General features: G+C 47.5%; 7 protein-coding genes across 7 annotated transcripts; 4 read left to right on the top strand and 3 right to left on the bottom strand.

Moving 5' to 3' along the window:
* Nucleotides 1-29,291: 29,291 nt before the first annotated feature.
* On the bottom strand, nucleotides 29,292-30,227 carry LOC140263410 (olfactory receptor 14J1-like). Its single transcript, XM_072358287.1, has one exon. It carries the CDS (start codon nucleotides 30,225-30,227, stop codon nucleotides 29,292-29,294), a length of 936 nt encoding a protein of 311 aa, XP_072214388.1.
* Nucleotides 30,228-58,588: 28,361 nt separating this feature from the next.
* On the bottom strand, nucleotides 58,589-59,524 carry LOC140263428 (olfactory receptor 14C36-like). Its single transcript, XM_072358313.1, has one exon. It carries the CDS (start codon nucleotides 59,522-59,524, stop codon nucleotides 58,589-58,591), a length of 936 nt encoding a protein of 311 aa, XP_072214414.1.
* Nucleotides 59,525-67,108: 7,584 nt separating this feature from the next.
* LOC140263409 (olfactory receptor 14J1-like) lies at nucleotides 67,109-68,059 on the top strand. Its single transcript, XM_072358286.1, has one exon. It carries the CDS (start codon nucleotides 67,109-67,111, stop codon nucleotides 68,057-68,059), a length of 951 nt encoding a protein of 316 aa, XP_072214387.1.
* An 18,912-nt stretch (nucleotides 68,060-86,971) lies between these two features.
* On the bottom strand, nucleotides 86,972-87,904 carry LOC140263429 (olfactory receptor 14C36-like). The gene has a single exon (XM_072358314.1). It carries the CDS (start codon nucleotides 87,902-87,904, stop codon nucleotides 86,972-86,974), a length of 933 nt encoding a protein of 310 aa, XP_072214415.1.
* A 9,293-nt stretch (nucleotides 87,905-97,197) lies between these two features.
* LOC140263408 (olfactory receptor 14J1-like) lies at nucleotides 97,198-113,138 on the top strand. The gene is made up of 2 exons (XM_072358285.1): nucleotides 97,198-97,336; nucleotides 112,180-113,138. Exons 1-2 carry the CDS (start codon nucleotides 97,198-97,200, stop codon nucleotides 113,136-113,138), a joined length of 1,098 nt encoding a protein of 365 aa, XP_072214386.1.
* Nucleotides 113,139-122,476: 9,338 nt separating this feature from the next.
* LOC140263407 (olfactory receptor 14J1-like) lies at nucleotides 122,477-123,427 on the top strand. The gene has a single exon (XM_072358284.1). It carries the CDS (start codon nucleotides 122,477-122,479, stop codon nucleotides 123,425-123,427), a length of 951 nt encoding a protein of 316 aa, XP_072214385.1.
* Nucleotides 123,428-131,391: 7,964 nt separating this feature from the next.
* On the top strand, nucleotides 131,392-132,360 carry LOC140263406 (olfactory receptor 14J1-like). The gene has a single exon (XM_072358282.1). It carries the CDS (start codon nucleotides 131,392-131,394, stop codon nucleotides 132,358-132,360), a length of 969 nt encoding a protein of 322 aa, XP_072214383.1.
* Nucleotides 132,361-143,340: the final 10,980 nt, after the last annotated feature.

The raw sequence follows: 143,340 nt of genomic DNA, 5'->3' as shown, positions 1-143,340 counted from the left end.
GTGCAACTGGTATCAATCCAGGATGTCCCCAATGCGTTCTATTCTGTGTCAACAAATGTTCTTCTCAACCACCCCACCCCATTTCTACTCACATTGGCCCCATGGGACTTGCATCACTTTTCCTCACATCACTCTTCTCCTCTGCAGCCACCCGCTCAGTGTTTAGTCTCCCTTTCAGCAACTCGAACAGGCTTTCCTCAGAGAATCAGCTGCAAACGGGCAAGGAAAGAATTCTTTTTTTTTTTTTTTTTTTTTTTTTTTTTTTTTTTTTGCCAACAAACAGTAGGAAAGGTGATGCAATTGAATGAACGGTAAAACACAGTGATCTACTGCATGTCATGTCCAAGCTGCTTCTATTGAGGTTTGACATTCACAGGGAATAACTGTACAAGAAGTGAGTTAGACAGAGATAGGAAGGGATTGATGGAATCACAGTGAAGGACTGGACAACTTGTGATCTCGAGCGATGTGGGCCTGGCAAAGAGCAGGATCAGGACACTGAACTTTAGAAGAGCAGACTTCAAGCTACTCAATGGACTGCTAGCCAAGATCCCCTGGCGTGCTGCCCTCAAAGACAAGGATGTTGAGGAGAGCTGGCTGCTCTTCAAGGATGCCCTCCTGGAAGCACAAGAGGTCTCCATTCCACTGAATAAGAAAGTGGGCTCCGCTGAATAAGAAAGGTAGGAAACCGGCATGGCTCAGCAAGGACCTGCTGAGAGAACTGAGGGCGAAGAAAGGGGTGTACAAGCTCTGGAAACAAGGCTGTGTCACCTCAGAAGAATACAGGGATGCCGTCCGGACTTGCAGACGTTGGATCAGGGAAGCCAAGGCGCAGGCAGAACTGAACTTGGCAAGGGATGTGAAAAACAATAAGAAAGCCTTCTACAGGTACATTGGCCAGAAGAGACAGGCCAAAACAAACGTACCATCTTTGGTAAATTTAAAAGGAGAACTGGCTTCAACAGATGAAGAGAAAGCTGAGGTGCTGAATGAGTTCTTCACCTCGGTCTTCACTGGTGGCCAGGATTCTAGTCTTTTTCATGTCCCTAAGCCCTGCATCCCCAGACCTATATGTGGGGACCAAGGAGGTAAATCCCTCCCCACTGTAAGGGCAGAGCAAGTCCGAGAGTGCTTCCTTAGACTGAATGTGTACAAGACTATGGGGCCAGATGGCGTGCATCCCAGGGTCCTGAAGGAGCTGGCTGAGGTGGTTGCTGAGCCGCTCTCCATCATATTTGAGAAGTCGTGGCTGTCAGGTGAGGTCTCGGATGACTGGAGGAAGGGTCACGTCAGTCCCATATACAAGAAGGGAAGCAGGGAGGACTCGGGGAACTACAGGCCGGTGAGTCTCACCTCCGTGCCTGGGAAGATCATGGAACAGATCCTCCTGGACAACATGCTCAATCACATAAAGAATGAGAATGTGATCCGAGACAGCCAGCACAGCTTCACCAGGGGAAGGTCATGCTTGACCAATCCTGTGACCTTCTGTGATGGAGTGACAGCTATGGTGGACGAAGGGAAGGCGACCGATGTCATTTACCTGTACATGAGCAAGGCCTTTGACATGGTCCCCCACCACATCCTCATCTCCAAATTGGAGGGAAGTGGATTTGATGGGTGGACAACTCGATGGATAAGCAATTGGTTGAAAGGCTGCAGACAGAGGGTGGTGGTCAATGGCTCTATGTCCAGGTGGAAGCTGGTAGTGAGTGGTGTCCCCCAAGGGTCTGTCTTGGGACCGGTGCTCTTTAACATCTTTATTAATGACATCGATGAGGGAATTGACTGCACCCTCAGCAAGTTTGCTGACGACACCAAGCTGAGTGGCATAGTTGATACGATGGAAGGAAGGGATGCCATCCAGAGAGACCTCAACAGACTGGAAAGCTGGGCTCAGGTGAACCTAATGAGGTTCAACACGGCAAAGTGCAAGGTTTTCAACTTGGGCCGGAAGAACCCCAGGCACCAGTACAGGCTGGGAGGAGTGATCCTTGAGAGCAGCTCGGCAGAGAAGGACCTGGGGGTCCTGATGGACGAGAGACTTAACATGAGCCAGCAGTGCGCTCTGGCAGCTCAGAAGGCAAATGGGATCCTGGGCTCCATCAGGAGAATGGTGGTCAGCAGGGATAGGGAGGTAATCGTCCCTCTCTACTATGCTCTTGTGAGGCCCCATCTGGAGTACTGTGTCCAGGTGTGGGTCCCTCAGTACAAGAAAGGCATGGGGCTGTTGGAAAGGGTCCAGAGGAGGGTCATGAAGATGATCAGGGGGCTGGAGCACTTCCCCTATGAGGACAGGCTGAAGGAGTTAGGCTTGTTCAGCCTGGAGAAGAGAAGGCTGTGGGGTGACCTCATTGCAGTTTTCAGTACCTGAAGGGAACCTACACGCAGGAGGGGAGTAAACTCTTTGAAAGGTGGCGCAAATTTGTCCAGCAAGCATTGTCACTACCAGGACATGGCTTTCCTGAAGGTCCTCAGCTGCATTTGCCAGCTGGCTGGGGGTGTGCTGGAGACCCCAGGGAACTGCCATTCCAATGAGAGCCCTGAATAAACAAACATGTCAACTGTGAGAAAATGTAGGTGTGTCACAGCGGTGGAATGCCTGAAGCTCTGGAATTTGCAATAGATGGGAAACAGAGAAAGATCTGTCTCTTCTTCTCATGAGCTCATCCATTTGGTCAGCTGAATAACGCTGCACTCTCAGGTGCCCATTACTCGAACATCTGATGTTATTCAGGATGGCCAAGAATACTCCCATGCCTTGTCTGGCCACCAGCTGATGCTCAGGAAGGAGGTGGCTCTCTCAGATGTCTACCACAGCCTGCAGGCACTGCTGCATACATCTATGAGCACCACAGGCATCTTGCGCTCATCGAATGTCTGTTTTTGAGCAAGTAACTTCCATCTTAAGAAAGGCCAAGGATTCAGACCAGGGGCTCATGCATACTGTCAACTCCTTGTGCACATCTGCTTCGAGTCAAGAGGAGTACCATCTCCCATGGGTCTGTGGGGAAGTGAATCTCCTTTCAACCCCAGGGTTTTACATCTGGAGATGAGACACCTACATTGTCTGCCCAGCTGAATGACAGACCTACCAAGGGGAAGTCAGAGAGTCCCTGTCCTTGTCTGTGTGTCTCTTTTATTAAGGGCCAGGAGCAGATCTATCCAGGTCAGGCATTTGCACTTCTGCTAGGCAAACATGATCTGTTAAAACAGCCTGATATAGTAAAAGAGTTAAACTCAAAGTTAGAAGTTAGGTATGTGGGCCCACAATGAAGTAGGATGTACAGTTACGATAAAGAAAAAGCATCCTGCATACTAAATGAAAGAAGGCGGCCAGAAGCAGACTACTTCTATCAAACATGATGGGGTAAAAAGGACAGAGTGGAAGACATTGAGCCTTTGCACGGAAGATGTCTGATTTCATCCCCATGACCACTACAGGGAGAACCCAGCTACAAACAGCTCAAATGCTGGACAGAGGGGCAGAATGTAAATGAGTACCTGGAAAATAAGGAATATGTAGATGAGTTCCAGGAAATATGTTGAATACGTATTGGCTTGACTATTAAATATGTAACACTTCTGCTTGCTGGCGTGCAAGATAGGAGTGATCCCTTTTCACCCTGCACCGAATACATGCATTCCTGCTTGATAACTTAACTCCAGGTTATAGATTTTGATTCTGCAACTCCAATCCATGCTTCTGGAATCAGTCTGTGCCAACTGTTCAAAAAAATTAACTGACATCCAAATGCCTTTTCCAGAGATGACCCTGCTGTCTATCAGGATCAGGGAGCCTTGGAGCCCCAGAGGAAGCAGTGAGGAAGAGAAACTCAAATCCTCTGGTGTGCTGAGCTGGGCTGGGCTCCTGGGATACAGGGAGATCATAAAAGAGGGCAAAGCTGCAGAGAGACAGCTGTGCCCAGGATCATCTCTTGTGCACAGCACAGCCTGCAGGTGACAGAAGGAGAGGAGAGAAAGGCGAGAGAGCTTCCAGGATGCATAAGGTGTGAGCAGGCTGAGAGCACGCTGCAGGAGAATTGCTCACAGGCAATGGCACGGTGAGTCTCACTTCAGGCCATATAGCTGCTATCCATAGAGGGTTAACTAAATCTGGGACATCCCATAGCAGATCTGGCTGCAGGCACTGCATGTTTCTTTGCTGTAGGAAAAGACTTCTGCTCCAGCTGAGGGCTTGCGTGCTGAAGCATCAGAGCACAGCCCTGAGGGCTGCGTGTCCCAGCACGGCTGCAGGCTGTGCATGTGGGGCTGCAGGTGGGTGCCCAGGGCTGTCCTGCAGAGCAGGGTCCCTGCTGTGCCCCAGGGGCTGTGTGCCGGCTATGGGACTCTGCCGCCTGCCAGGCTCAGCACTCAGCCTGCCCGGGGAGCTGCCCAGGGTGCTGCGGGGAGATGTGTTGGGGGAAAGAAGCCCCCCGGCAGGGCTTGTGCTGCCACAGCTGCTGCCTGGGGCAGGGGGATCACAGCTCCACTGCACAACAGGATGTTTCTAAGGGCTCTTTGCAACAGAAGCACCAAGGCAGGGATTTTCCATTTCCTGTTCTTAGTCTGAGAAAAGATGATTGCAGGTAGCAATCTAAAAGAAGCTGTCAAATCTGAACACAGCTCTGAGACTCCCCAATATCTCTGCAATCCATCTGTTGTTTTGTGAACATTCACACAGGTAGTACTTTCAGCCTCTCCTTCCTAAAAGGTTCAGTTACAGTTGTTTTCTGAAGACAATAATAGTTCACTTGTCCTGTTAACAGGCAGATTTCTCTGAGACAATTTGAAGTGCACGGAGGCAGGGGCTGGGGTCTCTTAGAGCAGCTGCAGTAAAGAGGAAAATACACAGGAGGCTGTGATACTATTATGAAATGAGAAGAAAGCAAGAGCTCCCTAATCTTCTTAAGGGATGGTGAAGCTCATGAAAATTAATTCAGCTTCTGGAGTTAAATGATCATTTTCCAAAGGGAAAGGAGAACTTTTATAGTATAGCAGGACTGTCTCTGAGATTGATTTGGACTTGTTATTATCTTCTGCACTCTGAGCAGGACTCCAAGCCCAGGAACAGCAGATGCCCAACAGCAGCTCCATCAGCGAGTTCCTCCTGCTGCCGTTGGCAGACACGCGGCAGCTGCAGCTCCTGCACTTCTGGCTCTTGCTGGGCATCTACCTGGCTGCCCTCCTGGGCAACGGCCTCATCAGCACAGCCGTAGCCTGCGACCAGCGCCTGCACACCCCCATGTACTTCTTCCTGCTCAGCCTGGCCCTCCTCGACCTGGGCAGCATCTCCACCACTCTCCCCAAAGCCATGGCCAACACCCTCTGGGACACCAGGGCCATCTCCTACAAAGGATGTGCTGCACAGATCTTTTTCCTTCTCTTCTTCCTCTCAGCAGAGCTTTCCCTTCTCACCATCATGTCCTATGACCGCTACGTTGCCATCTGCAAGCCCCTGCACTACGGGACCTTGATGGACAGCAGAGCTTGTGCCACCATGGCAGCAGCTGCCTGGGGCGCTGGGCTTCTCAATTCCCTGCTGCACACTGCCAGTACGTTTTCACTGCCTCTCTGCCAAGGCAATGTTGTCAACCAGTTTTTCTGTGAAATCCCCCAGATCCTCAAGCTCTCCTGCTCAGACTCAAATCTTAGGGAAGTTGTGCTTATCATTTTTAGTTTCAGTTTAGCATTTGGGTGCTTTGTTTTCATAGTTGTGTCCTATGTGCAGATCTTCCTTGCTGTGCTGAGGATGCCCTCTGAGCAGGGACGTCACAAAGCCTTCTCCACGTGCCTACCTCACCTGGCCGTGGTCTCCCTGTTTGTCAGCACAGGCATTTTTGCCAACCTGAAGCCCCCCTCTCTCTCTTCCCCATTTATGGACCTGATGGTGGCACTTCTGTATTCGGTGGTGCCTCCAACACTGAACCCAATTATCTACAGCATGAGGAACAGGGAGATCAAGCACTCTCTCAGGAAGGTGTTGCAATACGCACTATTTCAGCTTACATAAAGTGTACATCTTCCTCACATGATTCCCAGTGATGGTTCTTTATGTTTTTTGCATATTTGATAGTTTGATTTTGTGTGATACTGTAATCTGCGGAAATATGTTTCACATTTTCTCACTTCTACCTTCTTTATATTTTCTCACTCCATGAGCTCGTGTAAACATGGAACCTGATTCCCTAAATATATTAAGCGATAAATAAAAATTGCAATGTAGACTTTTCCTTAGCTCTTCTCTCTTCTTGCCTCGTCTGGATCTGGTGGAGGTACAGCCACGGACAGCAGCAAAACATGATCTTTCATTTCTGCTCTATTTAGACTGCCACAGTTCTCTTGAGTACTTCCATTTGTGCAGGCCTGAAAGTCTTTTGTGTCTGACAACAGTTCTGATGTCTCTACAGCAGCACTCCTGTGCTGCAGTCAGTAGCCGGAAAAATGAATGGCTGTGCCAGAGCTGGTCTCCTTGCTGGCACTGCCATAACAAGAAGGACTCCTCAGAGCAGGACCTGAGAACTGGAGACCTCTTCCAAAGCTGGTGCATGGAATATACCTCAGGAGCTGCTCCCTGAGATCTTTTGGTGCTCTTCCATGTGTGACTGGGTCAGATTCAAGAGTCCCAAGTAGATCTTTAAGCGACTCGGGGCCGTGCTGTGGTTTAAAGTTTATGGGTTGAGATAAAGAGAAAAAAAAAAAGGATAATAATTATGATAAATATATTTATACATAAATAATATATTTAGTACATTTTCACACATATACATCATATGCAGTTGCAGGCATATCTGCAAAGATACTAATCCCTATGCCTATCTGTTTGCAAGTCCAGGACTTGTTGCAGGGTGTTTAACAGCCTCAGGGTTCACTGTAGGAGCTGAAGTGGCTGTCAGGCAGTTACAAGAGCTGGAGCAACTGCAGAGCTCATTGCCAGGGCTGGAATCACCACAGGACCTGTGACTAAGTTGGAGCAGCTACTGGGATCATTGGAGGTGTTGGAGCGACCGCAGGGCTGTACCTCTTGGCACAGTGCACCTCCCTTGGGAGGGTTTTGTTTCATTTTCTTATCGTCATACTTGAAACAGCTACAAGACATGTGGCAGGAGTGACTGCAGAGCTCATTATGAGGGATGGAGTGACAGGAAGATCTGTCCAGAGCTTGGAGCAACTGCAGGATGTGTAGCAAAACCTTGGAGCTGCTACAGGGTCTGTGCCAGGAGTTGCAGAGAGTGCAGCACTGCCAGCTCTCTTCTCCTTGAGGATGCTGAAGAATACTGAACACAGTTCACTATGAGGGGGCCAGGCCCTGGCACAATTCAGTCATTTGAACCTGTTTAGTATTACCAGGGACACAGCAGTCTTTCCCCCAATATTCTACCCATTTCTCAGGATCCTTCAGTTTCTCAGAGAAGAAGTTCCTAAGCCCTGGTGGTGCCCACCGCTCCAGGCAGCTGCCCAGACCATCCATCACCCCTTGTCATGCAGAGCTGTCTCACCTTGGGGCTGATCATACAGTGACATTCTCAAATAATTTTTTAGTCTGAGACACAACCCAACCTGATACACATTAATGACATGTAGCAATGGGAGCATGATGGTTGGAGCATCCCATGGATAGTCAAAATCCTCAGGAGCTGTTGTAACTACATTTGGAGTTCCAGGGAAAGATAAGTGAGAGGAAGGCTGAGGGACAGCTGGAAAGTGTCCTCCCATCTCTCCTCCATAGCCAGGCACCCTAAGGAGACAATGTTTGACAGCTGCCAGTTTTATCGCAACATAAACCAAAGCCAAACAGCATAGCAAAATAAATACCCCAAACATGGCCCCAGAGTTGACAAACAGTGCAGAAGGGAAAACAAGCAGCAAGCAAGGAGCTGTGCAATGCAGCATCATGAGAAGTCTCAGTGAGCTCTACAAATAGGGAAACAATCAGCATCATGGCCAGCAATTCTCCAGCTCCTACAAAGCCCTGTGCTAACTTGCTCTGGACAGATGCGCTGTTATCTCAATCCTTGGAGCCCCACATCAGGCACCAAAAAGACGGTGGTGGCAGAACCCAGCAGGTGACTCAGCAGCACACAGTGCTTTGTGCACTGCCCTCTTCCCAGTGGGATGGGGAAGAGCACTGGGAAACAAAGTACAATTTGTGGGTTGAAATGGAGCTATTTACTAAGAGAGATACAAGGAGAGGTGTAATAGTCATCAGTATGAATCCATTTATATGGAACAGTACGTAACAACTGATGCACAAGCAGTTGCTCAGCACCACCAGACTGATGCCCAGCTGGGCCTTGGGCAGCAGAAGAGAGTGAGATGAACTCCCACCCCTTTCAATACTCCTTTTACTCGCTCTAATTTGGTACGAAACATCCCTTTGGCCACTTTCAGTCAGCTGTCCTCACTCTGTTCCCTCCCAGTTCCATGTGCCCTCCACTGACCATGGCCTTGGCTCTGTACAACACTGCTTAGCAGCAGCTGTAAACACTACAATGTTATCAATACTTTTCTCCTAGAATCAAAACGCTGCACCAGAGCAGACAGTCTGAAGGAAACAATGCCATCCCAGCTGTAACTCAGATACCTGCCTGTCCCCCTCCTCTTGTTCTTCCTGATCAGGAAGCAAGGAACAGAATCTGCTGCTCTCCTCTCTGAGCCCTTTCCATCAGCTCTCAGCTGGCTCCTCTGCCATCCCCAGGCAGAGCTCAGTGCACTCTCACAGAGGGCAGCAGCCTTTCCTCATCTTCCTTGCCCATCCATCATGAAGAGTCTGAATCTGCTTTGCTACAGTTCAGAGGTGAGAATCAACCCACCATGTCTCTGTGAGCCAAACAAGACCCTAGGCCTGCAAATGCACAGCGATTTCAGTCTCGCTGAGTGAATGATTGTGGTCCTCTCCTTAGTGTAAAGACTAAGAAAGCATCCCCTTCCAGAAGCATGTTTTGATTTAGCCTGGCTGGGCCTTGCATCTACACCGTGGTACTGATGATCAGAAGGTGGCACACAGGTACAAGACGCATTATGGAACTCACAGTTGTTCATCAAGCACTGACACTATCAGGGCATGGATTTCCTGAAGGTCCTCAGCTGCATTTTCCAGCTGGCTGGGGGTGTGCTGGAGACCCCATGGAACTGTCATTCTGTTGTAATACAAGAAGAATTTTACAGAGCAGCACACATGGATCAAGATAAGGACTTCACAGAGCAGCAGCTACGGAGCAGGATAAACTGCATGAGAACCAAGGACACCTGTAGGAAAAGAATGAATGGCTCTCGGCTTTGAAGCTGGGGGGGAGGAGGGGGAGTAGGTTTGTTATTGCAGTAGCTTTCCTTCAGTTATTGTGTGTGATTTTTGGACGCCCTCTTCTGTCTGCTATAAAAGTACAGCTTTTCGGGCAATAAATGGATGCAGCTATATTTAACCTTATTGGTGTGTGGCTGTTTGTCCCAGCGCTCTGACTTTTTGCCCTCACACTCACCATCAATTGGCGCTCAATGTGGGGCACTTTAAGGTTGGACCTCAAAACTTCACTGAAGGAACGGGAGAGTGAAGTTGGAGAAACCGGGACCTGAGCTGATGTGACAGGCTCCCGAAGCACTGTCTGGAACAAAGATAGTGGGTAAACTGCGAGAGGACAGCGGTAGCAGCAGATGGTTGGCATTGGCTAGCGAAAAGCTGTAAGTGTTGTGGTAGCTGGAAGCGGGGTCGCATCCTGCCCTCTGAAAGCCACGATGGAGTGGGAAGCTGCGGAGAAACTGCTCATAAGTATTCTCTCTAAGAGAGGGGAGCAGGTATCTCCTATAGGCAAATCTGAGCTGGTAAAATGGGTTCGGAAGAGTGGACATCTTCAGGAGTTGGCACTGATGTTCAGCGTAACCATATGGTGAGAAATAGGGGACCGTATGTGGGACTCTGTTATCTTGGAAAATAAGGAACCTAAGCATTTGCAAGGCTTGGGTCCTACATGGAAGCTGATTATAAATACATCAAAGAATATGCAAGCCAAGCGTCAGATTGCTGCTACAGTACAAGCCCTATCTGGACCTAGTGCACAGTCAAGGTCAGAATTTAACTCCGTTACCAGAAGTCTCGTACTCAGTTTGCTCATCAGCCTCACAAGTTAGGGCTTCTGCAGAAGCTCCGAATACTCCCCTGACCTCGACCTCTTTGATGTCCCAGCAGGGCCAGTGGCAGCAAGTGAGGAAGGTATGGGGAGGGACTAAGGGGGGGGAGGAGTGTGCAGAGCAGCAAGAAGATCCTGAGAGAGAAAGCAACTCAGATAATGGTGGGAATGGGAAAGCGTTAGAGGAATATATTAAAACATTAACTCAGAATCTGCAGGACTTGGAACTGCATATGAAGGAGGCAACAGTCTCTACGAGCACTGATGTCTTTACAGACCCTGCCTATGCCACTTTTACCCCAGGCATAGCAGCCCTCCATCTTCACATTGGTCTGGGCCTATTAGAGATGCAATATTGTAGGGACAGTGGCAAGCTGCGTCTCAGCTCGCTTGTCTGGTGATATACGATCAGCAGGGAGCTGCTTGGTGGGAAGTGCATGACTGGAAATTGTTACAACAGGCTCATAGGACTGTGACTGACTATGGGATAAAATCCAAAGCTTCTAAGCAAATTATTCAATGGATTTTCACTGCGGATGTGCAAATGCAGCTGGACACTCGTAATATTGCTTGGTTGTTACTAACGCCATCAGAATATGTGTTGTTTATTCTGGAATGGATGGAAGGGTTTAAACAAATTGGACAAGGAAAAAACTCTTCTGACTGTTCCCCACTGCCCTCCCTCCCACCCTCGCTGCTGCTCCTCAGAGCCGAAAACAGTCCCTGCCCAGATTTGATCCATGGCTCCAACCCCCCCCGATGGTGAGGAGAAGAGAAATCGCGACCCCCCTGCACGCCCGTGCCTTCTGCTGCCACTCTGGCCCTAACGCTGGCGGTGCCACAGCTGCCTTCCACCCCACCCACGTTGCTCACTGTGACGCTGCCTCTCTCTGCCGCGTCTACATCATTTGCTGCTTCATCTCTGCAGCCTACACATAACTTGGTTAAAAACAAGGATGGACCGACCAGTCAAACTTTCCTCCAAGAATGGGGGATTAAACACATTACATGCATTGCTCATTCTCCCATGGGACAAGCTATCACTGAGCGCACTCATCAACCATTGAAGTCCATTATTATTATACAAAAAAGGGGAACATGGGGGACACACCTCAAGAAAAATTATGTAAGGCTTTGCTTGTGCTGAATTTTTTGAATCGTGATCATACATATACAGCTTGTGGATCAAGATAAAGACTTCACAAAGCAGCAGCTGCGGAGCAGGATAAACAGCATGAGAACCAAGGGCACCTCTAGGAAAAGAATGAATGGCTCGTGGCTTTGAAGGGGTGTTTATGGTAGTTATTGCAGTAGCTTTCCTCCAATTAGTGTGTGTGATTTTTGGATGCCCTTATCTGTCTGCTATAAACGTATAGCTTTTTGGGCAATAAATGGACGCAGCTATATTTAACCTTATTGGTGTGTGGCTGTTTGTCTGTGCATGCTGACCTTCTGCATTCAGGTTCTCCAACAAGTATATGTGAATATATGTTTTCTCATGCATATATTTTATATGTTTGAAAATATACGAAATATATTATAAATGTATAAATACATTTATCATAATTATCCTTTTCTTCTTCTCTTTATCTCAGCCCATAAACTTTCAACCTCAGCACTGCCCCGAGTTGCTTGCAGATCTCCTTGGGACAGTTCAGACTCACCAGGTCACACAGTGAAGAGTAACAAAAGACCTCGAGGCCTCCTAATGGAGCAGCTCCTGAGGTATATTCCTTACAAAAGCTTTGGAAGAGGCCTCCAGTTCTCTGGTCCTGCTCTGAAGGGGCCCTATTGTTATGGCAGCGCCAGCAAGGAGACCAGCTCTGACACAGACATTCATATTGCCGGCAACTGACTGCAGCCCCAGAGTGCTGCTGTAGAGAGAAAAGGACTGTCGTGAGACACACAAAACCTTCAGGCCAGCAGAAATGAGAGGACTTGAGAGCACTGTGGCATTGTAAAGAGAGCAGGGAGGAAAAGAGCACATTGTGCTGCTGTCTGTGGCTGACCCAGACCCAGACAAGGCAGGAAGAGAGAAGAAAAAAGAAAAGTCTGCTTTAAAAGCTTTTTATTTATCTCTTTACCTATTCAGGGAATCTGGTTCCATGTTTACATGAGCTCTTGGAGGGAGAAATTGGAGATTAGGTAGGAAAGAAGTGAAATAATTTTTTATTTATAAGCTCAATAACATTTTTTTGCGGGTTAATATATCACACACAATCAAACAATAAACGATGCTTAAAACATAAGGAACCATCACTGGGAATCCTATAAGGAAGATGTGCACTTTATGGAAGCTGGAATAGTGCATACTGCAACACCTTGCTGAGAGAGTGCTTGATCTCCCTGTTCCTCATGCTGTAGATAATTGGATTCAGTGTTGGAGGAAGCACTGAGTACAGAAGTGCCACTGTCAGATCCAGGAGTGAGGAGGAGGCAGAGGTGGGCTTCAGGTAGGCAATAGAGGCAGTGCTGACAAGCAGTGAGAGCACAGCCAGGTGAGGGAGGCACGTGGAGAAGGCCTTGTGCCATCCCTGCTCTGAGGGCATCCTTAGCACAGTCTTGAAGATCTGCACATAGGACACAACTATGAAAACAAAGCACCCAAAGGCTAAACTGAAACTAAAAATGATAAACACAACTTCCCTGAGGTAGGAGCCTGAGCAGGAGAGCTTGAGGATCTGGGGGATTTCACAGAAAAACTGGTTGACAGCATTGCCTTGGCAGAGAGGCAGTGAAAACGTACTGGCAGTGTGCAGCAGGGAATTGAGAAGCCCAGCGCCCCAGGCAGCTGCTGCCATGGTGGCACAAGCTCTGCTGTCCATCAAGGTCCCGTAGTGCAGGGGCTTGCAGATGGCAACGTAGCGGTCATAGGACATGATGGTGAGAAGGGAATACTCTGCTGAGAGGAAGAAGAAAAAGCAAAACACCTGTGCAGCACATCCTGCATAGGAGATGGCCCTGGTGTCCCAGAGGGCGTTGGCCATGGCTTTGGGGAGAGTGGTGGAGATGCAGCCCAGGTCGAGGAGGGCCAGGTTGAGCAGGAAGAAGTACATGGGGGTGTGCAGGCGGCGGTCGCAGGCTACGGCTGTGCTGATGAGGCCGTTGCCCAGGAGGGCAGCCAGGTAGATGCCCAGCAAGAGCCAGAAGTGCAGGAGCTGCAGCTGCCGCGTGTCTGCCAACGGCAGCAGGAGGAACTCGCTGATGGAGCTGCTGTTGGGCATCTGCTGTTCTGGGCTTGGAGACCTGCTCAGAGTGCAGAAGACAATGACAAGTTCAGACCATTCTCAGAGATACTCCTCCTGCTTTTATATGAAATGTTTTCATTCTCCTACAACAGTGTACATTTAGCACCATTACTTGCTTTTAATTTCATGTAGTTCATCATTCCTTAAGCAGAAGCAGCATTTGGAGCTCTAACCTTCCACATATTTTCTTATCCTGTCTCCATGGATATTTTCATCTGTTTTATGCCTCATATCCTTACCCCAACTGCTCTTAGCGTCCCAAACCCAACCTCTGTGCCATTCAGTTTCAGTTTGAAAAAGCTGCTTGTTCGCAGGTTAAGTGAATTATTCATGTCTGCTGAAAATGATGATCATTTCAATTGGTTCCATCCTTTGAGAAAGATGAGACTGACAGCGCATCATGTGTGACTGTTCACAAAACAAGCAATTGACTGAAGAAAATTTCTCAGAGCTGTGACAGCCCCTTTTAGATTTCTGCCACCAGTCCTTTCTCCCTTCCCTCAGAACAAGAAATGAAAAATCCCTGCCTTGGCTCTCCTCTTGCAAAGCACCCTCACAAACATTCAGTTGTGCTGTGGAGCTGTGATCCACTGCCCCAGGCAGCAGCTGTGGCAGCACAAGCCCTTCCAGGGGGCTCCTTCCACCCGCACATCATCCCCCTGAATAGCAGGGACCCTGCTCTGCAGGACAGCCCTGGGCACCCGCCTGCAGCCCCAGCTGCACAGCCTGCAGCCGTGCTGGGACATGCAGACCTCAGGGCTGTGCTCTGATGCTGCAGCATGGAAGCCCTCAGCTGGAGCAGAAGGCTTTTTCCACAGTAAAGAATCATGCAGTGCCTGCAGCCAGATCTGCTATGGGATGTCCCAGTTTAGATAACCCTCTATGATAGAAGCTACATGGTCTGCAGTGAGACTTACCGTGTCATAGTCTTTGAGCAATGCTCCTGCAGTGAGATCACAGCCCACACACACCGTTCACATCCTGCATGCTCTCTCCTTTTTCTCTTCTCTCCTTCCTTTACCTGCAGGCTGTGCTGTGCACAAGAGCTGCTCCTGGGCACAGCAGTCTCTCTGCAGCTCTGCCCACTTTTATGATCTCCCTGAGTCCCAGAAGCCCAGCCCAGCAGAATAGGATGACATTTTCATCCTTCCCACTCATCTCCCCTGAGATATCCCTGGGTCCTGATGGCCAACAGCTCCTGAAAGTCAACAGCATCATGACTGTGTCTAACTCATTTCTTGTAGAAATTTTCCCAGTGAAAGACAAACCTCAACAGATGCGAAATGGACATGGCATGCAGTTGACCACTGTGTTTTAGTATTCATTCAATTGCAACACTTTTCCTGCTGTTTGTTGGCCAAAAACAAAAGGAATTCTTTCATGGACCATGTGTTTCTGGTTCTCTGTGGAAAGCTAGTTGGAGCTGGAGCATATGAATTTTAACACTGAGCGGGTGAATGCAGAGGAGAAGATTGATGTGAAAAAAAAGTGATGCAAGTCCCATGGGGCCAATGTGAGTAGAAATAGGGTGGGGAGGTTGAGGAGGACATTTGCCCACACAGTAACAGAATAGAACTCATTGGGAACATTCCGGATTGATAACAGTTGCACAGTGCTGCTTTAGTGACTTGTTTAAACTCAAATATAAATAAATAAACAGTAAACGACTGCTGGCTTCGGCCACTTTAAGCTCTCTCCATATTGCTCTCTATTTTGCTGTACAGGTTCTGAATACCTTAAGATGATGTCAGGAAGGCACAAGGCTCAGAGGCTCTTCAGGTGATAATGGGCCCCAGGCGATACTTGTTGATAAGTCCGTCGATCGCCAGTGCAGACAGAAGACTGCACAAAGTGCTCAACATGTCAAAGGCAGAAGTAGCAGTGAACTTTCTTGGAGTATTAATGGGCCCACTGAGGGACACTAACAAGCAAGCTTCCCCAGGGACTTGTTAGAGCAGATAATTGGAAGCCATGACTACAGGCAGGCAAAGGCACTGGCATGGTGGCTCTGATGCTGAGAAACCCCTGCTTTTTCTTATGAAGCAGAAAGGCCAAGCCCTGATTCCCATATCCTTGGTAGAGTGAACCTCATGCTGACTAAGGATCCTTCCTGGGGCAGTGGATGGAGGTCTGTATGATGTTAAAAGTAAGACATGGGGACAGAAGATCCCAGGCTCTGCATGGGGTGCAAGGATGCTGTGAAGTCCATGTCCCATGTGTGTCCTGTGTCTCATCACAGGATGTGGGATGTGAGAAGGGCCCAGTCTGAACAAGCAGTCAATCCCAATGAAACTCTAAACTTCACATCTCTCAGTTCTGGTGACATCCTATGCACACTCTCCCATAATTTGATGTCTTTTATGCTCTTCAGTGCCCAGAAGTGCACTCAGTGCTCCAGGTGAGGCTGCAGCAGTGCAGAGCAGACAGGGACAATCCTTTCCCTCACTGACCTGGTAATACCTTGCTTGATGCACTCCAATTGACCGCTGAGCTTCCTGGGTGCCTGGGCACACTGCAGACTCATGTTCAATTTGATGTTGACCAGGACCCCCAATCCTTTTCAGTCAGACCCCTCTCTAGTGTCCCATATCCAGTCAGTGTGTATGTCCAGGATTGCCCCTACCCAGGTGCACAATCAGGCACTTGTTCTAGTTATACTTTATGCACTTGGTGCTTAGGACCAACTGGTACCCACTTCTCTGACTTGTCCACATCTCTCCCCACTCATTGGAGGCAACAGCACCTCCTCATCTGGTCTCATCAGCAAACTTGCTCAGAACATCTTCTAGTCCTGCATGCAAGTCATCCGCAAAAACATGAAAGAGAAGTGGCCCTAAAATGGCGCCCTGGGGAACCCTGATAGTGACCATCTACCAGCCTGATGGAACCCAGCGACTATAGTGCTTTGGGCCTGACCTATTCACTAACTGTTCACCCACCATGTTATATTTCTGCCTAGCCAAATGAAGGACATTCTGCCCAGAAGGGGGTCAAAAGCACTACTGAAATCCTCAAGTATAACTTCAACTGGCTTCCCTTGATCAACCAATTTGCTAACCTTGTCATAAAAAGTCCGATAGTTAAACAGGACCTTCCCCTCTGGAAGTTGTGTTGGCTGTGACCAATGACAGAATTGTTCTTCGGGTTTTTTTCCATCACTCCCATCATCACTTTCTCCATCATTTTTCCAAGTACTGTTGTGAGACTGTCAGGTCCATAATTGCCCCCGTCATCTTTCTTGCTCTTCCTTACAATGAGACAACATTTGCCTGCTTCTTGTAAGCTGGCATGACCCCAGGCTTTTTTAGATGCCACTGAAATTAGAGCCCAGAGCAAAATAAGGTGTCATCAGTGCAAGAACATAGATGTGCCATAGCTTTGCAATGCCTAGAACTCTGGAGTATACCACAGTTGGAGCAGAGAGGAAGATCTGCCTCTTCTGCTGTGAGCTCATCCATTTGGTGAGTAGAATATCAGTACCTGATACATGGGGACAGTGTCTGCTCTGCTCAGCTAGCAGGCGGAATGGTGAGGAGGGTTGCTCTCATGTCAGTGCAGACAAACTCACTTTCTATTAAACCTTTAATCCTCTGTACACTATTCCACTATTTGTACCTTCATTTACACTTCCACATACCCTCAAGTACACTTCCATATGCCACTAACAATTACACGTTCTTGTATCATCAAAACAGTTTGTGAAACAATACAGTTCTTCAGTTCCCATAAACACCCTTAATACCATACAACTTTCTCTTAACCATAAACTTATAAACACTTTGCCACAGAAGCAGCAGTGATTGAACCACATCCCTCACACACTTCCTCACAAGCAGTACATAGTACTACATAAATGGGTTGACACTCATTTGACGGTTGGAACATACACCTCTCCTCAGGACCCTCTTCCTAAATTCTAGAGTACGAACTCACGTCTTCTTACATATAAGCAGAAAGTACATATGTGTAGACAGACAACCAGAGTCTTTCACTTCATCCGTCTTCGGCCATTTCCCTCTCAAGAGGGAGGAACTGTGGATCGGGGCTCCACACTCACCCCTGAGCCATGCTGTGTCTCACTCACACCACAGGTACTCTGACATTTAGATCCAAAACTATGGTTTATTCATAATACACAATGCTGACAACATCTTTTAGCTGTAATCTTAATAACGCTCATACCCTTCTAGACCAGTTGCAAACTTTAAGGTGTTTCCCAGTCAGCTTGACCTGTAATGATTAGATAGACAGTTATGAACACTTACAGCAGATAATAATAGTGGACATACAACCTATAAGCCCCATGATTACAGCAAGAAGAACCCAGGTTACCATTTCACAGGATATCAACTTTATCCCAGTCCTGTAGGAGAGACCAACCTAGGTCTGTCAACTTGCCAACCTGTTGGCGAACATGAAAATAAAAGGTCAGTGGGCACTGAAAAGCAGCCATACACCAATATGGTTAATTATTGCTGTGTCCATTTATTGCCCAAAAAGCCATACTTTTATACCAGACAGACAAGGGCTTCCAAAAATCACACAGACTAATTGAAGGAAAGCTACTGCAATAACAACCCTAAAACCCCCCTTCAAAGCTGCAAGCCATTCATTCTTATCCTAGAGGCGTCCTTGGTTCTCATGCTGTTTATCCTGCTCCACAGCTGCTGCTCTGTGAAGTGCTTATCTTGATCCATGGCTGCTGCTCTGTAAAATTATTCTTGTATTACAACAATTCCACCTTTTTTTTTTTTTTTTTTTTTTTTTAATTATTATTATTTTTATTAATTAGCAATCTACTGCCTATAGAATAACAACGCTACTTATATTAATAACATAACCATTTTAACTCAGTCAAGGCCTTGACTGACAGTACTCTAAAAGTGAAAAAAGCAACAAGTCAAACACGGCATAACAACATTACTGTTAAGCCCACTAAAAAGAACAAACATGTTTGCTCTGCAACCTAAGTTTCTTCAACCTGGAAATAAATCCATGAGGGCCCCATTGTGTTAATCTGTATCTAGTTAGGAAAATTCTTCAACATTCATCTACTCTGTTATATTGATTTTTAATGACCACTAAAATTTGTGCAACAAATGCTTTTAGGATGCTAATAACCATGTATTTGGGCTAATAATGATTATAATAATGATTAATGATCGTGCAGCTTTATGAAGTAGCATGTCAAATAGAACCAATAGCAGAGGACAAATGTGCTAGAGTGTCACTAGGGGCATTATTACTTATTGACCCTTGAGAAACAGCAAACCGGGTTGGTGGTGGATGCGACAGGCAGTGCCAGCAGGGCGCCCCCTGCTTCAAAGTGCACCTTTCCTCTCTCACCCATCACAGATTCTCTCCTGCTTTCAGGGCTTGTAGGATTTCTTCCAGTTGTACACCATATCCTCTTGGCCAGTGCGTGATACAGAGCCCAATGGAACACCTGCTTGGAAAACAAATTAAACTATCAAATTTAGCTGTCTTAGCGTGCACCTTGGCCTCAAATGATGCATGGTCATATCTTAAAACTTCTGATTAGTAGGGTAAAAGAGAGGTATTCATTCTGTGAGACAGGGTCATCTCTTTGCCTGGGATTCCTTTCCAGGTTTTGTTTTGCAAATCAGTAGAAGTTAATTAATAGACTAATAACATCATAACCGAGCATTACTAATATACTAAAAGAGCTATTCCCATAGATTCTAGCGCTGATCACATCAAATTCTGTTTAATATGCATTTGATCTTTTACTAAAATAGAAGAAGCACACAACAACCTGGATAATGCCTAAAATTCTAATTCTTGAGACTGCATTGGTAACACAGAATATCACACAATATGTCAAACCATTACGAAGATTATCTATAACACCTCAAGTTTCAAAGCAATACCACTAGGCAAGAGACACACAGTTCTAGTTACTAGAAAGGCTGGATGCTAAGTCCAGTCCTAATGACTCCCATTTACTTTCAAAAGCACCTTTTGGGTGGGCGATGGGACTGCCCTGGCCACACTTTGCCAATCAAAAGGGCTTTTGAGCTTCTCCTATATCATATCCAATAGAGCTTTTCATGTGGGACATTCCAAGCCTGAAGCAGCTATTTCGGCAGCACCTGAACAGGGGCAAAGCTATATTGAGCATGGGGAGGGGGAGATGTTGTAGGCGTTACCGAGGATTCGGGATGAGATGTTGTAGGACCCCCCCCACTGTTCCGTCCCCTACCTTGTGATGATACTGAAGTCCATCTTTGCTTCTGTCTTCAGTGAAAAAGCTCTCCCTCAGGAATCCCAGACCCTGGTGCTTAGTGAGAGTTTCTGGGGAATGGAAGACTTCCCTTTAGTCAGGAAAGAGGTAGACCGTGAGCAACTAGGCCACACTGATGTTCATAAATCTGTGGGACCTGATGGGGTGCATCCATGGGTGCTGAGGGAGCTGGCAGAAGTGATTGCTGAACCACTCGCTATCATCTTTGAGAGGTCTTGGGGAATGGGGGAGGTGCCTGAAGACTGGACGACAGACAATGTCACTCTGGTCTTCAAAAAGAGAAAGAAGAAAGATCTGGGTAATTGCAGGCCAGGCAGCCTCACCTCTGTCCCTGGAAAGGTGATGGAACAGCTGGTACTGGATGCCATCTCCAGACAACTGGGAGAAAAGGAGGTTATCAGGAGTAGTCAGCATGGGTTCACAAAGGGGAGGTCATGCTCAATCAACTTGGTAGCCATCTGTGACACTTTCACTGGCTGGGTGGATGGGGGGAGAGCGGTGGATGTTGTCTACCTTGATTTCAGCAAGACATTTGATACTGTCTCCCAGGACATCCTTTGAACATATCTGAAGAAGTGTGGGATAGATGAGTGAACTGTGAGGTGAGTTGAGAACTGGCTGACTGGCAGAGAGCAGAGGGTTGTCGTTGGTGGTGCGGTGTCTGGCTGGAGGCCTTTAACTAGCGGCGTCCCTTAGGGGTCTGTGCTGGGTCCGGTCTTGTTCAACATCTTCGTCAACGACCGTCACGAGGAAATAGTGACCACCCTCAGCAAGTTTGAGGATGACACGGATTTGGGACGATTGGCTGACACACATGAAGGCTGTGCTGCCACTCAGCAAGACCTGGACAGGCTGGAGAGCTGGGCAGTAAGAAACCAGATGAGGTTTAACAAAAGCAAGTGTAGAGTCTTTCACCTAGGAAGAAATAACTGCATGCACCAGTACAGGCTGCAGGAAGACCTGCTGGAGAGGAGCTCTGATGAGAGGGACCTGGGCATCCTGGTTAATGACAGGTTGGCCATGAGGCAGCCTGTGCACTTGTAGCCAAAAAGGCCAATGGCATCCTGGGATGCATGAAAGCGAGCATGTCCAGCAGGTCAAGGGAGGTGATCCTCCCCCTCTTCTCTGCTCTGGTGATGCCTCATCTGGAATACTGTGTCCAGTCCTGGGCTCTCCAGTACAAAAAAAGACAGGGATCTCTTGGAAAGAGTCCAGCGGAGGGCCACAAAGATGGTGAAGGGCCTGGAGCATCTCCCCTATGAGGAGAGACTTAGGGAACTGGGTCTGTTTAGCCTTGAGAAAAGAAGGCTGAGAGGGGACTTGATCCAGGTTTGTAAATACCTGAAGTGTGGGAGCCATAGTGGCGAGGCTGGTCTGTTTTCAGTAGTGCGTGGGGACCGGACTAGGGGAAATGGGCTGAAACTTCAGCATAGGAAGTTCCACATGAATGTGAGCAAGAACTTCTTTACGGTGAGGGTGACGGAGAACTGGAACAGGCTGCCCAGGGAGGCGGTGGAGTCTCCTTCTCTGGAGATATTCAAGACCCGCCTGGATGCCTACCTGTGTGACGTGGTGTAGGGAGCCTGCTTTGGCAGGGGGTTTGGACTTGATGATCTCTAGAGGTCCCTTCCAACCCCTACAATTATGTGATTCTGTGATCTTGATGGGGGGATTGTGTGCACCCTCAGTAAGTTCGCAGACAACACCAACTAGGGAGGGAGTGTTGATCTGCCTAAGGGGAGAAGGGCACTACAGAGGGAACATAGACTCAATCGATGGGCCAAGGTTAACGGCATGATTTCAACAGGGACAAGTGTCGGGTCCTGCATTTTGGTCACAACAACCCCAGGCAACCCTACAGGCTTGGGGAGGTGTGGCTGGAAAGCTGCCTGCTGGAAAGGGACCTTGGTGTGCTGATGGACAGTCGGCTGAATATGAGCCAGCAGTGTGCCCAGGTGGCCAAGAGGGCCAATGGCATTCTGGCTTGGGTCAGGAATGGTGTGGTGAGCAGGACTAAGGAAGTCATCCTGCCCCTGTACTCGGCATTGGTGAGGCCTCACCTCAAGTACTGTGTCCAGTTTTGGGCACCTCAGTACAAAAAAGACATAGAGATAATGAAGCAGGTCCAGAGAAGGGCAAAAAGGCTTGTGAAGGGCTTAGAAAATCAGCGCTATGTGGTGAGGCTGAGGAAGCTGGGGCTGTTTAGTCTGGGGAAGAGGAGGCTGAGGGGAGACCTTATCGCTCTCTTCCAGTATCTGAAAGGTGCTTACAGTGAGAGTGGGGCATGTCTCTTCTCACTAGTGACAAGTTACAGGATGAAGGGAAATTGCCACAAGTTGCACCAAGGTAAGTTTGGTTGGGCATTAAGAAACACTTCTATACAGAAAGGGTAGATAAACACGGGAATAATCTCCCTTGGGAGGTGGTTGAAGTCAGCGTCTCTGGATGTGTTTAAGAGCCGTTTGGATGTGGTACTCAGGGATATGATTTAGCAGACAGTTGTTAGAGTTGGGATACTATGATTAGGCTGTGGTTAGACTCGATGATCTTTGAGGTCTTTTCCAACCTGGGTCATTCTATGATTCTATGAAGCTTGGAAACTTCTGATATGATAACCCATATCCACAAACTTTTCCTGTGTAGGGTCTCACAAGGAATGAGGAAGAGGGGACCTGACAACCAGCGTGCTAACCAGCTGCTGCTGCTGGCCTCTCAGAGGAACTGACAGATGTGAGCCTGAAAGCACAGACCCCAGCCAGGAGCCCCGGGATGACCCGTCAGCTGTTGCAGGCTGAAGGCAAAGCACAGTTTGATGATCAGTTGTGTGCTTCCTGCTGGGCTGGGGGTTTCTGAGAACATCCGACCCCGACAGCTCCAGAAATGTCTCACAAGGAGAACAGACAGTGTGTCTGGGCTACACTACAAAGGTACAAGCTGACTAGGAATTGATTTGAGTAATGATGTTTTAGTGAAAAACATTACAGTACTAAAACAATAATAATAATAACAATGATAATAATAATAAAAGAATAAGTTTTAATACATTAAATTTATAAAAATTGATCAAAACAAAACAAAGCAATTGAATCAGTAAAAAGCTGCATTACATGACATGAATTCAAAAAGATGGGCAGTTCAGTGTTCTTGAAACAAATTTGGTCCTCACTTTCCTCACTGCATCCTTGACTTCCTGGCTCCTCATGCTGTAGATGAGGGGGTTCACTGCTGGAGGTACCACAGAGTACAGAAGTGCCACCATCAGGTCCATGGATGGAGAGGAGACAGAGGAGGGCTTCATGTAGGCAAAAGAGGCAGTGCTGAGAAAGAGGGAGACCACAGCCAGGTGAGGGAGGCACGTGGAGAAGGCTTTGTGCCGTCCCTGCTCTGAGGGCATCCTCAGCACGGCCATGAAGATCTGCACATAGGACACAACTATGAAAACAAAGAACCCAAAGCCTAAACTGACACTAAAAATGATAAGCACAACTTCCCGGAGGTAGGATGCTGAGCAGGAGAGCTTGAGGATCTGGGGGATTTCACAGAAAAACTGGTTGACAACATTGCCTTGGCAGAGAGGCAGTGAAAACGTACTGGCAGTGTGCAGCAGGGAATTGAGAAGCCCAGCGCCCCAGGCAGCTGCTGCCATGGTGGCACAAGCTCTGCTGTCCATCAAGGTCCCGTAGTGCAGGGGCTTGCAGATGGCAACGTAGCGGTCATAGGACATGATGGTGAGAAGGGAATACTCTGCTGAGAGGAAGAAGACAAAGAAAAAGAGCTGTGCAGCACATCCTGTGTAGGAAATGGCCCTGGTGTCCCAGAGGGCGTTGGCCATGGCTTTGGGGAGAGTGGTGGAGATGCAGCCCAGGTCGAGGAGGGCCAGGTTGAGCAGGAAGAAGTACATGGGGGTGTGCAGGCGGCGGTCGCAGGCTACTGCTGTGCTGATGAGGCCATTGCCCAGGAGGGCAGCCAGGTAGATGCCCAGCAAGAGCCAGAAGTGCAGGAGCTGCAGCTGCCGCGTGTCTGCCAACGGCAGCAGGAGGAACTCGCTGATGGAGCTGCTGTTGGGCATCTGCTGTTCCTGGGCTTGGAGTCCTGTTCAGAGTGCAGAAGATAATGACAAGTCCAGACCATTCTCAGAGACACTCCTCTCGCTACACTATGACTGACAGAAAAATGGAAAATATTCATTTAATTCCAGAACTTGAATTTATTTTCATGATCTTCACCATCACTTAAGGAGCGGAAGATTATGGAGCTCTTAATTCCTTCTCTTTTCCTAATCATATATCAGCCTCCTGGATATTTATGTGACAGTTCACGAAACAAGCATTTGACTGTAGAAGGATGTGGGAGCCTCGGAGCTGAGTTTATGTTTGAAAGCCCCTTTTAGATTTCTCCCTCCAATCCTCTTTCCTTCCCTCAGACCAGGAAATAGAAAATCCCTGCCTTGGCTCTCCTCTTGCAAAGCACCCTCACAAATATTCAGTTGTGCGGTGGAGCTGTGATCTCCCTGCCACAGACAGCAGCTGTGGCAGCAGAAGCCCTGCCTGGGGACTCCTTCCACTCACACATCTCCCCCTGAACAGCAGGGACCCTGCTCTGCTGGACAGCCCTTGGCACCCGCCTGCAGCCCCGTCTGCACAGCCTGCAGCCGTGCTGGGACATGCAGCCCTCAGGGCTGTGCTTTCATACTGCAGAATGGAAACCCTCAGCTAAAGCAGAAGTCTTTTTCCACAATAAAGAAACATGCAGTGCCTACAGCCAGTTCTGCTTCAGAACTATCCACATTTAGTCCCGCATTTAGTTAACCCTCTATGAAAAGCTGTTCATGGTCTGCAGTGAGACTTACCGTGTCGTGATCTGTGAGCAATGCTCCTGCACTGAGCTCACATCCCGCTCAGACCATTCACATCCTGCAAGCTCTCTCCCCTTTCTCTCCTCTCCTTCTGTCACCTGCAGGCTGTGCTGTGCACAAGAGCTGCTCCTGGGCACAGCTGTCTCTCTGCAGCACTGCCCACTTTTATGATCTCCCTGAGTCCCAGAAGCCCAGCCCAGCAGAATCGGATGACACTTTCATCCTTCCCACTCCTCTCCCCTGAGATATCCCTGGGTCCTGACGGCCAACAGCTCCTGAAAGTCAACAGCATCATGACTGTGTATAACTCATTTCTTGTACAAATTTTCCCAGTGAAAGACAAACCTCAACAGAAGCGGAATGGACATGGCATGCAGTTGACCCCTGTGTTTTACTGTTCATTCAATTGCAACACTTTTCCTGCTTTTGTTGGCCAAAAACAAAAGGAATTCTTTCATGGACCATGTGTTTCTGGTTCTCTGTGGAAAGCTAGTTGGAGCTGGTGCATATGAATTTTAACACTGAGCGGGTGAATGCAGAGGAGAAGATTGATGTGAAAAAAAGGGATGCAAGTCCCATGGGGCCAATGTGAGTAGAAATAGGGTGGGGAGGTTGAGGAGGACATTTGCCCACACAGTAACGGAATAGAACTCATTGGGAACATTCCGGATTGATACTAGTTGCACAGTGCTGCTTTAATGACTTGTTTAAACTCAAATATAAATAAATAAACAATAAACGACTGCTGGCTTCGGCCACTTTAAGCTCTCTCCATATTGCTCTCTATTTTGCTGTACAGGTTCTGAATACCTTAAGATGATGACAGGAAGGCACAAGGCTCAGGAGGCTCTTCAGGTGATAATGGGCCCCAGGCGATACTTGTTGACAAGTCCGTCAACCGCCAGTGCAGAGAGAAGTTTGCACAGAGTGCTCAACAAGACAAAGGCAGAAGTAACAGTGAACTTTCTTGGAGTATTAATGGGCCCACTGAGGGACACTAACAAGCAAGCTTCCCCAGGGATTTGTTAGAGCAGATAATTGGAAGCCATGACTACAGGCAGGCAAAGGCACTGGCATGGTGGCTCTGATGCTGAGAAACCCCTGCTTTTTCTTATGAAGCAGACAGGCCAAGCCCTGATTCCCAGACCCTTGGCAGGGAGAACCTCATGCTGACTAAGGATCCTTCCTGGGGCAGTGGATGGAGGTCTGTATGATGCTAAATAAAAGACATGAGAACAGAAGATCCCAGGCTCTGCATGGGCTGCAGGGACACTGTGAGATTCATGTCCCATGTGTGCCCTGTTTCTCATCACAGGATGTGGGATGTGAGAAGGGCCCAGTCTGAACAAGCAGTCAATCCCAATGTAACTCTGAACTTCACATCTCTCAGTTCTGGTGACATCCTATGCACACTCTCCCATAATTTGATGTCTTTTATGCTCTTCAGTGCCCAGAAGTGCACTCAGTGCTCCAGGTGAGGCTGCAGCAGTGCATAGTAGAAAGGGACAATCCTTTCCCTCACTGACCTGGTAATACCTTGCTTGATGCACTCCAATGGACTGCTGAGCTTCCTGGGTGCCTGGGCACACTGCTGACTCATGTTCAATTTGATGTTGACCAGGACCCCCAATCCTTTTCAGTCAGTCCACTCTCTAGTGTCCCATATCCAGTCAGTGTGTATGTCCAGGATTGCCCCTACCCAGGTGCACAATCTGGCACTTGTTCTAGTTATACTTTATGCACTTGGTGCTTAGGACCAACTGGTACCCACTTCTCTGACTTGTCCACATCTCTCTGCAAGTCCTCTCCACCCTCACTGGAGGCAACAGCACCTCCTCATCTGGTCTCATCAGCAAACTTGCTCATAATATCTTCTAGTCCTGCATGCAAGTCATCCACAAAAACATGAAAGAGAAGTGTCCCTTAAACTGAGCCCTGGGGAACCCTGATAGTGACCATCTACCAGCCTGATGGAACCCAGTGACTATAGTCCTTTGGGCCTGACCTATTGACTAACTGTTCACCCACCATGTTATATTTCTGCCTAGCGGAATGAAGGACATTCTGCTCAGAAGGGTGTTGTGAGAAATAGTATCAAAAGCTCTACTGAAATCCTCAAGGATAACACCAACTGGCTTCCCTTGATCAACCAATTTGCTAACCTTGTCATAACAAGTCCGATAGTTAAACAGGACCTTCCCCTCAGGAAGTTGTGTTGGCTGTGACCAATGACAGAATTGTCCTTCAGCTGTTTTTCCATAACATCCACCATCATTGTCTCCATAATTTTACCAGGGACTGGATTGATTTGTAATTGCCCCTTCACCTTTCTTGCTCTTCCTTACAATGAGACAACATTTGCCAGCTACCTGTCAACTGGCATGACCCTAGATTTATTTAGATGCAATTGAAATGAGAGCCCTGAGCATACTAAGGTGTCATCAGTGAAAGAACGTAGACGTGCCATAGCTTTGCAATGCCTTGAACTCCAGAGTATGCCACAGACGGAGCAGAGAGGAAGATCTGCCTCTTCTGTTGTGACCTCATCCATTTGGTGAGTAGAATAACACTGCATGCTACATGGGGAGTCTGTCTCTGCTTTGCTCACAGAGGAACGGTGCGGGGGGCTGCTCTCATGTCAGTGCAGATAAACTCACTTCCTCTTTATTCCTTTTCCCTCTGTAAACTATTCCACTTTTTGTACCCTCATTTACACTTCCACATACCCTCAAGTACACTTCCATGTGCCATCAACTATTACACTTTCTTATACCATCAAAACAGTTTGTGAAACTATACTGTTTTTTAGATCCCATATACACCCTTAATACCACATAACTTTCCCTCAACAATCCCCTAATCCACCTGAACCTTAATTTTCCCTTAACCACCTCCCTCACACACTTCCCCACAAGTAGTACATAGTATTACATAAATGGGTTGACACTCATTAACACTCATTTTTCGGGTTGAATGTACACCTCTCCTCAGGACCCTGTTCCTAATCTATAGAGTACAAACTCCCGTCTTCTTACATACAAGCAGAACATACATATGAGTGGACAGACAACACAGAGTCTTTCACTTTGTTCGTCTCTGCCCAGTTCCTTTGCAGGAGGAAGGAAACACGGATCGGGACTCGGCACTCACCCCACATCTCACCTCTCTAGGGGCAGCATGGATGGGTATACCCTGAGTAGGATGTCTCCTCAAGACTTATGGGCTCCCCTTACCATACACATGTACCTGGTCTGCCTATGGATGGTCCTTGTCTGTCCCTGCAGTGATCAGGAGAGGAAGGGAGTCCATCAGAGAAATCTCAGGGTGCGCCAAAAGTGTCCCCCCTCTCAGCTGGCCCTGCCGCCGAATAGAGCTGGTCCCATCTGGGCCACCATATTGACCTGAGGAATCAAACTCTATAACCCAGTGTTAAGTTATAAAGCGGGATTGCATTTATTGGGTGCCAGGTGCAAAGAGGGATCACTCCATCTGTCTTGCAAACTAGCAAGCAGAAGCGTTACATATTTCAAAGCCGAGCTCATACATATTCAGCAAATTTCCTGGAACACATCTACATATTCACATGCAGCAGCTCCAAGACTTTGCTACACATCCTGCGGTTGCTCCATGCTCTGGGAAGGATTCCACTGTCACTCCACCCATCATAATGAGCTCTGCAGTCACTCCTGCTGCAGGTCCTGTAGCTGTTCCAAGTATTGCGATAAGATAATAAAAGAAATTCCTCCCAAGGGAGGTGCACTGTGCCAGGAGGTACAGCCCTGTGGTCACTCCAACCCCTCCAATGAGCCCAGTGACTGATCCAACTTAGTCACGTGTCCTGTGGTGATTCCAGCTCTGGCAATGAGCTCTGCAGTTACTCCAGCTCCTTCAACAGCCCGACAGCCACTTCAGCTCCTACAGTGAACCCTGTGGCTGTTAAAACCCCTGCAGCAACTCCTGGACTTTCAAACAGGTACACATAGGGATAAGTATCCATGAATATATGTTTGCAACTGCATATGTTGTATATGTGTGAAAATATACTAAATATATTATATATGTATAAATAAATTTGTCATAATTATAATCCTTTTCTTTATCTCCTTATCTCAGCCCATAAATTTGAAACAACAGCACTGCCCTGAGTCGCTTATAGATCTCCTTGGGAATATTAAATTAGATCAAGTCACTCAGAGAAGAGCACCAAAAGATCTCAAGGTCATCTCATGGGGCAGCTCCTGAGGTATATTCCTTACACAAGCTCTGGAAGAGGCCTCCAGTTCTCTGGTCCTGCTCTGAAGGGGCCCTCTTGTTTTGGCAGTGCCAGCAAGAAGACCAGCTCTGACACAGCCATTCGTATTGCTGGCTACTGACTGCAGCCCTGGATTGCTGCTGTAGAGACAACAGGGATTCTGTGAGACACACAAAACCCTCAGGCCTGCACAAATGAGAGGACTTATTAAGAGCACTGTGGCAGTGAAAATAGAGCAGGAAAGAAAAGAGCACGTTGTGCTGCTGTCTGTGGCTGTACCTCACCAAACCCAGACAAAATACGAAGATAGAAGAGAAAAGGAAAAGTCTGCATTAAAAGCTTTTTATTTATCTCTTAACCTATTCAGGGATTCTGGTTCAGTGCTTGCACGAGCTATTAGAGTGAGAAAATGGAAAGCAGATAGGAAAGAAATGAAATAATTTGTAATCATATTTTGCAGATTGCTGTATCACATGCAATCAAATAATCAAATATGCATGAGACATTAAGAACCATTAATGGGAATCGTGAGAGGAAGATGTGCACATTATGGAATGTGGAATAGTGAGGACTGTAACACCTTCCTGAGAGAGTGCTTGATCTCCCTGTTCCTCATGCTGTAGATAATAGGGTTCAGTGTTGGAGGAACCACTGAGTACAGAACTGCCACCAGCAGGTCCAGGACTGGGGAGGAGATAGAGGGGGGCTTCAGGTGGGCAAAAACAGCAGTGCTGACAAGCAGGGAGACCACGGCCAGGTGAGGAAGGCACGTGGAGAAGGCTTTGTGTCGTCCTTGCTCAGAGGGCATTCTCAGAACAACCTTGAAGATCTGCACATAGGACACCACTATGAAAACAAAGCAGCCAAATGCTAAAGTGCCACTAAAAATAAGAAGCACAACTTCCCTGAGGTAGGAGCCTGAGCAGGAGAGCTTGAGGATCTGGGGTACTTCACAGAAAAACTGGTTGACAACATTGCCTTGGCAGAGAGGCAGTGAAAACGTACTGGCAGTGTGCAGCAGGGAATTGAGAAACCCAGCGCCCCAGGCAGCTGCTGTCATGGTGGCACAAGTTCTGCTGTCCATCAAGGTCCCATAGTGCAGGGGCTTGCAGATGGCAACGTAGCGGTCATAGGACATGATGGTGAGAAGGGAAAACTCTGCTGAGGCAAAGAAGAGAAAGAAAAAGATCTGTGCAGCACATTCTGTGTAGGAGATGGCCCTGGTGTCCCAGAGGGCATTGGCCATGGCTTTGGGGAGAGTGGTGGAGATGCAGCCCAGGTCGAGGAGGGCCAGGTTGAGCAGGAAGAAGTACATGGGGGTGTGCAGGCGCTGATCGCAACCTACGGCTGTGCTGATGAGGCCGTTGCCCAGGAGCGCAGCCAGGTAGATGCCCAGCAAGAGCCAGAAGTGCAGGAGCTGCAGCTGCCGCGTGTCTGCCAACGGCAGCAGGAGGAACTCGCTGATGGAGCTGCTGTTGGGCATCTGCTGTTCCTGGGCTTGGAGTCCTGCTCAGAGTGCAGAAGATAATGACAGGTGCAGACCATTCTCAGAGACACTCCTCCTGCTTTAGTATATTATTGGAATAAAAGAAAAGCTGTTCAGAGCAGTAGCTGTGGAGCAAGATAAATTGCAGTATATAAGTTCTTCTTTCCCTTTGGAAAATGATTATTTAACTCCAGAACTTTTATTTATTTTCACGAGTTTCACCATCTCTTGAGGAGTAGAAGATTAGGGAGCTCTGACTTCTCATTTCCTAATAATATCCCAGCCTCCTGGCTATTTTCCTCTTTACTGCAGCTGTTCTTTAAGACCCCAGCCCCAGCCTCAGTGCACTTTGAAATGTCTTAGGGAAGACATTCCTGCTTGCAGGACAAATCATCTATTAATGTCTGCAGAAAGCAGTGATAAATTAAAGTGATTGTTTCCTTTTAGAAAGGAGAGGCTGAAAGCACATTCTGTGTTTTCACCTTGTTCTCTGACTGTCCACAAAAACACCAACTGACTGCAGAAATATTTGGGTGTAACATAGCTATGTTAAATTAGACATCCCCTTTAGATTTTTGCCCCAGTCCTTTCTGACTTCCCTCAGAACAGGAAATGGAAAATCCATGCCTTTGCTCTCCTCTGGCAAAATACCCTCACAAACATTCAGTTGTGCAGTGGAGCTGTGATCCCCCTGCCCCAGGAAGCAGCTGTGGCAGCAGAAGCCCTGCCAGGAGACTCCTTCCACCCACACATCTCCCCCTGCACAGCAGGGACCCTGCTCTGCAGGACAGCCCTGGGCACCCACCTGCAGCTGTGCTGGGACACTCAGCCATCAAGGCTGTGCTTTCATACTGCAGCATGGAAACCCTCAGCTGGAGCACAAGTCTTTTTCCCCTGAAAAGAAACATGCAGTGCCTGAAGCCAGTTCTGCTATGGGATGTCCCGCATTTAGTTAACCCTCTTTGAATAGCATCTACATGGTCTACAGTGAGACTTACCGTGTCATGATCTGTGAGCAATGCTCCTGCACTGAGCTCACATCCCGCTCTGACCGTTCACATCCTGCAAGCTCTCTCCCCTTTCTCTCCTCTCTTTCTGTCACCTGCAGGCTGTGCTGTGCACAAGAGCTGCTCCTGGACACAGCTGTCTCTCTGCAGCACTGCCCATTTGTATGAGCTCCCTGAGTCCCAGGAGCCCAGCCCAGCACAACAGAATAGCATGACATTTTCATCCTTCCCACTCCTCTCCCCTGAGGTATCCCTGGGTCCTCATGGCCAACAGCTCCTGAAAGTCAACAGCATCATGACTGTGTCTAACTCATTTCTTGTACAATTATTCCCTGTGACAGACAAACCTCAATAGATGCAGCTTGGTCATGGCATGCAGTTGATCACTGTGTTTTCCTGTTCATTCAATTGCAACACCTTTCCTTCTGTTTGTTGGCCAAAAACAAAGGGAATTCTTTCTTGGCCCATGTGCCGCTGGTTCTCTGTGGAAAGCTAATTGGAGTTGGTGCAGAGGAGTTTTAACACTGAGCGGGTGGCAGCAGAGAAGAGTGATGTGAGGAAAATTGATGCAAGTCCCATGGGGCCTATGTAAGCAGAAATGGGGTGGGGAGGTTGAGGAGGAAATTTGTCCACACAGTAACACAACAGAACTCATTGGGAACATTCAGGATTGATACCAGTTGAACAGTGCTGATTTAATGTTTTGTTTAAACTCACATATAAATAAATAAACAGTAAACGCCTGCCGGCTTCAGCCACTTTAAGCTCTTTCTAGATATCTCCCCATTTTGCTGTACACGCTATGAAAATTTGAAGAGGATGACAGGAAGGCACAAGGCACAGGAGGCTCTTCAGGTGATAATGGGCCCCAGGCGGCACTTGATGCCGAGTCCGTCAACCTGCAGTGCAGAGAGAAGTTTGCACAGAGTGCTCAACAAGACAAAGGCAGAAGTAACAGTGAACTTTCTTGGAGTATTAATGGGCCCACTGAGGGACACTAACAAGCAAGCTTCCCCAGGGACTTGTTAGAGCAGATAATTGGAAGCCATGACTACAGGCAGGCAAAGGCACTGGCATGGTGGCTCTGATGCTGAGAAATCCCTGCTTTTTCTTATGAAGCAGAAAGGCCACTTGGCACTTGAGGGAGAACCTCATGCTGACTAAAGATCTATCCTGAAGCAATGGATGAAGGTCTGTATGATGTTAAATGAAAGACATGGGGACAAGAGATCCCAGGCTCTGCATGGAGTGCAAGGATGCTGTGAGGTTCATGTCCCATGTGTGCCCTGTGTGTCCTTGCAGGCTGTGGGATGTGAGAATGGCCAAGTCTGAACAAGCAGTCAATCCCAGTGAAACTCTGAACTTCAGATCTCTCAGTTCCAGTGCCCACCTTTGCACACCCTCCCATAGTTTGATGTCCTTTATGCTCTGCGCTGCCCAGAATTGCACCCAGTGCTCCATATGTGGCTGTAGCAATGCAGAGCAGAGAGGGGCGATACTTTCCCTCACCCAGCTGGCAATACCTTGCTTGATGCACTCCAGGGGACCACTGGCCTTCCTGGCTGCCTGGGCAAATCGCTGACTCACATTCAATTTGATGCTGACCATGACCTCCAATCTTTTCAGTCAGACTTCTCTAGTGTCCCATATCCAGTCAGTGTGTATGTCCAGGGTTGCTCCTACCCAGGTGCACAATCAGGCACTTGTTCTTGTTCTGCTTTATGCACTTGGTGCTTAGGACCAACTGGTACCCACTTCTCTGACTTGTCCACATCTCTCTGCAAGTCCTCTCCACCCTCACTGGACGCAACAGCACCTCCAATCAGCAAATTTGCTCAGAACAACTCCAAGTCCTGCATGCAGGTCATCTGCAAATACATGAAAGAGAAGTGGCCCTAAAATGGAGCCCTAAGGAACCCTGATAGTGACCATCTACCTGCCCGATGGATCCCATTGACTGTAATCCTTTGGGCCTGACCTGCTGGCCAACTGCTCACCCACTACGTTCTGTTTCTGTCTAGCTGCATGCAGGACATTCTGTCTAGAAGGATGCTGTGAGAAATAGTATCAAAAGCTCTACTGAATTCCTCAAGGATTTCATCCATTTTCAACTGGCTTACCTTGGTCAGCTAAATGGATAACCGTGTCATAAAAGGACCTGAAGTTAAACAGAACCTACCCCTCGTGAACTTGTGTTGGCTGCGACCAATGACAGAATTGTCCTTCAGCTGTTTTTCCATAACTCCCACCATCATTTTCTCCATAATTTTACCAGGCACTGGAGTGAGACTGACAGGTCCATAACTGCCCATGTCATCTTTCTTGCTCTTCCTTACAATGAGACAACATTTGCCAGCTTCCTGTCAATGGGCATGACCCCAGACTTATTTAGTTGCAAGTGAAATGGGAGCCCAGAGCAAATTAAGGTGTCATCAGTGATAGACCGTACATGTGCCATAGCTTTGCAATGCCTTGAACTCCAGAGTATGCCACAGATGGAGCAGAGAGGAAGGCCTGCCTCTTCTGTTGTGACCTCCTCCATTTGGTAAGCAGAATAACACTACATGATACATGGGCACTGTGACTCTGCTCTGATCTGCTCGCAGGGGAAAGGTGACGGGAGTTGCTCTCATGTCAGTGCAGATAAAATCACTTCCTCTTTATCCCTTTTTTCCTCTGTAAACTATTCCACTATTTGTACCCTCATTTACACTTCCACACACCCTCAAGTACACTTCTATATGCCATCAACAATTACACTTTCTTATACCATCAAAACAGTTTGTCAAACAATACTGTTCTTTAGATCCATATACACCCTTACTACCATATAACTTTTCCATTAACAGTCTGTATTATTCAGTTATAAACACCAGAAACAGCACAGATTGGCCCACCTCTCTCACACAGTTCCTTGCAAGCAGAACATAGTATTACATAAATTGGTTGACACTCATTAAAAAAGAAAAATAATAAAGATTTATTTATTTATTTATTTATTTATAAAGTATGTTATGAATAGAAGGAAGACTAGGGAGACTGTGGGTCCCCTACTAAGTGAGGGGGGTATTCTGGTAATGAGGGATGCTGAGACGCTGGAGATACTGAAGGCATTCTTTGCTTCTGTCTTCAGTGAAAAAGATCTCCCTCAGGAATCCCAGAGCCTGGAGCTTAGTGAGAGGGTCTGAGGAATGGAAGACTTGCCTTTAGTCAGGGATGAGGTGGTCCATGAGTGCCTAGGCAGCACTAAGGTCCATAAAGCCATGGGACCTGATGGGGTGCATCCGTGAGTGCTGAGGGAGATGGCAGCTGTTATTGCTGAACCACGCTCTGTAATCTTTGGGAAGTCTTGGAGAATGGGGGAGGTGCCAGAGGACTGGAGGATAGCCAGTGTCACTCTGGTCTTCAAAAAAGTCAAGAAGGAAGATCTGGGTTATTACAGTCTAGGCCGCCTCACCTCAGTCCCTGGAAAGGTGATGGAACAGCTTGTGCTGGATGCCATCTCCAGACAGCTAGAAGAAAAGGAGGATATCAGGAGTAGTCAGCATGTGTCCACCAAGAGGAGGTCATGCTCGAACAACCTGGTCGCCTTCTATGATCTTTTCACTTGCTTGGTCGACGGGGCGAGAGCGGTGGATGTAGCCTACCTTAATTTCAGCAAGGCATTTGATACTGTCTCATATGACATTCTTATAACAAAGCTGAGGAAGTGTGGGATAGATGAGTGGACAGTGAGGTGGGTTGAGAACTGGTTGACTGGCAGAGCACAGAGGATCGTCGCTGGCGGTGCAGAGTCGGGTTGGTGACCTGTAAGTAGTGGTGTTCCCCAGGGGTCAGGGCTGGGTCCAGTCTTGTTCAACATCTTTATCAGTGACCTTGACAAGGGGGTACTGGCCACCAATATCTAGTTTGCTGATGACACAAAGTTGGGAGGATTGGCTGACATGCCTGAAGGCTGTGCTGCCATTCAGCGAGACCTGAACAGGCTGGAGAGCTGGGCGGTATGAAACCAGATGAGGTTTAACAAAAGCAAGTGTAGAGTCTTGCACCTAGGAAGAAATAATTGCATGCACCAGGACAGGTTGGGGGATGAGCTGCTGGAGAGAAGCTCTGCAGAGAGGGACCTGGGTATCCTGATGGACAACAGGTTGGCCATGAGCCAGCAGTGTGCCCTCGTGGCCAAAAAGTCCAATGGCATTCTGGGGTGCATGAAAAAGAGCATGGCCAGCAGGTCGAGGGAGGTGATCCTTCGCCTCAAAACTGCCCTGGTAAGGCCTCATCTGGAATACTGTGTCCAGTTCTGGGCTCTCCAGTACAAAAAACATCAGGGATCTCTTGGAAAGAGTTCAACAGAGGTCCACAAATACGGTGAAGGGTCAGAAGCATCTCCCCTATAAAGAAAGGCTAAGTGAGCTGGGTCTGCTTAGCCTTGAGAAAAGAAGACTGAGAGGGGACGTGATCCAGGTCTATAAATATCTGAGGTGTGGGGTCAAGGTGGCAAGACCAGGCTCTTTTCAGCAGTGTGTGAAGTCAGGACAAGGGGTAATGGACAGAAACTGGAGCGTAGGAAGTTCCGCATAATGTGTGCAAGACGTTCTTAATGGTGAGGGTGACTGAGCACTGGAACAGGCTGCTCAAGGGGGTTGTGGAGTCTCCTTGTCTGGAGATATTCAAGATGGACACCTACCTGTGCACCTCCCTGGTGTTCCCCAAGGGTCTGGTGCTGGGGCCTGTCCTCTTCACTATCTTTATTGATGACAGGGATGAGGGCACTGGGGGCATCCTATGTAGGTTTGTGGATTACACCAAATTGACTGGGAGTGTGGATCTGTCTCGGGTTAGCAAGGCACTACGGAGGGATCTGGACAGGCTGGAGAGCTGGGCTGAAGCCAATGGGATGAGGTTCACTAGGCCAAATGCCATGTCCTGCACTTTGGGACCTGGAATGGACTGCTCAGGGTGTTGGTGGTGTCACCAACCCTGGAGGTCTTCAAGGATTGACTGGATGTTGTGTTGAGGGACATGGATTAGTGGGAGCTATTGGTAGTAGGTGAACAGTTGGACTGGATGCTCTTTAAGGTCTTTTGAAACCATGGTGATTCTATGATTCAATGATATTGTGTCCTTCTTTTGGTGCCCTTTTAGTTTCAGCAAACACTCTCTGGAAGGACTCTCCACATGTCTGGAACTAGTCACTGACCACTAGAAATCTGGTATTAAATTCAACAGATTTTAATGTACTGTCATGATGCTGTTGACTTTCAGGAGCTGTTTGCCATGAGGATCCAGGGACATCTCAGGGGAGACAAGTGGGAAGGATAAACATGACATATTCTTCTGCTGAGCTGGGCCGGGCTCCTGGGACACAGGGAGCTCTTAAAAATGGGTAGGGCTGCAGAGAGACAGCTGTGCCCAGGAGCAGCTCTAGTGCACAGCACAGCCTGCAGGTAAAGGAAGGAGAGGAGAGAAAGGGGAGAGAGCTTCCAGGATGTGTACGGTGTGAGCAGGCTGAGAGCTCACTGAAGGAGCATTGCCCACAGACCATGACAAGGTAAGTTTCACTGCAGATGGTGCAGCTGCATTTCATAGAGGGTTAACTTAATCTGGGACATCCCATAGCAGATGTGGCTGCAGGCACTGCATGTTTGTTTATTGCGGAAAAAGCCTTCTGCTCCAGCTGAGGGCTTGCTTGCTGCAGCATCAGAGCACAGCCCTGAGGGTTGCATGTCCCTGCACAGCTGCAGGCTGTGCATATGGGGCTGCAGGCGGGTGCCCAGGGCTGTCCTGCAGAGCAGGGTCCCTGCTGTGCCCCAGGGGCTGTGTGCCGGCTATGGGACTCTGCCGCCTGCCAGGCTCAGCACTCAGCCTGCCCGGGGAGCTGTCCAGGGTGCTGCGGGGAGACGTGTGGGGGAAGGAGCCCCCCGGCAGTTCTTGTGCTGCCACAGCTGCTGCCTGGGGCAGGGGATCTCAGCTCCACTGCACAGCAGGATGTCTGTGAGGGTTCTTTGCAAGAGGAGAGAGCCAAGGCAGGGATTTTCCATTTCCTGTTCTGCTGGAAGGCAAAAAGGATTGTTTGCAGAAATCTAGAAGGGGCTGTCAATTTTGAGCACAGCTCTGAGACTCCCAAATATTTCTTCAATCCTTTGGTTGTTTTGTGAACAGTCACACAGAATGCACAGAATGTGCATTTAGCCTCTCCTTCCTAAAAAGATAAAAGTTATCGCTGTTTTCTGCATACATTAATACTACACTTGTCCTGAAAAGAGGCTGATTTCTCTAAGAAAAACTAAATTGCACAGAGGCTGGGGCTGGGGTCATGAGGAGCTGCTGGAATAGAGAGGAAAATTTCCAGGAGGCTGGGATATGATAAGAATATGAGAAGACATTAAGAACTGCCTAGTCTTCTACTCCTAAAGAGATGGTGAAGCTCGCAAAAGCTGGAGTTAAATGAACATTTTCCAAAAGGAAAGGAGAACTTTTATAGTATAGCAGGATGTGTGTCTTTGAGAGTGTTCTGGACTTGTCATTGTCTTCTGCACTCTGAACAGGACTCCAAGCCCAGGAACAGCAGATGCCCAACAGCAGCTCCATCAGCGAGTTCCTCCTGCTGCCGTTGGCAGACACGCGGCAGCTGCAGCTCCTGCACTTCTGGCTCTTGCTGGGCATCTACCTGGCTGCCCTCCTGGGCAACGGCCTCATCAGCACAGCCGTAGCCTGCGACCGCCGCCTGCACACCCCCATGTACTTCTTCCTCCTCAACCTGGCCCTCCTCGACCTGGGCTGCATCTCCACCACTCTCCCCAAAGCCATGGCCAACGCCCTCTGGGACACCAGGGCCATCTCCTACGCAGGATGTGCTGCACAGCTCTTTTTCTTTTTCTTCTTCATCTCAGCAGAGCTTTCCCTTCTCACCATCATGTCCTATGACCGCTACGCTGCCATCTGCAATCCCCTGCACTACGGGACCTTGATGGACAGCAGAGCTTGTGCCACCATGGCAGCAGCTGCCTGGGGCGCTGGGTTTCTCAATTCCCTTCTGCACACTGCCAGTACGTTTTCACTGCCTCTCTGCCAAGGCAATGTTGTCAACCAGTTTTTCTGTGAAATCCCCCAGATCCTCAAGCTCTCCTGCTCAGGCTCCAACCTCAGGGAAGTTGTGCTTCTCATTTTTAGTGTCTGTTTAGGCTTTGGGTGTTTTGTTTTCATAGTGGTGTCCTATGTGCAGATCTTCATGGCCGTGCTGAGGATGCCCTCTGAGCAGGGAAGGCACAAAGCCTTCTCCACGTGCCTCCCTCACCTGGCTGTGGTCTCCCTGTTTGTCAGCACTGGCATTTTTGCCTACCTGAAGCCCCCCTCTCTCTCTTTCCCATTTATGGACCTGATGGTGGCACTTCTGTACTCTGTGGTACCTCCAGCAGTGAACCCCCTCATCTACAGCATGAGGAGTCAGGAAGTCAAGGATGCAGTGAGGAAAATGATGACAAAATACGTTTCACAAATATTGAACTTCCCTTCTTTTAGGATTCATTATTTTTACTGATGCAAACTCTTTGTTTCTTTTTGTTTTGATCAGTTTTTATAACTGTAATGTATTAAAACTTATTCTTTTATATATATATATGTATATATACTGTATGTATATATACTGTATTGCTATTCACTATCACAACATTATTCAAATCAGTTACTCTTTACTTTTGTAGTGTAGACCAGACGCACTGTACATAATGAACCAGGCTGTCTGTGAACCTTAACAGAATAAAGGATGTGCAGTGACTCTGTCTGTCCTCCTTCTTGTGAGACATTTCTGGAGCTGTTGGAATTGGATGTTCTCAGAAACCCACAATCCAGCAGGAAGCACACGGCTGTTCATCAAACTGTGTGGTGACTTCAGCCTGCAACATCTGACAGGGCTCCTTACTGGGGTCTGTGCTTTCAGGTTCACGTCTGTCATTGCCTCTGTGTGGTGGTGTTGTGATTTCTGTTGTCGGTATTCCACCACAGATCATCACGCAGAACAGTGGAAGTTAAAGAATTAATGTCCTCTTTCTGTGTTACCGTCGTTTGGGGCATTTTGGGCGGGGGGGAGGGGAATGCAACATCGGAGGACTTGGCATGAAGATTAAGAAGGGTGGGACTCCAGACCAGATCCCAGCTGCTCTCTGCCTCTGGCTGTCTCCACTCCCTGCGCAGAAAAGCACGTGCTGCCCTCGCACTATCGTGGTTTGACTTCTGTTTTGGGTACTCTTCTCTCTCTTGTTTTGTTTGATTTGGTTACATTTAATAAATAACCCTTCCTCCTCAGATTGTTGCCACTGTGTTTTCTCTTTGTTAAAACTATCTGCTCACTTTCTGCCCTTTCCCCTCTCCCGCAGTGTGAGGCCAGCACAGGCCAGGATGCAGCAACAACCTTTCATTTTATTTAATTATTATTGTTGTTATTATTTTCCCCTTTGTTTATTTCTCTCTCCTTTTTTAATTTCCTGGGGCCTGTGCCGCCCAGCCATGGACTTTCATTTAGGGGTAACCCCGTGACAATTATTCATGGAGAATGCAAGCAACTATGGGCATCTACTTCATTTTAAGAGCATTGTATAGAGGATTATGGGCCATTATGTTCCTTGGAACTTGCTGGTTTCTTTTTAAGCTCCTCATGTTCTCTGTCAGAGTTGCACATACCTATAATCAAGTAAGGGCATGGATGGAGATACCTGCCTGGTCCCTCTCCATCCTAGTTAATGTAACCGACAATACAGTGTTAGGACTGGTTTCCAGGTGTTCATCTCAGTTCCTTATGCATGCTTAGGGTGCCAGCTTAGGTACCATGCTGTCAGTCTCTCTGAGTGCATTCCTTGAAACTGTAATTTATATTCTGTGGTGGAAGCCTTCCCCAAAACTAGAGAATGCTGAGTGGTGCAGAATATGGAGAGATTTAGGAGAGAGCTTAGAAGTGTGCGGACACCCGGTGTCATGGGATTTTACTTTTGAACAGCCGTGGGACCCTGAGAAATGAAACAAGTATCTGAGTAAGGGATGGTGCAGCTCAGGAAGATCTGAGGAGGAATGTCGACTCTGGGCCTTAGCTTATGCTTACTGAACTCTATATAATACTACTGTGGAGAGAGTTTCCAAACTGAGACCCAAACCAAAACAGGAAACCTCCAAGTGGATCTTGGTCAATCACAGCAGGCATCAGTATCAGTGTCAGTTGCCCCTGTTGTCATGGTTTTGTAATGTTGCTGTCAATATTCCACATCATAACATCATGTGCAGTATGGGTCATTAAAAGGTTCATACTCCAGTTCCGTGGAATAACAACGTCCCGAATACTCAGCTCTCAGAAGAAATCTACGTATCCCAGAGGACTTTGCGGCCAGAGATAAGTCATGATAGAAGAACAAATATAATTTCGCGCCCAGGCTGGAGCTCTCTCTCTCAGACTCACAGAGAGTGAGAAGCGTTCCAGTCGTGTCACCTAGAGTTTACAGTAGGCCTCTTGGTTTTCGGGCACTCTTTCTGTTTTGTTCGATTTATTTACCTCAATCATATTGTATTATATTGTGTTATCTTGTATTCCGATATCATTTTTAGTAAAATAGGTTTTCCTCCTTAGATTGCCACCACTGTTCTCTTTTCCCATTCCCCTTATCCTTTCCATTTTTGGGTCTGGGGCCCTACGGGGCGGCTGCCCCCTATCATGGCCACAGGTAAATCTAGGTAACCTGTGACACTGCTTTATAACCAATCTCTGGATTATAGAGTTTGTTTCTGCAAGTCAGTCACAGCTGTGAAATGCCGTAAGCTCTGGAATTTGCAATAGATGAGGAATACAGCAAGAACTGTCTCTTCTGCTGAGCTCATCCCTGTGGTCAGGTAAATAACTCTACAGTCTCAGGTGCCCATTATTCACAGAAACACAGAATCACAGAATCACTGGGGTTGGAAGGGCCCACCAGAGATCATGGAGTTCAACCCCCTCCGCCACAGCAGGTTCCCTACACCAGGTAGGCTCACACAAGGCCTACAGGCAGGTCTTGAATATCTCCAGAGATGGAGACTCCACAACACCCTGGAGCAGCCTGTTCCAGTGCTCCATCAACCTTACCATAAAGAAGTTCTTGCACATATTCGTGTAGAACATCCTATGACCGAGTTTCCCCATGTCCTGTCTCCACAAACTGCTGAAAAGAGCCTGGTCTCTCCACTTTGACCCTACACCACAGATATTTCTAGACCTGGATCAGGTCCCCTCTCAGTCTTCTTTTCTCAAGGCTAAACAGACCCAGCTCACTTAGCCTTTCTTCATACGGGAGATGCTCCGGGCCCTTCACCATCTTTGTGGCACTCTGCTGAACTGTTTCCAAGAGATCCCTGACTTTTTGTACTGGAGAGCCCAGAACTGGACACAGTACTCCAGATGAGGCCTTACCAGGGCAGAGTAGAGGCGAAGGATCACCTCCCTCAACCTGCTGGCCATGCTCTTTTTCATGCACCCCAGAATGCCATTGGCCTTTTTGGCCACGAGGGCACACTGCTGGCTCATGGCCAACCTGTTGTCCATCAGGATACCCAGGTCCCTCTCTGCTGAGCTTCTCTCCTGCTACTCATCCCCCAGCCTGTCCTGGTGCATGCAATTATTCTTCCCTAGGCGCAAGACTTTACGCTGGCTTTAGTTAAACCTCATCTGGTTTCTTACTGCCCAGCTTTCCTGCCTGTCCAGTTCATGCTGAATGGCAGCACAGCCTACAGGCATGTCAGCCAATCCGTCCAATTTCATATCATCAGCAAACTTGCTGAGGGTGGCCATTATCCCCTTGTCAAGTACACTGATACAGATGTTGAACAAGACCAGACCCAGCACCAACCCCTGGGGAACACCACTACTTACAGGTCCCTAACCGGACACAATGACGACCCTCAGTGTTCAGCCAGTCAGCCAGTTCTCAACCCACCTCACTGTCCACTCATCTATCCCACACTTCTTAGGCTTTGTTATAAGGATGTCATGGTAGACAGTATCAAAAGCCTTGCTGAAATCAAGATAGATGATGTCCACCGCTCTCCCCCTATCCACCAAGCCAGCGAAAATGTCATAGAAGGCTACCAGCCTTCTATGTCGAGCATGACATCCCCTTGGTGGACCCATGCTGACTACTCCTGATATCCTCCTTTTCTTCCAGCTGTCTGGAGATGGCTTCCAGCACAAGCTGTTCCATCACATTTCCAGGGACCGAGGTGAGGCGGCCTAGCCTGTAATAACCCAGATCTTCCTTCTTGACTTTTTTGAAGACCGGAGTGACACTGGCTATCCTCCAGTTCTCTGGCACCTTCCCCATTCTCCAAGACCTCCCAAAGATTACAGAGCGTGGTTCAGCAATCACATCTGCCATCTCCCTCAGCACTCACGGATGCACCCCATCAGGTTCCATGGCTTTATGGACCTTAGTGCTGCCAAGACACTCATGGACCACCTCATCCCTGACTAAAGGCAAGTCTTCCATTCCTCAGATTCTCTCACTAGGCCCCAGGCTTTGCGATTCCTGAGGGAGATCTTTTTCTCTGAAGACAGAAGCAAAGAATGCCTTCAGTATCTCCAGCGTCTCAGCATCCCCTGTTACCAGAATACTCCCCTCACTTAGTAGGGGACCCACAGTCTCCCTAGTCTTCCTTCTATTCATAACATACTTTAAAAATAAATAAATAAATCTTTATTATTTTTCTTTTTTAATGAGTGTCAACCAATTTATGTAATACTGTGTTCTGCTTGCAAGGAACTGTGTGAGAGAGGTGGGCCAATCTGTGCTGTTTCTGGTGTTTATAACTGAATAATACAGACCCTTAATGGAAAAGTTATATGGTAGTAAGGCTGTATATGGATCTAAAGAACAGCATTGTTTGACTGTTTTGATGGCATAAGAAAGTGTAATTGTTGATGGCATATGGAAGTGTACTTGAGGGTGTGTGGAAGTGTAAATGAGGGTACAAATAGTGGAATAGTTTACAGAGGAAAAAAGGGATAAAGAGGAAGTGATTTTATCTGCACTGACATGAGAGCAACTCCCCTCACCTTTCCCCTGTGAGCAGATCACAGCAGAGTCACAGTCCCCATGTATCATGTAGTGTTATTCTGCTTACCAAATGGAGGAGGTCACAACAGAAGAGGCATGCCTTCCTCTCTGCTCCATCTGTGGCATACTCTAGAGTTCAAGGCATTGCAAAGCTATGGCACATGTATGGTCTTTCACTGAAGACACCTTAATTTGCTCTGGGCTCTCATTTCAATTGCAACTAAATAAGTCTGGGGTCATGCCCATTGACAGGAAGCTGGTAAATGTTGTCTCCTTGTAAGGAAGAGCAAGAATGATGACATGGGCAATTATGGACCTGTCAGTCTCACTCCAGTGCCTGGTAAAATGATGGAGGCAATGGTGGTGGGAGTTATGGAAAAACAGCTGAAAGACAATTCTGTCATTGGTCGCAGCCAACACAAGTTCCTGAGGGGACGGTCCTGTTTAACTTCAGGTCCTTTTATGACACGGTTATCCATTTAGCTGACCAAGGTAAGCCAGTTGAAAATGGATGAAATCCTTGAGGAATTCAGTAGAGCTTTTGATACTATTTCTCACAGCATCCTTCTAGACAGAATGTCCTGCATGCAGCTAGACAGAAACAGAACGTAGTGGGTGAGCAGTTGGCCAACAGGTCCGGCCCAAAGGATTACAGTCAATGGGATCCATCGGGCAGGTAGATGGTCACTATCAGGGTTACTTTGGGCTCCATTTTCGGGCCACTTCTCTTTCATGTTTTTGCAGATGACCTGCATGCAGGACTTGGAGTTGTTCTGAGCAAATTTGCTGATTGGAGGTGCTGTTGCCTCCAGTGAGGGTGGAGAGGAATTGCAGAGAGATGTGGACAAGACAGAGAAGTGGGTACCAGTTGGTCCTAAGCACCAAGTGCATAAAGCATAACAAGAACAAGTGCCTGATTGTGCACCTGGGTAGGAGCAACCCTGGACATACACACTGACTGGATATGGGACACTAGAGAGTGGTCTGACTGAAAAGGATTGGGGGTCCTGGTCAGCATCAAATTGAATGTGAGTCAGCAGTGTGCCCAGGCACCCAGGAAGCTCAGCGGTCCATTGCAGTGCATCAAGCAAGGTATTACCAGGTGAGTGAGGGAAAGGATTGTCCCTGTCTGCTCTGCACTGCTGCTGCCTCACCTGGAGCACTGGGTGCACTTCTGGGCAACACAGAACATAAAGAGCGTCAAACTATTGGAGGGTGTGTAAAGGAAGGCACTGGAACTGAGAGAGCTGAAGTTCAGAGTTTCATTGGGATTGACCGCTTGTTCAGACTGGGCCCTTCTCACATCCCACAGCCTGCGATGAGACACAGGGCACACAGGGGACATGAACTTCACAGTGTCCCTGCAACCCATGCAGAGCCTAAGATCTTCTGTCCCCATGTCTTTCATTTAGCATCATACAGACCTCCAACCCACTGCCCCAGGAAGGATCCTTAGTCAACATGAGGCTCTCTCTACCAAGGGTCTGGGGATCAGGGCTTGGCCTGTCTGCTTCATAAGACAAAGAAAGGGTTTCTAAGCATCTAGGCCACCATGCCAGTGCCTTTCATTGCCTGTAGTCATATCTTCCAACTATCTTCTCTAACAAGTCCCTTGGGAAGTTTGCTTGTTAATGTTCCTTAGTGGGCCCATTAATACTCCAAGAAACTTCATTGTTACTTCTGACTTTGTCTTGTTGAGCACTTTGTGCAAACTTCTCTCTGCACTGGAGGTTGATGGACTCAGCACCAAATGCACCCTGGGGCTCATTATAACCTGAAGAGCCTCCTGAGCCTTGTGCCTTCCTGTCGTCATCTTCTTCAGGTTTTTAGAACTTGTGCAGCAAAATGGAGGGGTACCTGGACATAGTTTAAAGAGGAAAAATCCAGCAGACATTTACTGTCTATTTTTTTATAGTTGGGTATAAACAAGTCTTTAAAGCAGCACTGTGCCACTGGTATCAATCCAGGATGTCCACAATGAGTTCTATTCTGTTACTGTGTGGACAAATGTCCTCCTCTACCTCCCTACCCCATTTCTACTCACATTGGCCCCATGGGACTTGCATCACTTTTCCTCACATCACTCTTCTCCTCTGAAGTCACCCACTCAGTGTTAAACCTCCTTTGCTTCAACTCCCACTGGCTTTCCACAGATAACCAGCAGCACATGGAAAAGATTTCTCTTTTATTTTGGCCAACAAACAGAAGGAAAGGTGATGCAATTGAATGAACAGTAAAATACATTGAACAACTGCATGCCTTGTCCAAGCTGCGTCTGTTGAGGTTTGTCTTTCACAGGGAATATTTGTACTAGAAATGAGTTAGAGACAGATAGGATGGGATAGATAGAATCACAGTGAAGGAGTTGACAACAGATTCCATCAGACTTTTGAGGAATGGAGAGAATTCCAGTAATCTCCCTGGGATGTATCAGCCAGGTAGTTGGGAGGTATCAACTTAAAACTGAACAGGAATCGTGAGTATTTCACCCATTCGGAAACGTTAACACATTCTTATTGATTTCTATCTTTGTCTTCAAATCTTTTTTTCACTTTTACTGACATTAATGAACATCTTTTAGAATTTGTGTTTTAAAAATGAAAAGGAAAAGGAAAAGGAAACGGAAAAGGAAACGGAAAAGGAAAAGGAAAAAGGAAAAGGAAAAGGAAAAGGAAAAGGAAAAGGAAAAGGAAAAGGAAAAGGAAAAGGAAAAGGAAAAGGAAAAGGAAAAGGAAAAGGAAAAGGAAAAGGAAAAGGAAAAGGAAAAGGAAAATAAAAAGGAAAAGATAATGAAAGAAGAAGGAATGGAAAAAGAAAAAGAAAGAAATAGAAAAAGGAAAAAAAGGAAAAAAAAAAGGAAAGGAAAGGGAAGGAAAGGGAATCATAGAATCATAGAATTACCCAGGTTGGAAAAGATCTTGAAGATCATCAAGTCCAACCACAGCCTAACCATAAAGGGAAAGAAAAGTGAAGGGAAGTGGAAGGGGAAGAGAAACAGAAAGGAAGAGGATAAGGGAAAGGGAAAGGGAAAGGGAAAGGGAAAGGGAAAGGGAAAGGGAAAGGAAAAGAAAAAAGGAAAAGGAAAGGGAACGGGAAAGGGAAAAGGAAATAAATAAATAAATAAACAAATAAAAGATCCATTTGTGTCTCTCACATGGCCTGGTGCCTGTTTTGCCATCACATTCCCCACCAGCCCTCCCTTGCTGGTGAGTATGAGATTCAGTAGAGAACCTCAGAGTGCACTGGCAATGGCACCGCTGTCTGTGTCCCTGAACCTGAAGGCATCTGTGTTCTGCAAACACAGTTCTGGAAAACATCGTAAATACAGGAAAAGGAAAAAAAAAAAAGACACAAAATTCCCTCAAAGACTCATGTATGCAGCTCAAAATGGAACAGGACTCATGAGATTTTCTCATCTTGAGTAGGGTTAACATATTTTCATTTTTATCTTTGTCTTCAATTCTTTGTCTCAGTTTTATTGACATTTATGATCATCTTCTAAGCTTACTGCCTCAAAATAAATAAATAAATAAATAAAAAAGATATCCAATTGCGTCTTCCACATGGCCCGATGCCCCTTTGACATTCACAGTTCCCACCAGCCCTTCCTTGCTGGTGAGTATGAGATCCAGCAGAGAACCTCTCCTCTTTGGTTCCTCCATGGCTTAGTCAACAAGCTGCCATCTGTGCTCTCCAGGGATCTCCTGGATGGCACATGCCCTGCTGTGCTGTCCCTACAGCAGATACTGGAGTGAAAAAGGCCCCCAAATGGGACAAGGGCGAGAAAACATCAGGCTCCAATCTGTTTGCAGAGGGCACCTTCCACTTGCTCTCCCTGATGAGGAAGACAGGAACAGGCACTGTTGGTCTTCTCTGTTTGCCATTTCCATTAGCTCTGACCTGGCTGCTCTACCATGCCCAGGCAGAGCTCAGTGCACTCTCACAGAGGGCAGAAGCCTTTCCTTGTCTCCTCGCTCATCCATCCTAAAGACTCTGTATCTCCCTTGTGCTACACTGCAGTTGTGGAAGCCATTCAACTGTGTCCCTGTGGTCCAAACAGCAGCTCAGGCCTGCAGCTCTACCAAGATTTCTAGCTTATTGTGTGTTGGTGTTTGCATTAGTACTGAAGTAAACATCCTAATTGGAAAGCATCATTGGACATAGCCTGACTGGATTTCTCATCTATGGTATTAGTGTGCAGAAGGTGACACACAGGCATTAGACCGATCGTGGGCCTTGGAGGTGACGTAGCAGCACAGACACTCCTCAGGCATGGCTTTCCTGAAGGCTGATCTGCATTTGCAGCTGCATGTGAGTGTGATGAAAAAGAACTGACATGACACCGGGCTGTTTCTGATGCCATTCAGCTGAGAGTCCATAGAAAACCAAGGTTTTGTCTGTTGATGAATAAAGACTTAGGTTTGTATTGCCTTCAGCTCCAGATTATGAAGCAGATGGAGAAAGGAGAAAGATCTGGCTCTTCTTTTGTGAGCTCATCCATTTAGTCAGCTGAGTAACTCTGCAAGCTCCGTGGAGATGGGTGACAAAAGCACTTTCAGGTGCCCTAACTGCTGTGGTCTGTTGTCATTTAGGATGGTCAAGAATACCTCTGATCCCTCTCTGCCCAGCAGCCGATGTTCAGGAAGGAGGTGTCTATCTCAGGGATATCCCACACAGATTACAAGCACTGGCACACATCCAGGAGCAGCCCAGGCACGGTGGGCATCACCCAGTGTCTGTGTGAGAGCAACTGCCTCCCTGCTGAAGGACCAAGGACTCAGAGCAGGAGCTCACATGCAGGCAACTCTTTGTGCACTTCTGAGCTGTACCAGAGGAATCCCAGCTGCTGTGGGTCTGTGGGGAGCTGAATCCCATTTCAGCCACAGGGTTTCCCTTTAGGGATGAGATGCCTGCAGTAACTCAGCTGGATCACTGCCCTGCAGAGGGGAAGTCCACCCATCTCTGTCCTTGCCTGTATGCCCATTTTGTTTCAGCAAAGAATCTCAGCTATCAGGTCTGGAATCAGTCACTGACCACTGGACACCTGGTATTTAATTCATCAGATTTCAAAGCACAGTAATGATACTGATGTTTTTCAGGAGGTGTTATCCAAGAAGATACAGGGACATCTCAGGGGAGACAAATGGGAAGGATAAACATGACATACTTTGCTGCTGAGCTGGGTCAGGCTCCTGGGACACCGGGTGCTCATAAAAGTGGGAAGAGCTGCAGACAGACAGCTGTGCTCGGGAGCAGCTCTTGTGCACAGCACAGCCTGCAGGTGACAGAAGGAGAGGAGAGAAAGGGGAGAGAGCTTCCAGGATGTGTGAGCTGTGAGCAGGCTGTGAGCTCACACCTGCAGGAGCGTTGCTCCCAGACCATGACACGGTAAGTCTCACTGCAGACCTTGCAGTTGCTTCTCATGGAGAGTTAACTTAATCAGGAACATCCCACAGCAGATCTGGCTGCAGGCACTGCATGTTTCTTTGCAGTGGAAAAAGCCTTAGATGAGGGCTTGCATGCTGCATTGTAAGAGCACAGCCCTGAGGGCTGCATGTCCCAGCACGGCTGCAGGCTGTGCATATGGGGCTGCAGGCGGGTGCCCAGGGCTGTTGTGCAGAGCAGGGTCCCTGCTGTGCCCCAGGGGCTGTGTGCCGGCTATGGGACTCTGCCGCCTGCCAGGCTCAACACTCAGCCTGCCCGGGGAGCTGTCCGGGGTGCTGCGGGGAGACGTGTGGGGGCAGGGCTTGTGCTGCCACAGCTGCTGCCTGGGGCAGGGGATCACAGCTCAACTGCACAACAGGATGTTACTGAGGGCACTTTGCAAGAGGAGAGCCAAGGCAGGGGGTTTCCATTTCCTATTCTGAGTGAAGGCAGCAAGAAAAGGGGACAGAAATCTAAAAAGGGATGTCTAATTTAAACACAGTTCTGAAACTCAGAAATATTTTGTCGATCTGTAAGTTCTTCTCTGAACAGGCAGAGAACAAGGTGAAACGTCACACAGGTTATGCTTCCAGCCTCTCCTTACTAAAAGGAAACAGTCAGTTTAACATATCATCATTTTCTGCAGTAATAGCTGATTTGTCCTGCAAGCAGGCTGTTTTCTCTAAGACAAACTGAAGTGCAGAGAGGCTGGGGCTGGGGTCTCAATGAACAGCTGCAGTAAAGAGGAAAATATCCAGGAGGCTGTGATGTGATTAGGAAATGAAAAGAAAGTAAGAACTCCCTAATCTACGCCTCCTTAAGGGATGGTGAAGCTCATGAAAAAATACTCAAGTTCTGGAGTTAACTGATCATTATGGTCATTATCTTCTGCACTCTGTACAGGACTCCAAGCCCAGGAACAGCAGATGCCCAACAGCAGCTCCATCAGCGAGTTCCTCCTGCTGCCGTTGGCAGACACGCGGCAGCTGCAGCTCCTGCACTTCTGGCTCTTGCTGGGCATCTACCTGGCTGCCCTCCTGGGCAACGGCCTCATCAGCACAGCCGTAGCCTGCGACCGCCGCCTGCACACCCCCATGTACTTCTTCCTGCTCAACCTGGCCCTCCTCGACCTGGGCTTCATCTCCACCACTCTCCCCAAAGCCATGGCCAACGCCCTCTGGGACACCAGGGCCATTTCCTACACAGGATGTGCTGCACAGCTCTTTTTCTTTGTCTTCTTCTTCTCAGCAGAGCTTTCCCTTCTCACCATCATGTCCTATGACCGCTATGTTGCCATCTGCAAGCCCCTGCACTACGGGACCTTGATGGACAGCAGAGCTTGTGCCACCATGGCAGCAGCTGCCTGGGGCGCTGGGGTTCCCAATTCCCTGCTGCACACTGCCTGTACATTTTCACTGCCTCTCTGCCAAGGCAATGTTGTCAACCAGTTTTTCTGTGAAATCCCCCAGATTCTCAAGCTCTCCTGCTCAGGCTCCTACCTCAGGGAAGTTGTGGTTATCATTCTTAGTGTCAGTTTAGGCTTTGGGTGCTTTGTTTTCATAGTTGTGTCCTATGTGCAGATCTTCATGGCCGTGCTGAGGATGCCCTCTGAGCAGGGACGGCACAAAGCCTTCTCCACGTGCCTCCCTCACCTGGCTGTGGTCTCCCTGTTTGTCAGCACTGGCATTTTTGCCTACCTGAAGCCCCCCTCACTCTCTTCCCCATCCATGGACCTGATGGTGGCACTTCTATACTCTGTGGTACCTCCAGCAGTGAACCCCCTCATCTACAGCATGAGGAGTCAGGAAGTCAAGGATGCAGTGAGGAAAATGATGACAAAATACGTTTCACAAATATTGAACTTCCCTTCTTTTAGGATTCATTATTTTTACTGATGCAAACTCTTTTTTTCTTTTTGTTTTGATCAATTTTTATAACTGTAATGTATTAAAACGTATTCTTTTATATATATATGTATAGGCATATATACTGTATATATATATATATTTACTGTATTGCTATTCACTATAACAACATTATTGAAATCAATTACTCATTAGCTTGTAACTTTGTAGTGTAGACCAGACGCACTGTACATAATGAACCAGGCTGTCTGTGAACCTTAACAGAATAAAGGATGTGCAGTGACTCTGTCTGTTCTCCTTCTTGTGAGACATTTCTGGAGCTGCTGGAGATGGATGTTCTCAGAAACCCACAGTCCAGCAGGAAGCACACGGCTGCTCATCAAACTGTGCGGTGACTTCAGCCTGCAACAGCTGTAAGCCATCCCTGGGCTCCTGGCTGGGGTCTGTGCTTTCAGGTTCACGTCTGTCAGTGCCTCTGTGTGGTGGTGTTGTGATTTCTATTGTTGATATTCCACCACAGAACATCACGCAGAACAGTGGAAGTTAAAGAGTTAATGTCCTCTTTCTGTGTTACCACTGTTTGGGGCATTTTGGGTTCCCGGTTGGGGGTTGTGGGGTCTGCATCCCCAGAGGACGTGGCGTGAAGAGGAAGCAGGGTGGGACTCCGGTGAAGGCTTTACGGCCACTGATGACTTTACGATCTTGACTCCCTAGAAGTTCGCAGCTAGGCCAGTTACCAAAGTGACACCAAGGAGATGAGCGGTAAAATGGCGATTTATTCAAGCAAACACACACTTATATAAACTATGCCTTTCGAATACGCCTACTACCTTGTACACGTCACTGATCCTTCTAGAAATGGGGGAGGGCCTGCCACGTAACAGCTCGATATTCCCCGTATTTTGCCTAATACACAACATCTCCCCCTCCCCATGCTAAGAAAGCCTAACTTGTTACAATACTCAACACTGTAAACCCACTAATACACCCAACTAATAAACCCCATTCATTCCTAATACCTAATCCCTAATTCTTACCCTAAAGCCTATCCTGCATCTTATGATATTCTATTTGTGTGAAAATAATCTTTTCAGCCATACGCTGTAAGCAACCTAGCAAGCAGTGAAATACACATGGCACACACAACACTAATGCAAAAAGCATAAGAAGCCCTACAACTAACATCTTAAGCAACTGCTTGAACCATGGTGCAATTTTATCAAACCAGCTCTCCAACCAATCCCCAAAAGGATCATCCTGTATTCCAGTTTTTCCCGTATGTTCTTTTAACCACTCCAATTTCTTATGTAAAGATTCACGGTGATCACTCAGATTAAAACAACACATCCCTTCAAAATGCTTGTACCCATGGTTCTGTGCTAGAAGCAAGAAATCAATCGCCGCTCTATTTTGAAGCACGGCATGTCTAATGCTATCAACGTCCACGAGTAGTTCACTTAGCAGTGCGGAAGTCGCATTGGCCTGTCTTATGGACCAACAGGCTAGTCTTTCTATCTCCTTCAGTGCCTGTGCTGCGGCAACTCCTGGGGTTAAAATGGATGCGAAGATTCGTGCAGTTGGTCCCCAAAGGTAAACTCCGTCACCGCAGTCTGGCTTCAGTGTATGGATGTTCTGCTTCTTCTGAGCTTTAGTCATGTCTCTGGCCAACTGTACCCACTCGAAGGCACATGGGGACAGGATGGTTAGCCTTCCCAGATAACAAGGTCCCTCCACAGCATTTGCTGGTACCCCTTGCCATGTCCGGTCATCACAAATCAAGAATATACCTGGCAGTAGTGCCTTTGCAGTGAAGTTGTTCCAGATATATCTCTCCGATCCCTGTCCCTTCGCCCTGTTTGTTTGGCCCAAGTAACCCACAAATTCCCAGGTTGTTGAATCAAATGAACACCCCCCACCGGTGACCAACACAGAGACAAAAGACACAACAGCATTAACATGGTAGTACTTGTAGGCAGCAGGGATTGTTTCTCTGGGATCTTAGGTTTCTTTTTCTTCAGTATCCACAAGGAAGTTCTTCTGCGCTCCGTCAGTTCAGGATTCCTTGGGCGTCCGATCAAGAGGTCCTAGAAGAGGATACTCAGCTCTTGTTAATTCCCTGACAATTTCTTTTTCACCACCAACCTCTGGCTTAATTTTTCTTGATGGCACCCAACGTATATCTCCCGTGCCCTTACATTCTATCGCTGCACTCCGGACCGTATCCCAGCTGCTCTCTGACTCTGGCTGTCTCAGCTCCCCGCAGAGAAAAGCACGTGATGCCCTCACACTATCGTGGTTTGACTCCTGTTTTGGGTACTCTTCTCTCTCTCGTTTTGTTTGATTTGGTTACATTTAGTAAATTACCCTTCCTCCACAGATTGTTGCCACTGTGTTTTCTCTTTGTTAAAACTATCTGCTCACCCTCTGCTTTTTGCCCTCTCCCAGAGCTCAGGGCTAGCACATGCCAGGTCACAGCAAACCCCTTTGGTTTTTGGTTTTTGTTTGTTTGTTTGTTTTTGTTTTTGTTTTGTTTTTTTCAACTTTACTCCTTAATCTCTCCTTTATTCTTTTCCTGGTCCCTCCATCTTAAGAGCATCGCATAGAGGACTAAGGACCATTACGTTCCTTGGAACTTGCTGGTTTCTTTTTAAGCTCCTCATCTGACAGTGGCACTTCTCTACTCTGTGGCTCCTCCAACAGTTAACCCTATTGTCTACAGCATGAGAAACAGGGAGATCAGTCACGCTCTCAGCAGAGTGTTGCAATAAGCACTATTCCAGCTTTCATAAATTGCACATCATTCCATTCCTGCTCTTGTTACACTGCCACAATGCACTGAGGACTTGAGTCCTCTCCTTTGTGCAGGCCTGTAGGTCTTGTGTGTCTGACAACAGTCCTGTTGCCTCTACAGCAGCACTCCGGGGCTGCAGTCAGTAGCTGTCAATATGAACAGCTGTGTCAGAGCTGGTCTCCTTGCAGGCACTGCCATAACAAGAGGGCCTCTTCAGAGCAGGACCAGAGAACTGGAGGCCTCTTCCAAAGCTGGTGTAAGGAATATACCTCAGGAGCTGCTCTCTAAGATGACATCGAGATTTTCTGGTGCTCTTCACTGCATGACCTGGACAGATTCAAGAGTCCCAAGGAGATCTGTAAGGTACTCAGGGCAGCGCAGTGGTTTAGAATTTTCTCAGTTAAAGCTATTTACTAAGACAGAGAAAAAGAAAAGGATAATAATTATGACCTATGCTTATATGATACATATAGTATATTTTCACATACACAAACGTATGCATAGATACCAATAGATATGCATATCTGTTTACACGTCCAGGACCTTTTGCAGGGATTTTAACAGCCAAGGGGTTAACTGCAGGAGCTGGAGCAGCTGTTGGGCTGTTGCAGGAATTGGAGCAATTGCAGAGCTCACCGCCAGAGCTGGAATCACCACAGGAATCACCTTGGGGCAGAACTCTCAGGGACATTCTTGAATAATTGTTTAATCTGAGACATAACCTGAAACATATTAAGGACACATAGCAGTGGGAGCATGCTGGTTTGAGCATCCCACAGATAGTCAAAATCCTCAGGAGCTAGAGCAACTAGCTCTGGAGCTCCAGGGAAAGAAGTGAGAGGGAGGCTTTGGGACTGCTGGAAAGTGGACTGGATGATCTTGTAGGTCCTTTCCAACCTTGTGATTCTGTGATTCTATGAAAGTGTCCTCCCTTCTATCCTCCATAGCCAGGCTCCCTGAGGGCACAAAGTAAAGGGTGTCATTACTAATCATATCAACTATCATAGAATCATAGAATTACCCAGTTTGGAAGAGACCTTGAAGATCATCAAGTCCAACCACAGCCTAACCATAGTACCCCAACTCTAACAACCCTCTGCTAAATCATATCTCTGAGCACCACATCCAAATGGCTCTTAAACACATCCAGAGACTACCACCTCCCTTGGGAGGCTATTCTAGTGTTTAGCTATCCTTTCTGTAAAGAAGTGTTTCTTAATGTCCAACCTAAACTTACCTTGGTGCAACTTGTGGCCATTTCCCCTCATCCTGTAACTTGTCACCAGTGAGAAGAGACCTGCCCCACTCTCACTGTAAGCACCTTTCAGATACTGGAAGAGAGCGATAAGGTCTCCCCTCAGTCTCCTCTTCCCCAGACAAAACAGCCCCAGCTTCCTCAGCCTCACCACATAGGGTTGATTTTCTAAGCCCTTCACAAGCCTCTTTGCCCTTCTCTGGACCTGCTTCATTACCTCTATGTCTTTTTTGTACTGAGGTGCCCAAAACTGGACACAGTATTCTAGGTCAGGCCTCACCAATGCCGAGTACAGGGGCAGGATGACTTCCTTAGTCCTGCTCACCACACCATTCCTGACCCAAGCCAGGATGCCATTGGCCCTCTTGGCCAGCTGGGCACACTGCTGGCTCATATTCAGCTGACTGTCCATCAGCACACCAAGGTCCCTTTCCAGCAGGCAGCTTTCCAGCCACACCTCCCCAAGCCTGTAGGGTTGCCTGGGGTTGTTGTGACCAAAATGCAGGACCCGACACTTGGCCCTATTGAAACTCATGCCATTAACCTTGGCCATCGATTGAGTCTATGGTCCCTCTGTAGTGCCCTTCTCCCCTTAGGCAGTTCAACACTCCCTCCCTAGTTGGTGTCGTCTGTAAACTTACTGAGGGTGCACACAATCCCCCCATCAAGATCACAGAATCACATAATTGTAGGGGTTGGAAGGGACCTCTAGTAATCATCAAGTCCAATCCCCCTGCCAAAGCAGGCTCCCTACACCACGTCACACAGGTAGGCGTCCAGGCGGGTCTTGAATATCTCCAGAGAAGGAGACTCCACCGCCTCCCTGTGCAGCCTGTTCCAGTGCTCCGTCACCCTCACCGTAAAGAAGTTCTTGCGCACATTCGTGCGGAACTTCCTATGCTGAAGTTTCAGCCCATTACCCCTAGTCCGGTCCCCAGGCACTACTGAAAAGAGACCAGCCTCGCCACTATGGTTCCCAGACCTCAGGTATTTATAAACCTGAATCAAATCCCCTCTCAGCCTTCTTTTCACAAGGCTAAACTGACCCAGTTCCCTAAGTCTCTCCTCATAAGGGAGATGCTCCAGGCCCTTCACCATCTTTGTGGCCCTCCACTGGATTCTTTCCAAGAGATCCCTGTCTTTTTTGTACTGGGGAGCCCAGAACTGGACACAGTATTCCAGATGAGGCCTCACCAGAGCAGAGAAGAGGGGGAGGCTGGGACATGATTAGGAAGGGAGAAGAAATTAAGAGCTCCATAATCTTCTGCTCCTTAACAGATGGTGAAGCTCATGAATATAAATTCTAGTTCTGGAGTTAAATGAATATTTTCCAAAGGGAAAGTCAAACGTTGACAGTGTAGCAGGAGGAGTGTCTCTGAGAGTGGTCTGGACTTGTCAGTATCAGGGGGTTTCCCACGGAGAACCTTACATGTGAAACTGCTATCAAGTGTCATCCACCTGCTTTGCACTGATCTCAGAGAATATTAGAGGATGGACTGGCCTGAAGGTAAAAAGTTTAGAACATCACCAGCAGAAGAAGTGTCACGTGCTAAAGAGGCCCCACCATGCAACGGACTACCAGAAAATGAAAAGAAATATGCCTTGTTCACTGATGGATCATGTCGTATTGTAGGGAAGCACTGCAGATGGAAAGCTGCTGTGTGGAGCCCCTCACAACATGTTGCAGAGGTCACTGAAGGTAAAGGAGAATCAAATCAGTTGGCAGAGGTAAAGGCTGTTCAGCTGGCCTTACTTGTTGCTGAACAGGAGAGGTGGCCAGTGCTTTATCTTTATCCTGACTCATGGATGGTGGCCATTGCCTTATGGGGGTGGTTACAGCAGTGGGAACAATATAACTGGCAACAGAAGGGTAAAACTATTTGGGCTGCAGAACTGTGGAAAGACATTACTGCTCAAACAGAAGATATGGTTGTAAAGGTGTGTCACGTGGATGCACACCTGCCCAAGATTCGGGCTACCAAAGAACAACGAAACAACCATCAGGTAGATAAAGCTGCCAGAACTGAGGTGGCTCAAATAGACTTGGACTGGCAAAACAAGGGTAAATTACTCCTAGCTTGATGGGCCCATAAGACCTCAGGCCATCAAGGAAGAGACGCGACATATAGGTGAGTTAGAGACCGAGAGTGGACTTAATTATGGTTGCTATTGCTCAGGTTATTCATGACTGTGAAACATGTGCCATAATTAAACAAGCCAAGAAAATGAAACCTGTCCGGGGGGAAGGGTGATGGCAAAAGTATAAATATGGGGAGGCATGGCAGGTTGATGATATCACTTTCCCACGATCTCTCAATTGTAAGTCTTATGTGCTTACCATGTTGGTGGCAACCACTGGTTGGCTTGAAACATACACAATACCCCTTGCTACCTCTGGAAAGACCACATTAGGTCTTGAGAAACAAGTCCTGTGGCAACATGGCACCCCAGAAAGAACTGAGTCTGATAAAGGGACCTCATTTCAAAAATTCCCTTATAAATACTTGGGCCAAAGATCATAGCAGTGAGTAGATTTATCATATCACAGTATCACAGTATCACAGTATCACAGTATCGTGTGAGTTGGAAGGGACCTTAGAGATCATCGAGTCCAACTCCTGGGATTCGAGCCTTCTGTGTAGCAGAGCAGCATTTCTACCACTTGCTCCACAGATGGATTCGAACCTGGGACTCAGGTGTTGCAAGGGGCACTTCTACCACTGCACCAACGGGGCACACATATCCCCTAACATAAACCAGTTTCTGGTAAAATTGAATGAAAGAATGGGTTGTTGAAAACTATGTTGAAATCAATGGGTGGTGGAACATTGAAGCACTGGTAGAAGAATCTGGCAGAAGCCACTTGCTTAGTCAATACTAGAGGATCTGTCAATCATGATGGTCCTAGCCAATCCAGCCCCCTACACACTATAGAAGGAGATAAAGTCCCTGTTGTGCATGTAAAGAACATGTTGGGAAAAGCTGTTTGGGTCCTTCCAGCCTCTGGAAATGGCAAACCTCTCCATGGAACTGTTTTTTGCCTAGGGACCTGGGTGCACTTGGTGGGTGATGCAGAAGGATGGGGATGTTCAATGTGTACCACAAGGGAATTTGATGTTTTGGGGAGTGAAGTCAGTAATTCCGTGTACATATATGCATACAGACCTGTGTGTGTAATGCATTTTAATTATTGTTTATTTCTATATAGATATGTTTTCTAAGCATGATGTAGTGAGGGTTGGAATATCATGGTTTTGTAATTTTTCCTATTGGCACTCCACATATCATAGTTAGTAAAACAAGTTTTCCTCCTTAGGTCACTGCCATTGATCTGTTTGTTTCCTTGAGCCCACCTCCCATCTCCGTACCCCGTTCCTTTTGCCATTCCCATTTCTTTCGGGGTAATGGGGGCCACAGCCCTACTGTCGCTTCTGTCATAGACATAGATAGATCTAGATAACTCCACTAAAGTGCCACCAAGGAGACCAGCCCTGACACAGCCGATCATATTGCTGGCTACTGACTTCTGTTCCAGAGAGCTGCTGAAGAGACAACAGGGCTGTTGTTAAACACACATGATCTTCAGGCCTGCTCAAATGCGAGGACTTGAGAGCACTGTGGCAGTGTAAAGAGAGCATGAAAGAAAAGAGCACGTTGTGCTGCTAACCGTGGCTGTAGTTGCCCCAGACCCAGACAAGGTAGGAAGAGAGAACAGCTAAGAAAACATCTATTTTCAATGCTATTTAGGTACCTTTTAACCAATTAGAGAATCTGGTTTCATGTTTACATGAACACTTGGATTGAGAAAATGGAGAGCGGATTAGAAAGAGTTAGTGAAATAAATTGCAGTTTTTTTTGCAGATTACTTTATCACAAAGAATCAAAAATAGACACTAGCCTAAAACATAAAGAAACATCAAAGGGAATCATGTGAGGAAGATGTGCACTTTACTGAAGGTGGAGAAGTGTGTATTGCAACACCCTTCTGAGAGCATGCTTGATCTCCCTGTTCCTCATGCCATAGATAATAGGGTTTAGTGTTGGAGGAAACACAGAGTACAGAAGAGACACTGTCAGATCCAGGAGTGGGGAGGAGATGGAGGGGGGCTTCAGATAAGCAAAAAAGCCAGTACTGAGAAACAGGGAGACCACGGCCAGGTGAGGAAGGCACGTGGAGAAGGCTTTGTGCCGTCCCTGCTCAGAGGGCATCCTCAGCACAGCCATGAAGATCTGCACATAGGACACAACTATGAAAACAAAGCACCCAAAGCCTAAACTGCCACTAAAAATGAGAAGCACAACTTCCCTGAGATTTGATTCTGAGCAGGAGAGCTTGAGGATCTGGGGGATTTCACAGAAAAACTGGTTGACAACATTGCCTTGGCAGAGAGGCAGTGGAAACGTACTGGCAGTGTGCAGCAGGGAATAGAGAAGCCCAGCGCCCCAGGCAGCTGCTGCCATGGTGGCACAAGCTCTGCTGTCCATCAAGGTCCCGTAGTGCAGGGGCTTGCATATGGCAATGTAGCGGTCATAGGACATGATGGTGAGAAGGGAATACTCTGCTGAGATGAAGAAGTAAAAGAAAAAGAGCTGTGCAGCACATCCTGCGTAGGAGATGGACCTGGTGTCCCAGAGGGCGTTGGCCATGGCTTTGGGGAGAGTGGTGGAGATGCAGCCCAGGTCGAGGAGGGCCAGGTTGAGCAGGAAGAAGTACATGGGGGTGTGCAGGCGGCGGTCGCAGGCTACGGCTGTGCTGATGAGGCCGTTGCCCAGGAGGGCAGCCAGGTAGATGCCCAGCAAGAGCCAGAAGTGCAGGAGCTGCAGCTGCCGCGTGTCTGCCAACGGCAGCAGGAGGAACTCGCTGATGGAGCTGCTGTTGGGCATCTGCTGTTCCTGGGCTTGGAGTCCTGTTCAGAGTGCAGAAGATAATGACAAGTCCAGACCATTCTCAGAGACACTCCTCCTGCTTTAGTATATTATTGGATTACAAGAAAAGCTGTTCAGAGCAGCAGCTGTGGAGCAAGATAAATAGCAGTATATAAGTTCTTCTTTCCCTTTGGAAAATGATCATTTAACTCCAGAACTTTTATTTATTTTCATGAGTTTCACCATCTCTTAAGGAGTAGAATATTACGGAGCTCTGACTTCTCATATTCTAATCAGATCCCAGCCTCCTGGCTATTTTCCTCTTTACTGCAGCTGTTCTTTATAACCCCAGCCCCAGCCTCAGTGCACTTCGAAATGTCTTAGGGAAGTCTCCCTCCTTGTAGGACAAGTCATCTATTACTGTCTGCAGAAAGCAATGATAAGTTAAAGTGATTGTTTCCTTTTAGAAAGGAAAGGCTGAAAGCACATTCTGTGTTTTCACCTTGTTCTCTGACTGTCCACAAAAACACCAACTGACTGCAGAAATATTTGGCAGTAACATAGCTATGTTAAATTAGACATCCCCTTTAGATTTTTGCCCCAGTCCTTTCTGACTTCCCTCAGAACAGGAAATGGAAAAACCATGCCTTGGCTCTCCTCTGGCAAAATACACTCAGAAACATTCAGTTGTGCAGTGGAGCTGTGATCCCCCTGCCACAGGCAGCAGCTGTGGCAGCACAAGCCCTGCCAGGGGACTCCTTCCACCCACACATCTCCCCCTGCACAGCAGGGACCCTGCTCTGCAGGACAGCCCTGGGCACCCGCCTGCAGCTGTGCTGGGACATGCAGACCTCAGGGCTGTGCTCTGATGCTGCAGCACGCAAGCCCTCAGCTGGAGCAGAAGGCTTTTTCCACAGTAAAGAAACATGCAGTGCCTGCAGCCAGATCTGCTATGGGATGTCCCGCATTTAGTTAACCCTCTTTGAATAGCATCTACATGGTCTACAGTGAGACTTACCGTGTCATGATCTGTCAGCAATGCTCCTGCACTGAGCTCACATCCCGCTCAGACCGTTCACATCCTGCAAGCTCTCTCCCCTTTCTCTCCTCTCTTTCTGTCACCTGCAGGCTGTGCTGTGCACAAGAGCTCCTCCTGGACACAGCTGTCTCTCTGCAGCACTGCCCATTTGTATGAGCTCCCTGTGTCCCAGGAGCCCAGCCCAGCACAACAGAATAGCATGACATTTTCATCCTTCCCACTCCTCTCCCCTGAGGTATCCCTGGGTCCTCATGGCCAACAGCTCCTGAAAGTCAACAGCATCATGACTGTGTCTAACTCATTTCTTGTACAAATATTCCCTGTGACAGACAAACCTCAATAGATGCAGCTTGGTCATGGCATGCAGTTGATCACTGTGTTTTCCTGTTCATTCAATTGCAACACCTTTCCTTCTGTTTGTTGGCCAAAAACAAAGGGAATTCTTTCTTGGCCCATGTGCCGCTGGTTCTCTGTGGAAAGCTAATTGGAGTTGGTGCAGAGGAGTTTTAACACTGAGCGGGTGGCAGCAGAGAAGAGTGATGTGAGGAAAATTGATGCAAGTCCCATGGGGCCAATGTAAGCAGAAATGGGGTGGGGAGGTTGAGGAGGAAATTTGTCCACACAGTAACACAACAGAACTCATTGGGAACATTCAGGATTGATACCAGTAGCACAGTGCTGATTTAATGTTTTGTTTAAACTCACATACAAATAAATAAACAGTAAACGACTGCTGGCTTCGGCCACTTTAAGCTCTCTCCATATTGCTCTCTATTTTTCTGTACAGGTTCTGAATGCCTTAAGATGATGTCAGGAAGGCACAAGGCTCAGGAGGCTCTTCAGGTGATAATGGGCCCCAGGCGATACTTGATGATAAGTCCGTCAATCGCCAGTGCAGAGAGAAGACTGCACAGAGTGCTCAACAAAACAAAGGCAGAAGTAACAGTGAACTTTCTTGGAGTATTAATGGGACCACTGAGGGACACTAACAAGCAAGCTTCCCCAGGGACTTGTTAGAGCAGAAAATTGGAAGCCATGACTACAGGCAGGCAAAGGCACTGGCATGGTGGCTCTGATGCTGAGAAACCCCTGCTATTTCTTATGAAGCAGACAGGCCTAACCCTGATCGCCAGACACTTGGCAGGGAGAACCTCATGCTGACTAAGGATCCTTCCTGGGGCAGTGGAATGGAGGTCTGTATGATGTTAAAAGAAAGACATGGGGACAGAAGATCCCAGACTCTGCATGGCGTGCAAGGATGCTATGAAGTGCATGTCCCATGTGTGCCCTGTGTCTCATCACAGGATGTGGGATGTGAGAAGGTCCCAGTCTGAACAAGCAGTCAATCCCAGTGAAACTGTGAACTTCAGATCTGTCAGTTCCAGTGCCCACCTTTGCACACCCTCCCATAGTTTGATGTCCTTTATGTTCTGCATTGCCCAGAATTGCACCCAGTGCTCCAGATGTGGCTGTAGCAATGCAGAGCAGACAGGGACAATCCTTTCCCTCACCCTGCTGGCAATAACTTGCTTGATGCACTCCAATGGACCACTGGCTCTCCTGGCTGCCTGGGCACACCACTGACTCACGTTCAATTTGATGCTGACCATGACCTCCAATCTTTTCAGTCAGACTTCTCTCCAGTGTCCCATATCCAGTCAGTGTGTATGTCCAGGGTTGCTCCTACCCAGGTGCACAATCAGGCACTTGTTCTTGTTATGCTTTATGCACTTGGTGCTTAGGACCAACTGGTACCCACTTCTCTGACTTGTCCACATCTCTCTGCAAGTCCTCTCCACCCTCACTGGACGCAACAGCACCTCCAATCAGCAAATTTGCTCAGAACAACTCCAAGTCCTGCATGCAGGTCATCTGCAAAAACATGAAAGAGAAGAGGCCCTAAAATGGAGCCCCGGGGAACCCAGATAGTGACCATCTACCAGCCCGATGGATCCCATTGACTGTAATCCTTTGGGCCGGACCTGTTGGCCAACTGCTCACTCACTACGTTCTGTTTCTGTCTAGCTGCATGCAGGACATTCTGTCTAGAAGGATGCTGTGAGAAATAGTATCAAAAGCTCTACTGAATTCCTCAAGGATTTCATCCATTTTCAACTGGATTACCTTGGTCAGCTAAATGGATAACCGTGTCATAAAGGGACCTTAAGTTAAACAGGACCGTCTCCTCAGGAACTTGTGTTGGCTGCGACCAATGACAGAATTGTCTTTCAGCTGTTTTTCCATAACTCCCACCACCATTGCCTCCATCATTTTACCAGGCACTGGAGTGAGACTGACAGGTCCATAATTGCCCATGTCATCTTTCTTGCTCTTCCTTACAAGGAGACAACATTTGCCAGCTTCCTGTCAATGGGCATGACCCCAGAGTTATTTAGTTGCAAGTGAAATGAGAGCCCAGAGCAAATTAAGGTGTCATCAGTGAAAGAACGTACATGTGCCATAGCTTTGCAATGCCTTGAACTCCAGAGAATGCCACAGATGGAGCAGAGAGGAAGGCCTGCCTCTTCTGTTGTGACCTCCTCCATTTGGTAAGCAGAATAACACTACATGATACATGGGCACTGTGACTCTGCTCTGATCTGCTCGCAGGGGAAAGGTGACAGGAGTTGCTCTCATGTCAGTGCAGATAAAATCACTTCCTCTTTATCCCTTTTTTCCTCTGTAAACTATTCCACTATTTGTACCCTCATTTACACTTCCACACACCCTCAAGTACATTTCCTTATGCCATCAACAATTACACTTTCTTATACCATCAAAACAGTTTGTCAAACAATACTGTTTTTTAGATCCATATACACCCTTACTACCATATAACTTTTCCATTAAGGGTCTGTATTATTCAGTTATAAACACCAGAAACAGCACAGATTGGCCCACATCTCTCACACAGTTCCTTGCAAACAGAACATAGTATTACATAAATTGGTTGACACTCATTAAAAAAGAAAAATAAAAAAGATTTATTTATTTATTTATTTATTTATTTATTTATTTATTTATAAAGTATGTTATGAATAGAAGGAAGACTAGGGAGACTGTGGGTCCCCTACTAAGTGAGGGCGGTATTCTGGTAATGAGGGATGCTGAGACGCTGGAGATACTGAAGGCATTCTTTGCTTCTGTCTTCAGTGAAAAAGCTCTCCCTTAGGAATCCCAGACCCAGTGAGAGGGCCTGGGGAATGGAAGGCTTGCCTTTAGTCAGGGAAGAGGTGGTCCGTGAGTGCCTAGGCCACACCAATGTTCATAAAGCCATGGGATCTGATGGGATGAATCCATGAGTGCTGAGGGAGCTGGCAGAGGTGTTTTCTGAACCGCTCTCTATCATTTTTGAGAGGTCTTGGAGAATGGGGGAGGTGCCTGAAGACTGGAGGATAGCCAGTGTCACTCCGGTCTTCAAAAAGGGCAAGAAGGAAGATCTGGGTGATTACAGGCTAGGCCGCCTCACCTCAGTCCCTGGAAAGGTGATGGAACAGCTTGTGCTGGAAGCCATCTCCAGACAGCTGGATGAAAAGGAGGTTGTCAGGAGGAGTCAGCATGGGTCCACAAAGGAGAGGTCATGATCAACCAACCTGACAGCCTTCTATGACATTGTCACCAGCTGGGTGGATGGGGGCGAGAGCGGTAGATGTCGTCTACCTACCAAGCCATTTGATATTGTCTCCTACGATATCCTTATAACAAAGATAAGGAAGAGTGGGAAAGATGAGGAAACAGTGAGGTAGGTTGAGAACTGTCTGACTGGCAGAGCACAGAGGGTTGCTGTTGGCAGTGCAGAGTACAGTTGGAGTCATGTAAGTAGCTCCTGGGTAGTATACCAGGGGTTGGTGCTGAGTCCGGTCTTGTTCAACATCTTTATCAGTGACCTTGACAAGGGGATAGTGGCCACCCTCAGCAAGTTTACTGAAGATATGTAGTTGGGAGGATTGGCTGACACACCTGAAGTCTGTGCTGCCATTCAGTGAGATCTGGACAGGCTGGAGAGCTGGGCAGTAAGAAACTAGATGAGGTTTAACAAAAGCAAGTGTAGACTCTTGCACCTAGTAAGAAATAATTGCATGCACCAGGACAGGTTGGGGGATGAGCTGCTGGAGAGGAGCTCTGCAGAGAGGGACCTGGGTATCCTGATGGACAACAGGTTGGCCATGAGCCGGCAGTGTGCCCTCATGGCCAAAAAGTCCAATGGCATTCTGGGGTGCATACAAAATACGGTGGCCAGGGTGTCGAGGGAGATGATCCTTCACCTCTAATCTGTCCTGGTAAGGCCTCATCTGGAGTACTGTGACCAGTTCTGGGCTCATCATTATAAAAAAAATACACGGATCTCTTGGAAAGAGTGATGCAAAGGGCTACAGAGATGGTGAAGGGCCTGGAGCATCTCCCCTATGAAGAAAAACTATGTGAACTGGGTCTGTTTAGCCTTGAGAAAAGAAGACTGATAGGGGACGTGATCCAGGTCTAGAAATATCTGAGGTGGGTGGTCAAGGTGGCAAGACCAGGCTCTTTTCAGCAGTGTGTGAAGTCAGGACAAGGGGTAATGGACAGAAACTGGAGCGTAGGAAGTTCCGCAAAAATGTGTGCAAGAAGTTCTTAACAGTGAGGGTGACTGAGACCTGGAACAGGCTGCTCAAGGGGGTTGTGGAGTCTCCTTGTCTGGAGATACTCAAGATGGACACCTACCTGTGCGCCTCCCTGGTGTTCCCCAAGTGTCTGGTGCTGGGGCCTGTCCTCTTCACTATCTTTATTGATGTCAGGGATGAGGTCACTGGGGGCATCCTATGTAGGTTTGTGGATTACACCAAATTGCCTGGGAGTGTGGATCTGCCTGGAGTTAGCAAGGCCCTACGGAGGGATCTGGACAGGCTGGAGAGCTGGGCTGAAGCCAATAGGATGAGGTTCACTAGGCCAAATGCCATGTCCTGCACTTTGGGACCTGGAATGGACTGCTCAGGGTGTTGGTGGTGTCACCGGACCTGGAGGTGTTCAAGGAATGACTGGATGTTGTGTTGAGGGACATGGATTAGTGGGAGCTATTGGTGGCAGGTGAAAAGTTGGACTGGATGCTCTTTAAGGTCTTCTGAAACCATGATGATTCTATGATTCAATGATATTGTGTCCTTGTCTGTGTTCCCTTTTAGTTTCAGCAAACACTCTCTGGGAGGACTCACCACATGTCTGGAATTAGTCACTGACCACTAGAAATCTGGTGTTAAATTCAACAGATTTTAATGTACTGTCATGATGCTGTTGTCTTTCAGGAGCTGTTTGCCATGAGGATCCAGGGACATCTCAGGGGAGACAAGTGGGAAGGAAAAACATGACATATTCTTCTTCTGAGCTGGGCCAGGCTCCTGGGACACAGGGAGCTCTTAAAAATGGGCAGGGCTGCAGAGAGACAGCTGTGCCCAGGAGCAGCTCTAGTGCACAGCACAGCCTGCAGGTAAAGGAAGGAGAGGAGAGAAAGGGGAGAGAGCATGCAGGATGTGTACGGTGTGAGCAGGCTGTGAGCTCACTGCAGGAGCATTGCCCACAGACCATGACAAGGTAAGTTTCACTGCAGACGGTGAAGCTGCATTTCATAGAGGGTTAACTTAATCTGGGACATCCCATAGCAGATCTGGCTGCAGGCACTGCATGTTTGTTTATTGCGGAAAAAGCCTTCTGCTCCAGCTGAGGGCTTCTGTGCTGAAGCGTCAGAGCACAGCCCTGAGGGTTGCATGTAGCAGCAGGGCTGCAGGCTGTGCATGTGGGGCTGCAGGCGGGTGCCCAGGGCTGTCCTGCAGAGCAGGGTCCCTGCTGTGCCCCAGGGGCTGTGTGCCGGCTATGGGACTCTGCCGCCTGCCAGGCTCAGCACTCAGCCTGCCCGGGGAGCTGTCCAGGGTGCTGCGGGGAGACGTGTGGGGGAAGGAGCCCCCCGGTAGAAAGGCTTGTGCTGCCACAGCTGCTGCCTGGGGCAGGGGATCTCAGCTCCACTGCACAGCAGGATATTCTTAAGGGTACTTTGCAAGAGGAGAGCCAAGGCAGGGATTTTCCATTTCCTGTTCTGCTGGAAGGCAAAAAGGATTGTTTGCAGAAATCTAGAAGGGGCTGTCAATTTTGAGCACAGCTCTGAGACTCCCGAATATTTCTTCAATCCTTTGGTTGTTTTGTGAACAGTCACACAGAATGCACAGAATGTGCATTTAGCCTCTCCTTCCTATCGCTGTTTTCTGCAGACATTAATACTACACTTGTCCTGAAAACAGGCTGATTTCTCTAAGAAAAACTAAATTGCACAGAGGCTGGGGCTGGGGTCATGAGGAGCTGCTGGAATAGATAGGAAAATATCCAGGAGGCTGGGATATGATAAGAATATGAGAAGACATTAAGAACTGCCTAGTCTTCTACTCCTAAAGAGATGGTTGAAGCTGGAGTTAAATGAACTTTTTCCAAAGGGAAAAGGAGAACTTTTATAGTATAGCAGGAACAGAGTTTCTGAGAATAATCTGTAGTGGTCATTATCTTCTGTGCTCTGAGCAGGACTCCAAGCCCAGGAACAGCAGATGCCCAACAGCAGCTCCATCAGCGAGTTCCTCCTGCTGCCGTTGGCAGACACGCGGCAGCTGCAGCTCCTGCACTTCTGGCTCTTGCTGGGCATCTACCTGGCTGCCCTCCTGGGCAACGGCCTCATCAGCACAGCCGTAGCCTGCGACCAGCGCCTGCACACCCCCATGTACTTCTTCCTCCTCAACCTGGCCCTCCTCGACCTGGGCTTCATCTCCACCACTCTCCCCAAAGCCATGGTCGACACCCTCTGGGACACCAGGGCCATCTCCTATGCAGGATGTGCTGCACAGATCTTTTTCTTTCTCTTCCTCATCTCAGCAGAGTGTTCCCTTCTCACCATCATGTCCTATGACCGCTACGTTGCCATCTGCAAGCCCCTGCACTACGGGACCTTGATGGACAGCAGAGCTTGTGCCACCATGGCAGCAGCTGCCTGGAGCGCTGGGGTTCTCAATTCCCTGCTGCACACTGCCAGTACGTTTTCACTGCCTCTCTGCCAAGGCAATGTTGTCCACCAGTTTTTCTGTGAAATCCCCCAGATCCTCAAGCTCTCCTGCTCAGGCTCCTACTTCAGGGAAGTTGTGCTTATCATTTTTAGTGTCAGTTTAGGCTTTGGGTGCTTTGTTTTCATAGTGGTGTCCTATGTGCAGATCTTCCTTGCTGTGCTGAGGATGCCCTCTGAGCAGGGACGGCACAAAGCCTTCTCCACGTGCCTCCCTCACCTGGCTGTGGTCTCCCTGTTTTTCAGCACTGGCATTTTTGCCTACCTGAAGCCCCCCTCATTTATCTCCACATCCATGGACCTGATTGTGCCACTTCTGTACTCTGTGGTACCACCGGCTGTGAACCCCCTTATCTACAGCATGAGGAGCCAGGAAGTCAAGGATGCAGTGAGGAAAATGATGACAAAATATGTTTCACAAATATTGAACTGCCCTTCTTTTTGAATTCATGCTTTTTTCTGATGCAAACTCTTTGTTTCTTTTTGTTTTGATCAGTTTTTATAACTGTAATTTATTAAAACTCATTCTTTTTTCTTTTTATACATATATATATATATACTGCAATGCTATTCACTAAAACAACATTATTCAAGTCAATTACTCTTTAGCTTGTACCTCTGTAGTGTAGCCCAAATGCACTGTACATAATGAACCAGGATCTCTGTGTATCTTAACAGAATAAAGGACGTGCAGTGACTCTGTCTGTTCTCCTTCGTGTGAGACATTTCTGGAGCTGTTGGGGTTGGATGTTCTCAGAAACCCACAGTCCAGCAGGAAGCACACAGCTGTTCATCAAGCTGTGCGCTGACTTCCTGACATCTGACAGGCCATCCCTGGGCTCCTGGCTGGGGTCTGTGCTTTCAGGTTCACGTCTGTCATTGCCTCTGTGTGGTGGTGTTGTGATTTCTGTTGTCGTTATTCCACCACAGAACATCACGCAGAACAGTGGAAGTTAAAGAGTTAATGTCCTCTTTCTGTGTTACCGTCGTTTGGGGCATTTTTTTTTGGGGGGGAAGGGGATGCAACATCGGAGGACTTGGCATGAAGATTAAGAAGGGTGGGACTCCAGACCAGATCCCAGCTGCTCTCTGCCTCTGGCTGTCTCCACTCCCTGCGCAGAAAAGCACGTGCTACCCTCGCACTATCGTGGTTTGACTTCTGTTTTGCGTACTCTTCTCTCTCTTGTTTTGTTTGATTTGGTTACATTTAATAAATAACCCTTCCTCCTCAGATTGTTGCCACTGTGTTTTCTCTTTGTTAAAACTATCTGCTCACTCTCTGCCCTTTCCCCTCTCCCACAGCGTGTGGTCAGCACATGCCAGGTCACAGCAAACCCCTTCCATTTTATTTAATTATTATTGTTGTTATTATTTTCCCCTTTGTTTATTTCTCTCTCCTTTTTTAATTTCCTGGGGCCTGTGCCGCCCAGCCATGGACTTTCATTTAGGGGTAACCCCGCGACAATTATTCATGGAGAATGCAAGCAACTATGGGCATCTACTTCATCTTAAGAGCATTGTATAGAGGATTATGGACCATTATGTTCCTTGGAACTTGCTGGTTTCTTTTTAAGCTCCTCATGTTCTCTGTCAGAGTTGCACATACCTATAATCAAGTAAGGGCATGGATGGAGATACCTGCCTGGTCCCTCTCCATCCTAGTTAATGTAACTGACAATACAGTGTTTGGACTGGTCTCCAGGTACTCATCCCAGTTCCTTATGCATGTTCAGGGTGCCAGCTTAGGTACCATGTTGACAGTCTCCCTGAATGCATTCCTTGTAATTGTAATTTACATTCTGTGGGGGAAGCCTTCTCCAAAATTGGAGAATGCTGAGTGGTGCAGAATATGGAGAGGTTTAGGAGAGAGCTTAGAAGTGTGGGGACACCCAGTGTCATGGGATTTTACTCTTGAACACCCATGGGACCCTCAGGAATGAAGCAAGTATCTGAGTAAGGGATGGTGCAGCTCAGAAAGATCTGAGGAGGAATTACTTATTTGGGGCTTAGCTTGTGCTTACCGAACTCCGTATAATACTGTTATGGTGAGAGAGATTTTCCAAACTGAGACCCAAACCAAAACGGGAAACCTCCAAGTCGATCTTGGTCAGTCTCAGGCGGCAGCAGTATCAGTGTTAGTTGCCCCTGTGGAAGGCCTGAAATGGAAACAGGTGTCCTCATGTCTGGAACAGAAAGAAGAAGAAATGGAGGAAGAAGAGGAAGATCCAGGCGAAGGGCCCTCCTCAAAAACTCGCACCCAGAAAGGCAACAGAGAGAAGTAAGAGGCATGGAGAGCAGAGTGATGGGTAGGGAGTCACTGTTACCACTATTTGCCAACCCCTGAAAATGACTGAAATCCAAGGCACAAGAAAGGAGTTTATGAGATACCCGCATGAAACTGTTGTCGCCTGGTTGCTTTGATGTTGGGACAATGGGGCCAGTAATGTGTCCCCAAATAGTACTGAAGCTCATCAAGTAGGAAACATTGCCCAAGACTCAGCTATTGACAGAGGGATTAGTAGATGTCTGGGTGAAGTCACAACCCTCTGGGAAAGAATGTTCTTGGTTGTGAAGTAAAGATATGTGTTAGGTAAAGATTGTGTGCCTCCGGTGGCACAGTGGTATAAGTTGCTGCTTGCAACACCAGAGGCCCGGAGTTCGAATCCCCCCCATGGCATAAGTGGCAGAAATGCCACTCTGCTACACAGAGGGCTCGAATCCCAGGAGCTGGACTTGATGACCTCTAAGGTTCCTTCCAACTCGCACGATACTGTGATACTGTGATACTGTGATATCCTTTCAAAGTCGAGCTGGAGCCTGGGCTGAGAAGATGGAATACTGTTGAGAAAGGCATCCAGTATTTGAGAGAAAAAGGCATAGATCCCACATTTGTTTCTAATGATCCACACCAAGACCATGATCCTGAGAGAGTGACGAGTACAATGGAAATATGGTGGAAGCATACAAGAACAAGACCAGAGAGGTATACCATTTCTCTGGTAGCAACTACTAATAGATTTGAAGACCTAGACAGAAGACCCCCAATTTATGAACTGATTCTAACACTTCAAAAATTGGAACAAAAATTACCACCATCCCATGCCTCCATACTTGCCATCTGCCAAATGACAGAAATACTAGATAAAATGGAGAAGAGCCAGGATGGCTTGCAGGAGGAATTGTCCCTGGTGATTAATCGTGATGAACCTGTGGCAGTATCAGAAACACCTGATGAAGACTAGGACGATCAAAAGAATCTGCTGAAGGAGCTGGTGAAACTGATAAAAGTCTCAGCTATCAAAGGCAAACGTCCCTGTCACAGAGTTACCTAGATCAATCTATGTCCGTGATGGGGGGGGGGGAAATGGGGGAGGGAACAGTAGGCCTATGGGCCCCCCTGGCCTCCAAAAAAAAATGGGAAGGGAAAAAGAGAAAGGGGTAGGGAGATGGGAGCTGGGATCAAGGAAGCTAACAGAGAAACAGCAACAATCTAAGGAGGAAAACTTATTTTACTAACTATGATATTGGAATACAAGATAACAAAATTTAATAAAATCTAATTGAAATTGAGGCTAATAAATCAAGTAAAAAAAGAGAGAGAGAGAAAGTTTTCCAAAGACTGAGAAGCCTACTTTGAAATTGAAGTTGCACAGCTTGGAAGCACACACACACCCATGTGCTCCTCAGGGAAGTGTGGAGCACATCTGTGCTCCACATGATATTAAGATGTGGAATACCAATAGCAAAAATTACAAAACCATGACACCTAGAAATCTGGCTAGAAAGCCAAAGCAGTGGACCTGATGCCCCTCCACCCTTTGGAAAACTATAACTCTGAGTGATGACCTGGTCTTTAAAATATGTTCACTCAAACTTCTCAGTCAGGATGGAATTCACATCTCCTTTGCCCCTTCCTTTCTTTCCTCCCTTCTCTGTCCCCAAGAGCCATTCAGGTGAGAGAATTCCTTGGAGAGTGTTGAAGAGAGGTCCGTAAAAGGTTTAATTCTCAGAGCTGCTTTCTGTTGTGGGGCTGTGAACACACCACTCTGTGCACCCATTATCCAGGCAGAGCAGTTCACCTGTAGTTCACCCATATCCAAGAAGGTGAGCAGGGAGGACCTAGGGAACTAAAGGCCAGTGAGTCTCACCTCTGTGCCTGGGAAGATTGTGGAACACATCCTTCTGGACGACATCCTCAATCACATGAGGAATGAGCATGTGATGCGAGAAAGCCAGCATGGCTTCACCAAGGGAAACTCATGTTTAACCAATCTTGTAGCCTTCTATGATAGAGCAATGGCATTGGTTGACAAAGGGAAGGCGACCGATGTCATTTACCTGCACTTGAGTAAGGCCTCTGACATGGTCCCCCACCACATCCTCATCTCCAAATTGAAAGCATATGTTTTTGATGGGAGGACCACTCGATGGATAGGAAATTGGTTGAAAGGCTGCAGACAGAGGGTGGTGATCAATGGCTCTATGTCCTGGTGGAGGCTGGTAACGAGCGGTGTGCCCCAGGGGTCTGTCTTGGGACCCTTGCTATTTAGCAGCTTTATCAATTACATTGATGATGGAATTGAGTGCACTCTCAGCAAGTTTGCTGATGACACAATGCTGAGTGGTGCAGTAGACGTGGAGGAAGGGAGAGATGCCATTCAGGGGGACCTTGACCGGCATGAAAGTTGGGCCTGTGTGAACCAAATGAGGTTCAACACAGCAAAGTGCAAGGTTTTGCACTTGGGCTGGAAGAAACCCAGGCACCTGTACAAACTAGGAGGAGTGATCCTTGAGAGCAGCTCAGCAGAGAAGGACCTGGGGGTCCTGATGGATGAGAAACTTAACATGAGCCAGCAGTGCGCTCTGGCAGCCCGGAAGGCAAATTGTATCCTGGGCTCCATCAGGAGAGGGGTGGCCAGCAGGGTTAGGGAAGTGATTGTCCCTCTCTACTGTGCTCTTGTGAGTCCCTATCTGGAGTGCTGTGTCCAGGTATGAAGCCCTCAGTACAACTCAAAGTTAGAAGTTAGGTATGTGGGCCCACAATGAAGTAGGTTGTGCGGTTACGATAAAGAAAGAGCATCCTGCACACTAAATGGAAGAAGGCGGCCAGAAGCAGACTACTTCTATCAAACATGATGGGGTAAAAAGGACAGAGAGTGGAAGTCATTGAGCCCTTGCACGGAAGATGTCTGATTTCATCCCCATGACCACTACAGGGAGAACCCAGCTACAAACAGCTCAAATGCTGGACAGAGGGGCAGAATGTAAATGAGTACCTGGAAAATAATGAATACGTAGATGAGTTCCAGGAAATATGTTGAATATGTATTGGCTTGACTTTTAAATATGTAACACTTCTGCTTGCTGGCGTGCAAGATAGGAGTGATCCCTTTTCACTCTGCACCGAATACATGCATTCCTGCTTGATAATTAACTCCAGGTTATAGATTTTGATTCTGCAACTCCAATCCATGCTTCTGGAATCAGTCTGTGCCAACCGTTCAAAAAAATTAACTGACATCCAAATGCCTTTTCCAGAGATGACCCTGCTGTCTATCAGGATCAGGGAGCCTTGGAGCCCCAGAGGAAGCAGTGAGGAAGAGAAACTCAAATCCTCTGGTGTGCTGAGCTGGGCTGGGCTCCTGGGATACAGGGAGATCATAAAAGAGGGCAAAGCTGCAGAGAGACAGCTGTGCCCAGGATCATCTCTTGTGCACAGCACAGCCTGCAGGTGACAGAAGGAGAGGAGAGAAAGGCGAGAGAGCTTCCAGGATGTGTGAGGTGTGAGCAGGCTGAGAGCACGCTGCAGGAGAATTGCTCACAGGCAATGGCACGGTGAGTCTCACTTCAGGCCATATAGCTGCTATTCATAGAGGGTTAACTAAATCTGGGACATCCCATAGAAGATCTGGCTGCAGGCACTGCATGATTCTTTCTTGTGGAAAAGGATTTCTGCTCCAGCTGAGGGCTTCCGTGCTTCAGCATCAGAGCACAGCCCTGAGGGCTGCGTGTCCCAGCACGGCTGCAGGCTGTGCAGCCGGGGCTGCAGGCGGGTGCCCAGGGCTGTCCTGCAGAGCAGGGTCCCTGCTGTGCCCCAGGGGCTGTGTGCCGGCTATGGGACTCTGCCGCCTGCCAGGCTCAGCACTCAGCCTGCCCGGGGAGCTGTCCAGGGTGCTGCGGGGAGACGTGTGGGGGGAAGGAGCCCCCCGGCAGGGCTTGTGCTGCCACAGCTGCCGCCTGGGGCAGGGGATCACAGCTCCACTGCACAGCAGGATGTTTCTAAGGGCTCTTTGCAACAGAAACACCAAGGCAGGGATTTTCCATTTCCTGTTCTTAGAGAGAGAAAAGAGGGTTGCAGGTAGAAATCTAAAATGGGCTGCCTAATCTGAACACAGCTCTGAGACTCCCCAATATCTCTGCAATCCATCTGTTGTTTTGTGAACATTCACACAGGTAGTGCTTTCAGCCTCTCCTTCCTTAAAGGTTCAGTTATAGTTGTTTTCTGAAGACAATAATAGTTCACTTGTCCTGTTAACACACTGATTTCCCTGAGACAATTTGAAGTGCACAGAGGCAGGGGCTGGGGTCTCTAAGAGCAGCTGCAGTAAAGAAGAAAATATACAGGAGGCTGGGATACTATTATGAAATGAGAAGAAAGCAAGAGCTCCCTAATCTTCTTAAGGGATGGTGATGCTCATGAAAATTAATTCAGCTTCTGGATGTAAATGATCGTTTTCCAAAGGGAAAGGAGAACTTTTATAGTATAGCAGGACTGTCTCTGAGATTGATTTGGACTTGTCATTATCTTCTGCGATCTGAACAGGACTCCAAGCCCAGGAACAGCAGATGCCCAACAGCAGCTCCATCAGCGAGTTCCTCCTGCTGCCGTTGGCAGACACGCGGCAGATGCAGCTCCTGCACTTCTGGCTCTTGCTGGGCATCTACCTGGCTGCCCTCCTGGGCAACGGCCTCATCAGCACAGCCGTAGCCTGCGACCGCCGCCTGCACACCCCCATGTACTTTTTCCTCCTCAACCTGGCCCTCCTCGACCTGGGCTTCATCTCCACCACTCTCCCCAAAGCCATGGCCAACGCCCTCTGGGACACCAGGGCCATCTCCTATGCAGGATGTGCTGCACAGCTGTGTTTCTTTGTCTTCTTCTTCTCAGCAGAGCTTTCCCTTCTCACCATCATGTCCTATGACCGCTATGTTGCCATCTGCAAGCCCCTGCACTATGGGACCTTGATGGACAGCAGAGCTTGTGCCACCATGGCAGCAGCTGCCTGGGGCGCTGGGGTTCCCAATTCTCTGCTGCACACTGCCTGTACGTTTTCACTACCTCTCTGCCAAGGCAATGTTGTCAACCAGTTTTTCTGTGAAATACCCCAGATCCTCAAGCTCTCCTGCTCAGGCTCCTACTTCAGGGAACTTGTGGTTATCATTCTTAGTGTCAGTTTAGGCTTTGGGTGTTTTGTTTTCATAGTTGTGTCCTATGTGCAAATCTTCATGGCTGTGCTGAGGATGCCCTCTGAGCAGGGACGGCACAAAGCCTTCTCCACATGTTTTCCTCACCTGGCTGTGGTCTCCCTGTTTGTCAGCACTGGCATTTTTGCCTACCTGAAGCCCCCCTCTCTCTCTTCCTCATCCATGGACCTGATGGTGGCACTTCTATATTCTGTGGTACCTCCAGAAGTGAACCCCCTCATCTACAGCATGAGGAGCCAGGAAGTCAAGGATGCAGTCAGGAAAATGATGACAAAATATGTTTCACAAATATTGAACTGCCCTTCTTTTAGAACTCATCCTTTTTACTGATGCAAACTCTTTGTTTCTTTTTGTTTTGATCAGTTTTTATAACTGTAATGTATTAAAACTTATTCTTTTATATATATATATATATATATACTGTATGTATATATACTGTATTGCTATTCACTATCACAACATTATTCAAATCAGTTACTCTTTACTTTTGTAGTGTAGACCAGACGCACTGTACATAATGAACCAGGCTGTCTGTGAACCTTAACAGAATAAAGGATTTTCAGTGACTCTGTCTGTTCTCCTTCTTGTGAGACATTTCTGGAGCTGTTGGGGTTGGATGTTCTCAGAAACCCACAGTCCAGCAGGAAGCACACGGCTGTTCATCAAGCTGTGCGGTGACTTCATCCTGCAACAGCTGACAGGCCATCCCTGGGCTCCTGGCTGGGGTCTGTGCTTTCAGGTTCACGTCTGTCAGTGCCTCTGTGTGGTGGTGTTGTGATTTCTATTGTTGATATTCCACAACAGAACATCACGCAGAACAGTGGAAGTTAAAGAGTTAATGTCCTCTTTCTGTGTTACCACTGTTTGGGGCATTTTGGGTTCCCGGTTGGGGGTTGTGGGGTCGGCATCCCCAGAGGACGTGGCGTGAAGACGAAGCAGGGTGGGACTCCGGTGAAGGCTTTACGGCCACCGATGACTTTACGATCTTGACTCCCTAGAAGTTCGCAGCTAGGCCAGTTACCAAAGTGACACCAAGGAGATGAGCGGTAAAATGGCGATTTATTGAAGCAAACACACACTTATATAAACTATGCCTTTTGAATACACCTACTACCTTGTACACATCACTGATCCTTCCAGAAATGGGGGAGGGCCTGCCACGTAACAGCCCGATATTCCCCGTATTTCGCCTAATACACAACATCTCCCCCTCCCCATGCTAAGAAAGCCTAACTTGTTACAATACTCAACACTATAAACCCACTAATACACCCAACTAATAAACCCCATTCATTCCTAATACCTAATCCCTAATTCTTACCCTAAAGCCTATCCTGCATCTTATGATATTCTATTTGCGTGAAAATCATCTTTTCAGCCATACGCTGTAAGCAACCTAGCAAGCAGTGAAATTCACATGGCACACACAACACTAATGCAAAAAGCATAAGAAGCCCTACAACTAACATCTTAAGCAACTGCTTGAACCATGGTGCAATTTTATCAAACCAGCTCTCCAACCAATCCCCAAAAGGATCATCCTGTATTCCAGTTTTTCCCGTATGTTCTTTTAACCACTCCAATTTCTTATGTAAAGATTCACGGTGATCACTCAGATTAAAACAACACATCCCTTCAAAATGCTTGTACCCATGGTTCTGTGCTAGAAGCAAGAAATCAATCGCCGCTCTATTTTGAAGCACGGCATGTCTAATGCTATCAACGTCCACGAGTAGTTCACTTAGCAGTGCGGAAGTTGCATTGGCCTGTCTTATGGACCAACAGGCTAGTCTTTCTATCTCCTTCAGTGCCTGCGCTGCGGCAACTCCTGGGGTTAAAATGGATGCGAAGATTCGTGCAGTTGGTCCCCAAAGGCAAACTCCGTCACTGCAGTCCGACTTCAGCGTATGGATGTTCTGCTTCTTCTGAGCTTTAGTCATGTCTCTGGCCAACTGTACCCACTCGAAGGCACGTGGGGACAGGATGGTTAGCCTTCCCAGATAACAAGGTCCCTCCACAGCATTTGCTGGTACCCCTTGCCATGTCCGGTCACCACAAATCAAAGATATACCTGGCAGTAGTGCCTTTGCAGTGAAGTTGTTCCAGATATATCTCTCCGATCCCTGTCCCTTCGCCCTGTTTGTTTGGCCCAAGTAACCCACAAATTCCCGGGTTGTTGAATCAAATGAACACCCCCCACCGGTGACCAACACAGAGACAAAAGACACAACAGCATTAACATGGCAGTTCTTGTAGGCAGCAGGGATTGTTTCTCTGGGATCTTAGGTTTCTTTTTCTTCAGTATCCACAAGAAAGTTCTTCTGCGCTCCGTCAGTTCAGGATTCCTTGGGCGTCCGATCAAGAGGTCCTAGAAGAGGATACTCAGCTCTTGTTAATTCCCTGACAATTTCTTTTTCACCACCAACCTCTGGCTTAATTTTTCTTGATGGCACCCAACGTATATCTCCCGTGCCCTTACATTCTATCGCTGCACTCGGGACCGTATCCCAGCTGCTCTCTGACTCTGGCTGTCTCAGCTCCCCACAGAGAAAAGCACATGATGCCCTCACACTATTGTCGTTTGACTCCTGTTTTGGGTACTCTTCTCTCTCTTGTTTTGTTTGATTTGGTTACATTTAGTAAATTACCCTTCCTCCACAGATTGTTGCCACTGTGTTTTCTCTTTGTTAAAACTATCTGCTCACCCTCTGCTTTTTGCCCTCTCCCAGAGCTCAGGGCTAGCACATGTCAGGTCACAGCAAACCCCTTTGGTTTTTGGTTTTTGTTTGTTTGTTTGTTTTTGTTTTTGTTTTGTTTTTTTCAACTTTACTCCTTAATCTCTCCTTTATTCTTTTCCTGGTCCCTCCATCTTAAGAGCATCGCATAGAGGACTTAAGGACCATTACGTTCCTTGGAACTTGCTGGTTTCTTTTTAAGCTCCTCATCTGACAGTGGCACTTCTCTACTCAGTGGCTCCTCCAACAGTTAACCCTATTGTCTACAGCATGAGAAACAGGGAGATCAAGCACGCTCTCAGCAGAGTGTTGAAATAAGCACTATTCCAGCTTTCATAAATTGCACATCATTCCATTCCTGCTCTCGTTACACTGCCACAGTGCACTGAGGACTTGAGTCCTCTCCTTTGTGCAGGCCTGAAGGTCTTGTGTGTCTGACAACAGTCCTGTTGTCTCTACAGCAGCACTCCGGGGCTGCAGTCAGTAGCTGGCAATATGAACAGCTGTGTCAGAGCTGGTCTCCTTGCAGGCACTGCCATAACAAGAGGGCCTCTTCAGAGCAGGACCAGAGAACTAGAGGCCTCTTCCAAAGCTGGTGTAAGGAATATACCTCAGGAGCTGCTCCCTGAGATGACCTTGAGATTTTCTGGTGCTCTTCACTGCATGACCTGGACAGATTCAAGAGTCTCAAGGAGATCTGTAAGGGACTCAGGGCAGCGCAGTGGTTTAGAATTTTCTCGGTTAAAGCTATTTACTAAGACAGAGAAAAAGAAAAGGATAATAATTATGACCTATGCATATATACATATATGATACATATAATATATTTTCACATACATACCATATAGGCAGTTGCAAACGTATGCATAGATACCAATAGATATGCATATCTGTTTACACATCCAGGACCTTTTGCAGGGGTTTTAACAGCCAAGGGGTTAACTGCAGGAGCTGGAGCAGCTGTTGGGCTGTTGCAGGAATTGGAGCAACTTCAGAGCTCACCGCCAGAGCTGGAATCACCACAGGAATCACCTTGGGGCAGATCTCTCAGGGACATTCTTGAATAATTGTTTAATCTGAGACATAACCTGAAACACATTAAGGACACATAGCAATGGGAGCATGCTGGTTTGAGCATCCCACAGATAGTCAAAATCCTCAGGAGTTAGAGCAACTAGCTCTGGAGCTCCAGGGAAAGAAGAAATGAGAGGGAGGCTTTGGGACTGCTGGAAAGTGGACTGGATGATCTTGTAGGTCCTTTCCAACCTTGTGATTCTAGGATTCTATGGAAGTGTCCTCCCTTCTCTCCTCCATAGCCAGGCTCCCTGAGGGCACAAAGTAAAGGGTGTCATTACTAATCATATCAACTATCATAGAATCATAGAATTACCCAGTTTGGAAGAGATCTAGAAGATCATCAAGTCCAACCACAGCCTAACCATAGTACCCCAACTGTAACAACCCTCTGCTAAATCATATCTCTGAGCACCACATCCAAATGGCTCTTAAACGCATCCAGAGACTACCACCTCCCTAGGGAGCCTATTCTAGTGTTTAGCTATCCTTTCTGTATAGAAGTGTTTCTTAATGCCCAACCTAAACTTACCTTGGTGCAACTTGTGGCCATTTCCCCTCATCCTGTAACTTGTCACTAGTGAGAAGAGACCTGCCCCGCTCTCACTGTAAGCACCTTTCAGATACTGGAAGAGAGCAATAAGGTCTCCCCTCAGCCTCCTCTTCCTCAGACTAAACAGCCCCAGCTTCCTCAGCCTTACCACATAGGGTTGATTTTCCAAGCCCTTCACAAGCCTCGTTGCCCTTCTCTGGACCTGCTCCAGTACATCCATGTTTTTTTTGTACTGAGGTGCCCAAAACTGGACACAGTACTCGAGGTGAGGCCTCACCAATGCCGAGTACAGGGGCAGGATGACTTCCTTAGTCCTGCTCACCACACCATTCCTGATCCAACTCAGGATGTCATTGGCCCTTTTTTTTTTTCTGCTGTTCTTTTAGCTTCTTACAGAGCTGCAGAGTTTTTACAGAGTTTTTTCTCGTTAAGGAGCTATTTAATTTTACGTTTCTGCACCTGGGAGCTTGACCTTGAAAGTCCAGGCGGACCGCCAATACCCTGGAATAGTTTACAAACTTTGAGGTCTTGAAATCCAGGCAGACTGCCAACAGCCTGGTATATTTTGTAAACCTTAAGATCTACTTTGTAAACTTGAGCCCTACCTTTTTTTTTTTTTTCCCCCCCGCTGTTGATGAAAATAAATAAATAAATAAAAATGTGGCCTCTAATTAAATTATTTTACAAAGGACTGCATGCTATTGGTTCTTCCTTTGTAATGATCCAAACCTATTGGGCCATAATTTAGCTCGCCACTTTTATCTATGGGGCTATAGGCATATACAATCGATTGAAAACATTTTTAGAAATGCTTACTTGGTACCTGCATAAAGCTCCAGAAGCTCCAGAAGGAGCAACTAATATTACAGAAATGGTGGTTTTCGAGCATGTTCCTCATTCCTTTTTTGAATCTTTTATGCAGTTTTGGAAAGCCTAGTTGACCACAGTGTCAATGTTGTCAATCATGTCAATCTCCCTGAACTTGCTGTTGATTATCGGTTTCTGGATTTATTACATTCTGAGGAAGTCTTCCCCAGAACCAGAGAATACTGAATGGCAGGGAGTGTGGAGAGGTTTTGGAGAGATTTTTAAGGGAAAGACATCTTCAGTGTCATGGAGCTTTACTCCTGAACACTTGAAGAATCCTGAGAGTTTGATTGCATATTTGAGGCAGGAATGTTGTGGCTCAGGCAGATCTCAGGAGGCACAAATGATTTGGGGCCTGGCTAAAGCTTATTGGGCCCTATTCAATACCATTCCAAAGAGTCTCGGAGCTGAGAGAGAGAGTCTCAGAGCTGAGAGAGAGAGTCTCAGAGCTGAAAAGGCAGAGAGAGAAAAAGTTTTGGAAGCTGAGAGAGAGAGTCTTAGGGCTGAGAAAAGGAGTCTCCTTGCTGAGAGAAATGGTCTCCTACAACGAGACGCATTCTGGCATGTGGGAGAGGCTCTCCAATCTGAGCGAGACACCCTGCAATCCGAGCGCGACGCTCTCCGGTCCGAACGTGATGCCCTCCAGTCCGAGCGCGACACTCTCCAGTCTGAACTCAACACTCTCCAGTCTGAGCGCGACACTCTCCAGTCAGAGCACGACACCCTCCAGTCCAAACACGACACTCTCCAGCCCAAGCGCGACATTTTCCGGTCCAAGTACAACGCCCTCCGGTTCGAGCACAACACCCTCCAGTCCGAGCGTAATACTCTCTGATCCGAGTGAGACGCCCTCTGGTCCGAGTATAACGCCCTCCAGTCCAAGCACAATGCCCTCCAGTCCGAGCATAATACTCTCCGATCCGAGCGAGACGCCCTCTGGTCCGAGATTGACGCCCTCCAGTCTGAGCGCAACTCCCTCTTTTCAAAGTGTAACGCTCTTCAATCTGAGCGAGATGCCCTCCAGTCTGAGCACAACATCCTCCAGTTCAAGCCTAACACCCTCCGATCTGAGCGAGACACCCTCCGGTTTGAGCGCGACAACCTCTGGACTGAGTACAGTACCATCCTGTTTGATCGTAACTCCCTACGGAAGGACATAACTGCCCTCCAGTCCATGTATGATACCCTCCAGTCTGAGAGGGACATCCTTGAGTCTGAACTGAACGCCCTCAGAGATGGACTCCAAGCTAAATTGGAGGGCATTAAAATCAGCCAATCTGATCAACCACAGGGGGCACCAGATTCAATGTTGGTTGCCCCTGTAAGAGGATGAAAAACAAAACGAGTTTCAACTCAGTTAGAAGAACCAGGGGAGGTAGAAGAGCAGAGGGTGATAGAAGAGCAGGAGGAGGCAGAAGAAAAGAGAAAAGAAAGGGAGGGTGAACTGGAGGAAATAGAGGAAATAGGAGAGGAGGAGCCAAAAATTAGATTTTCTATGCGAGAATTTTTTGTCCCCAAAACTTCAAATGGGGGGGGCTCATCAACACAGTTGCCGCCATCAACACCAAGGACTCCTGGAAGAGCAAAAGGTGAGGAAAAAATCACAACTCTTACTGATTGATCTTTAAAACTGAGTGAAATTAGGGATCTAAGAAAGGACTATGCACGCCACCCAAAAGAATCTATAGCCGCTTGGTTACTTCGATGTTGGGACAATGGGGCCAACAGTGTATGGCTCGATGGCAATGAAGCTCGCCAACTGGGTAGCATTTCCAGGGACTCACGTGTGGATAGAGGTATTAGCACATGCCAAGATGAGTCCTACACCCTCTGGAAGAGGATGCTGTTAGCAGTAAAAGAAAGATTTCCCCTTAAACAGGACTTGACACCTGAGGAAAAGAAATGGACTGATATAGAGACCGGTATGCGACATTTGAGAGAACGTGCTGTGGTGGAAATGCTATACAACCCTAACTTCAGACATGATGATCCCAACCAATTACATGATCCTGAGACAGTCCATGTTTCACTGCTTATGTGGCGTGCATTTACAAGGACTGCACCAAGAGAGCATGCTAGTGCACTAGCAATAATATATGGCACAGGGGCAAGGGAACCCCTTGTGAGTGAACTGATTGATAAAATTCATGGAATTGAGTTATTTATAAATACTATAGAAGTTTGCCGAAATTAAAGGGTTAGATAAAGTGGAAAACACAATTAAAAGGTTAGATAAAGTGGAAAACACAATTAAAAGGTTAGATAAGATGGAAAACACACAGAATGATATTATAGATATATTGACTACCGTGCCCGATATTGATGAATCCATGGTGGTACCAGATGATGGGGACCAGGATTCCCACAATGGCCTATCGGGAAAACTAAACAAAGCAAGATCCTCCCATCCTGTATCATTGAAGATCTCAACCATAAAAAAGAGACGTCTTCGTGCTGGAGCAAATGACAACAGTAAGGTCATATGTTTTGCCTTGTTGTTTTTCCTGCATAGTCATGGGGAGGATATAAAGAAGTGGAGTAATTCACCCACTTCTGCACTCCAGGCACAAGTGAAAGAATTACAACGCAAGTCAGTCATCAAGGCGGACCCTTCCAGAAGGGGAAAGGCTCCAGTTGCTAAAAGCCACCGAGGTAACCAAGAGAGGGGCTCTGCCACGAGCCGGGGGGGGAAAGGGACAAGAGAGTATACTGGACTGTGTGGATTAGGTGGCCTGGCACATCTCAAGCACAGAAATATAAGGCCCTGGTGGACACTGGTGCACAGTGCACCCTAATGCCCTCCAGTCACCAAGGGACACAATCAATACATATCCATGGAGTGACTGGGGGTTCCCAAGAATTGACTATATTGGAGGCCGAAATAAGCCTCACTGGTAAAGACTGGCAAAAAAACCCTATAGTGACTGGTCCAGAGGCTCCATGTATATTGGGTATCGATTACCTCAGGATGGGATATTTTAAGGATCCCAAGGGGTATCGATGGGCCTTTGGAATAGCTGCTGTTAACACAAACGGTGTTAAGCAGCTGTCAGTTTTACCTGATCTGTCAGATGATCCTTCTGCTGTGGGGTTGCTCCAGGTAAAAGACCAAGAGGTACCAATTGCCACCAAAGTGGTGCACAGACGGCAATACCGCACCAACAGGGACTCATTACTTTCCATTCACAAGTTAATTCGTCAACTAGAAAATCAGGGAGTGATTAGCAAAACTCACTCGCCTTTTAACAGTCCCATATGGCCAGTGCGTAAAGCCAGTGGAGAATGGAGGCTGACGGTGGATTACCATGGTCTGAATGAAGTCACACCCCCATTGAGTGCTGCTGTACCAGACATGCTAGAACTCCAGTATGAACTGGAGTCAAAAGAAGCCAAGTGGTATGCCACCACTGACACTGCTAATGCCTTCTTTTCCGTCCCATTGGCTGCAGAATGTAGGCCACAGTTTGCTTTTACCTGGAGAGGTGTTCAGTACACCTGGAACCGTCTACCCCAGGAGTGGAAACACAGCCCAACCATTTGCCATGGGTTGATCCAAACTGTTTTGGAGCAGGGTAATGCTCCCGAGCACTTGCAGTATATTGATGATATTGTTGTGTGGGGTGATACAGCAGCGGAAGTTTTCAAGAAAGGAAAGCAAATAATCCAAATTCTTTTGCAAGCTGGTTTTGCTATTAAGCACAGCAAAGTGAAGGGGCCTGCCCAGGAAATTCAATTCTTAGGTATAAAATGGCAAGATGGGCGTCGTCACATCCCAGCAGATGTGATTGACAAAATCATTGCTATGTCTCCGCCCACCAACAAGACAGAGACCCAATCTTTCTTGGGAGTAGTGGGTTTTTGGAGAATGCATGTCCCAAACTACAGCCACATTGTGAGCCCCTTCTATCAGGTGACACTAAAAAAGAATAATTTCTCATGGGGTTCTGAACAGCAGCAAGCTTTCAAGCAGATAAAGCAAGAGATAGCCCGTGCCGTGGCCTTGGGGCCAGTACGGACGGGACAGGATGTAAAGAACATCCTCTACACTGCTGCTGGAGAGAAATGTCCCACTTGGAGTTTGTGTCAGAGAGCCTCAGGAGAGACCCAAGGCCGACCCCTGGGATTTTGGAGTCGAGCGTATAAGGGGTCTGAAGAGCGCTACACTCCAACTGAGAAGGAGATCTTAGCCGTGTATGAGGGGGTTCGGGCTGCTTCTGAAGTAGTTGGTACAGAAGTACAGCTCCTTCTAGCACCTCGCTTGCCAGTAATAAATTGGATCTATAAAGGACAGGTTCCCTCCACAAATCATTCTACTGATGCCACTTGGAGTAAGTGGATTTTACTAATCACACAATGAGCTCGGATGGAGAAACTCAGCCGTCCTGGAATCCTAGAGGTGATCATGGACTGACCTGAGGGTAAAAAGTTTGTGACATCACCTGCAGAGGAGGTGTCACGTGCTAAAGAGGCCCCACCATACAACGAGCTACCAGAAAATGAAAAGAAATTTGCCCTATTCACAGACAGATTGTGTCATATTGTAGGGAAACGTTGCAGATGGAAAGCTGCTGTATGGAGTTCCACACGACAAGTTGCAGAGGCCACTGAAGGCAAAGGAGAGTCAAGCCAATTTGCAGAGGTAAAGGCTGTTCAGCTAGCTCTAGATGTAGCTGAACGGGAGAGGTGGCCGATGCTTCATCTTTATACTGACCCATGGGTGGTGGCAAATGCCTTATGGGGGTGGTTACAGCAGTGGGAACAAAACAACTGGCAATGAAAGGGTAAACCTATTTGGGCTGCTGAACTGTGGAAAGATATTGCTGCCCGAATAAGGAATATTGTTGTAAAGGTGTGCCATGTAGATGCTCACATGCCTAAGAGTAAGGCTACTGAAGAACAACAAAATAACCATCAGGTTGATCGAGCTGCCAGAACTGAGGTGGCTCAAACAGACTTGGACTAGCAGAACAAGGGTGGATTATTCCAAGCTCGGTGGGCCCATGAGACTTCAGGACATCAAGGAAGAGACTCAACATAGAAGTGGGCAAGAGACCAAGGGTGGACTTAGCTATGGATGCTATTGCTCAGGTTATTCAAGCTTGTGAAACATGGGCCATAATTAAACAAGCCAAGAGGATGAAATTTCTCTGGGATGAAGGGCGACGGCAAAAGTATAAATATGGGGAGGCGTGGCAGGTTGATGATTTCCTCTTGCCACGATTTCGCAGTGGTAAGCTTTATGTTCTTACCATGGTGGTGACAACCACTGGGTGGCTTGAAAGATAAGCAGTACCCCATGCTACCACTCAAAACACCATATTGGGTCTTGAGAAACAAGTCCTGTGGCAACATGGCACCCCAGAAAGAAGTGAGTCTGAAAATGGGACACCTTTCAAAAATTACCTTAGAAATACTTGGGTCAAAGGCATTGAGTGGATTTATCATATCCCCTACCGTGCACCAGCTTCTGGAAAAAGTGAATGATACAATGGGTTGTTGAATACTATGTTGAAAGCAATGGGTGGCAGAACATTTAAACACTGGGATAAGCATCTGGCAGAAGCCACTTGGTTGGTCAATACTAGAGGATCTGTCAATCGTGATGGTCCTAGCCAATCCAGCTCCCTACACACTATAGAAGGAGATAAGGTTCATGCTGTACATGTAAAGAACGTGTTGGGAAAAGCTGTTTGGGTCCTTCCAGCCTCTGGAAATGGCAAACCTGTCCGTGGAACTGTTCTTGCCCAGGGACCAGGGTACACTTGGTAGGTAATGCAGAAAGATGGGCATGTTCAATGTGTACCACAAGGGAATCTGATGTTGGGGGAGTGCAGTCAGTAATTCCATGTATATAGACATATACAGGCCTACGTGTGAAATGCACTTTAAATATTGTTTATTTGTATATAGATATGTTTTCTAAGCATGATGTAATGATGTAGAATCAGGGGTGGAATGTCATGGTTTTGTAGTTTTTCTATTCGTATTCCACATATTATGGTTAGTAAAACTAGTTTTCCTCCTTAGGTCATTGCCGCTGTTCTGTTGGTTTCCTTGAGCCTAGCTCCCATCTGCCCACCCTGTTCCCTTTTAATTTGTTGGGGCCCAGGGGGGCCACAAGCCTACTGCCCCCTCTGTCATGGACATAGATTGATCTAGATAACTACAAGACATTGCCAGCAAGGAGACCAGCCCTGGCGCAGCCATTCACTTTACCGATTACTGACTGCTGTCCCAGAGTGCTGCTGTAGAGAAAACAGGGCTTTAGTGATACACGCAAGACCTTTCAGGCGTGCACAAATGCGAGGACTTGAGAGCATTGTGGCAGTGTAAATAGAGCAAGATTGAAAAGAGCATGTTGTGCTCCTGTACCTGCACAGGACCCAGGCAAGGAAGGAAGAGAGAAGAGATAAGAAAAAGTCTATTTTGAAAGCTTTTTAGGTACCTTTTAACCAACTAGGGAATCTGGTTTCATGTTTACATGAGCCCTTGGAGTGAGAAAATGGAAAACGGATTGGAAAGAAATAGTGAAATAAATTGCAGGGTATTTTTGCAGATTAGTGTATCACAAATAATCAAAAATAGAAACTAGTCTAAAAAATAATAAACCACCACAGGGAATTATGTGAGGAAGATGTGCACTTTATTGATTGTGAAGTGTGTATTGCAACAACACGCTGAGAGCATGCTTGATCTCCCTGTTCCTCATGCCGTAGATAATAGGGTTTAGAGTTGGAGGAAACACAGAGTACAGAATTGCCATCATCAGATCCACAGATGGGGAGGAAATGGAGAAGGGCTTCAGGTAGGCAAAAATGCCAGTGCTGACAAATAGGGAGACCACGGCCAGGTGAGGGAGGCACGTGGAGAAGGCTTTGTGCCGTCCCTGCTCAGAGGGCATCCTCAGCACGGCCTTGAAGATCTGCACATAGGACACAACTATGAAAACAAAACACCCAAAGGCTAAACTGACACTAAAAATGAGAAGCACAACTTCCCTGAGGTAGGAGTCTGAGCAGGAGAGCTTGAGGATCTGGGGGATTTCACAGAAAAACTGGTTGACAACATTGCCTTGGCAGAGAGGCAGTGAAAACGTACTGGCAGTGTGCAGCAGGGAATAGAGAAGCCCAGCGCCCCAGGCAGCTGCTGCCATGGTGGCACAAGCTCTGCTGTCCATCAAGGTCCCGTAGTGCAGGGGCTTGCAGATGGCAACATAGCGGTCATACGACATGATGGTGAGAAATGAAAACTCTGCTGAAAGGAAGAAGAGAAAGGAAAAAACCTGTGCAGCACATCCTGTGTAGGAAATGGCCCTGGTGTCCCAGAGGGCGTTGGCCATGGCTTTGGGGAGAGTGGTGGAGATGCTGCCCAGGTCGAGGAGGGCCAGGTTGAGCAGGAAGAAGTACATGGGGGTGTGCAGGCGCTGGTCGCAGGCTACGGCTGTGCTGATGAGGCCGTTGCCCAGGAGGGCAGCCAGGTAGATGCCCAGCAAGAGCCAGAAGTGCAGGAGCTGCAGCTGCCGCGTGTCTGCCAATGGCAGCAGGAGGAACTCGCTGATGGAGCTGCTGTTGGGCATCTGCTTTTCTTCCTTGGCTGTCCTGTTCCTTGGCTGAAGTCCTATTCAGAGTGCAGAATATAAGGAAAAGTTCAAACCATTCTCAGAGACACTCTTTCTGCTGTATTATGAAATCTTTTAATTCTCCTATGACATTGTTCATTTAGCACCACAACTTTAATTTAATTTCATGAAGTTCAACATTCCCTTATCAGAAGAAGCATATGGAGTTGTAGCCTTACTGTCATCTTCTAATCTTATCCCATCTCCGTGGTTATTCTCATCTGTTTCTTGTCTCATAACTTTTCCCACACAGCTCTTAGAGCCCCCAAACCCAACCTCTGTTCCTTCCAATATTTATAAGATAAACATGCCTGTTTGCAAGATAAGTGCATTATTCTTGTCAAGAGGAAATGATAATAATTTCAACTAATTCCACCCTTTGAGAGAGAAGAAGCTGAAACACAACACATGTGACTGCTCTCAAAACAAACAATAGACTGAAGAGAATTTCAGGAATCTCAGAGCTGTGTCCAGATTAGGCAGCCCATTTTAGATTTCTGCCTACAATCCTTCTTCCCTTCCCTCAGAGCAGGAGATGGAAAGTCCCTTCCCGGTCTCTCCTCTTGCAAAGTGCCCTCAGATGCATTCAGGTTTGCATTGGAGCTGTGATCCCCCTGCCCCAGGCAGCAGCTGTGGCAGCACAAGCCCCACTACCGGGGGGCTCCTTCCCCCCACACGTCTCCTCGCAGCACCCTGGGCAGCTCCCCGGGCAGGCTGAGTGCTGAGCCTGGCAGGCGGCAGAGTCCCATAGCCGGCACACAGCCCCTGGGGCACAGCAGGGACCCTGCTCTGCAGGACAGCCCTGGGCACCCGCCTGCAGCCCCATATGCACAGCCTGCAGCCGTGCTGCAGCACTAAGCACTCAGGGCTGTGCTCTGATGCTGAAGCACGGAAGCCCTCATCTTGAGCAGAAGGCTTTTTCCACAAGAAAGAATCATGCAGTGCCTGCAGCCAGATCTGCTATGGGATGTCACAGTTATAGTTAACCCTCTATGAATAGCATCTGTATGGCCTGAAGTGAGACTTACCGTGTCATTGTCTGTCAGCAATGCTCCTGCAGCATGTTCCGAGCCTGCTCACTGCATACACATCCTGGAAGCTCTCTCCCCTTTCTCTCCTCTCCTTCTGTCACCTGCAGGCTGTGCTGTGCACGAGATCTGCTCCTGGGCACAGCTGTCTCTGCAGCACCATCCTCTTTTATGAGCTCCCTGTGTCCCAAAAGCCCAGCCCAGCTCAGCACACCTGAGGATTTGAGTTTATTTCCTCAGTGCTTCCTCTGGAGATTTCCCTGGGGCTCCAGAGCTGAATGTTCCTGATAGACAGCAGGGTCATCTCTGAAAAAGGCTCTTGGATGTCAGATAAACTGGACAGACTGATTCCAGAAGCATGGTTTGGAGTTGAGGAAACAACCTCTCTAACCTGGAGTTAGGTTTTAAAGCAGAAATGCATGTTTTCGGCGCTGGGTTCAAAGGGGATCAGTCCTTCCTTGCACACCAGCAAGCAGAAGTGTTACTTATTTTAATGTCAGGCTGATCCATATTCAGCAGATCTCCTGGAACTCATCTACATATTCATTATTTTCCAGGAACTCATTTACGTTCTGTCCCTCCCTCTGGCACATGCGCTGTTTGTAGCTGGGTTCTTCCTGCAGTGGTCGTGGGGATGAAATCAGACATCTTCCTTGCAAACACTCAATGTCTTCCTCATTCGGTCCCTTTTACCCCATCATGTTTGATAGAAGTAGTCTGGTTCTGTCTGGCTTTTTCAATTTAGGGTGCAGGATGCTATTCCTTTAATGTAACTGCTCATCCTACCTGTTTATGGGCCCATATACCTGTCTTCTACCTTTGAGGCTAACTCTTTTACTGTATCAGGTTGTCCTAACAGATTGTGTTTGCCTAGCAGGAGTGTAAATGCCTCACCTGGAAAGCTCTGCTCCTGGCCCTTAATAAAAACAACACACAGACAAGGACAGGGACTCTCTGACTCCCCTTTTGCAGGGCTGTCATTCAGATGAGGCAATCAGTGCAGGTGTCTCATGTCCAGATGTAAAACCCTGGGGTTGAAAGGAGATTCACTTCCCCACAGACCCATGGGAGATGGTACTCCTCTTGACTTGAAGCAGATGTGCACAAGGAGATGACAGTATGCATGAGCCCCTGGTCTGAATCCTTGGCCTTTCTTAAGATGGAATGACTTGCTCAAAAACAGTCATTCAATGAGTACAAGGTGCCTGTGGTGCTCATAGATGTATGCAGCAGTGCCTGCAGGCTGTGGTAGACAACATCTGAGAGAACCACCTCCTTCCTGAGCATCAGCTGGTGGCCAGACAAGGCATGGGAGCATTCTTGGGCATCCTGAATGACATCAGATGTTCGAGTAATGAGCACCTGAGAGTGCAGCGTTATTCAGAACTGATCGTTCTCTATTCTCCATCTATTGCAAATTCCAGAGCTTAAGGCATTCCACAGCTGTGACACACCTACATTTTCTCACAGTTGACATGTTTGTTTATTCTGGGCTCTCATTGGAATGGCAATTCCCTGGGGCCTCCAGCACACCCCCTGCCAGCTGGCAAGTGCAGATGAGAACCTTCAGGAAAGCCATGCCCTGGTAGTGACAATGCTTGCTGGACAAATTTCAGCCCCACAATGCGTCTCATAACTGTGCGCCACATTCTGAACAGCAGTACCATGGTGTAGATGCCAGCCCCAGCCAGCCTAAATCAAATCCTTCTTCTGGAATGGGATCACAGAATCAAAGAATCACAGAATCACAGAATGACCCAGGTTGGAAGGCACCTCAAGGATCATGAAGATCCAACCCCCCTGCCTGGCAGGGCTACCAAACTTCCACACTTAACAGATCATGCTGCCCAGGGCCCTGTCCAACCTGGCCTTGAACACCTCCAGGAACAGGGCATCCACAACCTCCCTTGGTAGCCTCTTCCAGAATCTCACCACTCTCCTAGTAAAGAACTTCCCCCTAACATCCAACCCAAATCTTCCCTCTTTCAACTTAAATCCATTCCCCCTTGTCCTGCTATTATCGGCCCTTTCAAAGAGCTTACTCCCCTCCTGATTATAGGATCCCTTCTCGTAGTGAAAGGCTGCAATGAGGTCACCCTTCAGCCTTCTTTCCTCCAGGCTTAACAAGCACAGGTCCTTCAGCCTGTCTTCAAAGGGGAGGTGCTCCAGCCCCCTGATCATCTTCGTGACCCTCCTCTGGACCCTTTCCAAAATCTCCACGTCTTTCTTGTACTGAGGGCTCCACACCTGGACACAGTACTCCAGATGGGGCCTCACAAGAGCCGAGTAGAGAGGGACAATCACCTCCCTATCCCTGCTGACCACCCCTTTTCTGATGGAGCCCAGGATCCCATTTGCCTTCCGAGCTGCCAGAGCGCACTGCTGGCTCATGTTGAGTCTCTCGTCCATCAGGACCCTCAGTCCTTCTCTGCCAAGCTGCTCTCAAGGACAACTCCTCCCAGCCTGTACAGGTGCCTGGGGTTCTTCCGGCCAAGGTACAAAACCTTGCACTTTGCTGTGTTGAACCTCATTAGGTTCACCCGAGCCCAGCTTTCCAGCCTGTCGAGGTCCCTCTGAATGACATCCCTTCCTTCCACAATATCAACCGCACCACTCAGCTTGGTGTCATCAGCAAACTTGCTGAGGGTGCACTCCATTCCCTCATCGATGTCGTTAACAAAGATGTTAAAGAACACCGGTCCCAAGACAGACCCTGGGGGGACACCGCTCATTACCTGCCTCCACCTGGACATAGAGCCATTGACCACCACCCTCTGTCTGCGGCCTTTCAACCAATTGCTTATCCATCGAGTTGTCCACCCATCAAATCCACTTCCCTCCAATTTGGAGATGAGGATGTGGTGGGGGACCATGTCAAAGGCCTTGCACGTGTACAGGTAAATGACATCGGTCGCCTTTCCTTCGTCCACCATAGCTGTCACTCCATCACAGAAGGTCACAGAATTAGTTAAGCATGATCTTCCCTGGTGAAGCCGTGCTGGCTGTCTCAGATCACATTCTCATTCTTTATGTGATTGAGCATGTTGTCCAGGAGGATCTGTTCCATGATCTTCCCAGGCACGGAGGTGAGACTCACCGGCCTGTATTTCCCCGAGTCCTCCCTGCTCCCCTTCTTGTATATGGGAGTGACGTGACCCTTCCTCCAGTCATCCGGGACCTCACCTGACAGCCACGACTTAGCAAATATGATGGAGAGCGGCTCAGCAACCACCTCAGCCAGCTCCTTCAGAACCGTGGAATGCACGCCATCTGGCCACATAGACTTGTACACATTCAGTCTAAGGAGGCACTCTCGGACTTGCTCTGCCCTTACTGTGGGGAAGGATTTACCTCCTTGGTCCCCACATAGAGGTCTGGGGATGCAGGGCTTAGGGACGTGAAAAAGACTAGAATCCTGGACACCAGTGAAGACCGAGGTGAAGAACTCATTCAGCACCTCAGCTTTCTCTTCATCTGTTGAAGCCAGTTCTCCTTTTCAATTTACCAAAGTTGGTACGCCTGTTTTGGCTTGTCTCTTCTGGCCAATGTACCTGTAGAAGGTTTTCTTATTGTTTTTCACATCCCTTGCCAAGTTCAGTTCTGCCTGCACCTTGGCTTCCCTGATCCAACGTCTGCAAGTCCGGGCGGCATCCCTGTATTCTTCTGAGGTGACACAGCTTTGTTTCCAGAGCTTGTACACCCCTTTCTTCGCCCTCAGTTCTCTCAGCAGGTCCTTGCTGAGCCATGCCGGTTTCCTACCTTTCTTATTCAGTGGAGCCCACTTTCTTATTCAGTGGAATGGAGACCTCTTGTGCTTCCAGGAGGGCATCCTTGAAGAGCAGCCAGCTCTCCTCAACATCCTTGTCTTTGAGGGCAGCACGCCAGAGGATCTTGGCTAGCAGTCCATTGAGTAGCTTGAAGTCTGCTCTTCTAAAGTTCAGTGTCCTGATCCTGCTCGTTTCCAGGCCCACATCACTTGAGATCACAAGTTGCCAAGTCCTTCACTGTAATTCCATCAATCCCTTCCTATGTCTGTCTAACTCATTTCTTGTACAGTTATTCCCTGTGAATGTCAAACCTCAATAGAAGCAGCTTGGACATGACATGCAGTAGATCACTGTGTTTTACCGTTCATTCAATTGCATCACCTTTCCTACTGTTTGTTGGCAAAAAAGAAAAAAAAATAAAAAAATTCTTTCCTTGCCCGTTTGCAGCTGATTCTCTGAGAAAAGCCAGTTGGAGTTGCTGCAGACGAGACTTAACACTGAGCGGGTGCCTGCAGAGGAGAAGAGTGATGTGAGGAAAAGTGATGCAAGTCCCATGGGGCCAATGTGAGTAGAAATGGGGTGGGGTGGTTGAGAAGAACATTTGTTGACACAGAATAGAACGCATTGGGGACATCCTGGATTGATACCAGTTGCACAGTGCTGCTTTAAAACTTGTTTATACCCAGCTCTAAATAAATAGACAGTAAATGTCTGCTTGATTCTTCCTCTTTAAGATCTATCCAGGTACCCCTCCAATTTGCTGCACAAGTTCTGAAAACTTGAAGAAGATAACAGGAAGGCACAAGGCATAGGAGACTCTTCAGATAATAATGAGCCCCAGGGTGCATTTGACGCTGAGTCCATCAACCTCCAGTGCAGAGAGAAGTTTGCAGAGAGTGCTCAGCAAGACAAAGTCAGAAGTAACAGTGAAGTTTCTTGGAGTATTAATGGGCCCGCTGAGGAACATTAACAAGCAAGCTTCCCAAGGGACTCGTTAGAGAAGATAATTGGAAGATATGACTACAGGCAATGAAAGGCATGGTGGCCTAGATGCTTAGAAACCCTTTCTTTGTCTTATGAAGCAGACAGGCCATGTCCTGATCCCCAGACCCTTGGTAGAGAGAACCTCATGCTGACTAAGGATCCGACCTGGGGCAGGGGGTTGGAGGTCAGTATGATGTTAAATGAAAGACATGGGGACAGAAGATCCCAGGCTCTGCATGGGCTGCAGGGACACTGTGAGGTTCATGTCCCATCTGTGCCCCGTGTCTCATCGCAGGCTGTGGGATGTGAGAAGGGCCCAGTCTGAACAAGCAGTCAATCCCAATGAAACTCTGAACTTCAGATCTCTCAGTTCCAGTGCCTTCCTTTGCACACCCTCCCATAGTTTGATGTCTTTTATGCTCTGTGGTGCCCAGAAGTGCACCCAGTGTTCCAGGTGAGGCTGCAACAGTGCAGAGCAGACAGGGACAAACCTTTCCCTCACTGACCTGGTAATACCTTGCTTGATGCACTCCAATGGACCGCTGAGCTTCCTGGGTGCCTGGGCACAGTGCTGACTCATGTTCAATTTGATGTTTACCAGGACTCACTGGATGCAACAGCACCTCCAATCAGCAAATTTGCTCAGAACAACTCCAAGTCCTGCATGCAGGTCATCTGCAAAAACATGAAATAGAAGTGGCCCTAAAATGGAGCCCTAAGGAACCCTGATAGTGACCATCTACCTGCCTGATGGATCCCATTCACTGTAATCCTTTGGGCCTGACCTGTTGGCCAACTGCTCACCCACTACATTCTGTTTCTGTCTAGCTGCATGCAGGACATTCTGTCTAGAAGGATGCGGTGAGAAATAGTATCAAAAGCTCTACTGAATTCCTCAAGGATTTCATCCATTTTCAACTGGCTTACCTTGGTCAGCTAAATGGATAACCGTGTCATAAAGGGACCTGAAGTTACACAGGACCGTCCCCTCAGGATCTTGTGTTGGCTGCAACCAATGACAGAATTGTCTTTCAGCTGTTTTTCCATAACTCCCACCACCATTGCCTCCATAATTTTACCAGGCACTGGAGTGAGACTGACAGGTCCATAATTGCCCATGTCATCTTTCTTGCTCTTCCTTACAAGGAGACAACATTTGCCAGCTTCCTGTCAATGGGCATGACCCCAAACTTATTTAGTTGCAATTGAAATGAGAGCCCAGAGCAAATTAAGGTGTCATCAGTGAAAGAACGTACATGTGCCATAGCTTTGCAATGCCTTGAACTTTAGAGTATGCCACGGATGGAGCAGAGAGGAAGGCCTGCCTCTTCTGTTGTGACCTCCTCCATTTGGTAAGCAGAATAACACTACATGATACATGGGGACTGTGACTCTGCTGTGATCTGCTCACAGGGGAAAGGTGAGGGGAGTTGCTCTAATGTCAGTGCAGATAAAAACACTTCCTCTTTATCCCTTTTTTCCTCTGTAAACTCTTCCACTATTTGTACCCTCATTTACACTTCCACACACCCTCAAGTACACTTCCATATGCCATCAACAATTACACTTTCTTATACAATCAAAAGAGTTTGTCAAACAATACTGTTTTTTAGATCCATATACACCCTTACTACCATATAACTTTTCCATTAAGGGTCTGTATTATTCAGTTATAAACACCAGAAACAGCACAGATTGGCCCACCTCTCTCACACAGTTCCTTGCAAGCAGAACATAGTATTACATAAATTGGTTGACACTCATTAAAAAAGAAAAATAAAAAAGATTTACTTATTTATTTATTTATTTATTTATAAAGTATGTTATGAATAGAAGGAAGACTAGGGAGACTGTGGGTCCCCTACTAAGTGAGGGGGGTATTCTGGTAATGAGGGATGCTGAGACGCTGGAGATACTGAAGGCATTCTTTGCTTCTGTCTTCAGTGAAAAAGCTCTCCCTCAGGAATCCCAGACCCAGTGAGAGGGTCTGAGGAATGGAAGGCTTGCCTTAAGTCAGGGAAGAGGTGGTCCGTGAGTGCCTAGGCCACACCAATGTTCATAAAGCCATGGGATCTGATGGGATGTATTCATGAGTGCTGAGGGAGCTGGCAGAGGTGATTGCTGAACCACGCTCTGTAATCTCTGGGAGGTCTTGGAGAATGGGGGAGGTGCCAGAGGACTGGAGGATAGCCAGTGTCACTCCGGTCTTCAAAAAGGGCAAGAAGGAAGATCTGGGTTATTACAGGCTAGGCCGCCTCACCTCAGTCCCTGGAAAGGTGATGGAACAGCTTGTGCTGGATGCCATCTCCAGACAGCTGGAAGAAAAGGAGGATATCAGGAGTAGTCAGCATTGGTCCACAAAGGAGAGGTCATGATCAACCAACCTGACAGCCTGATATGACATTGTCAGTAGCTGGGTGGATGGGGGGGAGAGCGGTAGATGTCGTCTACCTTGATTTCAGCAAGCCATTTGATATTGTCTCCCACAATATCCTAATAACAAAGATAAGGAAGTGTGGGATAGATGAGTGGACAGTGAGGTGGGTTGAGAACTGTCTGACTGGCAGAGCACAGAGGGTCGTTGTTGGCAGTGCAGAGTACAGTTGGAGTCATGTAAGTAGCTCCTGGGTAGTATACCAGGGGTTGGTGCTGAGACCGGTCTTGTTCAACATCTTTATCAGTGACCTTGACAAGGGGATAGTGGCCACCCTCAGCAAGTTTACTGATGATACGTAGTTGTGAGGATTGGCTGAAACGCCTGAAGGCTGTGCTGCCATTCAGCGAGACCTGGACAGGCTGGAGAGCCAGGCGGTAAGAAACCAGATGAGGTTTAACAAAAGCAAGTGTAGAGTCTTGTACCTAGGAAGAAATAATTGCATGCACCAGGACAGGTTGGGGGATGAGCTGCTGGAGAGGAGCTCTGCAGAGAGGGACCTGGGTATCTTGATGGACAACAGGTTGGCCATGAGCCAGCAGTGTGCCCTCGTGGCCAAAAAGTCCAATGGCATTAAGGGGTGTATTAAAAAGAGCATGTCCAGCAGGTTGAGGGAGTTGATCCTTCGCCTCTAAACTGCCCTGGAATACTGTGTCCAGTTCTGGGCTCTCCAGTACAAAAAAAGACAGGGATCTCTTGGAAAGAGTTCAACAGAGGTCCACAAATATGGTGAAGGGTCAGATGCATCTCCCCTATGAAGAAAGGCTAAGTGATCTGGGTCTGTTTAGCCTTGAGGAAAGAAGACTGAGAGGGGACCTGATCCAGGTCTTTAAATATCTGAGGTGTGGGGTCAAAGTGGCAAGACCAGGCTCTTTTCATCAGTGTGTGAAGTCAGGACAAAGACTAAATGGACAGAAACTGGAGTGTAGGAAGTTCCGCAAAAATGTGTGCAAGAAGTTCTTAACGGTGAGGGTGGCTGAGAACTGGAACAGGCTGCTCAAGGGTGTTGTGGAGTCTCCTTGTCTGGAGATATTCAAGATGGACACCTACCTGTGCGCCTCCCTGGTGTTCCCCAAGGGTCTGGTGCTGGGGCCTGTCCTCTTCACTATTGATGACGTGGATGAGGGCATTGGGGGCATCCTATGTAGGTTTGTGGATTACACCAAATTGCCTGGGAGTGTGGATCTGTCTCGGGTTAGCAAGGCCCTACGGAGGGATCTGGACAGGCTGGAGAGCTGGGCTGAAGCCAATAGGATGAGGTTCACTAGGCCAAATGCCATGTCCTGCACTTTGGGACCTGGGATGGACTGCTCAGGGTGTTGGTGGTGTCACCAACCCTGGAGGTGTTCAAGGAATGACTGGATGTTGTGTTGAGGGACATGGATTAGTGGGAACTATTGGTGGTAGGTGAACAGTTGGACTGGATGCTCTTTAAGGTCTTTTGAAACCATGGTGATTCTATGATTCAATGATATTGTGTCCTTCTCTGGGTGCCCTTTTAGTTTCAGCAAACACTCTCTGGGAGGACTCACCACATGTCTGGAACTAGTCACTGACCACTAGAAATCTGGTATTAAATTCAACAGATTTTAATGTACTGTCATGATGCTGTTGTCTTTCAGGAGCTGTTTGCCATGAGGATCCAGGGACATCTCAGGGGAGACAAGTGGGAAGGATAAACATGACATATTCTTCTGCTGAGCTGGGCCGGGCTCCTGGGACACAGGGAGCTCTTAAAAATGGGCAGGGCTGCAGAGAGACAGCTGTGCCCAGGAGCAGCTCTAGTGCACAGCACAGCCTGCAGTTAAAGGAAGGAGAGGAGAGAAAGGGGAGAGAGCATGTAGGATGTGTACGGTGTGAGCAGGCTGTGAGCTCACTGCAGGAGCATTGCCCACAGACCATGACAAGGTAAGTTTCACTACAGACGGTGCAGCTGCATTTCATAGAGGGTTAACTTAATCTGGGACATCCCATAGCAAATCTGGCTGCAGGCACTGCATGTTTCTTTATTGTGGAAAAAGCCTTCTCCTCCAGCTGAGGGCTTCCGTGCTGCAGTATCAGAGCACAGCCCTGAGGGCTGCGTGTCCCAGCACGGCTGCAGGCTGTGCATGTGGGGCTGCAGGCGGGTGCCCAGGGCTGTCCTGCAGAGCAGGGTCCCTGCTGTGCCCCAGGGGCTGTGTGCCGGCTATGGGACTCTGCCGCCTGCCAGGCTCAGCACTCAGCCTGCCCGGGGATCTGCCCAGGGTTCTGCGGGGAGACGTGTGGGGGAAGGAGCCCCCCAGCAGGGCTTGTGCTGCCACAGCTGCTGCCTGGGGCAGGGGATCTCAGCTCCACTGCACAGCAGTATGTCTGTGAGGGTTCTTTGCAAGAGGAGAGAGCCAAGGCAGGGATTTTCCATTTCCTGTTCTGCTGGAAGGCAAAAAGGATTGGGGGCAGAAATTTAAAAGGGGCTGTCAATTTTGAGCACAGCTCTGAGACTCCCAAATATTTCTTCAATCCTTTGTTTGATTTGTGAACAGTCACACAGAATGCACAGAATGTGCATTTAGCCTCTCCTTCCTAAAAAGATAAAAGTTATCACTGTTTTCTGCAGACATTAATACTACACTTGTCCTAAAAACAGGCTGATTTCTCTAAGAAAAACCAAATTGCACAGAGGCTGGGTCTGGGGTCACGAGAAACTGCTGGAATAGAGAGGAAAATTTCCAGGAGGCTGGGATATGATTAGAATATGAGAAGACATTAAGAACTGCCTAGTCTTCTACTCCTAAAGAGATGGTGAAGCTCACAAAAGCTGGAGTTAAATGAACATTTTCCAAAGGGAAAGGAGAACTTTCATAGTAGAGCAGGAATAGAGATTCTGAGAATTGTCTGTACTGGTCATTATCTTCTGCACTTTGAGCAGGACTCCAAGCCCAGGAACAGCAGATGTCCAACAGCAGCTCCATCAGCGAGTTCCTCCTGCTGCCGTTGGCAGACACGCGGCAGCTGCAGCTCCTGCACTTCTGGCTCTTGCTGGGCATCTACCTGGCTGCCCTCCTGGGCAACGGCCTCATCAGCACAGCCGTAGCCTGCGACCGCCGCCTGCACACCCCCATGTACTTCTTCCTCCTCAACCTGGCCCTCCTCGACCTGGGCTGCATCTCCACCACTCTCCCCAAAGCCATGGCCAACGCCCTCTGGGACACCAGGGCCATCTCCTACGCAGGATGTGCTGCACAGGTGTTTTGCTTTTTCTTCTTCCTCTCAGCAGAGTTTTCCGTTCTCACCATCATGTCCTATGACCGCTACGTTGCCATCTGCAAGCCCCTGCACTACGGGACCTTGATGGACAGCAGAGCTTGTGCCACCATGGCAGCAGCTGCCTGGGGCGCTGGGCTTCTCAATTCCCTGCTGCACACTGCCAGTACGTTTTCTCTGCCTCTCTGCCAAGGCAATGTTGTCAACCAGTTTTTCTGTGAAATCCCCCAGATCCTCAAGCTCTCCTGCTCAGGCTCCAACCTCAGGGAAGTTGTGGTTATCATCTTTAGTGACAGTTTAGTCTTTGGGTGTTTTGTTTTCATAGTTGTGTCCTATGGTCAGATCTTCATGGCCGTGCTGAAAATGCCCTCTGAGCAGGGAAGGCACAAAGCCTTCTCCACGTGCCTCCCTCACCTGGCCGTGCTCTCTTTGCTTGTCATCACTGGCTTTTTTGCCTACCTGAAACCCTTCTCCATTTCCTCCCCACTCCTGGATCTGACAGTGGCACTTCTGTACTCAGTGGTTCCTCCAGCACTGAACCCTATTATCTACAGCATGAGGAACAGGGAGATCAAGCACGCTCTCAGGAAGGTGTTGCAGTAAGCACTCTTCCAGCTTACATAAAGTGCACATCTTCCTCACATGATTCCCAGTGATGGTTCTTTATGTTTTATGCATCTTTGATTGCTTGTGTTTGCTATAGCTATCTGTGAAAAAAATGCTATCGAACATATAAATAAAAAGTTATTTCACTTCTTTCCTACCTGATTTCCATTTTCTCACTCCAAGAGCTCATGAGAACATAGAATCAGATTCCCTGAATAGGTTAAAATATTCCTAAAGCTTTCAAAATAGACTTTTCCTTAGCTCTTCTCTCTTCCTACTTTGTCTGGGTCTGGGTGAGGTACAGCCACTGACAGCAACACAACATGCTCTTTTTAATCCTGCTATCATTACACTGCCACAATGCTCTTAATGAGTGATTTCATTTCTGCTGGACTGAAGATCTTGTGTGTCTCATGACAGTTCTGTTGTCTCTACAGCAGCACTCCAGGGCTGCAGTCAGTAGCCGGCAATATGAACGGCTGTGTCAGAGCTGGTCTCCTTGCTGGCTCTGCCATAACAAGAGAGCCACTTCAGAGCAGGAGCAGAGAACTGGAGGCCTCTTCCAGAGCTGGTGTAAGGAATATACCTCAGGAGCTGCTCCACGAGAAGACCTGGAGATCCTCTGGTACTCTTCCCTGAGTGACTGGGTCAGTTTCAGGAGTCCCAAGGAGATCTGTAAGCGACTCGGGGCATTGCTGCGCTTTAGAATGTGTGGGCTGAAGTAAAGCTATATACTGAGACAGAGAATAAAAAAAGCGTAATCATTATGACAAGTACATATATATATGTATTTGCACACACACACGTTATATATATGGTATATTTTCACATATACACAATATATGCTGTTGCAAACATATATGCATAGATACTAATATATATGCATATAAGTTTGCAACTGCAGGACCTGTTGCAGGGGTTTTAACAGCCACAGGGTTCAATGTAGGAGCTGGAGCAGCTGTTGGGCTGTTGCAGAAGCGCATCTCATTGTCATATCTGGAATCACCTCAGAACTTGTGACAGAATTTGGAGCAGCCACAAGGCTGATTTGAGGGGTTGGAGCGAACACAGGGCTGTACCTGCTGGCACAGTGCACCTCCCCTGGGAGGAATTTGTTTCATTTTGCTATAGCAGTACTTGGAACAGCTACAGGACCTGTAGCAGGACTGACTGCAGAGCTCTTTATGAGGGGTGGAGTGACAGTGGAACCATTCCAGAGCTTGGAGCAACCACGGGACATGCAGCAAAAACTTGGAGCTGCTGCAGGGTTTGTGCCAGGAGTTGCAGAGGCTCCAGCACTGTCAGCAGATCCAACTCTCTTTCACTTGAGGATGCTGAAGAGTGTCGAAAACAGCTCAATAGGTGTGGGCCAGGCCCTGGCACACTGCAGTCATTTGTGCCTCTTTGGGATTACCAGGGCCACAGCAGACCTTCCCCCAATATTCTACCAGTTTCTCAGGATCCTGCAGTTACTTGGAGATGAAGTTCCAAAGCCCTGGGTGTGCCCACTGCTCCAGGCTGCTGCCCAGACCATCCCACCCAGACCATCTGCTGCCCAGACCCCTTGCCATGCTGCGCCTTCTCAACTTTAGGTAGATCTCTCAGTGATCTTCTTGAATAATTATTTAATCTGAAACATAACCTGGAACAGATTAACAACACATAGCAATAGGAGCGTGCTGGTTTGGGAATCCCACGGATAGTCAAAATCCTCAGGAGCTATTGGAAATAGCTCTGGAGCTCCAGGGCAAGAAGTAAGAGGGAGGCTGAGTGACTGCTGGAAAGTGTCCGCCCTTCTTACCTCTATTGCTGGGCTCCCTGAGGGGACAACAAAAAGGGTGTAATTCCTAATCATATCGACAGTATTGCTTCCAAAACTCAAAGATGATCGCAGAGCTGAATGTCCTCAAAACTTCACTTTGTCAGCTGCCTATTTTATCATGATATAAACCAAGGTCAAACAGCATACCCAAATCCAGCCCCCAGAGTTGACAAACAGTGCAGCAGGGAAAACAAGCAGCAAGCAAGGAATTGTACAATGCAGCTTCATGAGAAGACTCAACAAGCTCCACAAATAAGGAAACAATCAGCATCATGGCCAGCAAATTCTCCAGCTCCTACAAAGCTCTGTGTTAACTCGCTCTGGACAGATGTCCCTTGGAGCCCCACATCGGGCACCAAAATGATGGTGGTTGTTGAACCCAACATGTGGCTCAGTAGCACACAGTGCTTTGTGCACTGCCCCCTTCCCAGTGGGATGGGGAAGGGAACTGGGGGAAAAAAAGTACAGCTTGTGAGTTGACATGAAGCTATTTCCTAAGAGAGATGAAAGGAGAGGTGTAATCGTCATGACTATATATCCAGATATATGGTATAGTACATTACAACTGATTCACATGCACATGCTCAGCATCACCAGACTGATGGCCAGCTGGCTCCTGAGCAGCAGAAGAGACAGTGAAATGATCTCACACCCCCTTCAGTACGCCTTCTGCTTGTTGTCAGATGGCATGGGACGTCCCTTTGGCCACTTTAAGACAGCTGTCCTCAGTCTGTTCCCCCCAGTTCCTTGGGCACTCCACTGACCATGGCACTGGCTCTGTACAACACTGCTTAGCAGCAGCTGTAAACATTACAATGTTATCAATGCTTTTCTCCTAGAACCAAAACACTGCACCAGAGCAGACAGTCTGAAGGAAACAATGCCATCCCAGCTGTAACTCAGCTACCTGCCTGTCCCCCTCCTCTTGTTCTTCCTGATCAGGAAGCAAGGAACAGAATCTGCTGCTCTCTATGAGCCCTTTCCATCAGCTCTCAGCTGGCTCCTCTGCCATCCCCAGGCAGAACCCAGTGCACTCTCACAGAGAGCAGCAGCCTTTCCTCATCTTCTTTGCCTAATCATAATGAAGAGTCTGTACCTCCTTTGCTACAGTTCAGAGATGGGAACCATCCCACCATGCCTCTGTGAGCCAAACCAGACCCTAGGCCTGCAAAGGCACAGAGATTTCAACTTCATTGAGTGTAAAGACCCTTCAGAAAGCATCCCCTTCCAGAAGCATGTTTTGATTTAGTCTTGCTAGGCCTTGCATCTGCACCGTGGTACTGATGTTCAGGGCCTTGCTCAGAAGCAGCAGCCTACATGAAAGGAAATGCTCTGTGGATTTCTCTTGAGTTGTCCCGTTTATTTCCCATGCTACCCACACTGGTCTACAGGCACTTTAGGGCAGCAGCAAGTTGGGGTTATTTCCAGAGGGTACACAATAAGGTTTACGACGGGGTATTGGCAACAAGACCTTCTCTGAGGAATCCTCACACAATCCTATGGAACAACTCAGAGGCTTTCCCTGCAATCTCCAATAGCAACATCATCCCTCAGCCCTTCTCTGTCACATCCAATTCCCCTCCCTTCCCCCTTTGGACCTGGTTTAAAGCCCTTTAATCAATCAGTGCAGGAGCATTGCAGATGGGGTCATGGAGGAGGCAGAATGCCATTACTGGGGTGGCCATTTTCCCAGGAGGGCATGGTGGGAAGGATTTGTCCCGTCCGGTTCAACCAACACTTGTATCCACCCAGCAGAAGGCTATGCCCTCTGTGTCCCACTTGACCTCTGCATGGAGCTTACAGCTAGCAGTGACATGGCTGAGAAGCTCTGGGCATGGACTAAAGGACAAGGAAGTAAAGTGGGAGTTGACTATAAAACACCCAGCCAGGAGGATGATACCAGTTAACTATTCTTTTAGGAATAGAGGGATATGTCTGGAAGAGCATCACTTGCCCTAGGCACTGAAGTCCATCAGTTTAGGCTTAGGGTGCTTTGTTTTCATAGTTGTGTCCTATGTGCAGATCTTCCTTGCTGTTCTGAGGATGCTCTCTGAGCAGGGACGGCAAAAAGCCTTTTCCACATGCCTCCCTCACCTGGCCGTGGTCTCCCTGTTTTTTAGCACTGCCTTTTTTGCCTACCTGAAGCCCCCCTCAGTTTCCTCCCCACTCTTGGATCTGACAGTGGCACTTCTGTATGTAGTGGTGCCTCCTACACTGAACCCCCTCATCTACAGCATGAGGAACAGGGAGATCAAGCACGCTCTCAGGAAGGTGTTGCAGTATGCACTATTCCAACTATTATAAAGGGCACGTTTTCCTCACACAATTCCTTGTGATGGTTCTTTATATTTTATGCTTATTTGCTTGTTTTATTTCGTGTGATACAGTAATCTGCAGAAAAATGTTGCAAATTATTCACTTTTTTTCCTAACTACTTTCCATTTTCTCACTCCAAGAGCTCGTGTAAACATTGAACCAGATTCCCTGAATAGGTTAAGAGATAAATAAAAAGCTTTCAAGGTAGTTTTCCTTGGCTCTTCTCTCTTCCTGCCTTGTCTGGATCTGGGGGAGGTACAGACATGGACAGCTGGCCAGTGTCCTCTTTTCATTCCTGCTCTATTTACATTTCCACAGTGCTCTCAAGTCCTCATATTTGTGCAGGCCTGAAGGTCTTGTGTGCCTCACAACAGTCCTGTTTTCTCTACAGCAGCACTCCAGGAGAGCAGTCAGTAGCCAGCAATATGAACGGATCTGTCTCTGTCCACGACAGGGGGGCAGTAGGCCCGTGGGATGCCTGGCCCCCACCAAGTGGGAAGGGTAAGGGAACAGGGTTGGGAGATGGGAGCTGGACTTAAGGAAACACACAGAGCAGTGGTAACTACCTAAGGAAGAAAACTTGTTTTACTAACTGTGATATGCGGAATACCAATAGGAAAATTTCAAAACCATGACATTCCACCCCTTATTCTACATCACTACACTATTCTTAGAAAACATATATATATAGAAATAAACAATAATTAAAATGCATTACACACACAGGTCTGTATACATATATATACATGGAATTATTGGTCGTGAAGTCATCATAGTATCATAGTTTCATAGTATCATAGTATCGTGTGAGTTGGAAGGGATCTTAGAGATCATCGAGTCCAACTCCTGGGTTTTGAGCCCCCTGTGTAGCGAAGCGGCACTTCTACCCCTGTGCCACAGGGGGGGGATTCGAACCTGGGCCCTCCAGTGCCGTAGGCAGCAGCTTATATCACTGCACCACTGGGGGCACACTATGGGATATGTAGTTTTCTTCTGTGAGCTGAGTATTTGGGACGTTGTCATTCCACAGAACTGGAGTATGAAATGTTAATGATCCATACTGCACATGATGTTATGATGTGGAATACTGACAGCAACAATACAAGACCATGACATTCCACCCCTTACTCTACATTATTACATCAAGGTTATTATATATACATATATACACGTATATAAAACTATGATAACTAAATAGTACAATTAAATGTAATATAACTCTAATAACTAAAATACACTACACATGCAAATATATACATAGATACATGGAATTACTGACTGCACTCCCCCAGCATCAAATTCCCTTGTGGAACACACTGAACATCCCCATCCTTCTGCATCACCCACCAAGTGCACCCAGGTCCCAGGGCAAAAACAGTTCCACGGAGAGGTCTGCCATTTCCAGAGGCTGGAAGGACCCAAACAGATTTCCCCAACATGTTCTTTACATGTATAACAGGGACCTTATCTCCTTCTATAGTGTGTAGGGGGCCGGATTGGGTAGGACCATCATGACTGACAGATCCTCTAGTATTGACCAACCAAGTGGCTTCTGCCAAATGCTTTTCCCAGTGATTAAATGTACCACTACCCATTGCTTTCACCATAGTTTTCAACACCCCATTGTATCGTACAATTTAACCAGAGGCTGGTGCATGGTAGGGGATATGATATCAATGACCTCTCAATGCTTTGATCTTTGGCCCAATTATGTATAAGTGAATTTTTGAAATTTGTCCCTTTATCAGACTCTCTACTTTCTGGGGTGCCATGTCCCCACAGGACTTCTTTCTCAAGACCCAGTATGGTGTTTTGGGCAGTAGCATGGGGTACTGCATGTGTTTCAAGCCACCCAGTGGTTGCCTCCGCCATGGTAAGCATATAACAATTACCACTGCGAGATCATGGCAAGGTGACATTCTCAAGCTGCCTCACCTCCCCATATTGACACTTTTGCCTTGGCCTTCCCCCCACAGAATTTTCATCCTCTTGGCTTGTTTAATTATGGCACATGTTTCACAGTCATGAATAACCTGTACAGAGGCGTCCATAGTTAAGTCCACCCCCGGTTTCTAGCCCGCTTATATGACACGTCTCTTCCTTGATGGCCCGAGGTCTTATGGGCCTGTCGAGCTAGGAATAATTCACCCTTGTTCTGCCAGTCCAAGCTGATTTGAGCTACCTCAGTTCTGGCAGCTCGATCTACCTGATGGTTGTTTTATTGTTCTTCAGTAGCGTGACTCAGGGTCATGTGTGCATCCACACGACAACTTTAAAATCGTATCTTTTGATTGAGCAGCAATGTCTTTCCACAGTTCAGCAGCCCAAATAGGTTTTCCCATCCGTTGCCAGTTATTTTCTTCCCACTGCTGTAACCACCCCCATAAGGCAATGGCCACCATCCATGAGTCAGGATAAAGCATTGGCCACCTCTCCCATTCAGGAACAGCTAAGGCCAGCTGAACAGCCTTTACCTCTGCAAACTGACTTGATTCTCCTTTACCTTCAGTGACCTCTGCAACCTGTTGTGAGGGGCTCCACACAGCAGTTTTCCATCTTCAATGCTTCCATAAAATACGACATGATCCATCAGTGAACAGGGCATATTTCTTTTCATTTTCTGGTAGTCCGTTGCATGGTGGGGCCTCTTTAGCACGTGACACTTCTTCTGCTGGTGATGCTCTAAACTTTTTACCTTCAGGCCAGTCCATCCTCTAATTTTCTTTGAGATCAGTGCAAAGCAGGTGAATGACACTTGATAGCAGTTTCACATGTAAGGTTCTCCGCGGGAAACCCCCTGATAATGACGAGTCCAGACCACTCTCAGAGACACTCCTCCTGCTACACTATCAACATTTGACTTTCCCTTTGGAAAATATTCATTTAACTCCAGAACTAGAATTTAAATTCATGAGCTTCACCATCCTTTAAGGAGCAGAGGATTATGGAGCTCTTAATTTCTTCTCACTTCCTAATCATGTCCCAGCCTCATGGAGGGTGTGACAGTTCAGAAAACAAGCAATTGCCTAAAGAAGAATTTGGGAGTCTCAGAGCTGTGTTCAAATTTGACAGCCCCTTTTAGATTTCTGCTTCCAATCCTTTCCCCTTCCTTCCAAACTAACTTTACAGGGAGATTACTGGAATTAGCTCCATCTCCCAAGTCTGATGGACTCTATTGTCAACTCCTTCACTGTGATTCGATCTATACCACCCTATCACTGTCTAAACTCATTCCTTGGACAAATATTCCCTGAGATAGATAAGCATCAATAGATGCAGCTTGGACATGGCATGCAATTGATCACTGTGTTTTACTGTTCATTCAATTGCAACACCTTTCCTGCTGTTTGTTGACCAAAATAAATAAATAAATAAAATAGAATACTTTCCTTGCCCATGTGCAGCTGGTTCTCTGAGGAAAGCCAGTGGGAGCTGGTGCAAAGGAGGTTTAACACTGAGCGGGTGACTGCAGAGGAGAAGAGTGATGTGAGAAAAAGTGATGCAAGTCCCATGGGGCCAATGTGAGTAGAATTGGGGTGGGGAGGTTGAGGAGGACCATTGTCCACATAGTAACGGAACAGAACTCGTTGGGGACATCCTGGATTGATATCCACTGTACAGTGCTGCTTCAATGTCTTCTTTAAACTCAATTATAAATAGATAATAAATGCCTGCTGGATTCCTGCTCTTTGAGCTCTCGTCAGTTACCTCTCCATTTTGCTGAACAAGTTCTGAAAACCTGAAGAAGATGACAGGAAGGCACAAGGCACAGAAGACTCTTCAGGTTATAATGGGCCCCAGGGTGCATTTGCTTCTGAGTCCATCCACTTCCAGTGCAGAGAGAAGACTGCACAAAATGCACAACAATACAAAGTCAGAAGTAACAATGAAGTTTCTTGGAGTATTAATGGGCCCACTGAGTGCCACTAACAAGCCAGCTTCCCTAGGGACTTGTTAGAGCAGATAATTGGAAGCCATGACTACTGGCAATGAAAGTCACTGGCATGATGGCTCTGATGTTGAGAAACTTCTCCTTTGTCTTATGAAGCAGAAGGGCCAAACCATGATCCCCAAACACTTGGTAGGGAGATTCTGTCCTCATGTTGGCTCAAGGCCCTTCCTGGGGCAGGAGATGGAGAATTGTATGATGTCAAATGAAAGACACCGAGACAGAAGGTCCCAGGCTCTGCATGGGTTGCAAGGAATTTGTTTGTTTGTTTGTTTGTTTGTTTGTTTTCCTTTTTTTTTAAAGTATGTTGTGAATAAAAGGAAGACTAGGGAGACTGTGGGTACCCTACTAAGTGAGGGGGGTATTCTGGTAATGGGGGATGCTGAGACGTTGGAGATACTGAAGGCATTCTTTGCTTCAGTCTTCAGTGAAAAAGATCTCCCTCAGGAATTGCAGAGCCTGGTGCTTAGTGAGAGGGTCAGGGGAATGGAAGACTTGCCTTTAGTCAGGGATGAGGTGGTCCGTGAGCGCCTAGGCAGCACTAAGGTCCATAAAGCCATGGGACCTTATGGGGTGAATCCATGCGTGCTGAGGGAGCTGGCAGAGGTGATTGCTGAACCGCTCTCTGTAATCTTTGGGAGGTCTTGGAGAATGGGGGAGGTGCCTGAAGACTGGAGGATAGCCAGTGTCACTCTGTTCTTCAAAAAGGGCAAGAAGGAAGATCTGGGTTATTACAGGCTAGGCCTCCTCACCTCAGTCCCTGGAAATGTGATGGAACAGCTTGTGCTGGACACCATCTCCAATCAGCTGGAAGAAAAGGAGGCTATCACAGTATCATAGTATCGTGTGAGTTGGAAGGGACCTTAGAGATCATCGAGTCCAACTCCCGGGTTTCGAGCCCTCTGTATAGCGAAGCGGCACTTCTACCCCCTGCACCACAGGGGGGATTCGAACCCCAGGCCACCAGTGTTGCAAGCAGCAATTCTACCACTGTGCCACCGGAGCACACAATCAGGAGTTATCAGGAGTAGTCAGCATGTGTCCACCAAGGGGAGGTCATGCTCAACCAACCTGGTAGCCTTCTATGACATTTTCACTGGCTTGGTGGATGGGGTGAGAGCGGTGGTTGTAGTATATCTTGATTTCAGCAAGGCATTTGATACTGTTCCCCATGACATCCATATAACAAAGCTGAGGAAGTGTGGTATAGATGAGTGGAAAGTGAGGTGGGTTGAGAACTGTCTGACTGGCAGAGCACAGAGGATCGTCGTTGGCAGTGCAGAGTCTCGTTGGTGACCTGTAAGTAGTGGTGTTCCACGGGGGTCAGGGCTGGGTCCAGTCTTGATCAACATCTTTATCAGCAAACTTGACAAGGGGATTGTGGCCACCCTCAGCAAGTTTGCTGATGATACAAAGTTGGGAGGATTGGCTGACACGCCTGAAGGCTGTGCTGCCCTTCAGTGAGACCTGGACAGGCTGGAGAGCTGGGCAGTAAGAAACTAGATGGGGTTTAACAAACGCAAGTGTAGAGTCTTGCACCTAGTGAGGAATAATTGCATGCACCAGGACAGGCTGGGGGATGAGTCGCAGGAGAGAAGCTCAGCAGAGAGAGACCTGGGTATCCTTCTGGACGACAGGTTGGCCATGAGCCAGCAGTGTGCCCTCGTGGCCAAAAAGTCCAATGGCATTCTGGGGTGCATGAAAAAGAGCGTGGCCAGCAGGTTGAGGGAGGTGATCCTCCCCCTTTACTCTGCCCTGGTAAGGCCTCATTTGGAGAACTGTGTCCAGTTCTGGGCTCCGCACTACAAAAAAGACATGGACCTTTTGGATACACCCCAGCAGAGGGCCACAAAGGTAGTGAAGGGACTGGAGCATCTCCCCTATGAAGAAAGGCTAAGCAAACTGGGTCAGTTTAGCCTTGAGAAAAGACGACTGAGAGGGGATCTAATCCAGGTCTATAAATATCTGAGGTGTGGGGGCCACAGTGTCGAGGCCAGTCTCTTTTCAGTGACACGTGGTGACACGACTAGGGGAAATGGGCTGAAACTTCAGCATAGGAAGTTCCGCAAAAATGTGAGCAAGAACTTCTTTGTGGTGAGGGTGATGGAGCACTGGAACAGGCTGCCCAGGAGGGTTGTGGAGTCTCCTTCTCTGGAGAAAGTCAAGACCTGCCTGGACACCTGCCTGTGCACCTACCTGTTGTTCCCCAGGGTTCATTGCTGGGGCCTGTCCTTCTCAGTATCTTTATTGATGACTTGGATGAGGGCAATGAGTGCACCCTCAGTAAGTTCACAGATGACACCAAATTGGCTGGGAGTGTGGTTCTGCCTGGGGTTAGCCAGGCCCTACAGTGGGATCTGGACAGGCTGGAGAGATGGGCTGAAGCCAGTGGGATGAGGTTCAACAAGACCAAATGTCACATCCTGCACTTTGGGACCTGGAACGGACTGCCCAGGGGGTTGGTGTAGTCACTGACCATGGAGGTATTCAAGGAATGACTGGATGTTGTATTGAGGGACATGGATTAGTGAGAGCTATTAGTGATAGGTGAACAGTTGGACTGGATAATCTTTTAGGTCTTTTCCAACCTTGGTGATTCTATGATACTATGATATCCTGTCCAGGTATGTGTGCCCTTTGAGTTTCAGCAAACATTCTGTGGTAGGACTCACCTCATGTCAGGAATTGACTGGTGGGTAATAGAGCAGATTTCAAAGAACATTTATGATACTGTTGTCTTCCAGCAGCTGATGGCCATGAGGACCCAGGGACATCTCTGGGGAGATGAGTGGGATGGATAAACATGACATCCTTTGCTGCTGAGCTGAGCTGGGTGGGGCTGGGCTCCTGGGACACAGGGAGCTCATACAAGTGGGCAGCGCTGCAGAGAGACAGCTGTGATCAGGAGCAGCTCTTGTGCACATCACAGCCTGCAGGTGACAGAAGTAGAGGAAAGAAAGGGGAGAGAGATTCCAGGATGTGTATGGTGTGAGATGACTGCGACCTCGCTGCAGGAGCATTGCTCACGGTAAGTCTTACTGCAGAACTTTTTCATGAGGATTAACTAAACTGGGACATTTTGTAGCAGATCTGGCTGCAGGCACTGCATGCTTCTTTACTGTGGAAAAAGCCTTCTGCTCCAGCTGAGGGCTTCCGTGCTGCAGCATCAGAGCACAGCACTGAGGGCTGCGTGTCCCAGCACGGCTGCAGGCTGTGCATGTGGGACTGCAGGCGGGTGCCCAGGGCTGTTGTGCAGAGCAGGGTCCCTGCTGTGCCCCAGGGGCTGTGTGCCGGCTATGGGACTCTGCCGCCTGCCAGGCTCAGCACTCAGCCTGCCCGGGGAGCTGCCCAGGGTGCTGCGCGGAGACGTGTGGGGGGAAGGAGCCCCCCGGTAGAGGGGCTTGTGCTGCCACAGCTGCTGCCTGGGGCAGGGGGATCACAGCTCCACTGCACAGCAGGATGTTTGTGAGGGTACCTTGCAAGAGGAGAGCCAAGGCAGGGATTTTCCATTACCTTTTCTGAGGGGAGGCAGGAAGGATGGGCAGCAGAAATCTAAAAAGCTGTCAATTTTGAGCACAGCTCTGACTCTCCCAAATATTTCTTCAATCCATCTTTTTTTGTTTGTTTGTTTGTTTGTTTTTTGTTTTGTTTTTGTTTGTTTTTTGTTGTTTTTGTTTTGTTTTGTTTTGTTTTTTGAGCAGTCACACAGAATGTGCTTTCAGCCTCTCCTTCCTAAAAGGATAAAGTCACTTTAACTTATCATTGCTTTCTGCAGACATTAATAGATGATTTGTCCTGCAAACTGTCTGATTTGTCTAAGACAATTTGAAGTGCACAGAAGCTGGAGCTGGGGCCTCGAAGAGCAGCTGGAGTAAAGAGGAAAATATCCAGGAGGCTGAAATGTGATTAGGAAATGAGAAGAAAGGAAGAGCACACTAACCTTCTATATAGTGAATCTCATGAAAAGTAAATTCAAATTCTGGACTTAAATGAACATTTTCCAAAGGGAAAGGAGAACTTATATAGTATAGCAGGACTGTCTCTGAGATTGATTTGGACTTGTCATTATCTTCTGCACTTCGAACAGGACTCCAAGCCCAGGAACAGCAGATGCCCAACAGCAGCTCCATCAGCGAGTTCCTCCTGCTGCCCTTGGCAGACACGCGGCAGCTGCAGCTCCTGCACTTCTGGCTCTTGCTGGGCATCTACCTGGCTGCCCTCCTGGGCAACGGCCTCATCAGCACAGCCGTAGCCTGCGACCGCCGCCTGCACACCCCCATGTACTTCTTCCTCCTCAACCTGGCCCTCCTCGACCTGGGCTACATCTCCACCACTCTCCCCAAAGCCATGGCCAACGCCCTCTGGGACACCAGGGCCATCTCCTACGCAGGATGTGCTGCACAGCTCTTTTTCTTTGTCTTGTTCATGTCAGCAGAGTTTTCCGTTCTCACCATCATGTCCTATGACCGCTACATTGCCATCTGCAAGCCCCTGCACTACGGGACCTTGATGGACAGCAGAGCTTGTGCCACCATGGCAGCAGCTGCCTGGGGCGCTGGGCTTCTCAATTCCCTGCTGCACACTGCCAGTACGTTTTCACTGCCTCTCTGCCAAGGCAATGTTGTCAACCAGTTTTTCTGTGAAATCCCCCAGATCCTCAAACTCTCCTGCTCAGAATCAAATCTCAGGGAAGTTGTGCTTATCATTTTTAGTGCCATTTTAGTCTTTGGTTGCTTTGTTTTCATAGTTGTGTCCTATGGGCAGATCTTCATGGCCGTGCTGAGGATGCCCTCTGAGCAGGGACGGCACAAAGCCTTCTCCACGTGCCTCCCTCACCTGGCCGTGGTCTCCCTATTTCTCAGCACTGCATTTTTTGCCCACCTGAAGCCCCCCTCCATTTCCTTTCCACTCCTTGATCTGACAGTGGCTCTTCTGTACTCTGTGGTTCCTCCAACACTGAACCCTATTATCTACAGCATGAGGAACAAGGAGATCAAACATGCTTTCAAGAAAGTGTTGCTGTACACACTAATCCAGCTTCAATAAAGTGCTCATCTTCTTCACACAATTCCCAGTGATTGTTTTTTATGTTTAGGTTTGATCATATTTTTGATTGTTTGTGATACAGTAATCTGCAAGAAAAGTTTATTTTAAAAGTTTATTATTAAAAGCAATTTATTTCACTAATTCTTTCCTACCTAATTTGCATTTCCTCACTCCAGGAACCCATGTAAACATGGAATCACATTCTCTGAACAGGTCAAGAGATAAATAAAAAGCTTTAAATATAGACATTTCCTTAGCTCTTCTGTCTTCCTACCTTGTTTGGGTCTGGGGGAGGTACAGCCACGGACAGCAGCACAGTGTGCTCTTTTCATTCCTGTTCTATTTACACTGCCACAGTGCTCTCAAGTCCTCATAGCTGTGCAGGCCTGAAGGTCTTTTTCTTTCTGACAACCGTCTTGCTTTCTCTACAGCAGCACTCTGGGAGAGCAGTTAGTCGCCAGCAACATGAACAGCACTGTCAGAACTGGTCTCCTTGCTAGCACTTTAGTGGAGTTATCTAGATCAGTCTATGTCTATGACAGGGGGGAAAGTAGGCCCTTGGGATACCTGGCCCTCAGCAAATGGGAAGCGAAAAGGGAATGGGGTAGGGAGATTGGAGCTGTGCCCAAGGAAACCAAAACAGCAGCGGCAATGACCTAAGGAGGAAAAATTTTTACTATAAAATGTGGAATACCAATAGGAAAATTTTCAAAACCATGACATTCCACCCCATATTCAACATCACTACATTATGCGTAGAAAACTTATCTATATAGAAATAAACAATAATTAAAATGCATTACACACACAGGTCTGTATACGTACATATACATGGAATTACTGACTGTACTCCCCCAAATTCAGATTCCCTTGTGGTACACATTGAACATCCCCATCCTTCTGCATCACCCACCAAGTGCACCCAGGCCCCTGGGCAAAAACAGTTCCACGGAGAGGTTTGCCATTTCCAGAGGCTGGAAGGACCCAAACAGCTTTTCCCAACATGTTCTTTACATGTACAGCATGGACCTTATCTCCTTCTATAGTGTGTAGGGGGCTGGATTGGCTAGGACCATCATGATTGACAGATCCTCTAGTATTGACTAAGCAAGTGGCTTCTGAACAATGCTTCTACCAGTGCTTCAATGTTCCACCACCCATTGATTTCAACATAGTTTTCAACAACCCATTCTTTCGTTCAATTTTACCAGAAACAGGTTCATGTTAGGGGATATGTGTGCCCCGTTGGCGCAGTAGTAGAAGTGCCGCTTGCAACACCGGAGTCCCGGGTTTGAATCTCACTGTGGAGCGAGTGGTAGAAATGCTGCTCTGCTACACAGAAGGCTTGAATCCCGGGAGTTGGACTCGATGATCTCTAAGGTCCCTTCCAACTCACACGATACTGTGATACTGTGATACTGTGATATGATAAACCTACTCACTGCTATGATCTTTGGCCCAAGTATTTATAAGGGAATTTTTGAAATGAGGTCCATTTATCAGACTCAGTTCTTTCTGGGGTGCCATGTTGCAACAGGACTTGTTTCTCAAGACCTAATATGGTCTTTCCAGAGGTAGCAAGGGGTATTGTGTATGTTTCAAGCCAACCAGTGGTTGCCACCAACATGGTAAGCACATAAGACTTACAATTGAGAGATCGTGGAAAGTGATATCATCAACCTGCCATGCCTCCCCATATTTATACTTTTGCCATCACCCTTCCCCCCAGAGAGGTTTCATTTTCTTGGCTTATTTTTAATTTAATTATGGCACATGTTTCACAGTCATGAATAACCTGAGCAATAGCATCCATAATTAAGTCCACCCTTGGTCTCTAACTCACCTATATGTCGCGTCTCTTCCTTGATGGCCTGAGGTCTTATGGGCCCATCAAGCTAGGAGTAATTCACCCTTGTTCTGCCAGTCCAAGTCTATTTGAGCCACCTCAATTCTGGCAGCTCGATCTACCTGATGGTTGTTTTGTTCTTCTTTGGTAGCCCGAATCTTGGGCATGTGTGCATCCACGTGACACACCTTTACAACCATATCTTCTGTTTGAGCAGTAATGTCTTTCCACAGTTCTGCAGCCCAAATAGTTTTACCCTTCTGTTGCCAGTTATATTGTTCCCACTGCTGTAACCACTCCCATAAGGCATTTGCCACCATCCATGAGTCAGGATAAAGATAAAGCACTGGCCACCTCTCCCGTTCAGCAACAAGTAAGGCCAGCTGAACAGCCTTTACCTCTGCCAACTGATTTGATTCTCCTTTACCTTCAGTGACCTCTGCAACATGTTGTGAGGGGCTCCACACAGCAGTTTTCCATCTGCAATGCTTCCCTACAATACGACATGATCCATCAGTGAACAGGGCATATTTCTTTTCATTTTCTGGTAGTTCCTTGCATGGTGGGGCCTCTTTGGCACGTGACACTTCTTCTGCTGGTGATGTTCTAAAATTTTACCTTCAGGCCAGTCCATCCTCTAATATTCTTTGAGATCAGTGCAAAGCAGGTGGATGATACTTGATAGCAGTTTCTCCGCGGGAAACCCCCTGATAATGACAAGTCCAGACCACTCTCAGAGACACTCCTCCTGCTACACTATCAACATTTGACTTTCCCTATGGAAAATATTCATTTAACTCCAGAACTAGAATTTAAATTCATGAGCTTCACCATCCTTTAAGGAGCAGAGGATTATGGAGCTCTTAATTTCTTCTCATTTCCTAATCATGTCCCAGCCTCCTGGAGGGTGTGACAGCTCAGAAAACAAGCAATTGCCTAAAGAAGAATTTGGGAGTCTCAGAGCTGTGTTCAAATTTGACAGCCCCGTTTAGATTTCTGCTTCCAGTCCTTTCCCCTTCCTTCCAAACTGACTTTACAGGGACATTACTGGAATTTGCTCCATCTCCCAATAGTCTGATGGACTCCATTGTCAACTCCTTCACTGTGATTCTATCTATCCCATCCTATCATTGTCTAACTCATTTCTTGTACAAATATTCCCTGAGATAGATAAGCATCAATAGATGCAGCTTGGACATGGCATGCAGTTGATCACTGTGTTTCACTGTTCATTCAATTGCATGACCTTTCCTTCTGTTTGTTGGCCAAAATAAATAAATAAATAAAATAGAATACTTTCCTTGCCCATGTGCAGCTGGTTCTCTGAGGAAAGCCAGTGGGAGCTGGTGCAAAGGAGGTTTAACACTGAGCGGGTGACTGCAGAGGAGAAGAGTGATGTGAGGAAAAGTGATGCAAGTCCCATGGGGCCAATGTGAGTAGAATTGGGGTGGGGAGGTTGAGGAGGACCATTGTCCACATAGTAACGGAATAGAACTCGTTCAGGACATCCTGGATTGATATCCACTGTACAGTGCTGCTTCAATGTCTTCTTTAAACTCATCTATAAATAGATTAAAAATGTCTGCTGGATTCTTTCTCTTAAAGCTCTCTCCAGATAACTCTCCATTTTGCTGAACAAGTTCTGAAAACCTGAAGAAGATGACAGGAAGGCACAAGGCACAGGAGGCTCTTTAGGTTATTAAGGGCCCCAGTGTTCTTTTGGTGCCGAGTCCATCACCTCCAGTGCAGAGAGAAGACTGCACAAAGTACTCAGCAAGACAAAGTCAAAAGTAACAGTGAAGTTTCTTGGAGTATTAATGGGCCCACTGAGGGCCATTACCAAGCAAGCTTCCCTAGGTAATTGTTAGAGCAGATAATTGGAAGCCATGAGTACAGGCAGGCAAAGGCACTGGCATGGTGTCTCTGATGCTAAGAAACCTCTCCTTTGTCTTATGAAGCAGAAAGGCCAAGCCCTGATTCCCATATCCTTGGCAGGGAGATCCTGTCTCTCATGTTGGCTCAGAACCTTCCTGGGGTGGTGGGATGGAGGTCTGTATGATGTTGAAGGAAAGACACTGGGACAGAAGATCGCAGCCTCTGCATGTGGTGTAAGGATGCTGTGAAACTCAGATCCAATGTGTGCCCTGTGTCTCATGGCAGGATGTGGGATGTGAGAAGGGCCCAGTCTGAACAAGCAGTCAGTCTCATTGAAACTCTGAACTTCACATCTCTCAGTTCTGGTGACATCTTATGCACACTCTCCCATAATTTGATGTCTTTTATGTTCTGCGGTGCCCAGAAGTGCCCCTACTGCTCCAGGTGAGGCTGTTGCACTGCAGAGCAGAGAGGGATGATCCTTTCCATCACCCAGCTGGCAATAACTTGCTTGATGTGCTCCACGGGACAGTTGGCCTTCCCGGCTTCCTGAGCATACTGCAGACTCACATTCAGTTTGATGCTGAGCAGGACCCCCAATCCTTTTCATTCAGAATGCCCTCCAGTGTTCCATATCCAGTCAGTGTGTATGTCCAGGATTGCCCCTACCCAGGTTCACAATCAGGCACTTGTTCTTGTTATGCTTTATGCAATTGGTGCTTACTAACAACTGGTACCCATTTCTCTAACTTATCCACATCTCTCTGCATGTCCTGTCCATCCTCAGTGGAGGCAACAGCACCTCCTCATCTGGTATCATCAGCAAACTTGCTCAGAACATCTTCTAGTCCTGCATGCAAGTCATACACAAAAACATGGAAGAGAATAGCTTTTAAATGGAGCCCCGGGGATCCCTGACAGTGACCCGATGAAACCCATTGGCTATAATCTTTTGGGCCTGACCTATTGGCCAACACGTCACCCACCACGTTCTATTTCTGTCTAGCCATATGCAGGACATTCTGTCCAGAAGGGTGCTGTGAGAAAAAGTATCAAAAGCTCTTCTGAAATCCTCAGGGATAACATCAACTGGCTTCTCTTGTTCAGCTAAAGGGATAAACATGTCACAATAAGACCTTAAGTTAAAGAGGACATACCCCTCGTGAACTTGTGTTGGCTGCAACCTATGACAGAATTGTCCTTCAGCTGTTTTTCCATAACTCCCATCATCATTTTCTCCATAATTTTACCAAGTACTGGAGTGAGACTGACAGGTCCATAATTACCCGTGTCATCTTTCTTGCTCTTCCTTACAATGAGACAACATTTGCCAGCTTCCTGTCAACTGGTGTGACCCTAGACTGAATTAGATGCAATTGAAATGAGAGCCCAGTGCATACTAAGGAGTAATCATTGATAGAACTTAGATGTGCCATAGTTTTCCAGTGCCTTGAATTCCAGAGTATGCCACTGATGGAGCAGAGAGGAAGAAATGCCTCTTCTGTTGTGAGCTCATCCATTTGGTAAGCAGAATAACACTACCTGATACATGGGGACGCTTTCTCTTCTTTGCTCTGCTCCACTCACAGAGGAGCGGTGCAGAGGGTTGCTCTCATGTCAGTGCAGATTAACTCACTTTCCCTTTAACTCCTTTTCCTCTGTAAACTATTCCACTATTTGTACCCTCATTTACACTTCCACATCCCCTCAAGTGCACTTCCATATGCACTTCCATATGCACTTTCTTATACCATCAAAAGTGTTTGTCAAACAATACTGTTTTTTAGTTCCCATATACACCCTTAATACCATCTATCTTTCCATGAACAGCCTGTATTATTCAGTTATAAACACATCACAGCAGAACCAGCACTCATTGGCCCACCTCTCTCACACACTTCCCTGCAAACAGAGCATAGTATTATATAAATGGGTTGACACTCATCGAAAAAGAAAATAAAAAAGATGTATTTATTTATTTATTTGTTTGTTTGTTTATTTTAAGTATGTTAAGATTAACAGGAAGACTAGTGAGATTGTGGGTTCCCTACTAAGTGAGGGGGGTGTTCTGGTAATGGGGGATGTTGTGTAGGTGGAGATACTGAAGGCCTTCTTTGCTGCCATCTTCTGTGAAAAAGCTCTCCCTCAATAATCCCAGACCTTGGAGCTTAGTATGAGGGTCCGGGGAATGGAAGACTTGCCTTTAGTCAGGGAAGAGCTGGTCCGTGAGCGCCTAGGCCACACTGATGTTCATAAAGACATAGGGCCCAATGGTATGTATCCACGGATGCTGAGGGAGCTAGAAGTGGTGATTTCTGCACCACTCTCTATCATCTTTGAGAGGTCTTGGGGAATAGGGGTGGTGTCTGAAGACTGGAGGATAGCCAGTGTCACTCTGTTCTTCAAAAAGGGCAAGAAGGAAGAACCGGGCAATTACAGGCTAGGCAGCCTCAGCTCTGTCCCTGGAATGGTGCTGAAACAGCTTGTGCTGGAAGCCATCTCCAGACAGTTGGATGAAAAGGAGGTTGTCAGGAGTAGTCAGCATGGGTTCACCAAGGAGAGGTCATGCTCAATCAACCTGACAGCCAGATATGACATTGTCACCGGCTGTGTGGATGAGGGGAGAGTGGTGGATGTCTTCTACCTTGATTTCAGCAAGGCATTTGATACTGTCTCCTATGAAAGTTTGCTTAGATGAAAGCTGAGGGCATGTGGGATAGATGAATGGATAGTGAGGTGAGTCGAGAACTGGTTGACGGGCAGAGCACAGAGGGTCGTCGTTGGTGGTGCAGAGCCCAGTTGGAGAACTGTTAGTAGCGGTGTTCCCCAGGTGTCAGTGCTGGGTCCAGTCTTTCTCAACTTCTTTATCAGTGTCCTTGAAAGAGGATAGTGGCCACCCTCGGCAAGTTTGCTGATGACAGGTAGTTGGGAGGACTGGCTGACATACCTGAAGTCTGTGCTGTCATTCAGCGAGGCCTGGCAGGCTGGAGAGCTGAGCAGTAATAAACCAGATGAGGTTTAACAAAAGATAGTGGAGAGTCTTGCACCTAGGGAGGTATAATTGCATGCACCAGGACAGGTTGGGGGATGAGTTGCTGGAGAGGAGCTCTGCAGAGAGGGACCTGGGTATCCTGATGGACAACAGGTTGGCCGTGAGCTGGCAGTGTGCCCTCGTGGCCAAAAAGGCCAATGGCATTCTGGGGTGCATACAAAATACGGTGGCCAGGGGGTCAAGGGAGGTGATCCTTCGCCTCTAATCTGCCCTGGTAAGGCCTCATCTGGAGTACTGTGTCCAGTTCTGGGCTCACCATTATAAAAAAAATACACGGATCTCTTGGAAAGAGTGATGCAAAGGGCTACAGAGATGGTGAAGGGCCTGGAGCATCTCCCCTATGAAGAAAAACTATGTGAACTGGGTCTGTTTAGCCTTGAGAAAAGAAGACTGAGAGGGGACGTGATCCAGGTCTATAAATATCTGAGGTGTAGGTGGCAAAGTGGTGAGACCAAAATCTTTTCAGCAATGTGTGGAGACAGGACAAGGGGAAATGCCAGAAACTGGAGCATAGGAAGTTCCGCACAAATGTGTGCAAGAACTTCTTTACAATGAGAGTGACGGAGCACTGGAACAGGCTGCCCAACGGGGTTGTGGAGTCTCCTTGTCTGGAGATATTCAAGACTCGGCTGGACGCCTACCTGTGCACCTACTTGGTGTTCCCCAGAGGTCAGTGCTGGTGCCTTTCCTCTTCAATACCTTTATTGTTGATCTGGATGAAGGCATCAAGTGCACTCTAAGTAAGTTTACAGATGTCACCAAATTGGCTGGGAGTGTGGATCAGCCTGGAGTTAGCAAGGCCCTACTGAGGGATTTGGATAGGCTGGAGAGCTGGGCTGAAGCCAATGGGATGAAGTTCACCAAGACCAAATGCCACGTCCTGCAATTTGGGACATGGAATGGACTTCCCAGGGGGGTGGTGGATTCACCAGTTGATGGTATTCAAGGAATGAATGGATATTGTGTTGAAGGACATGGATTAGTGGGAGCTATTGGTGATAGGTGAACAGCTGGACTGTATGATCTTGTAGGTCTTTGCCAACCTTGGTGATTCTATGATTCTATGATATCGTGTCCTTATCTGTGTGCCCTTTTAGTTTCAACAAACACTCTCTGGGAGGACTTACCACATGTCTGGAATAAGTCACTGACCACTAGAAATCTGGTGTTAAATTCAACAGATTTTAATGTACTGTCATGATGCTGTTGTCTTTCAGGAGCTGTTGACCATGAAGATGCAGAGAAATCTCAGGGGATACGAGTGGGAAGGATAAAGATGATATCCTCTGCTGCTGAGCTGGGCTGGGCTCCTGGGACACAGGAAGCTCATAAAAGTGGATGGTGCTGCAGACAGACAGCTGTGCCCAGGAGCACCTCTAGTGCACAGCACAGCCTGCAGGTGACAGCAGGAGAGGAGAGAAAGGGGAGAGAGCTTCCAGGATGCATAAGGTGTGAGCAGCCTTCTGAGCTCACTGCAGCAGCATTGCTCACAGACCATGACACGGTAAGTCTCACTTCAGGCCATGCAGCTGCTGTTCATAGAGGGTTAACTTAATCTGGGACATCCCATAGCAAATCTGGCTGAAGGCACTGCATGTTTCTTTGCTGTAGGAAAAGACATCTGCTCCAGCTGAGGGCTTGCTTGCTTCAGCGTCAGAGCACAGCCCTGAGGGCTGCATGTCCCTGCACAGCTGCAGGCTTTGCAGCCAGGGCTGCAGGCGGGTGCCCAGGGCTGTTGTGCAGAGCAGGGTCCCTGCTGTGCCCCAGGGGCTGTGTGCCGGCTATGGGACTCTGCCGCCTGCCAGGCTCAGCACTCAGCCTGCCCGGGGAGCTGTCCAGGGTGCTGCGGGGAGACGTGTGGGGGGAAGGAGCCCCCCGGCAGGGCTTGTGCTGCCACAGCTGCTGCCTGGGGCAGGGGATCACAGCTCCACTGCACAACTGAATGTTTGTAAGGGTTCTTGGCAAATGGACAGTCAAGGCGGGGATTTTCCATGTCCTGTTCTTAGGGAAGGAAAGAGGATTTGAGGCAGAAATTTAAAAGGTGGTGTAAACTTTGAAAACAGCTCTGAGACTTCCCAGTATTTCTTCAATTCTTTGGTTGTTTTCTGAACAATCACACAGAACGTAGTTTCAGCCTTTCCTTCCTCAAAGGATAAAATCAGTTCCAGCTCTCGTGGTTTTCTGCAGACTTTAATCGTTCACCTATCCTGCAAACAGTCTTACTTCTCTAAGAGATGTTGAAGTGCATAGAGACTGGGGTAGGGATGTTGAAGAGCAGTTGGAGTAAAGAGAAAAATATCCAGGAGGCTGGGATATGATTAGGAAATGAGAAGAAATAAAGAGCTGCCTAATCTTCTACTCCCTAAGAGATGGTGAATCTCATGAAATTAAATTTATGTTCTGGAGCTAAATGTACATTTTCCAAAGGGAAAGGAAATATTTTGCAGTACAGCAGAAAGCAGATGAGGAAAATTATAGTACAGCTGAAGGAGTGCCTCTGAGAGTTTTTTGAACTTGTCATCATCTACTGCTCTCTAAGCAGGACTCCAAGCCCAGGAACAGCAGATGCCCAACAGCAGCTCCATCAGCGAGTTCCTCCTGCTGCCGTTGGCAGACACGCGTCAGCTGCAGCTCCTGCACTTCTGGCTCTTGCTGGGCATCTACCTGGCTGCCCTCCTGGGCAACGGCCTCATCAGCACAGCCGTAGCCTGCGACCAGCGCCTGCACACCCCCATGTACTTCTTCCTCCTTAACCTGGCTCTCCTCGACCTGGGCTTCATCTCCACCACTCTCCCCAAAGCCATGGCCAACGCCCTCTGGGACACCAGGGCCATCTCCTACGCAGGATGTGCTGCACAGATCTTTTTCTTTCTCTTCCTCATCTCAGCAGAGTGTTCCCTTCTCACCATCATGTCCTATGACCGCTACGTTGCCATCTGCAAGCCCCTGCACTACGGGACCTTGATGGACAGCAGAGCTTGTGCCACCATGGCAGCAGCTGCCTGGAGCGCTGGGGTTCTCAATTCCCTGCTGCACACTTCCAGTACATTTTCACTGCCTCTCTGCCAAGGCAATGTTGTCCACCAGTTTTTCTGTGAAATCCCCCAGATCCTCAAGCTCTCCTGCTCAGGCTCCTACTTCAGGGAAGTTGTGCTTATCATTTTTAGTGTCAGTTTAGGCTTTGGGTGCTTTGTTTACATAGTGGTGTCCTATGTGCAGATCTTCCTTGCTGTGCTGAGGATGCCCTCTGAGCAGGGACAACACAAAGCCTTCTCCACGTGCCTCCCTCACCTGGCTGTGGTCTCCCTGTTTTTCAGCACTGGCATTTTTGCCTACCTGAAGCCCCCCTCATTTATCTCCACATCCATGGACCTGATTGTGCCACTTCTGTACTCTGTGGTACCTCCGGCAGTGAACCCCCTCATCTACAGCATGAGGAGCCAGGAAGTCAAGGATGCAGTGAGGAAAATGATGACAAAATATGTTTCACAAATATTGAACTGCCCTTCTTTTTGAATTCATGCTTTTTACTGATGCAAACTCTTGTTTCTTTTTGTTTTGATCAGTTTTTATAACTGTAATGTCTTAAAACGTATTCTTTTTTATATATATATGTATATATACTGTATGTATATATACTGTATTGCTATTCACTATCACAACATTATTCAAATCAGTTACTCTTTACTTTTGTAGTGTAGACCAGACGCACTGTACATAATGAACCAGGCTGTCTGTGAACCTTAACAGAATAAAGGATGTGCAGTGACTCTGTCTGTCCTCCTTCTTGTGAGACATTTCTGGAGCTGTTGGAATTGGATGTTCTCAGAAACCCACAATCCAGCAGGAAGCACATGGCTGTTCATCAAACTGTGCGGTGACTTCAGCCTGCAACATCTGACAGGGCTCCTTACTGGGGTCTGTGCTTTCAGGTTCACGTCTGTCATTGCCTCTGTGTGGTGGTGTTGTGATTTCTGTTGTCGGTATTCCACCACAGATCATCACGCAGAACAGTGGAAGTTAAAGAATTAATGTCCTCTTTCTGTGTTACCGTCGTTTGGGGCATTTTGGGCGGGGGGGGAAGGGGATGCATCCTCAGAGGACTTGGCATGAAGATTAAGAAGGGTGGGACTCCAGACCAGATCCCAGCTGCTCTCTGCCTCTGGCTGTCTCCACTCCCTGCGGAGAAAAGCACGTGCTGCCCTCGCACTATCGTGGTTTGACTTCTGTTTTGGGTACTCTTCTCTCTCTTGTTTTGTTTGATTTGGTTACATTTAATAAATAACCCTTCCTCCTCAGATTGTTGCCACTGTGTTTTCTCTTTGTTAAAACTATCTGCTCACTCTCTGCCCTTTCCCCTCTCCCGCAGCGTGAGGCCAGCACAGGCCAGGTTGCAGCAACAACCTTTCATTTTATTTAATTATTATTGTTGTTATTATTTTCCCCTTTATTTCTCTCTCCTTTTTTAATTTCCTGGTGCCTGTGCCGCCCAGCCATGGACTTTCATTTAGGGGTAACCCCGTGACAATTATTCATGGAGAATGCAAGCAACTATGGGCATCTACTTCATTTTAAGAGCATTGTATAGAGGATTATGGGCCATTATGTTCCTTGGAACTTGCTGGTTTCTTTTTAAGCTCCTCATGTTCTGTGTCAGAGTTGCACATACCTATAATCAAGTAAGGGCATGGATGGAGATACCTGCCTGGTCCCTCTCCATCCTAGTTAATGTAACCGACAATACAGTGTTAGGACTGGTTTCCAGGTGCTCATCTCAGTTCCTTATGCATGCTTAGGGTGCCAGCTTAGGTACCATGCTGTCAGTCTCTCTGAGTGCATTCCTTGAAACTGTAATTTATATTCTGTGGTGGAAGCCTTCCCAAAAACTGGAGAATGCTGAGTGGTGCAGAATATGGAGAGGTTTAGGAGAGAGCTTAGAAGTGTGCGGACACCCGGTGTCATGGGATTTTACTTTTGAACAGCCGTGGGACCCTGAGAAATGAAACAAGTATCTGAGTAAGGGATGGTGCAGCTCAGGAAGATCTGAGGAGGAATGTCGACTCTGGGCCTTAGCTTATGCTTACTGAACTCTATATAATACTACTGTGGAGAGAGTTTCCAAACTGAGACCCAAACCAAAACAGGAAACCTCCAAGTGGATCTTGGTCAATCACAGCAGGCATCAGTATCAGTGTCAGTTGCCCCTGTTGTCATGGTTTTGTAATGTTGCTGTCAATATTCCACATCATAACATCATGTGCAGTATGGGTCATTAAAAGGTTCATACTCCAGTTCCGTGGAATAACAACGTCCCGAATACTCAGCTCTCAGAAGAAATCTACGTATCCCAGAGGACTTTGCGGCCAGAGATAAGTCATGATAGAAGAACAAATATAATTTCGCGCCCAGGCTGGAGCTCTCTCTCTCAGACTCACAGAGAGTGAGAAGCGTTCCAGTCGTGTCACCTAGAGTTTACAGTAGGCCTCTTGGTTTTCGGGCACTCTTTCTGTTTTGTTCGATTTATTTACCTCAATCATATTGTATTATATTGTGTTATCTTGTATTCCGATATCATTTTTAGTAAAATAAGTTTTCCTCCTTAGATTGCCACCACTGTTCTCTTTTCCCATTCCCCTTATCCTTTCCATTTTTGGGCCTGGGGCCCTACGGGGCGGCTGCCCCCTATCATGGCCACAGGTAAATCTAGGTAACCTGTGACACTGCTTTATAACCAATCTCTGGATTATAGAGTTTGTTTCTGCAAGTCAGTCACAGCTGTGAAATGCCGTAAGGTCTGGAATTTGCAATAGATGAGGAATACAGCAAGAACTGTCTCTTCTGCTGAGCTCATCCCTGTGGTCAGGTAAATAACTCTACAGTCTCAGGTGCCCATTATTCACAGAAACACAGAATCACAGAATCACTGGGGTTGGAAGGGCCCTCCAGAGATCATGGAGTTCAACCCCCTCCGCCACAGCAGGTTCCCTACACCAGGTAGGCTCACACAAGGCCTCCAGGCGGGTCTCGAATATCTCCAGAGATGGAGACTCCACAACACCCTGGAGCAGCCTGTTCCAGTGCTCCATCAACCTTACCATAAAGAAGTTCTTGCACACATTCGTGTAGAAAATCTTATGACCTAGTTTCCCCATGTCCTGTCTCCACAAACTGCTGAAAAGAGCCTGGTCTCTCCACTTTGACCCCACACCTCAGATATTTATAGACCTGGATCAGGTCCCCTCTCAGTCTTCTTTTCTCAAGGCTAAACAGACCCAGTTCCCTAAGTCTCTCCTCATAGGGGAGATGCTCCAGGCCCTTCACCATCTTTGTGGCACTCTGCTGAACTCTTTCCAAGAGATCCCTGACTTTTTGTACTGCTGAGCCCAGAACTGGACACAGTACTCCAGATGAGGCCTTACCAGGGCAGTTTAGAGGCGAAGGATCACCTCCCTCGACCTGCTGGCCACGCTCTTTTTCATACACCCCAGAATGCCATTGGCCTTTTTGGCCATGAGGGCACACTGCTGGCTCATGGCCAATCTGTCGTCCATCAAGATACCCAGGTCCCTCTCTGCAGAGCTCCTCTCCAGCAGCTCATCCCACAACCTGTCCTGGTGCATGCAATTATTTCTTACTAGGTGCAAGACTCTACACTTGCTTTTGTTAAACCTCATCTGGTTTCTTACCGCCTGGCTCTCCAGCCTGTCCAGGTCTTGCTGAATGGCAGCACAGCCTTCAGGTGTGTCAGCCAATCCTGCCAAGTACATATCATCAGTAAACTTGCTGAGGGTGGCCACTATCCCCTTGTCAAGGTCACTGATAAAGATGTTGAACAAGACCGGACTCAGCACCAACCCCTGGTATACTACCCAGGAGCTACTTACATGACTCCAACTGTACTCTGCACTGCCAACGACGACCCTCTGTGCTCTGCCAGTCAGACAGTTCTCAACCCACCTCACTGTTCCCTCATCTTTCCCACACTTCCTTATCTTTGTTATAAGGATATTGTGGGAGACAATATCAAATGGCTTGCTGAAATCAAGATAGACGACATCTACTGCTCACCCCCCCATCCACCCAGCTGGTGACAATGTCATAGAAGGCTGTCAGGTTGGTTGATCATGACCTCTCCTTTGTGGGCCCATGCTGACTACTCCTGACAACCTCCTTTTCATCCAGCTGTCGGGAAATGGCTTCCAGCACAAGCTGTTCCATCACATTTCCAGGGACAGAGCTGAGGCTGCCTAGCCTGTAATTGCCCGGTTCTTCGTTCTTGCCCTTTTTGCAGACCAGAGTGACATTGTCTGTCGTCCAGTCTTCAGGCACCTCCCCTATTCTCCAAGACCTCTCAAAGATGATCGTAAGTGGTGCAGAAATCACTGCTGCTAGCTCCCTCAGCATCCATGGATACACCCCGTAATGTCCCATGGCTTTATGAACATCGGTGTGGCCTAGGCGCTCATGGACCAGCTCTTCCCTGACTAACGGCACTTCTTCCATTCCCTAGACCCTCATACTAATCACCAGAATCTGGGATTCCTGAGGGAGAGCTTTTTCACAAAAGACAGAAGCAAAGAAGGACTTCAGTATCTACAGCTTCTCAGCACACTCCATTACCATAACACCCCCCTCACTTCATAGGGGACCTAGAGTCTCCTTAGTTTTTACTCTTAACATAGTCTAAAAAGCATTTTTTATTATCCAATATAATAAGTGTCAACCCATTTATGTAATACGATCTACTGCTTGTGAGAAAGTGTGTGAGGTTGGTGGGCCAGTCAGTGCAGGTTCTGTGGCGAGATGTTTATAACTGAACAATACAGACTCTTAATGGAAAGATAGATGGTACTAAGGCTGTTTATGGGAAGAACTGTATTGTTTGACAAACTGTTTTGAAGGTATAAGAAATTGCAATTGTTGATGGCATATGGAAGTGTACTTGAGGGTATGTGGAAGTAACAATGAGGGTTTAAACAGTGGAAGAGTTTACAGAGGAAAAAAGGCTTAAAGAGGAAGTGAGTTTATCTGCACTGACATGAGAGCAACCCCCTGCACCACTCCTCTGTGAGCGGAGCAGAGCAAAGAAGAGACAGAGTCCCCATGTACCAGGTAGTGTTATTCTACTTCCACATGGATGAGCTCAAAAGAGAAGAGGTGGAAATTCCTCTCTGCTCCATCTGTGGCATACTCTGGAGTTCAAGGCATTGCAAAGCTATGGCACGTCTACGTTCTTGAACTGATGACACCTTAGTGTGCTCAGGGCTCTCATTTCAATTGCATCTAAATAAATGTAGGGTCATGTCAGTTGACAGGAAGCTGGCAAATGTTGTCTCGTAAGGAAGAGCAAGAAAGGTGACAGGGGCAATTATGGACCTGTAAGTCTCACTCCAGTGCCTGGTAAAATGATGGAGACAATGATGGTGGGAGTTATGGAAAATCAGCTGAAGGACAATTCTGTCATTGGTCACAGCCAACACAGCTTCCAGAGGGGAAGGTCCTGTTTAACTATCGGACTTTTTATGACAAGGTTAGCAAATTGGTTGATCAAGGGAAGCCAGTTGAAGTTATCTTTGAGGATTTCAGTAGAGCTTTTGATATTATTTCTCACAACACCCTTCTGAGCAGAATGTCCTTCATTCCGCTAGGCAGAAATATAACATGGTGGGTGAACAGTTAGTCAATAGGTCAGGCCCAAAGCACTATAGTTGCTGGGTTCCATCAGGCTGGTAGATGGTCACTATCAGGGTTCCCCAGGGCGCCATTTTAGGGCCACTTCTCTTTCATGTTTTTGTGGATGACTTGCATGCAGGACTAGAAGATGTTCTGAGCAAGTTTGCTGATGAGACCAGATGAGGAGGTGCTGTTGCCTCCAGTGAGTGGGGAGAGGACTTGCAGAGAGATGTGGACAAGTCAGAGAAGTGGGTACCAGTTGGTACTAAGCACCAAGTGCATAAAGTATGACTAGAACAAGTGCCTGATTGTGCACCTGGGTAGGGGCAATCCTGGACATACACACTGACTGGATATGGGACACTAGAGAGTGGTCTGACTGAAAAGGATTGGGGGTCCTGGTCAACATCAAATTGAACATGAGTCAGCCGTGTGCCCAGGCACCCAGGAAGCTCAGCGGTCAATTGGAGTGCATCAAGCAAGGCATTGCCAGCTGGGTGAGGGAAAGGATTGTCCCTGTCTGCTCTGCACTGCTGCTGCCTCACCTGGAGCACTGGGTGCACTTCTGGGCACTGAAGAGCATAAAAGACATCAAATTATGGGAGAGTGTGCATTGGATGTCACCAGAACTGAGAGATGTGAAGTTCAGAGTTACATTGGGATTGACTGCTTGTTCAGACTGGGCCCTTCTCACATCCCACATCCTGTGATGAGACACAGGGCACACATGGGACATGGACTTCACAGCATCCTTGCAGCCCATGCAGAGCCTGGGATCTTCTGTCCCCATGTCTTTCTTTTAACATCATGCAGACCTCCATCCACTGCCCCAGGAAGGATCCTTAGTCAGCATGAGGTTCTCCCTGCCAAGGGCCTGGGAATCAGGGCTTGGTCTTTCTGCTTCATAAGAAAAAGCAGGGGTTTCTCAGCATCAGAGCCACCATGCCAGTGCCTTTGCCTGCCTGTAGTCATGGCTTCCAATTATCTGCTCTAACAAGTCCCTGGGGAAGCTTGCTTGTTAGTGTCCCTCAGTGGGCCCATTAATACTCCAAGAAAGTTCATTGCTACTTCTGCCTTTGTCTTGTTGAGCACTTTGTGCAGTCTTCTCTCTGCACTGGAGGTTGACGGACTTATCATCAAGTATCGCCTGGGGCCCATTATCACCTGAAGAGCCTCCTGAGCATTGTGCCTTCCTGTCATCATCTTAAGGTATTCAGAACCTGTACAGCAAAATAGAGAGCAATATGGAGAGAGCTTAAAGTGGCCGAAGCCGGCAGTTGTTTATTGTTTATTTATTTATATTTGAGTTTAAACAAGTCATTAAAGCAGCACTGTGCAACTGGTATCAATCCGGAATGTTCCCAATGAGTTCTATTCTGTTACTGTGTGGGCAAATGTCCTCCTCAACCTCCCCACCCTATTTCTACTCACATTGGCCCCATGGGACTTGCATCACTTTTTTTTCACATCAATCTTCTCCTCTGCATTCACCCGCTCAGTGTTAAAATTCATATGCACCAGCTCCAACTAGCTTTCCACAGAGAACCAGAAACACATGGTCCATGAAAGAATTCCTTTTGTTTTTGGCCAACAAACAGCAGGAAAAGTGTTGCAAGTGAATGAACACTAAAACACAGTGGTCAACTGCATGCCATGTCCATTCCGCATCTGTTGAGGTTTGTCTTTCAGTGGGAAAATTTGTACAAGAAATGAGTTAGACACAGTCATGATGCTGTTGACTTTCAGGAGCTGTTGGCCATCAGGACCCAGGGATATCTCAGGGGAGACGAGTGGGAAGGATGGAAATGTCATCCTATTCTGCTCGGCTGGGCTTCTGGGACTCAGGGAGATCATAAAAGTGGGCAGTGCTGCAGAGAGACAGCTGTGCCCAGGAGCAGCTCTTGTGCAGAGCACAGCCTGCAGGTGACAGAAAGAGAGGAGAGAAAGGGGAGAGAGCTTGCAGGATGTGAATGGTCTGAGCGGGATGTGAGCTCAGTGCAGGAGCACTGCTCACAGATCACGACATGGTAAGTCTCACTTCAGACTGTGAGCAACTTTTCATAGAGGGTTAACTAAAAGCGGGACTAAATGTGGATAGTTCTGAAGCAGAACTGGCTTCAGGCACTGCATGTTTCTTTTCAGGGGAAAAAGACTTCTGTTTTAGCTGAGGGTTTCCATTCTGCAGTATGAAAGCACAGCCCTGAGGGCTGCGTGTCCCAGCACGGCTGCAGTCTGTGCAGACGGGGCTGCAGGCGGGTGCCAAGGGCTGTCCAGCAGAGCAGGGTCCCTGCTGTTCAGGGGGAGATGTGTGAGTGGAAGGAGTCCCCCGGCAGAGCTTCTGCTGCCACAGCTGCTGCCTGTGGCAGGGAGATCACAGCTCCACTGCACAACTGAATGTTTGTAAGGGTGCTTTGCAAGAGGAGAGACAAGACAGGGATTTTCTATTTCCTGGTCTGAGGGAAGGAAAGAGGATTGGAGGGAGAAATCTAAGAGGGGCATTCAAACATAAACACAGCTCTGAGGCTCCCACATTCTTCTACAGTCAAATGCTTGTTTCGTGAACTGTCACATAAATATCCAGGAGGCTGATATATGATTAGGAAAAGAAAAGGAATTAAGAGCTCCATAATCTTCCGCTCCTTAAGTGATGGTGAAGATCATGAAAATAAATTCAAGTTCTGGAGTTAAATGAATATTTTCCATTTTTCTGTCATTCATTGTGTAGCAAGAGGAGTGTCTCAGAGAATGGTGTGGACTTGTCATCATCTTCTGCACTCTGAACAGGACTCCAAGCCCAGGAACAGCAGATGCCCAACAGCAGCTCCATCAGCGAGTTCCTCCTGCTGCCATTGGCAGACACGCGGCAGCTGCAGCTCCTGCACTTCTGGCTCTTGCTGGGCATCTACCTGGCTGCCCTCCTGGGCAACGGCCTCATCAGCACAGCCGTAGCCTGCGACCAGCGCCTGCACACCCCCATGTACTTCTTCCTGCTCAACCTGGCCCTCCTCGACCTGGGCTTCATCTCCACCACTCTCCCCAAAGCCATGGCCAACGCCCTCTGGGACACCAGGGCCATCTCCTACGCAGGATGTGCTGCACAGCTCTTTTTCTTTGTCTTCTTCTTCTCAGCAGAGCTTTCCCTTCTCACCATCATGTCCTATGACCGCTACGTTGCCATCTGCAAGCCCCTGCACTACGGGACCTTGATGGACAGCAGAGCTTGTGCCACCATGGCAGCAGCTGCCTGGGGCACTGGGGTTCTCAATTCCCTGTTGCACACTGCCTGTACATTTTCACTGCCTTTCTGCCAAGGCAATGTTGTCAACCAGTTTTTCTGTGAAATCCCCCAGATCCTCAAGCTCTCCTGCTCAGGCTCCATCCTCAGGGAAGTTGTGCTTCTCATTTTTAGTGTCAGTTTAGGCTTTGGGTGCTTTGTTTTCATAGTTGTGTCCTATGTGCAGATCTTCCAGGCCGTGCTGAGGATGCCCTCTGATCAGGGACGGCACAAAGCCTTCTCCACGTGCCTCCCTCACCTGGCTGTGGTCTCCTTGTTTGTCAGCACTGGCATTTTTGCCTACCTGAAACCCCCCTCTTTCTCTTCCCCGTCCATGGACCTGATGGTGGCACTTCTGTACTCTGTGGTACCTCCAGCAGTGAACCCCCTCATCTACAGCATGAGGAGCCAGGAAGTCAAGGATGCAGTGAGGAAAATGATGACAAAATGTGTTTCACAAATATTGAACTGCCCTTCTTTCAGGATTCATGCTTTTGACTGATGCAAACTCTTTGTTTCTTTTTGTTTTGATCAGTTTTTATAACTGTAATGTATTAAAACGTATTCTTTTATATATATATATGTATATATACTATATATATATATATATACTGTATTGCTATTCACTATAACAACATTATTGAAATCAATTACTCTTTAGCTTGTACCTTTGTAGTGTAGACCAGATGCACTGTACATAATGAACCAGGCTCTCTGTGAACCTTAACAGAATAAAGGATGTGCAGTGACTCTGTCTGTCCTCCTTCTTGTGAGACATTTCTGGAGCTGTTGGGGTCGGATGTTCTAAGAAACCCACAGTCCAGCAGGAAGCACATGGCTGTTCATCAAGCTGTGTGGTGATTTCAGCCTGCAACATCTGACAGGCCATCCCTGGGCTCCTGGCTGGGGTCTGTGCTTTCAGGTTCACGTCTGTCAGTGCCTCTGTGTGGTGGTGTTGTGATTTCTATTGTTGATATTCCACCACAGAACATCACGCAGAACAGTGGAAGTTAAAGAGTTAATGTCCTCTTTCTGTGTTACCACTGTTTGGGGCATTTTGGGTTCCCGGTTGGGGGTTGTGGGGTCGGCATCCCCAGAGGACGTGGCGTGAAGACGAAGCAGGGTGGGACTCCGGTGAAGGCTTTACGGCCGCTGATGACTTTACGATCGTGACTCCCTAGAAGTTCGCAGCTAGGCCAGTTACCAAAGTGACACCAAGGAGATGAGCGGTAAAATGGTGATTTATTCAAGCAAACACACACTTATATAAACTATGCCTTTCGAATACACCTACTACCTTGTACACGTCACTGATCCTTCCAGAAATGGGGGAGGGTCTGCCACGTAACAGCCCGATATTCCCCGTATTTCGCCTAATACACAACATCTCCCCCTCCCCATGCTAAGAAAGCCTAACTTGTTACAATACTCAACACTATAAACCCACTAATACACCCAACTAATAAACCCCATTCATTCCTAATACCTAATCCCTAATTCTTACCCTAAAACCTATCCTGCATCTTATGATATTCTATTTGCGTGAAAATCATCTTTTCAGCCATACGCTGTAAGCAACCTAGCAAGCAGTGAAATACACATGGCACACACAACATTAATGCAAAAAGCATAAGCCCTACAACTAACATCTTAAGCAACTGCTTGAACCATGGTGCAATTTTATCAAACCAGCTCTCCAACCAATCCCCAAAAGGATCATCCTGTATTCCAGTTTTTCCTGTATGTTCTTTTAACCCCTCCAGTTTCTTATGTAAAGATTCACGGTGATCACTCAGATTAAAACAACACATCCCTTCAAAATCCTTGTACCCATGGTTCTGTGCTAGAAGCAAGAAATCAATCGCCGCTCTATTTTGAAGCACGGCATGTCTAATGCTATCAACGTCCACGAGTAGTTCACTTAGCAGTGCGGAAGTTGCATTGGCCTGTCTTATGGACCAACAGGCTAGTCTTTCTATCTCCTTCAGTGCCTGCGCTGCGGCAACTCCTGGGGTTAAAATGGATGCGAAGATTCGTGCAGTTGGTCCCCAAAGGCAAACTCCGTCACCGCAGTCTGGCTTCAGCGTATGGATGTTCTGCTTCTTCTGAGCTTTAGTCATGTCTCTGGCCAACTGTACCCACTCGAAGGCACGTGGGGACAGGATGGTTAGCCTTCCCAGATAACAAGGTCCCTCCACAGCATTTGCTGGTACCCCTTGCCATGTCCAGTCACCACAAATCAAGAATATACCTGGCAGTAGTGCCTTTGCAGTGAAGTTGTTCCAGATATATCTCTCCGATCCCTGTCCCTTCGCCCTGTTTGTTTGGCCCAAGTAACCCACAAATTCCCAGGTTGTTGAATCAAAAGAACACCCCCCACCGGTGACCAACACAGAGACAAAAGACACAACAGCATTAACATGGTAGTTCTTGTAGGCAGCAGGGGTTGTTTCTCTGGGATCTTAGGTTTCTTTTTCTTCAGTATCCACAAGAAAGTTCTTCTGCGCTCCGTCAGTTCAGGATTCCTTGGGCGTCCGATCAAGAGGTCCTAGAAGAGGATACTCAGCTCTTGTTAATTCCCTGACAATTTCTTTTTCACCACTAACCTCTGGCTTAATTTTTCTTGATGGCACCCAACGTATATCTCCCGTGCCCTTACATTCTATCGCTGCACTCGGGACCGTATCCCAGCTGCTCTTTGACTCTGGCTGTCTCAGCTCCCCGCAGGGAAAAGCACATGATGCCCTCACACTATCGTGGTTTAACTCCTGTTTTGGGTACTCTTCTCTCTCTCGTTTTGTTTGATTTGGTTACATTTAGTAAATAACCCTTCCTCCACAGATTGTTGCCACTGTGTTTTCTCTTTGTTAAAACTATCTGCTCACCCTCTGCCCTTTGCCCTCTCCCAGAGCTCAGGGCTAGCACATGCCAGGTCACAGCAAACCCCTTTGGTTTTTGGTTTTTGTTTGTTCCCTTTTTTTTCCTTTTTCTATTTCTTTCTTTTTCTTTTTCCTTTTCCTTTTTCTTTCATTCTCTTTTCCTTTTCCATTTCCCCTTTCTTTTCCTTTTCCTTTTCCCCTTCCTTTTCCTTTTCCTTTTTCATTTCCTTTTCCTTTTCCTTTTCCTTTTCCTTTCCTTTTCCTTTTCCTTTTCCTTTTCCTTTTCCTTTTCCTTTTCCTTTTCCTTTTCCTTTTCCTTTTCCTTTTCCTTTTCCTTTTCCTTTTCCTTTTCCTTTTCCCCTTCCTTTTTCTTTTCCATTTCCTCTTCCTTTTCCTTTTCCTTTCCCTTTTCCTTTTCCTTTTCCCCTTCCTTTTTCTTTTCCATTTCCTCTTCCTTTTCCTTTTCCTTTTCCATTTCCTTTTCCTTTTCCTTTTCCTTTTCCTTTTCCCCTTCCTTTTCCTTTTCCATTTCCTTTTCCTTTTCCTTTTCCTTTTCTTTTTCCTTTTCCTTTTCCTTTTCCTTTTCTTTTTCCTCTTCCTTTTCCTTTTCCTTTTCCTTTTCCTTTTCCTTTTCCTTTTCCTTTTCCTTTTCCTTTTCCTTTTCCTTTTCCTTTTCCTTTTCCTCTTCCTCTTCCTTTTCCTCTTCCTTTTCCTTTTCTTTTTCTTTTTCCTTTTCCAATTCCTTTTCCTTTTCCTTTTCCTTTTCCTCTTCCTTTTCCTTTTCCTTTTCCTTTTCCTTTTCCTTTTCCTTTTCCTTTTCCTTTTCCTTTTCCTTTTCCTTTTCCTTTTCCTTTTCCTTTTCCTTTTCCTTTTCCTTTTTTTAAATCGCGAATTCTAAAAGATGTTCATTAATGTCAATAAAAGTGAAAAAAAGATTTGAAGACAAAGATAGAAATCAATAAGAATGTGTTAACGTTTTCGAATGGGTGAAATACTCACAATTCCTGTTCAGTTTTAAGTTGATACCTCCCAACTACCTGGCTGATACATCCCAGGGAGATTACTGGAATTCTCTCCATTCCTCAAAAGTCTGATGGAATCTGTTGTCAACTCCTTCACTGTGATTCTATCTATCCCATCCTATCTGTCTCTAACTCATTTCTAGTACAAATATTCCCTGTGAAAGACAAACCTCAACAGACGCAGCTTGCACAAGGCATGCAGTTGTTCAATGTATTTTACTGTTCATTCAATTGCATCACCTTTCCTTCTGTTTGTTGTCCAAAATAAAAGAGAAAACTTTTCCATGTGCTGCTGGTTATCTGTGGAAAGCCAGTGGGAGTTGAAGCAAAGGAGGTTTAACACTGAGTGGGTGACATCAGAGGAGAAGAGTGATGTGAGGAAAAGTGAACCAAGTCCCATGGGGCCAATGTGAGTAGAAATGGGGTAGGGAGGTAGAGGAGGACATTTGTCCACACAGTAACAAAATAGAACTCATTGTGGACATCCTGGATTCATACCAGTGGCACAGTGCTGCTTTAAAGACTTGTTTATACCCAACTATAAATAAATAGACAATAAATGTCTGCTGGATTCTTCCTCTTTAAGATCTATCCAGGTACCCCTCCATTTTGCTGCACAAGTTCTGAAAACCTGAAGAAGATGACGACAGGAAGGCACAAGGCTCAGGAGGCTCTTCAGGTTATAATGAGCCCCAGGGTGCATTTGGTGCTGAGTCCATCAACCTCCAGTGCAGAGAGAAGTTTGCACAAAGTGCTCAACAAGACAAAGTCAGAAGTAACAGTGAACTTACTTGGAGTATTAATGGGCCCACTGAGGGACACTAACAAGCAAGCTTCCCAAGGGACTTGTTAGATCAGATAATTGGAAGCCATGACTACAGGCAGGCAAAGGCACTGGCATGGTGGCTCTGATGCTGAGAAACCCCTGCTTTTTCTTATGAAGCAGAAAGGCCAAGCCCTGATTCCCAGGCCCTTGGCAGGGAGAACCTCATGCTGACTAAGGATCCTTCCTGGGATAGTGGGTTGGAGGTCTGCATGATGTTAAAAGAAAGACATGGGGACAGAAGATCCCAGGCTCTGCATGGGGTGCAAGGATGCTGTGAGGTTCATGTCCCATGTGTGTCCTGTGTCTCATCACAGGATGTGGGATGTGAGAAGGGCCCAGTCTGAACAAGCAGTCAATCCCAATGAAACTCTGAACTTCACATCTCTCAGTTCTGGTGACATCCATTGCACACTCTCCCATAATTTGATGTCTTTTATGCTCTTCAGTGCCCAGAAGTGCACCCAGTGCTCCAGGTGAGGCAGCAGCAGTGCAGAGCAGACAGGGACAATCCTTTCCCTCACCCAGCTGGCAATGCCTTGCTTGATGCACTCCAATTGACCGCTGAGCTTCCTGGGTGCCTGGGCACACTGCTGACTCATGTTCAATTTGATGCTGACCAGGACCCCCAATCCTTTTCAGTCAGACCCCTCTCTAGTGTCCCATATCCAGTCAGTGTGTATGTCCAGGATTGCCCCTACCCAGGTGCAAAATCAGGCACTAGTTCTTGTTATGCGTTATGCACTTGGTGCTTAGGACCAACTGGTACCCACTTCTCTGACTTGTCCACATCTCTCCCCACTCAGTGGAGGCAACAGCACCTCCTCATCTGGTCTCATCAGCAAACTTGATCAGAACATCTTCTAGTTCTGCATGCAAGTCATCCACAAAAACATGAAAGAGAAGTGGCCCTAAAATGGCGCCCTGGGGAACCCTGATAGTGACCATCTACCAGCCTGATGGAACCCAGTGACTACAGTCCTTTGGGCCTGACATACTGACCAACTGTTCACCTACCACGTTATGTTTGTGCCTAGCTGTATGAAGGACATTCTGCTCAGAAGGGTGTTGTGAGAAATAGTATCAAAAGCTCTACTGAAATCCTCAAGTATAATATCAGCTGGCTTCCCTTGATCAACCAATTTGCTAACCTTGTCATAAAAAGTCTGATAGTTAAACAGGACCTTCCCCTCTGGAAGCTGTGTTGGCTGTGACCAATGACAGAATTGTTCTTCAGGTGTTTTTCCATCACTCCCATCATCACTTTCTCCATCATCTTACCAAGCACTGTTGTGAGACTGTCAGGTCCGTAATTGCCCCTGTCATCTTTCTTGCTCTTCCTTTCAATGAGACAACATTTGCCTGCTTCTTGTAAGCTGGCATGACCCCAGGCTTTTTTAGATGCCACTGAAATTAGAGCCCAGAGCAAAATAAGGTGTCATCAGTGCAAGAACATAGATGTGCCATAGCTTTGCAATGCCTAGAACTCTGGAGTATGCCACAGATGGAGCAGAGAGGAAGATCTGCCTCTTCTGCTGTGAGCTCATCCATTTGGTGAGTAGAATAACAGTACCTGATACATGGGGACAGAGTCTGCTCTGCTCAGCTTGCAGGCGGAATGGTGAGGAGGGTTGCTCTCATGTCAGTGCAGACAAACTCACTTTCTATTAAACCTTTTATCCTCTGTACACTATTCCACTATTTGTACCTTCATTTACACTTCCACATACCTTCAAGTACACTTCCATATGCCACTAACAATTACAAGTTCTTATATCATCAAAACAGTTTGTGAAACAATACAGTTCTTCAGTTCCCATAAACACCCTTAATACCATACAACTTTCCCTTAACCATAAACTTATAAACTCTTTGCCACAGAAGCAGCAGTGATTGAACCACATCCCTCACACACTTCCTCGCAAGCAGTACATAGTACTACATAAATGGGTTGACACTCATTTGACGGTTGGAACATACACCTCTCCTCAGGACCCTCTTCCTAAATTCTAGAGTACAAACTCACGTCTTCTTACATATAAGCAGAAAGTACATATGTGTAGACAGACAACCAGAGTCTTTCACTTCATCCGTCTTCGGCCATTTCCCTCTCAAGAGGGAGGAACTGTGGATCGGGGCTCCACACTCACCCCTGAGCCATGCTGTGTCTCACTCACACCACAGGTACTCTGACATTTAGATCAAAAACCATGGTTTCTTCATAATACACAATGCTGACAACATCTTTTAGCTGTAATCTTAATAATGCTCATACCCTTCTAGACCAGTTGCAAACTTTAAGGTGTTTCCCAGTCAGCTTGACCTGTAATGATTAGATAGACAGTTATGAACACTTACAGCAGTTAATAATAATGGCCATACAACCTATAAGCCCCATGATTACAGCAAGGAGAACCCAGGTTACCATTTCACAGGATATCAACTTTATCCCAGTCCTGGAGGAGAGACCAACCTAGGTCTGTCAACTTGCCAACCTGTTGGCGAACATGAAGATAAAAAGTCAGTGGGCACTGAAAAGCAGCCATACACCAATATGGTTAATTATTGCTGTGTCCATTTATTGCTTGAAAAGCCATACTTTTATACCAGACAGACGAGGGCTTCCAAAAATCACACAGACTAATTGAAGGAAAGCTACTGCAATAACAACCCTAAAACCCCCCTCCAAAGCTGCAAGCCATTCATTCTCATCCTAGAGGCGTCCTTGGTTCTCATGCTGTTTATCCTGCTCCACAGCTGCTGCTCTGTGAAGTGCTTATCTTGATCCATGGCTGCTGCTCTGTAAAATTATTCTTGTATTAGAACAATACCACCTTTTTTTTTTTTATTATTATTTTTATTTTTATTTTTTATTTTTATTAATTAGCAAGCTACTGCCTATAGAATAACAACGCTACTTCTATTAATAACATAACCATTTTAACTCAGTCAAGGCCTTGACTGACAGTACTCTAAAAGTGAAAAAAGCAACAAGTCAAACACAGCATAACAACATTACTGTTAAGCCCACTAAAAAGAACAAACATGTTTGCTCTGCAACCTAAGTTTCTTCAACCTGGAAATAAATCCATGAGGGTCCCATTGTGTTAATCTGTATCTAGTTAGGAAAATTCTTCAACATTCATCTACTCTGTTATATTGATTTTTAATGACCACTAAAATTTGTGCAACAAATGCTTTTAGGATGCTAATAACCATGTATTTGGGCTAATAATGATTATAATAATGATTAATGATCGTGCAGCTTTATGAAGTAGCATGTCAAATAGAACCAATATCAGAGGACAAATGTGCTAGAGTGTCACTAGGGGCATTATTACTTATTGACCCTTGAGAAACAGCAAACCGGGTTGGTGGTGGATGCGACAGGCAGTGCCAGCAGGGCGCCCCCTGCTTCAAAGTGCACCTTTCCTCTCTCACCCATCACAGATTCTCTCCTGCTTTCAGGGCTTGTAGGATTTCTTCCAGTTGTACACCATATCCTCTTGGCCAGTGCGTGATACAGAGCCCAAGTGGAACACCTGCTTGGAAAACAAATTAAACTATCAAATTTAGCTGTCTTAGCGTGCACCTTGGCCTCAAATGATGCATGGTCATATCTTAAATCTTCTGATTAGTAGGGTAAAAGAGAGGTATTCATTCTGTGAGACAGGGTCATCTCTTTGCCTGGGATTCCTTTCCAGGTTTTGTTTTGCAAATTAGTAGAAGTTAATTAATAGACTAATAACATCATAACCGAGCATAGCTAATATACTAAAAGAGCTATTCCCATAGATTCTAGCGCTGATCACATCAAATTCTGTTTAATATGCATTTGATCTTTTACTAAAATAGAAGAAGCACACAACAACCTGGATAATGCCTAAAATTCTAATTCTTGAGACTGCATTGGTAACACAGAATATCACACAATATGTCAAACCATTACTAAGATTATCTATAACACCTCAAGTTTCAAGGCAATACCACTAGGCAAGAGACACACAATTCTAGTTACTAGAAAGGCTGGATGCTAAGTCCAGTCCTAATGACTCCCATTTACTTTCAAAAGCACCTTTTGGGTGGGCGATGGGACTGCCCTGGCCACACTTTGCCAATCAGAAGGGATTTTGAGCTTCTCCTGTATCGTATCCAATAGGGCTTTTCATGTGGGACATTCCAAGCCTGAAGCAGCTATTTTGGCGGCGCCTGAACAGGGGCAAAGCTACATTGAGCATGGGAAGGGGGAGATGTTGTAGGCGTTACTGAGGATTCGGGATGAGATGTTGTAGGACCCCCCCCACTGTTCCGTCCCCTACCTTGTGATGATACTGAAGTCCATCTTTGCTTCTGTCTTCAGTGAAAAAGCTCTCCCTCAGGAATCCCAGACCCTGGTGCTTAGTGAGAGGTTCTGGGGAATGAAAGACTTCCCTTTAGTCAGGAAAGAGGTAGACCGTGAGCAACTAGGCCACACTGATGTTCATAAATCCATGGGACCTGATGGGGTGCATCCATGGGTGCTGAGGGAGCTGGCAGAAGTGATTGCTGAACCACTCGCTATCATCTTTGAGAGGTCTTGGGGAATGGGGGAGGTGCCTGAAGACTGGACGACAGACAATGTCACTCTGGTCTTCAAAAAGAGAAAGAAGAAAGATCTGGGTAATTGCAGGCCAGGCAGCCTCATCTCTGTCCCTGGAAAGGTGATGGAACAGCTGGTACTGGATGCCATCTCCAGACAACTGGGAGAAAAGGAGGTTATCAGGAGTAGTCAGCATGGGTTCACAAAGGGGAGGTCATGCTCAATCAACTTGGTAGCCATCTGTGACACTTTCACTGGCTGGGTGGATGGGGGGAGAGCGGTGGATGTTGTCTACCTTGATTTCAGCAAGACATTTGATACTGTCTCCCAGGACATCCTTTGAACAAAGCTGAAGAAGTGTGGGATAGATGAGGGAACTGTGAGGTGAGTTGAGAACTGGCTGACTGGCAGAGAGCAGAGGGTTGTCGTTGGTGGTGCGGTGTCTGGCTGGAGGCCTTTAACTAGCGGCGTCCCTTAGGGGTCTGTGCTGGGTCCGGTCTTGTTCAACATCTTTGTCAACGACCTTCACGAGGGAATAGTGACCACCCTCAGCAAGTTTGAGGATGACACGGATTTGGAACGATTGGCTGACACACATGAAGGCTGTGCTGCCATTCAGCAAGACCTGGACAGGCTGGAGAGCTGGGCAGTAAGAAACCAGATGAGGTTTAACAAAAGCAAGTGTAGAGTCTTGCACCTAGGAAGAAATAATTGCATGCACCAGTACAGACTACGGGAAGACCTGCTGGAGAGGAGCTCTGCAGAGAGGGACCTGGGCATCCTGGTGGACGACAGGTTGGCCATGAGGCAGCCTGTGCACTTGTAGCCAAAAAGGCCAATGGCATTCTGGGATGCATGAAAAAGAGCATGGCCAGCAGGTCAAGGGAGGTGATCCTCCCCCTCTTCTCTGCTCTGGTGAGGCCTCATCTGGAATATTGTGTCCAGGTCTGGGCTCCCCAGTACAAAAAAGACAGGGATCTCTTGGAAAGAATCCAGTGGAGGGCCACAAAGATGGTGAAGGGCCTGGAGCATCTCCCCTATGAGGAGAGACTTAGGGAACTGGGTCTGTTTAGCCTTGAGAAAAGAAGGCTGAGAGGGGACTTGATCCAGGTTTTTAAATACCTGAAGTGTGGGAGCCATAGTGGCAAGGCTGGTCTCTTTTCAGTAGTGTGTGGGGACCGGACTAGGGGTAATGGGCTGAAACTTCAGCATAGGAAGTTCCACATGAATGTGAGCAAGAACTTCTTTACGGTGAGGGTGACGGAGCACTGGAACAGGCTGCCCAGGGAGGCGGTGGAGTCTCCTTCTCTGGAGATATTCAAGACCCGCCTGGACGCCTACCTGTGCGACGTGGTGTACGGAGCCTGCTTTGGCAGGGGGGTTGGACTTGATGATCTCTAGAGGTCCCTTCCAACCCCTACAATTATGTGATTCTGTGATCTTGATGGGGGGATTGTGTGCACCCTCAGTAAGTTCGCAGATGACACCAACTAGGGAGGGAGTGTTGATCTGCCTGAGGGGAGAAGGGCACTACAGAGGGACCATAGACTCAATCGATGGGCCAAGGTTAACAGCATGAGTTTCAACAGGGCCAAGTGTCGGGTTCTGCATTTTGGTCACAACAACCCCAGGCAACCCTACAGGCTTGGGGAGCTGTGTCTGGAAAGCTGCCTGCTGGAAAGGGACCTTGGTGTGCTGATGGACAGTCAGCTGAATATGAGCCAGCAGTGTGCCCAGGTGGCCAAGAGGGCCAATGGCATCCTGACTTGGGTCAGGAATTGTGTGGTGAGCAGGACTAAGGAAGTCATCCTGCCCCTGTACTCGGCATTGGTGAGGCCTCACCTCAAGTACTGTGTCCAGTTTTGGGCACCTCAGTACAAAAAAGACATGGAGGTAATGAAGAAGGTCCAGAGAAGGGCAAAGAGGCTTGTGAATGGCTTAGAAAATCAACCCTATGTGGTGAGGCTGAGGAAGCTGGGGCTGTTTAGTCTGGGGAAGAGGAGGCTGAGGAGAGACCTTATCGCTCTCTTCCAGTATCTGAAAGGTGCTTACAGTGAGAGCGGGGCACGTCTCTTCTCACTAGTGACAAGTTACAGGATGAGGGGAAATGGCCACAAGTTGCACCAAGTTAAGTTTAGGTTGGGCATTAAGAAACACTTCTTTACAGAAAGGATAGTTA

This window comes from Excalfactoria chinensis, chromosome 30 (assembly GCF_039878825.1).
Source record: "Excalfactoria chinensis isolate bCotChi1 chromosome 30, bCotChi1.hap2, whole genome shotgun sequence".
NCBI lineage: Eukaryota > Metazoa > Chordata > Aves > Galliformes > Phasianidae > Excalfactoria > Excalfactoria chinensis.
This window is presented reverse-complemented; position numbering and strand designations above follow the sequence as displayed.

What these genes read in the sequence shown, in the direction of transcription:
- LOC140263410 (XM_072358287.1), bottom strand. Translation starts at nt 30,227, where the DNA reads ATGCCCAACAGCAGCTCCATCAGCGAGTTCCTCCTGCTGCCGTTGGCA.
- LOC140263428 (XM_072358313.1), bottom strand. Translation starts at nt 59,524, where the DNA reads ATGCCCAACAGCAGCTCCATCAGCGAGTTCCTCCTGCTGCCGTTGGCA.
- LOC140263409 (XM_072358286.1), top strand. Translation starts at nt 67,109, where the DNA reads ATGCCCAACAGCAGCTCCATCAGCGAGTTCCTCCTGCTGCCGTTGGCA.
- LOC140263429 (XM_072358314.1), bottom strand. Translation starts at nt 87,904, where the DNA reads ATGCCCAACAGCAGCTCCATCAGCGAGTTCCTCCTGCTGCCATTGGCA.
- LOC140263408 (XM_072358285.1), top strand. Translation starts at nt 97,198, where the DNA reads ATGGACACCTACCTGTGCGCCTCCCTGGTGTTCCCCAAGGGTCTGGTG. An exon ending in TTACACCAAATTGCCTGGGA is followed by an intron (nt 97,337 to 112,179) that starts GTGTGGATCTGT and finishes CACTTCGAACAG; the next exon opens with GACTCCAAGCCCAGGAACAG.
- LOC140263407 (XM_072358284.1), top strand. Translation starts at nt 122,477, where the DNA reads ATGCCCAACAGCAGCTCCATCAGCGAGTTCCTCCTGCTGCCGTTGGCA.
- LOC140263406 (XM_072358282.1), top strand. Translation starts at nt 131,392, where the DNA reads ATGCCCAACAGCAGCTCCATCAGCGAGTTCCTCCTGCTGCCATTGGCA.